At 39.9% G+C, this 142,874-nt stretch overlaps 1 protein-coding gene across 4 annotated transcripts; it reads right to left on the bottom strand.

Moving 5' to 3' along the window:
- Positions 1–41,729: 41,729 nt before the first annotated feature.
- On the bottom strand, positions 41,730–122,302 carry Rfx7 (regulatory factor X7). Of its 4 annotated transcripts, none has more exons than XM_032910805.1 (10): positions 122,214–122,302; positions 121,880–122,042; positions 86,096–86,129; positions 72,468–72,550; positions 70,887–71,009; positions 54,164–54,280; positions 51,435–51,519; positions 50,368–50,575; positions 46,721–47,016; positions 41,730–45,280 (listed from the first exon to the last, which is right to left on the bottom strand). In XM_032910805.1, exons 2-10 carry the CDS (start codon positions 122,038–122,040, stop codon positions 42,008–42,010), a joined length of 4,380 nt encoding a protein of 1,459 aa, XP_032766696.1. In that variant the 5' UTR covers positions 122,041–122,042; positions 122,214–122,302; the 3' UTR covers positions 41,730–42,007. The 4 variants fall into 4 exon arrangements, with proteins under 4 accessions (XP_032766696.1, XP_032766697.1, XP_032766698.1 ...); XM_032910806.1 differs by having other exon boundaries at positions 121,880–122,045; positions 122,214–122,290; XM_032910807.1 differs by lacking the exons at positions 121,880–122,042; positions 122,214–122,302 and adding an exon at positions 99,075–102,721.
- Positions 122,303–142,874: the final 20,572 nt, after the last annotated feature.

The raw sequence follows: 142,874 nt of genomic DNA, 5'->3' as shown, positions 1-142,874 counted from the left end.
CCATCATGTGGTTGCTGGGAATTGAACTCAGGACCTTTGGAAGAGCAGACAGTGCTCTTAACCACTGAGCCATCTCTCCAGCCCCCTATTCAGTTTTAAAAGCTCATTGTCAGCTGGGCATAGTAGCCCAGGCCTTTAATCCCAGCACTAAGGAGGCAGAGGCAGACAGATCTCAGTGAGTTCAAGGCCACCTTGGTCTTAAAAGAAAAACAACAACAACAACAACAACAACAAAAAACCCCCAGCTCATTGTCTATTCTGCTCACTCGCTCATGTGTGTCATCTGGACCTTTGCAGACTGGGTCACCCAATTTATAAACCAACCTTTGCTCAAATGCACCCTGAAATGTTAATGTGCCTGTTGTTTTTCAATGGCTCAAATCTCAGCACAGAAAACCTATGTATTGTTGAAGATGTTTTTGTGCACCGTGTATTCATATGTTGATTTCTGTACCCAAAGATCGGGTTGCAGTCCAAACATTGTCAATGTCAAACATCTCCTGGCTCCATGTTGTGCAAAATTTGTTTTCCATCACCTCTGATTGGTCAATAAAAAGCTCATCAGCCAATAGCTGGGCAGGAGAGGAGGAAGTCAGACTCCCAATCCAGGGAAGGGGGGGGGAGAGGGAGAGACAGAGACAGACAGAGACAGACAGAGACAGAGAGACAGATGTTCACCATGAAATTGGCTGTGAGCAGGTCGCCAGGGGAGTCGCCATGAGAACACTGATGGACCAGGAGCAGCCAGGCCAAGACTAAATTGACAATAATGGGGCATGTGACTGGGTAGCAGGCAGTCATAGACAAGTTAGAATATGATTAAAATAGATAAGTATCTGCCCAACTGTAGTGCAAAAAGCTTCTTAATTAATATAAAGTCTCCGTGTCTTCATGAAGGACCTGGAGTGGTCACAGAAAAGCCCACATTACTTTTGTACTGTATGGCCACGACCATGGGGATGAGTGAGAGCCCGACATCCTACTCGGCTCACTCTGGGATCCGAATTCCTGTTGTATGCTTTTCCCTCACCCTCGAGTTGGCCACCCATCTCTAAGGGCTCCTGCTTCACTGGCTGTCAGCCTTTCCCCTCCACCTCTGGGGATGGCAGAAATGCCTCCCGACTTCCCTAGAGACAGAATTATGAACACCACACAGTCACTTTGTGGACAGCTACTATGTTGGAGAGAGCTGTAAAGCTCACACAGGAAGTGGCAGACCTTTTCTTGTAGGCCTCCAACAGTTACTTACCAGGGAATACAGTCATTGTCCCACACTGACACTCAGCAGTGAGGACATAGGCTGGGATGGGACCCTCCTCGGCAACACCCATCTATCTGGCTTCTTATGGGGACTGGGAAGCTAGCTCTTTTGTCAGTCCCCCACCCAAATCTGTCTCCTGCTGGTGTCGTCTTTAACTCTTAGTTCTCAAAATCCAGGCTATGAAAGCCTTCTCCTGAACTTGCTTTTCTCGCACTAGGATGGTCAAAGGTCTGTATTGAAACTGACCGCACAGAGGGACTGCCCTGTGGGCAGTAATACGGGAAGCCCTGCCACCGCCTGGCTTGGCTGAGGGGGGAGATGGCAGGATGTTCCCAGAACACTAAATCATTATTGAGAAACTTCAGCAAGACTGAAGAGATAGCTTGTTGCTCAAGCTTGGGGGCCTGAGTTCAGACACACGCCCTCAACACAAACAGGTTAGGGATTGTGGCCCTGCGGTGGGGAGGTGGAGACCGGTGGATTCCTGGGGTTCGCTGGCCAGCCACCTCAGCTACTCAGTGGGCAACTGAGAGACCCCGCCTCAGAGAACAAAGTGAATGGCTCATGAGGTCACCTGAGACTATCTCCTGGCCTCTGTATGTAGACATACACAAACCCATGAACACAAATACGTTTTCACAGGAATAAGGAAAAGCACAGCCTCTCTGTTTTCTGTGTATTTGCTAAGCTTCAGGCCTGCGTTTCACTCCAGCTAGCTCTATTGGGATATCATGAAGAACACTCAAACCCAGTGCATCAGAATGTGCCATCATCCTTACTCCCTGGCTCTAGAGGTGACGTCATCACCTATTCATTACCAAGGATACCATGAGCGTCCTTCAAATCGTACTTCCTGCCTCCCTCTCTTCCGTCCTCCACCTGTTTACTATGTAATAGAAATTGTACCCAATCTCTCTCTCTCTCTCTCTCTCTCTCTCTCTCTCTCTCTCTCTCTCTCTCTCTCTCTCCCCTCCTCCTCCTCCTCCTCCTCCTATCCACATCTTACTGATTTCCATAGCCAAGGTCAGTTTGTTCCTAATTCTATTTTATTTTTATATATTTTTAAAATATGTATGTGTGCAGTTGGGTGAGAGGGTTGGGGGAAAACTCCAAGAGATCTGCCGGCTGCCACACAAGCTGGCCAAAGACACACAAAGGCCCTCCTGTAGCCGTGCCACATGGCAAGAGTCAAGAGCGGACAGAAAAACACAGAGGCCCACCTGTTGTCACACAACACGAGGGAGGAGGAAGACAAAGCCTGTCTTGCCACCATTGCCATGCAGTGATGCCATAGATCCGACCACCGCTGTGCCACATGGGCAGGCATCAGGTACCTACTAGCCCACTTGCTGCCACACCACGTGGCGCCCAGAGGCCTGCCAGCTGTGTGGCCTGCTTTCAGTTGGGAGCCACTAGAATGTGCAAGTGTGTGGTAACAGATGGGAGAGGAAAAACACCCAAACCAGAACAGTTAGAGCATTATGAAAAGAGATGGAACTGGAGACACAGGGTACAGAGGACTAACCTGTTCTGAGTGGCCAGCCCAGCCGCTTGGGCCTGTGGTGAAGTCCCAGAATGTGCTATGGCCAAAGGCCATATCTGGGTGCATGATTATGCAACAGCAGGGGTGAGTGTCGATGTCCCTGGTTCATATTACTGCTAAAGACCATGCAGACTTCCTTGGTCTAGGACCATGTTGATGTTTAAGAGCTATGCAAAGTTGGCCCCACCCTTACCATCTGAAGCAGTCCAAGAGCTGGCTCAGGATCATGAGAGTTGGGAGAGCTGTCCCTGACCCTCACCAGCTGTAACACTCTCCTGGGCAACACAGTGGAAATGACCCTGATGGGAAAGCCATGGATGAGCCAGCCCCAAAGTCACGAGAGCTGGAGAGCTAGCACAGCTCATCTGCTGCAGCCCTTGGGAGAGTGGGCCCCACGAGTTGACTGGGAAGCACAGTGGAGCTGCCTCTCTTGCCATGAGTGCCGGGGAGCCATGTGAGCTGACCCTGCCCCCTGCTGGCAGCAGTGCCATTGGGTGACCTAGTTGGGGCAGTGTTGGAGAGCTGGCAGGCTGTCCAACAAACCCAGCTACCACCCAAGCCCACATCCAGGGCTTCGAGTTGACCCACCCCAAAATCTACCTCATGTATGAACTGTGGAGTATGTGAAAGGGTGGTCGTGCTGATCCAAAGGTACAGAATCTCCATGACACGGGCCACAGCAGGATAACTGAGAGGAGTCCCACTGAGGACCCAATATTGATGATGTAGCAGAAGCCAGAGGCCTTGAACCAAACCAGCGATTCATTGCAATGAACATTTGCAAGTAAAGATGTGTGGGCAGAGATACTGTGGGACACACTGTGACACACCACAGCTTCTATGATGAGATGTTTTCTTTCTTTCTTTCTTTCTTTCTTTCTTTCTTTCTTTCTTTCTTTCTTTTTTTTTTTTTTTTTTTTCCAGAGCTGGGGACTGAACCCAGGGCCTTGCACTTGCTAGGCAAGCGCTCTACCACTGAGCCAAATCCCCAACCCCGATGAGATGTTTTCTATGCTTTGTTTTGTTTACTTTTTATTTTATTTTTTTTCTTTTGGCAGGGAAGGTTGCAAGGGCAGAGGGTGGATATGAAGGGACAGGGTGATGAGCGAGACTGGGGTACCTGCTGTGAAACTCATGAAAAGTCAATAAAAAGATTTAAAAAGTTGTACTGGGCTGGAGAATGGTTCAGTGGTTAAAAGCACTGACTGCTCTTCTAGAGGTCCTGAGTTCAATTCCCAGCAACCACATGGTGGCTCACACCCATCCGTAATGGGATCCGATGCCCTCTTCTGGTGTGTCTGAAGACAGCTACAGTGTACTCACATACATACAATAAATAAACAAATCTTAAAAAAAAAAGTTGTAGTGGTAGAGAAAAAGATATCAGATCCTCCTAAGGCTTGAGTTACAGGCTGTTGTGAGCCAATCAACATGGCTGGTAGAAAACAAACAGGAAAGTTGGGGCTTTTGCAAGAGTGGCAAGGACTCTTTAGCCACTGAACTATCACCCCTGCTTCATAATGATTCTCCCTCTCCTTCTCCCTCCCCTTCCCTCCTCTCTCCCTCTCCTTCCTCCTTCCCTCCTCTCTCTCTCTCTCTCTCTGTCTCTGTCTCTGTCTCTCTCTCTCTCTCTCTCTCTCTCTCTCCTCCAGCTTCCTGATACTATCTCTGTCTGTCTGTCTGTCAGTCTATTTATGACCCTGACTGGCAAGTCCTTTGTCTTTTTGGTCTCATCTTCTAACACAAATGTTCTAACGTGTCAGTTTTCCCTGAGGCACCTTCCCCACTGGTGAAGACACTGGATCCGCTCTTGATTTCCGAGGGCCAGCTGTGCACATTTGCTCTCCAGTTGCAAACGTGGGGAAAGCCTGTAATCGGATCTCCATGCAGCATGTGTGTTTACAGCAACTGGCAAACCCTACAAACCATGAGAATGTCTCTACAGAGTACCAGTAACTAAACAATTATCACTGTGTGTTTGGTACAAGAAAGTGCGAGCAGGGGACTGGGAAGAGTAAAGCAGGGCAGAGAGCGGTGTTAGTGCAAAGGTTCTGGGATCCGGAGCTTGACTTGTATTCTTGAACAGAGTCTGCACTCTTTGAAGAGCCATCTAAAGCAAATATCAGAATTGTCCTTTACAGGAGAAATGTTTGCCAACTAATTTCTATTCTCCCTGGACTATGGTGTAAACTCTCTACGATGATTTCCAATTCTGCTTGTGTGTCAAATGGCGGAGTAGGCAGCTGCAGGCATCTTGAATAGCAGAGGCACCGAGGCGCAAGGGCAAAGAGAAATCGAAGCACTGGGCAGTGGAAGCAAATGGCTTCCAGACTAATCCTCCACATAGCTGATGGCTACAAGGGCCTCAGGGAGTTTACAGAAAGAACAAGGCAGAAGAGAAATCTGACACCCCAGTTCTGCCCCCCTACTTAGTCCAGTCAATCACAAAGCCTGTGAGGTAACGGCCAGTTTTTAACTGTTTCATAGCTCAATATCGAGGAGCAGAGGAAGAGTTGTTGTAGCCCCCATAGAAACCAGTCTCAGGGCAGCTTCATCTCCATTCTATCCCACCCATTCCAAGTGTCCCCACCCCTGGCCAGCATTCAGCAGATCTGGGTTGTTTCCTATTGGTGACTCAGGTTTTCATCCCCAGGGGTATGAATCATTAACTGTGCTTGCTTGCTGTGAACGTTCATTTAAGGTTAACACTGGACAGGCAGGTACTGAGATCTGCCTCAGGCTAACCACACCCCCCCATCCCCACACCCCCCCCTCGCCAAGTTCAGCACTAACTCTGCTGGTCTTTTTCGATGGTCCGACCATCGCCCCTCATGGTAGCCAGTTTCAGCTCTTCATCCATACAGCAAATGCCTGCAATAACAGTGAAGAGAAAGGCTATGCTTTGATTCACTGGGCTGTTGTTTCTGCCTACGACTGGATGGCTCCATTGTTTGGATTTAGGTCAAAAAGGGCACATGTGTTGGAAAAGCATGGTAGAGCTAATCTACTCAACTCATGGTTAGAAAGGAAAAGAGAGAGGGGTCCCACATCAGGAGCTCATCAAAGAGATCTGAAGACCACCGCCAGATCCTAGCAGCTTCTCCATTACCCAGTAGTACCAAGCTTCAGAACAAGCCTTTAAATGGCACAGCTCCAAGCACTGAGTCTTTACAGTAGAGTTCACAGAGATCCAGTTTTCCCACATGGACCTGTGGGAGACACTTAAGACCCAAGTCACACTATAGTACTGGTAACATGGTCACTATTTTGTGTTTTCCCTTCAGAGACAGTGTCATGTTTCTCAGGAGGGCCCACGACTCACTGTGTGGTGGAAGATAACTAAACTTCTCTCTTTTTTTTCATCTTTATTAACTTGAGTATTTCTTATTTACATTTCAATTGTTATTCCCCTCCCGATTTCCCAGCCAACATCCCTCTAAACCCTCACCCTCCCCTTCTCTATGGGTGTTCCCTTCCCCATCCTCCCCCCATTACCGCCCTCCTGCCAACAATCACATTCACTTGGGGTTCAGTCTTGGCAGGAACAAGGGCTTCCCCTTCCACAGGTGCTCTTACTAGGATATTCATTGCTACCTATGCAGTTGGAGCCCAGGGTCAGTCCATGTATAGTCTTTGGGTAGTGGCTTAGTCCCTGGAAGCTCTGGTTGGTTGGCATTGTTGTTCATATGGGGTCTCAAGCCCCTTCAAACTCTTTCAGTCTTTTCTCTGATTCCTTCAACGGGGGTCCCGTTGTCAGTTCAGTGGTTTAATGATGGCATTCGCCTCTATATTTGCTGTATTCTGGCTGTGTCTCTCAGGAGAGATCTACATCCGGTTCCTGTCAGCCTGCACTTCTTTGCTTCATCCATCTTGTCTAATTGGGTGGCTGTATATGTATGGGCCACATGTGGGGCAGGCTCTCAATGGGTGATCCTTCTGCCTCTGTTCTAAACTTTGCCTCCCTATTCCCTGCCAAGGGTATTCTTGTTCCCCTTTTAAAGAAGGAGTGAAGCATTCACATTTTGGTCATCCTTCTTGAGTTTCATGTGTTCTGTGCATTTAGGGTAATTCGAGCATTTGGACTAATATCCACTTATCAATGAGTGCATACCATGTGTGTTTTTCTGTGATTGGGTTACCTCACTCAGGATAATATTTTCCAGTTCCATCTATTTGTCTATGAATTTCATAAAGCATTGTTTTTGATAGCTGAGTAATATTCCATTGTGTAGATGTACCACATTTTCTGTATCCACTCCTCTGTTGAAGGGCATCTGGGTTCTTTCCAGCTTCTGGCTATTATAAATAAGGCTGCTATGAACATAGTGGAGCATGTGTCTTTGTGTTATGTTGGGGCATCTTTTGGGTATATGCCCAAGAGAGGTATAGCTGGATCCTCAGGTAGTGGAATGTCCAATTTTCTGAGGAACCTCCAGACTGATTTCCAGAATGGTTGTACCAGTCTGCAATCCACCAACAATGGAGGAGTGTTCCTCTTTCTCCACATCCTCGCCAGCATTTACTGTCACCTGAGTTTTTGATCTTAGCCATTCTCACTGGTGTGAGGTGAAATCTCAGGGTTGTTTTGATTTGCATTTCCCTTATGACTAAAGATGTTGAACATTTCTTTAGGTGTTTCTCAGCCGTTTGGCATTCCTCAGCTGTGAATTCTTTGTTTAGCTCTGAACCCCATTTTTTTAATAGGGTTATTTGTCTCCCTGCGGTCTAACTTCTTGAGTTCTTTGTATATTTTAGATATAAGCCCTCTATCAGTTGTAGGATTGGTAAAAATCTTTTCCCAATCTGTTGGTTGTCGTTTTGTCCTAACAACAGTGTCCTTTGCCTTACAGAAGCGTTGCAGTTTTATAAGATCCCATTTGTCGATTCTTGATCTTAGAGCATAAGCCATTGGTGTTTTGTTCAGGAAATTTTCTCCAGTGCCCATGTGTTCCAGATGCTTCCCCACTTTTTCTTCTATTAGTTTGAGTGTATCTGGTTTGATGTGGAGGTCCTTGATTCACTTGGACTTAAGCTTTGTACAGGGTGATAAGCATGGATTGATCTGCATTCTTCTACATGCTGACCTCCAGTTGAACTAGCACCATTTGCTGAAAATGCTATCTTTTGTCCATTGGATGGTTTTGGCTCTTTTGTTAAAAATCAAGTGACCATAGGTATGTGGGTTCATTTCTGGGTCTTCAATTCTATTCCACTGGTCTATCTGTCTCTCTCTGTACCAATACCATGCAGTTTTTATCTCTCTTGCTCTGTAATACTGCTTGAGTTCAGGGATAGTGATTCCCCTGAAATCCTTTTTTATTGTTGAGGATAGTTTTAGCTATCCTGGGTTTTTGTTATTCCAGATGAATTTGCAAAATTGTTCTGTCTAACTCTTTGAAGAATTGATTGGTATTTTGATGGGGATTGCATTGAATCTGTAGATCGCTTTTGGTAAAATAGCCATTTTTACTATATTAATCCTGCCAATCGATGAGCATGGGAGGTCTTACTATCTTCTGAGATCTTCTTCAATTTCTTTCTTCAGCAACTTGAAGTTCTTATCATACAGATTTTTCACTTGCTTGGTTAAAGTCACACTGAGGTATTTTATACTGTTTGGGACTATTATGAAGGGTGTCGTTTCCCTAATTTCTTTCTCGGCTTGTTTCTCTTTTGTGTAGAGGAAGGCTACTGATTTATTTGAGTTAATTTTATACCCAGCCACTTTGCTGAAGGTGTTTATCAGGTTTAGTAGTTCTCTGGTAGAACTTTTGGGATCACTTAAATATACTATCATATCATCTGCAAATAGTGATATTTTGACTTCTTCTTTTCCCATCTGTATCCCCTTGATCTCCTTTTGTTGTCTGATTGCTCTGGCTAGAACTTCAAGAACTATATTGAATAAGTAGGGAGAGAGTGGATAGCCTTGTCTAGTCCCTGATTTTAGTGAGATTGCTTCAAGTTTCTCTCCATTTAGTTTAATGTTAGCAACTGTTTTGCTGTATATGACTTTTACTATGTTTAGGTGTGGGCCTTGAATTCCTATTCTTTCCAGCACGTTTATCATAATGGGGTGTTGAATTTTGTCAAACACTTTCTCAGCATCTAATGAAATGATCATGTGGTTTTTATCTTTGAGTTTGTTTATATAATGGATTAGGTTGATGGTTTTCCGTATATTAAACCATCCCTGCATGCCTGGGATAAAGCGTACTTGATCATGGTGGATGATTGTTTTGATGTGCTCTTGGATTTGGTTTGCAAGAATTTTATTGAGTATTTTTACATCGATATTCATAAGGGAAATTGGTCTGAAGTTCTCTTTCTTTGTTGGGTCTTTGTGTGGTTTAGGTATAAGAGTAATTGTGGCTTCATAGAAGGAATTTGGTAACGCTCCATCTGTTTCAATTTTGTTGAAATAGTTTGGATAGTATTGGTACAAGGTCTTCTATGAAGGTCTGATAGAATTCTGCACTGAACCCATCTGGATCTGGGCTCTTTTTGGTTGGGAGACCTTTAATGTCTGCTTCTATTTCTTTAGGAGTTATGGGGCTGTTTAAATGGTTCATCTATTCCTGATTTAACTTCGGTACCTGGTATCTGTCTAGGAAATTGTCCATTTCCTGCAGATTTTCAAGTTTTGTTGAATATAGACTTTAGTAGTAGGATCTGTTGATTTTTTTGAATTTCTTCTGATTCTGTAGTTTTGTCTCCCTTTTCATTTCTGATTTTGTTAATTTGGACAGACTCTCTGTGTCCTCTCATTAGTCTGGCAAAGGGGTTATCTATCTTGTTGACTTTCTCAAAGAACCAACTTTTGGTTCTGTTGATTCTTTGTATGATCCTTTTTGTTTCTACTTGGTTGATTTCAGCTCTGAGTTTGATTATTTCCTACCTTCTACTCCTCCTGGATGTATTTGCTTCTTTTTGTTCTAGAGCTTTTAGGTGTGCTATCAAGCTGCCGACACATGCTCTATCCTGTTTCTTTCTGCAGGCACTCAGAGCTATGAGTTTTCCTCTTAGCATGGCTTTCATTGTGTCCCATGGTTGGGTATGTTGTACCTTCATTTTCATTAACTTCTAAGAAGTCTTTAATTTCTTTCTTTATTTCTTCCTTGACCAGGTTATCATTGAGTAGAGCATTGTTCAATTTTCATGTATATGTGGGCGTTCTTCCATTATTGTTGTAGAAGACCAGCTTTAGCCGTGGTGGTCTGATAGGACACATGGGATTATTTCTATCTTTCTGTATCTATTGAGGCCTGTTTTATGACCAATTATATGGTCAATTTTGGAGAAATTACCATGAGGTGGTGAGAAGAAGGTATATCCTTTTGTTTTAGGGTAGAATGTTCTATAAATATATGTTAAGTCCATTTGGCTCATGACTTCTCTTAGTCTGTCTATGTCTCTGTTTAATTTCTGTTTCCATGATCTGTCCATTGATGAGAGTGGTGTGTTGAAATCTCCTACTATTATTGTGTGAGGTGCAATGTGTGCTTTGAGCTTTAGTAAGGTTTCTTTTATGTATGTAGGTGCCCTTGTATTTGGAGCATAGATATTTAGGATTGAGAGTACATCTTGGTGGATTTTTCCTTTGATGAATATGAAGTGTCCTTCCTTAGCTTTTTCATGACTTTTAGTTGAAAATTGATTTTATTTGATATTAGAATGGCTACTCCAGCTTGCTTCTTCAGACCATTTGCTTGGAAAGTTGTTTTCCAGCCTTTCACTCTGAGGTAGTGTCTGTCTTTGTCTCTGAGGTGTGTTTCCTGTAGGCAGCAGAATACAGGGTCCTTATTGCATATCCAATTTGTTAATCTCTGTCTTTTTATTGGGGAGTTGAGTCCATTGATGTTGTGAAATATTAAGGAATAGTGATTGTTGCTTCCTGTTATATTCGTATTTGGATGTGGGATTATGTTTGTGTGCTTTTCTTCTCTTTGTTTTGTTGCCAAGACAATTAGTTTCTTGCTTTTTCTAGGGTGTAGCTTGCCTCCTTATGTTGGGCTTTGCCATTTATTATCCTTTGTAGGCTGGATTTGTAGAAAGATATTGTGTAAATTTGGTTTTGTCATGGAATATCTTGGTTTCTCCATCTATGTTAATTGAGAGTTTTGCAGGATACAGTAACCTGGGCTGGCATTTGTGTTCTCTTAGGGTCTGTATGACATCTGTCCAGGATCTTCTGGCTTTCATAGTCTCTGGCAAGAAGTTCGGTGTGATTCTGATAGGTCTGCCTTTATATGTTACTTGACCTTTTTCCCTTACTGCTTTTTATATTCTTTCTTTGTTTTGTGCATTTGGTGTTTCGACTATTATGTGACAGGAGGAGTTTCTTTTCTGGTCCAATCTATTTGGAGTTCTGTAGGCTTCTTGTATGCCTATGGGTATCTCTTTCTTTAGGTTAGGGTAGTTTTCTTCCATGATTTTGTTGAAGATATTTACTGGTCCTTTGAGCTAGGAGTCTTCACTCTCTTCTATACCTATTATCCTTAGGTTTGATCTTCTCATTGTGTCCTGGATTTCCTATATGTTTTGGACCAGTAGCTTTTTCCATTTTCCATTATCTTTGACAGTTGTGTCAATGATTTTTTTTTTCTTTTTTCTTTTTTTCGGAGCTGGGGACCAAACCCAGGGCCTTGCGCTTGCTAGGCAAGCGCTCTACCACTGAGCTAAATCCCCAACCCCGTGTCAATGATTTCTATGGAATCTTCTGCTCCTGAGTTTCTCTCTTCTATCTCTTGTATTCTGTTGGTGATGCTTGTATCTACAGCTCCTTGTCTCTTCCTTTGGTTTTCTATATCTAGGGTTGTCTCCCTTTGTGCTTTCTTTATTGCTTCTATTTCCATTTTTAATTCCTTCACCTGTTTGATTGTATTTTCCTGGAATTCTTTCAGGGATTTTTGTGTTTCATCTCTATAGGCTTCTACTTGTTTATTTATGTTTTCCTCCATTTCTCTAAGGGAGTTCTTTATCTTTCTTGAAGTCCTCCATCATCATGATCAAATGTGATTTTAAATCTAGATCTTGCTCTTCTGGTGTGTTTGAATAGTCAGTGTTTGCTTTGGTGGGAGAATTGGGCTTCGATGATGCCATGTAGTCTTGGTTTCTGTTGCTTGGGTTCCTGCGCTTGCCTCTTGCCATCAGGTTGTCTCTGGTGTTACCTTGTTCTGTTATTTCTGACAGTGGCTAGACTGTCCTATAGGACTGTGTGTCAGGAGTGCTGTAGACCTGTTTTCCTGTTTTCTTTCAGTCAGTTTTGGGAACAGAGTGTTCTGCTTTCGGGCATGTAGTTTTTCCTGTCTACTGGTCTTCAGCTGTTCCTGTGGGCCTGTGTCCTGAGTTCACCAGGCAGGTCGCTTGGAGCAGAAAAGTTGGTCTTACCTGTGGTCCTGTGGCTCAAGTTGCTCGTGGGGGTCTGCTTTTGAGCTCTCCGAGAGGGCGACAACCAGGAGGGCCTGCACCGCCTTTTCCCGGGACCCCCTTGCACCAGGGTCCCAGATGCCATTAGGTGTTTTCCTCTGGAGTCAGAAATGTGGGCAGAGTGTAGTCTCTTCTGGCTTCCCAGGTGTGTCTGCCCCTCTGAAGTTTTAGCTCTCCCTCCCACGGGATTTGGGTACAGGGAGATTTTGATTGGGTCCCTTCGGGATCCGGGTGGTATCTGGACCGCAGGGGATCTGCCTCTCGAGTGCCCCTATCTTCTGGTTCCCAGAGGACATATACAGTTTCCTCTTGGGCCAGGGATGTGGGCAGGGGTGGGCAGTATTAGTGGTCTCTTCTGCTCTGCAGTCTCAGGAGTGCCCACCTGTCCGGGCGGTGAGCTCTCTTTCCCAAGGACTTTGGGAGCAGGGAGCTGTGGGCCGGGATCAGCGAGGTTCCAGCTCCAGCTAAAAACCAGAAGTGTCCGGTCCCAGAGGAATTTTGCCTCTGTGTGTCCTGAGTCCACCAGGCAGGTCCCTTAGAGCAGAAAAGTTGGTCTTACCTGGGGTCCTGCGCCTGAAGTGGCTCCTGGGCGACTGCTTTTGAGCTCTCCCTGAGTGCGGCCGATAACTAAACTTCTAATCCGCCCGTCTCTACCACTGAGTGCTAAGATTCCGAGCTTGTGCCACTATACCCCGTTATGTGTGCCCTTTGAGGGATGGAACCTGAGGCTTTGTGAATGCGAGGTTAGCATCTTACCAACTGAGCTGCATCCTTCAGTCCAGTAGCCCTTCGTGTGCTAGTGCACAGCATGGGGAGCTTTCATGATTATTGGGGGGAAGTCATAGACTGTAGGGTAATAGAACCCCCTCACTGCATCTCTTGGAAGACACACCCTCGGCGCTCCACACCAGGAGCTAGAATCCCTAACTCAGCAGTATCTGACAGTGTGAGGATAGGAAACACAGGCCTTGAGTGAGTCACCAACCAGCTTATCATGATGAACCCAGCCCACTGTCATCCTCCGAGTGATGGATCTCCCTACTAAGGATACCACACCACTGTTCAGTCACCTTATCACCTGCTATATTTTCCCTCAGACCTCTGCTCCTCCACAATCCATCATTTTCTTAATGTTTTAGGGGGTGGGAATGCTCAAGACTGAGTTTCTCTGAATATCCCTGGCTGTCTTGGTACTTGCTCTGTAGACCAAGCTGGCTTTGAACTGAGAGATTCTCCTGCCTTGGCCTCCTGAGTCCTGGGATTAAAGTCATGTGACACCACTGCCTGGTATTTTTCTTAATCTTTAAAAATGTATTTATTGGGCTGGAGAAATGACTCAGCAGTTAAGAGCACTGACTGCTCTTCCAGAGGTCCTGAGTTCAATTCCCAGGAACCAAATGGTGGCTCACAACCATCTATATGGGGATCTGATGACCTCTCTTGGCTCTACAGTGGGTAAGTCTCAGGTATAGCAACACCCTGAAATTCAGAACTTTCTTTTGTTGGTGTGTGTGTGTGTGTGTGTGTGTGTGTGTGTGTGTGTTTGTGTGTTCTTATCCATTCATCTGTTGATGGACATCTAGGTTATTCAGTTTTCTAGCTATTGCGAATAGAATGGCAGTGAACATCTGATGTAGGATATAGAGTCCTTTGGGTAGATGCCCAGGACCAGTAAGGGGAGTCATAATGCAGTTCTAGCTCTAGCTGCTGCTAATTTTAACTAAAATCTCATGAACTGGGCCTGGAGAGGTGCCTCCATGATTAGGAGCACTGACTGCTCTTACAAAGGATTCAGGTTTGAGTCCTGGCACCCACAAAGTGGCTCATACTCTCTGTATCTACAATTTCAGGGGACCCAATGGCCTCTTCTCGTCTCTCTGGTCCCATGGTACAGGTGTATTTCTATACAACCTGGAACACACTTATACACATAAAATAAGAATGTTTAAAGTATCCTGTACATGGTAGCACACATCTTTAATCACAGCACTTGAGAGGCAGAGGCAGGCAGATCTCTGAGTTCAAGGCTAGCCTGGTCTACATAGTGAGTGCCAGGATAGCCAGGGCTATATAGTGAGACCCTGTTTCCAGACAAACAAACAAACAAGTAGTAAACGCTCACAAGCTGTAGCAGAAAGATGATGTTTTTGTAGTAATTTATAAGTTTTTAAGCTCTTTAATTTTATGACCAGAAATCTGTTAATGGCTGAAATCTATGGTTCTTTACTTTATACTTGGCAATATAAACAAACAACGGCATTTGTGCAGAAGGTTGGTTTTTTCCCTAAGTGTATGAGTGGATGTTTTTCAACATACCACATGCTTGTATTCTCACAGAAACCAGAAGAGGGTTCTAGATCCCCTGAATTGTAGTTCAGAGTTTAAACCACAGTGTGGTTGCTGGGAATCGAGCCCAGGTTCTCTGCGAGAGCAGCCAGTGCTCTTAATCTCTGAACCATCTCTCCATCCCCTGCACAAGTTAGTCAGATCAGGGCCAGGAAGATGGATGGTTCAGCAGATTAAATTGCTTGCTACCAAGTCCAAGGACCTACGTTTGAGTTCCCAGGCCTACATGGTGAAAAAAGCGGTTGTCGTATAACCTCCACGTGCATGGAGAAATCAATCTCAAACTAACCTGGAAACTTCCTCTCTGCCGGCTAGCTCTGACACTGCCAGAGAATGCTCTGGAGGCTGCGGAAGAAGAGTAGACATCGCTCTTGCCTTTTTGCTCTAGCTCTGTCCTCTCCTCCCACTCCCCCTCTCTCCCCATTCCCCTCCTCCCTCTCTCCATGTGCTCATAGCCGGCCTGTACTCCTTTACTTTCCACCCCCCTCCCTTTTTCTGTCTCTACTACCCTCTTAACTTCCCTCTCCATGCCCTGAATAAACTATTCTATAACTAAAAAAAAAAAAAAAAAAAAAGGAAGAAGAATAGACATCAGTGGTTTTGCCCAGCAGTGGCCACTGCATGCCACAAGGCTGACCTGCACAGGGAAGATGTGAACGCTGGCCTGACTGACAGAGGTGGTAACTGACTGTTTTCTGACTGGGTTTGAAGCCTGCTCCACAGAAGGGAGGTTCATGCCTGATACCATAATTCTGGCCAAAAGCCCATGGCTAGGGACATTGTACGCACACTCTAGGGTAGAACCTTCTGTTGTTATTTTTACTGAATGGTCACATTGCTAAATTGCCCTCTAAAAATTTTATATTTATATTTATATTTATATTTATATTTATATTTATATTTATACTCACAGACCTGGGCTGTGCTCAACCTTGGTCAGAGAACTCTGGATAAAGTGCTGAGAAGAGATGAACTGCTCAGCCCTTAATGGGACCTCTTTATGAACTCCCTGCCAAGGCTCAGGGACCGCCTCAGAAGAGGAGGTAATGAGGGGAAGGTGAGGAGGGTGTTGTGGAACGCTGTCTCCTGGACATGGAGCTGGAAGATGGGGAGGGCGCACATCTGTGGTCACCTGACACAGACCCGCGGATGATCAAGTCAGCCCAAATCCTCTCCAGGCCTCATGCCTTACTGAGGAACCATTCCGTTGACAGTGGCCGAGGGAGGGAGGATCGCTGTTCTTTGAGAGTGTGGTTTTCCATGCTCCAGCGGATGGCCTCACCCATGAGCTTATGGAAACCTAACTAGACATGGTGGCCTATTAAAAATAGGACATAAAGGCAGGCCGTGGTGGCGCAAGCCTTTAACCTCAGCACTCAGGAGGCAGAGGCGGGCAGGTCTCTGTGAGTTCAAGGCCAGCCTGGTCTACAGAAATTTCCAGTTCCAGGAACAGAGAAATCTTGTCTCACAAAACAAAACAAAATAAAACAAACATAAGGTTAGGAGGAGGTAGGTGTTGATGAGGATGCCAGCAGGTATTTTTTTTAATTCCTTTTTAAAGATTTATTTATTTAATGAATACGAATACATTGTACATTGTAGCTGTCTCCAGACACACCATTACAGATGGTTGTGAGCCACCATTGTGGTTGCTGGGATTTGAGCTCAGGACATCTTATGGGGTGAGTGTGTGTGTAGTTCTTTTTCCCTCTTTGTCTCTTTTTGGTGGAGAGAGGTTGAGACAGGGTCTCAACCTGTAGTTCTGGCTGGCCTAGAACTTCTTTGGTAGATCAGGCTGGCCTTGAACTTGTAGTGATCCTCCTGCCTCAACCTCCTGAGTGCTGGGATGGCAAATGTTGGGATGACACACACATTTTCTGCATCTGCAGCTATTAGCTAAGGTGAAGAAGACAAGTTCCGTAAGCCTCGAAGATCTAAAAACATTAGAAACTGTCTTCTTCAAGTTTTACCAAAGATAGATGAACATTCCAGTCTGGTTCTTTAGAGGTGGTTTGTGATAGAATGGCTTCAGGGTTTTATAGGAAACCACAAATTCAGCTGAGTACCCTATCTACTTGCTCAAACTTGTTTAACATTTGGTGGGAGATTCTTATTGCTCTGGATCCATTTCGGAGACCCAAAATAAGGTTACTTCCAAGTAGAAGCAGCTACCACACTGTACCTGCCTTGCATCTAAGGAGACATCATGGAGTTTTAGAAGGAGAAAACTGTCCCTTGTATGTGTCTGTGGAGGGATTGCTCAGAAGAGGAACGTAATTGCCTTCAGTCTGCTTAATGAGAGTTTTTCTAAAAATTATACACTATTTTGTACACATGCATGTGTGTGTGCCGGTGTGTGCATGGTGCGTTTGTGAAGGTCACTGCTTGTGAGAATATGCACTCTCCTTCCACCACACAGCCCAGGAAATCAAACCCATGTCATCAGGGTTGCCAGGAAGCACCTTTACCCGCTGAGCCATCTTACTGGCCCATCTTACTGAAATAAGCAGAGATCAAAACGTACCATTGAGAAGGACAAGTCAGGCCAGGCACGCACCATCAATCCCAGCACTCAGGAAGCAGAGGCAGGCCGATCTCCAAGTTTGAGGCCGCAGTGAGTTCCAAGCCAGCAGGGATACATAACAAGACCCTCCCTTAAAATAAAATACAAAATAATGAACCAATAGTTGAATACAAGAGAGGAGGGGAGGGAGACAAGGAGGGACAAGTCTGGGTTTGAGAGATGGCTCACTTCCTCTTCTTTCCAAGGACCCGGTTGAGTTCCCAACACCCACATGGTTCACAAGTGCCTGTAACCCCAGCTTCAAGTGCTCTCTTCTGGTTTCCAGGGACAGCACAGACACCGCGCACACATAGTACACATATATATATTAAATAAATAGAGGAGGGAGTGAAGGGGGAGGGGTGGAGAAAGAGAGGCGAGTCTGTCAGTCCCCAGCACAAGCTTTTCACTTTTCCACTTTGGTTTCATTCCGTATTCCAAAGCAGATTATTTATAAACCACCGTCTGTCCCATGAGCTAAACAGACTTTTTCGATGGATGTTCTCCAAGGTGCCTGCATTCCTCTGAAAAAAACCTCATTCCCTCGCCCCTAAAAATTGCTTATGCTGGGGAAGAAAAGGAGTAAGGAAGATAGAAAACGCAGCCACCCATTCTAAACAAGCGCGTGTATTTTTTTCATTCTTTCTATCAGAAACATCTATGCCTGTTTATAGAAAAATGTGAAACGTATAATTATTTCATACTTTGAAATGGTACTACTTTCTCAGGGAATGTGGTTTTGCAGGACTCTGGCAGTTGGGACGAGGTTCACCAAACGTCTCCAAAGGCCTGACTTCACTCTTGAAAGAGAATAAAGAGTAAAACAAAATTAGAGGATCAGCAATTACTTCAGAGCAAAGCAGTAGCCCACACAGTCGCTAAAGATATTCTGGGATAGTGTTTGGAGATGTCAGCACTTTACATTTAAATATTTTTTGGTGTTACTAATGTATGTGTATGTCCACGCACCACAGCATGCGTGTGAAGGCCGGGGGACTGACGCATGGGTAGTTCCCTCCTTCCACTGTTGGGGTTGCATTCAAGCTGTCAGGCTTGCTTGGCAAGTACTCTATCAGCTAAGCCATCTCAAGGCCCCTTAAAGAGGGCTTTTGTTTTTTTTCTGTCTCCTAAAGTCATTGTGCACTTTCCCCTTTATCCAATAATGGCATTCATTGTTTGGTGAGAGCAGACACTGTCTACAAAGACATTAATGGAAGGAAGGTCTGAGTCAGTTTTATCTTCACACCTGCCAAACGGATCTGAAACCACAGGGCTCTGGATCTGGATGGGCTAAGCCTTTGAAAGAAGAAATGGTTTTGTTTATAATCCAAAGCAGGCTTGCTTGCAAAGCTTAAATCATATTGGAGGATTGAAGTTTTAGGCTTGAGAAAACCGTGCCACAGAGGAAGGACAATGATGTGACTCACAGACAGCACCCCCCCCAACCCCCATCCCCTGCAGGAAAACCAAAGCAATGTTTCCTGGGCTGAGAGGGAGAAATGAGAACAGGGAAGAGTGAACAGAGCTGAAGTGCCTAAGAGGGGCCCACTCCTAAGGCGTTGCTGGTCAAACCCTCAGAGACCGGGTGGGCAGAAGGTTCGGCCATTAGAGCAACTGTTTTGCCCTTTCCCTGTACCAGCTGAACACAGCACATCACTGGGATCAGCCTCAGAGGGTTAGAAATGGCATCTGGTGGATGGATCTTACACTTGGAGAGCCTGAGTGAGTGTCCTTGGTCTGTGGGACCCAGATGGATGAGACCTTTGAGCTCCTGGGGCAGCCTGGGGTGGGACAGAGCAGAGGACATACACACCACATGTGCTGAGAGGAGGGGAGAGACACCACAAATCTTGCAGGAGAAGAACTTGGATTCCAAAGAGTTGAAGGGGTTGCATCTTTCCAGAGAAAGTCATGAACTATCAAGGGAAGTCATAAAGTAACATGGACCACAGATGCAGAGGCTCAAGGGAGCCTGAAAGACTGAGAAGGTACATCGAGGTTTGAAGGACCATCTTCATTGTTGACTTTGAAGTGGAGCAGCCTGGGAGACTTGGCCTTGGAGGAAAGAAGGCCAGCCACACAGGTCTGGGAGAAACGGGCTTAGTTGCCCATAGCCTTTTTCTTTTCTTTTCTTTTCCCACGTGGAAAGGTTTAATGAGAGAAGAAGAGTAGAAGAGGAGAGGAGTAGAGGCCGCCATAAGCACTCGGAGGGAAGGGGGGAGGGGAATGGGGAGAGAAGGACAAAGGAGGGGAAAAGGGAAAGAACAAGGAGCAAAAGCCCATAGCCTTTTTCTAGCCAGCCAAGGATCCTGTCTTTAGGAGAAGGAGATTCAAGTTGAAGAATCAGCTGTGCTTTCTGTTGCTGTTAAGGAAAGACAGGGGCCGGGGGATGACTTTGTGGGTGAAGTGCTTTCCCTGTGTTTGGATCCCCAGCACTCACATAAAATTTTAAGCAGGGGTAGTGTGAGCCTGTAATTCTACCATAGAAAGGTAGCAATGGGGAAGAGGGGGCAGTTAGGAGAGAGACTTCTAGAGTTTGCCAGCCAGCTAGCTGAGTCCGATGGCTGAGTTCCAGTTCCAGTGACACTGCTTTAGAATAATAAAGTGGAAAGCAATTGAGGAAGACCTCTGGCCTTCATATACATGCACAGGTATGTGTGCCTATACACATATGCACACAGCCACACAAGGGGAAAGATGGTGGCTTATCCCTGTTAATATAAAGTGAGGACTGGGTTTACCAGGGCCAGGCTTTGAAGGAATGCTACATTAATGGAGTAAGAAACAAAGCAAGGGCTGGAGAGATGGCTCAGAGGTTAAGAGCACTGACTGACTGCTCTTCTTGAGGTCCTGAGTTCAATTCCCAGCAACCACATGGTGGCTCACAACCATCTGTAATAGAACCTGATGCCCTCTTTTGGTGTGTCTGAAGACAGCTACAGTGTACTCATATATATAAAAAAAATCTTAAAACAACAACAACAACAACAAGAAATAACAAAACAAGACCCTAGCACAATATGGTAGCATACAACACACATCTACCTGGGGTCCTCCAAACGTTGTATGGAGCCTTTTCCCTCCGCGCATCAATGGAGTTCTTTCTGATTTGTAGTTGAACTTCCCAAGGGCTGGTGGTAGCCAGGGAAGGAGAGTGAGCCACCAAGGAGGTGATGTGAGAATTTTACTTGAAGCCAAGGGTTCCTCAGTGAACCTGCAGGGCTTGTGAAAAGAGAAAGGAGTCTTCAAACATTCCACAGAGGCCTCCAGGGAAGTGGGTTAGAGCAAATGTTTTTGTGGGGCTCACACAATGTATTAGGAGAAGTGAATCTGCAATTTGGGACTGATGCTTGGAATGTTTAAGCCAAGGTTTGTTTTCTTTCCCAAGAAAATTGCTGGCTGATTGCAGTTGATCCATTAGAATGTTATACATTGCTCTTGGGAACAACTGGTCTAACCTAGTACAAAAAAGGAGATTGAAGGTCTAAACTCTCTCTCTCTCTCTCTCTCTCTCTCTCTCTCTCTCTCTCTCTGTGTGTGTGTGTGTGTGTGTGTGTGTGTGTAGCTCTCTGTGTAGATTTATTATGTGTGCCTGTGTATGTTCCCTAGGGCTTTTGTTTCAGATAGTGTCTCACCATGTTGAACAGGTTGACTTTAGAAGAACCTCATGAATATCTGGGGCTAGATGTGTGCACCTTGACACAGCTGTGCGTTTTTAATTAAATTCAGGGCTGGCACACTTGCCTGAAAGTGTTTGAAGTTTATGATTAAAATGACTCAAGTGCAAAGATATTTTAACTCTGCTATTATGTCGGTGAAAAACAGAAAGCCCCCGATCCTACAAGTTGTGGAAATTTTCACCCTGCCCCTTTAAGAAAATGTAGCCACCTCTAGTTTAGACTTTCTTTTGGAAAAGCAACCAGGATTCATATTTAGTTAATTCAGAGCCTACTTTAGACACTCCTCAGTAATTCTTCCCCACCATACCTCAGGCTGAGTTCAGGCGTCAGGCAGCAGGTGGTACAGGACACCACCTAGTTCTGCACTGAGGAGGGAAGTCCTTTTACCTTCTACCCTCTGCCCCTTGCTGGCTTCCACTAAGGTACTTTCTCTGCTGTGGGCGCCATTTGCTGCTGGGATTGCTATCTCCTGCCCTGAATGCCTCCCGTACTTGCCTTGTGCCTCTTGCTTAGGGGTGTAGGCCCTCCCAGATTAAGTCCAAGCCTTTGGTATCCTCAGGTCTTCACAGTAGTTGTGGACCCCACCCAAAGGCACCAAACCTATGGTAACCAGCCAAGCAGAGATGGCTGGTACTCTAAAGTTTAAACACTGTGTCCTTCCCCGTGGTCATCAGACGATTGAAACAATGGGCCCCAATAAACTGGAATACCGCCTGAACCTCATGCTGGGAGAAGAGAAAGTCTAAAGCCAGGGCCAGCCAGAGGGGAAAAAAAATCAGGAAAGAGATTCGCAGTTTGTCAGACTGTGATCTGGGAGAGATGAGGGGGAACAGCCGGTGTGGGGGGTGGGGGCACCACAGTCTGCCCCAGACTGATTGCTTAGCTTGGCCCCTACTTAAAACTGAACCTTATTTCAGGATCCCAAGGTAAATGCGAAGGGCTCACTAGATTTCTTTGTCCGTCTCAGTGTGACCACATTGAATAAAAATCTCGTCTTTCTGTTTTCCACTATTAATTGGGCTGCTTTTATTGGCTTACTGAGGACGGTTGGCAAAGCAAGGCTTGTTGAGGCGCGGTCTGGGGCCTCAAATGCAGTAACACTTATCTAGGATACTCAGGACCCTTGGAAGCTCACAAGCCCCAGCTACATTCCTTTCTGTTCGCCCACCCTCCTCCCGCTCTGCTGTTCTGTTTGCAACCCCCCTCCGGTGTGGTGTGTTTTTCCAAGTCCGCAGACAGAAAGAATGTTTGAGCTGCCTCTCCTCTAAGGTTCCCTTTCACCCAGCTGGAGAATTCCACCCTCCTGGCCTTCTCCCTAGGCTCCTCCTCCCTAACCAGGAAGGGCTTTTATTGCCTTTTTGTGTGACAGGAAATTGCAATGACCTCATGTCGTATGGTTTATATTAAAAACCATACTATACCATGCCTCAGATCGAGATATTTGAGGCTATTTCGTAAGTTTGAGGCAGAACAAGGGGCCCCTTCTTATCAACCCGCAGGCCCTGGGCCTGTTTGTGCAGCGAGTTATTCTTGCCCTCACCCCATCCCCCTCTCAGCTCCGGAGCTTGCCGCTTGCAGGTCACATGATCTGTAAACCCTAGCTAGGTCCATCCCCCTGAGACACCAGCGTGAGCTGGGCCTGGAGAAGTCTGGCTATTTTCTGAGCTAGAGAGGAAAGTGGTGGGGGCTGCGGCGCTCCACTGCGGATCCAGCTTCCACCCAGGATCATCTCTCAGCCTCTCCGGTCTTGCTGTGATCGGTTTCTGAGAGAACTTCAGCGTCTAGTTTGCTTTCTCGCTGACTCCATTTTGTACATCTGATTATCTGCTCAGTATTTCACCCCCCATCCCCCCAGGTTTTTGTTGTTGCTGTTTTGAGACAATCTACTGGATCCCAGGTTGGCCTCAAATTCACTTGGTAGCAGAGGGTGTCTTTGAGGTCCTGATCTCCTCTACCTCCTGAATGCTGAGGTTACAGATGTGCATTACCGTGCCTGGTTTATATGGTGCTGGAAATTGAATCCAGGGCTTTGTGCAAACCAGGCAAGCACTCACAGCTAAGCTCTTCCTCCTCCCCCTCCTCCTCCCCCTCCTCCTCCCCCTCCTTCTCCTCCGCCGCCTCCTCCTCTTTTTCTTTCTTTTTTTTTTTTTTTGAGACTGAGTTTCTCTCTGTATCCCTGGCTATTCTGGAACTTGGTTCCATAGGCTGCCTCTGTCACCTGAGTGCTGGGATTAAAGGTGTGTGCCACCATTGCCTGGCTCACTGAGGGTTCTAGAAGTGTTTTCTTGGTTAGAGTTTAATGGAGAGCTGACTTTGAAGACCTTTACTTCTGAAATGAAGTTCTAGAGGAAAAGAGTAATTCTTTGCATTCCTGTTATAAAAACCCTGGAACAGTTGAAGCCGTTGAAAAACAGTGATGTTTAAACTAGAGGAAAAGTCATGAGCAAGAAATACAAAAATCAAAAGCACATAAACATATTTCAAAACTTCTTACTACCAAAGCCCCAAAGGTACTGTGTCCGTCATACTGCTTTAGAGGCAGCCATTTTGTTGGTCTATCTGCTCATGTGCAGAGCTCTCAGCTGTTACAGGCTTGTGACTATTTTGGTCCTGTACAGCCACATCAGATCCCCAGTTACCAGTTTTTAAGCTCTGTCCTATCTGGACAGTTTATATTGGAACAATATACATTAGGTGCTCAAGTAACAGCCTCGTAGTGAGACGTACAGGCTGATGTTTTAGACCTACCTTCCTAACAGTATCTGAATATCCTTACTTTATGTAACCCATATCCCTTCACTTATAGCAATTGAATTTATGTTATTGCTATTATAATTATAATAATTACTATAATTATCTTGGTCTTTTGAGACAGGGTCTCACTACATAGCCAAACCTAGCCCAGCATTTACTTGTGATCCCTAAAACTCAGTCTTCTGAGTATCCAGAGTACAGGCAGATGGTGCCATGTCTGGTTCTCATTCATATTCATTCTCTCTCTCTCTCTCTCTCTCTCTCTCTCTCTCTCTCTCTCTCTCTCAATACAGGGCTCTTTCACGTAGCCTTAACTGTCTTGGAACTCACTATATAGATCAGGCTGAAGAGTGCTGGGATTAAAGGTATGTGCCACCACGATCTAGCTTTCTTTTGCTTTTTGGTTTTTTTTTTAAGCAACTAAAATTAATAGCATGAGTAACTTTTGTAGTGGAATAAAGGTAGGAAAAATAAGTTTGGGTTTCCATTTTTTTCTTTTTTTAAAAAAGATTTATTTACTTATTTTATGTATGTGAGTACACTGTCACACATACATACACAGAAGAGGGCATAACAGAAGAGGGCATCAGATCTTACTACAGATGGCTGTGAGTCACCGTGTGGTAGCTGGGACTTGAACTCAGGACCTCTGGAAGAGCAGTCCGTGCTCTTAACCCCTGAGCCATCTCTCCAGCCTTCTTACTTTATCATTTTATACATATTTATTGCAACATCCAGGCTGCCTCTAAAATGACTCTGCATCATCCTCACTGCCTTCCTACTTGGTCATCCCACACTAAGTAAACTGGTCCAATGCTTTCTCTCCTCCAGGCTCCCAGGCTCTGCATCTCCCCTTGGAGCAGCTACTATAACAGGCCTCAAGAACTTAGCACTTCTGACTCCATGATGGAAGTACCATTCATGCCATAAAGCTCAGCATGCAGACAATGCCACCTGCAGAAATGAAAACAAAGACCGAATCCATCAAAGCCCTAAGTGTGCCAACCTGGCATTTTAGCGTCTATAGTTTCACTTCTGGCTAACTGTTTTTGTTAACTAAAGTATGTCAAAACCAAGATATGGGTTTTTTTGTGTGCTTGAAAGCTCACTCTGAGAAAGGCTCAGGCTACACTGGAATCTTGAACAGCCAGTGTAGTTGGGGCAGGTTAATAAAACCTTTCTATTGGCTTAAACCCATGGCCAAATAGTCATCTCTGGTGGATACCCCAAAATGCTACCAGTGCGTCAAGCACAATGCTAAGGATTCTCTGCTCTCAGGAAATCCATATCCTAGTCACTCCAGTGGGGAGTGTCTGATGCTGTGTGGAAAAGGGGGCCCCTAGTCATCCCAAGGAGGAGCAGGGCTTGACTAATCAACTGGTACCTCAAAGAAACCTAAGTGAATTATATACTCCACATCTCCAAATGTAAAACAATATGGGTTCTACTACTTCTCAAATCTTACCCATGAGAAAATGTATATTCACGGCTGTCCGAAGGCTAATCTTGGTTGTCAATTTACATCGAGAATTAACTAAAACCCAAGTAGATGGCCACTGCTGTGAAGGATTTTCTTGATGGGATCATTTGAGGTAGGCAGACACACCCCAAATCTGTCATACCTTGTGGCAGCTGACATAAAAGGACATGGAAGGAAGCTTTGTTTTTTGCCTACTTTCCTTACTCTGGATGGTAAGCTCATCTACTCTCTGCTGGGGTGTTGCTGCAGCAGTATTAAAGCCTACTTCTTTGGGATTTCAACACAGACTGAAGAGCAGCTGAGACACCCAGCCTTGAGGACTGAACAACCAGGTTCTTAGCCTTTCTGTCAAGAGACAGCCATTGTTGCTCTACTCAGAACACTGTAAGCCACTTTAATAAAATTCTAAGAATTCCCTTTTGATATATGTGTGTACACATGCATTTTTTTATTAAATTACTTTATTTATCCCAAATGTTGCCCTTCTTCCCCCCTCCCAGAGTTCTTCATACCATCCCCTCTCCCCTTTGTCTTTGAGAGGGTGCTCTCCCACCCCTCACCCCTTCACATATATATTATACACATATAAATCTGAAATCTGATTTTCTCCTCTTATGTAATAACTCTTCATTTCAACCTACTGGGATACTACTTGACAGTCAAAATCAGATATGACACCATCCAAAAGTCTCTTAATATTCTGGAATTGCTCTTAGCTCTAGAGGATATCTTGTTTACATTTTGACTTCATAGCACACACTGAAGGTGAGTGTGCTGGTATGCACCTGTCTTCCCAGTTATCCAGGAAGCTGAAGCAGGAGGATTAAGAGTTCAGTTCCAAATCTGCCTGGACAACATAGAAAGAAAAGCATAAATGTTTAAAACTTAGAAATAAATATCTATAAGCCAGGACTAGTGATATATACCTTTAATTACAATCTGGAGTCAGAGGCAGGTGGATCTCTATGAGTTTGAGACCAGCCTGATCTACATAGTAAGTTCTAGGACAACCAGAGATATATAGTGAGACCTAGACTTGAAAAAAAAAGATTTATGTAAATAAAAAAATAGAAATATTGCTAAGTGGTGGTGGTGCACATGTTTAATCCAAACACTGGGGAGGCAGAGGCAGATAGACCTCTGTGAGTTCAAGGGCAGCCTGGTCTACAGAGCAAGTTCCAGTACAGCCTCCCCACCCCCTCCCAATTAAACCACAAAATGAGAATTATAAAGCCCTATGTTGCTTTGAAATATAGATTCTTAAATTCATATCTCTATTAGACGATAAGGTCATTCTTGCATTGTCTACATTTTGATTTGGTCACAAGCGCCCTAGTGCTGCACTAGACAAACACTATTCAAGAGTTGAGCTGGTGAGAAGACAGAATCTCCATCTAGTGGTCAAACTGGAAAACAGCATGCCGCTTTGTGCTTACCTAACACAATTCTGAAACAAACCTGGAAATGGCAGCAAAACTTAACAAAAACTGATACGGTAGGTTCCTTCACTCTGGGCCTATTTCTTGAACTTCTTTTTTTAAAAAGATTTATTTATTTACTTTATGTACATGAGTACATTGTAGCCGTCTTAAGACATACAAGAAGAGGGCATCAGATGGGATCAGATTTATTTTATATATGTGAGTACACTGTCACTGTATTCAGACACAGAAGAGGCATTGGATCCTATTCCATACGGTTGTGAGCCACCATGAATTGGGCTCAGGACTTCTGGAAGAACAGTCAGTGCTCTTATCCATTGAGCCATCTCTCCAGCCCCCTTCCTTGATCCTGCTGCCTCTGCTTCCCAGTTAATGCAGTGGCTGAATCTAGGGCTTTGTGATTACTACACAAGCAGTCTACCAATTGAGTAGTGTCCCCAACCCCTAGGTTTACTTAAAGAAAAAAAAATCAAATGTAGACAAGTGTCTGTAACTAGTTTCTGATTCAAAACTGGAGAAAGATGATCTCAGGCTTCTGTGAGGAAACAGGAGCCTAACCAGTTTATCATACAGTTTTATCATAACATGGCCTTTGTCTCTGTGGAGCTGAGTAGGCCAAGCTGATTTGCATACAGGGTAGCCCACTCCCACTGTGCTCTCTGAGAGATGTCTGGAGTATGGACAATGCTCTGTGGTCTTGCATCTGGTTTGGGAACCCACAGGATAACACTGTGAATGGCAAGAGCCTTTTGAAACCTCAGCCCTCTGAGCTGTGACAAACTTCTCCCAACATCGTCCAGTACAGCCACACCTCCTAAGCCTGCCCAAACAGTTCCACCAACTGGCACCAAGCATTCACATATAGGAGCCTATGGGGGCCATTCTCATTCAAATCAGCAAGGCTGTTTCACTCTGGTTTGACAGAGTGAAGATCCTCTGGTTTGGTGTAGGCAGAACTTTGGGATGTAATTCCATCGTGGTTTTGTTCAGGTTTCCTTGGCTACTTGAAGACTTGTGCTCCCACTTGGGTTTTTTTTTTTTTTTTCCTTTTCTTTTTTTCGGAGCTGGGGACCGAACCCAGGGCCTTGCTTGCGCTTGCTAGGCAAGCGCTCTACCTCTGAGCTAAATTCCCAACCCCGTGCTCCCACTTGTATTTCAGGATGTTTTCTTCAGTTATGCCAAGGTATTAAAGTCAACACTGTTACACTTAGGCCTAAACTTTTTTTTAATGTCTGGCAGCATTTTGATTTTATAAAATTAGGTGCTGTCCCAACACTTGGCATACAAATTTACATCATTATGGTTTTCTTCAAGTAACATTAAATATATTTTGCTTATTCCTTCCTATTTATCTGGTAAATCTGATAGTTTTATGGTATTAGTGATAGTTCTTATTCCTCATTGGTACATCTCTTTTCTAGTGGAATTTATTCACATTCTCAATGATAGTGTTTTCTAAAGTCTTTCTCTTTTAGGAATAGGATTCTTTTAAACATTTGTTGCATTTCTGGGCCAGTGGTCATGCATGAGTTCCCTTAATTTATTCTTAAAATGGGAGCTCTTCGCCTCTCCTTCAACTGCAGAAGCCCTGCTGGCTACAATAATCTTGGTTGGTAGTTATTTTCTTTCAGGAGCCAAAATGCTTAACCCATGCCCTCCTGGCATTTAAGAGTTCTGAGAAATCTTCTGTTAATCTGATGTATTTGCCTTTGTTACTTGGCATTTCTACCTTATAGATGGTTTAACATTCCTTGTCCTGTATTTTTAACAACTTAACAATAATATCTCACAGTGATGTACTTTTATAGTCATGTGTATTTGCAGTTCAGAATACTTCTTGTCCAAGATTTGGGGAGTTTCCTGCTATTACTCTACAGAGGAGGTTTTCTATGCCCCCAAACTGTATTTCTTCTCCCTCAAGTATTTCAATGATCCGAATAGTTGAATTTCTAAAGGGTATCTCAAAGCTCTTGCATTTTCTCTTCATGCTGTTAAAAAAAATTCTCTTTTGTTCTTTCTGTTGGACACTGACAAATTGAAAGATCTGTCTTCAAGCTCTGTTAGTTTTTGAAGGAGGAATGCAGGTCCTTGTGCTCACAGATAAGCACCAGGGAAACCAGGAATGTTAAACACACACAGCTGTCTCTTGAGAGAGCGATGAAGAACCGTCTTCTGTCCAGAGAGCTGGAAATAGACGTTAAGCCCTGTGACCTCTGCCCTATCTTCACAGCCAGGCGACAGTGGCTCTCCCAGGCTCTTATCTTGAGCTTGTCTCCATCTAGAGCTCCCTCCCCAGATCCCTTATCAAGAGCCTGTTTATGCTGAGCCTGCTTCTTCAGTTAATCTACAGAACCTATCTTCATGGAAGATGTCATTTGTGCTTCACAAGGGTTTTGATGTAGTCATGTCTTAAGCGTTGATGTACACATGGGATTGAGTTAATTAAAACCAGGAAACTTTCCCCCAATTGTTCTGTGCTTAAATATGTCTAGAATTGAGACGGAGAGAGGGGAGAAGCATTTAAAAAAAAAATATGTCTAGAATTAAGGACCCAGCACCAGACTCTTCTTTTCATGAGACATGGTTCCTCTTTGAAGCTGAGCAGTGACCTCTCTGCTTTGGACAGTCCTAAAGCAAATCCTACAGTGGAGTTCTCAACTCGATCTTGGCGTTTAAAGCTGCATCTTGTGGGAAGGTTTCTCTCCCTTCCTTCCTTCCCTCCTTCCCTCCTTCTTCCTTCCTTTCTCTCTTTTTAAAAATTGTTTGTGTAGCTTATGAATGCACGCAACTGTGCTATACTGCACCCTGTATGCGTGGAAGTCACAGAACCACTTGGGGGAGTCAGTCCTCTCCTTTACTGTGGGTCAGAAGACTCAAACCCAGGTCATTAGGCTTGGAGGCAGGCGCCTCTCCTTGCTGAGCCATCTTGCCAGCCACTGCGGCCATACACTAGGAATAGGATAGAATGAGAAACAGTTTTGTTTTTGTTTTTTTTTTTTCAGTACAACAAGCTCTATGTTGGAAGTATTTACACTAAATTCTTCTTGAAAACTGCGTTTCTCCTTCCTTGACTCATGTGTCCTTCCAATATTTTCTCATAGGCAGCTAAGAAGATGCAAATTAGTCATCATTAAACTTGAAAATTTCCTTTGACTAGATCCACAAGTTCATCATGTTACTGTCGGGATCAGCTTTATTCATTACTACTTTTTGTTGTTGTTGTTTGTTTTTTGAGGCAGGGTTTCTTTGTGTAGTCCCGGCTCTCCTAGGACTCACTCTGTAGACCAGGCTGGCCTTAAACTCAGAGATCTGTCTGCTTCTGCCTCCTGAGTGCTGGGGTTGAAAGTTGGTGTCACCAAGCTTGGTTTTCATTCTACTATCTTAAAGCACAGATGGACATCTTCCCTGTCTGCAAGAACAAGGTATGAAATCATCTGTAAGCACCACAACGCACTTCGGATACTAATTTAGTTTAGTAATCTACTGACATGTGAAAAACCCCTCAGATGAGCTGTCATTTCCTGGGTCTTGTGGGGTTATTGAAGTAGTAGCTGCAAACATCTAGAGGTCTAGGTGTATGAAGATACACATTTGTAAAGGCATCGGATGATGAAATGTTACCTCCCTTCCCAGCTACTGCCACATTGCTCTGTTGTTGTTGTTTTAAAACTGGGGCTTCTGTATCACCGACAGCCAAGGATGACGTGGAATTTCTCATTCCTTTACTTCTAGCCCTCAAGGTGTGCATCATCAGGACCATGCAAGATTGACGCAGTGCTGTGGATGGAACCCGCGGCTCTGAGCGCATGAAGCAAGCGCTGCAAAGTAAGCTACGTTGACCACCTTTTTTTTTTTTTTTTCTTTTTAGACATGATAATCTGCTAGTCAATTTTCTAATTAATTTTTCCTTCCCTTACAAAACTGAGTTCAGGTTTGTCTATGTTACTTATTCATAGGCATTCCTAGAACTTCAAATAAGCCGAGAATCCATGTAAAGGAATGTAACCATATGCATAGAGACTGGGGAGATGCTTGCTATGTAAGCATGAGCATCTGAATTCAGCTCTAGCAGCCATGTGATCGGGGGTGAACACATCATACACACATGTACACACACATTTGTGCACACAAGTGCATATACTACACATACACACAATTTTAAAAGTAAACATTTCTATTTTTATGCACTATCTCCTTGTTTAAACAACTGCGGACGACTACAGCCTGAGAGTAAATGATTAAAATGTTAAAAGGACGGCTTTAATATCGAATAGAGCTCGTGGATGGATCTGAAATTTGCTTCAATAGTCTGGAGAACATGGTAAGGTATGTTAACATGTAAGTGTAATGAGGTTATCCGTTCATAACTATTAAGCTGAGTTAAGGCTACATGAAGGTTCTCCTTTTAATTTTCATATTCATCCGAATTTTCCATATAAAGTTTAAAAATTACTTGTAGATTATTGAGGCTGAAGAATATTATAAAAAACTGTAATGTTGCTATAACTATGAGTTAATTTGTATATCATTTCTACATCTCCTAGTTATTTTAGAGCAGTGGTTCTCAAACTGTGGTCATGACCCCTTTGGGGGTCAAATGACCCTTTTATAGGGGTTGCCTAAGACCATCAGAAAACACAGATATTTACAATTTATAGCGGTAGCAAAATTACAGTAAACAAGACTTGTATAATGGTGAATAATGATTAATTAACTAATTAATTTTGATTTGTTTTTTGTTTTTTGTTTTGTTTTTTTCTTCAAGACAGTTTCTTGGTGCAGCCCTGGCTGTCCTGGAACTCTGTATAGAACAGGGTGACTTCAAACTCGGAAATCTGACTTCCTCTGCCTCCAGAGTTATAATTAAAGATGTGCCATATACTCAGCTAACTAATTTTTAACTATTTCTGCCAATATACGAACAGCTCTTCCTCTTTTTCTTCTTTTCTTGCTTTTCTCCTTTCCATTAGGGAATACAGAAATGTCTCGCATGGCCAAAGTGACCTTGCTCAAAGCTGAGAACACGAGACAGTTCATTGCATCACGTCTCTTCCCGGAGGCCCCGATTTAGGCAAAATGCCAGTGCTTGCACTGCCCTGAGCTATAGTTAGCAGTCGGAGAAATCAACAGGAGGCTGGGAGAATATGTTTTCAAAACTAAATGGAAATCAATTAGAAAATGGCTTGCTTTAAACCCAAAGTCCCAGGAACATTTCAAGTGATGCCTGTTACAGTAAATGTGAGGTGTAAGTAGATATTTATGGATGGCAATATAGAAAGAACTTCTTAGCTACCTTCAACTGTCTCCTTTTCATTGCTGTGCTGGCCTTTTACTCAATTTACTCACCTGTCCATACACCATTCCTCTGCTAAAGACAGGAATGAGTCCATTTTTTGAGACATTATTAGGTTTCAAAGCACCAGGAATCACCAAATACTAAGCTAAGCACTTGTAGACCATTTCCGAGAGAGTCAAACTTAGAAGGAGTTTTGTAGTTAGAGGCTCAGGAGAACCTGGCTCCCTGAGGTGGGGAAGGGGTTACAAAGAATCGGAAGGAAATAGTTTCTTATTTTGTGAGTCCATCCAAAGCCTCAAACTTGGAGTGAGTTAACTGGATTCTTCATAGTGCTCAATGACTTTCTATTCCCAAGACCACCTATCCAGAGAAGATAGAAGGCAGGAGCTGATCTGATTGTTAAAGTCAAACACAGGCCTACATTGAGTCTTCCTGGAAAAATGACAGCACTTATACAAAAATTAACAATATACTTAAGGGGTTGAGGATTTAGCTCAGTGGTAGAGCGCTTGCCTAGCAAGCGCAAGGCCCTGGGTTCGGTCCCCAGCTCCGAAAAAAAAAAAAAGAAAAAAGGAAAAAAAAAAAAAAAAAAAAAAAAAAAAAAATCTTAAAAAAAAAAATGGGGCTGGGGACTTAGCTCAGTGGTAGAGCGCTTACCTAGGAAGCACAAGGCCCTGGGTTTGGTCCCCAGCTCCGAAAAAAAGAACCAAAAAACAAAAACAAACAAAAACAAAACAAAAAAACAAAACAAAACAATATACTTAGATAGGACAAATTCACAGTTTGGACTGCATTATGTGGACTCAGTCATCAAATTAAAAACACAAATAAAACACTGACATTTCTTTCAGTCTGAAGATGTTCTCAGACTTATTCAGTAAAATGGTAGCTTAATCAAAGATTAGCTTAATGCAAATATTTAGCCTCCGCCCAGAAAGACCATATGGTTATTGTCGTATCAGTTAAAAATTCTGTTAAAAGCAGTAAGGGTGACCATCTGCTGAGGCTGGCAAAGAAAGGAACATATTTCAAAATGCAAACACATCCAAATTTCCCCCTGCTGATCTGCAAGCAGGCATCTTGGCTGTGGATGATTGGGATTAAGTAAGCTTGAGGTCTTAGACAATGCTCATTCTACTTACTTGCTATTACAGAGATCAGTTTTTAGCTTAATACTCTTTCCACCGACTCCACAGTCTTACTTTTCTACTGTTGTGACAAGACATCATGACCAAGGGACTTATAAAAGAAAGCATTTAATTTGGGATTCACTGTCATGACCATCATGTCATGGAGCATTGCAGCAAGCAGGCATGGTGCTGAAGAAATCCCTGAGAGGTCACATCTGATCTACAAGCACAAGGGGGAGGAGGGAGGGAAGGGAGGATGGAGGGAAGGAAGGAGGGAGGGAAAGAAAAAAGGGAGGAGGGGAGAGGAAGAAAGGGAGAGAGGAAGAGAGGGACAGAGGGGGAGGGGAGAGAGAGAGAGAGAGAGAGAGAGAGAGAGAGAGAGAGACAGACAGACAGACAGACAGACAGACAGGGGGGGGGTGGTGCTAACAAATGGCATAGACTTTTGAAACCCCAAAGCAATACACACCTCCACCAGCAAGGCCACACCTCCTAATCCTTCCCAAACAGTTCTAACAACTGTGGATCAAAATATATGAGCTTATGGGGGACATATTCAAACCACCACTTCTCTCTCTCTCTCTCTCTCTCTCTCTCTCTCTCTCTCTCTCTCCACACACACACACACACACACACACACACACACACACACACACACACACATACACACGCTCTGTGTGCAAGTTTAGGTGCATCACTTGCATTCAGGCATTCAGATATTAGAAAGCTACGTTGGATCTTCTGAAACTGGGGTTACAGATATTTGTAAGCCACCATGTAGGTGCTGGGACCTATACCCAGGTCATCGGTAAAAGCATTAATCAGTCTTAACACTGAGTCACCTCTCTAGCCTTCTTTGTGCCCTTGTTACTGGAGTTATTAGTTATTAGGCCTGTGTTTTGATGTGACACACACCTTTAGCCCCAGTACTTGGGAGGCAGAAGCAGGCAGGTTTCCTTGAGTTTGAGGCCAGTCTCTCTCTCTCTCTCTCTCTCTCTCTCTCTCTCTCTCTCTCTCTCTCTCTCTCTCCCTCTCTCTCTCCCTCTCCCTCTCCCTCTCCCTCTCTCTCTCTCTCTCTCTCTCTCACACACACACACTCTTTGTGTCAAAAAACAAAAAACTTAGTTCAGTGAGAACAGGGATATATGAAGATATATTGTCCATACAGGGCAAAATATTGTTATAAGCACCTAAATCTGATACTACTGGAGACTTCTTAATGCCAGAGGTAGAGATTGGTCAAGGCTTTCCCCTCAGATGGTAGTTGAGTGATTTAAAGAAAAAATATTTTTTCTCTTTGGAGAAATTAAGAAAAAGAAAAAAAAAGTCAGGGTCTTACACATCCCAGGCTACCTGGCCAAGTATCTTAAACTTCTGATATTCCTACCTCTACTTTTTAAGTCTGGGAGTGTAGGTGTGCATCATCATTCAGTTTGGCTCCAACACAAGCTGCTAGATGCCCAGTTTTTGTTTTTAAGCTGCATAGTCTGAGTATGATTAGAGGCCAGAGAGTGTGCTTAATTCATGAAACAGCAAGTGTTTCTGTTTGTCAGGACGCGTTTTAAAAGATAAAGGTGGGCATGACTGTAAGAGGGAATTATGCGTGGATTTCTGCAGCACTCTGTCCGATCCCGTCTCAACTCGAAAAGATTTGAAGGAGCAGACTGCCCAGCCCTCAGCACCCCCAAAGGAGCTTGTATTTTGAGTTATGTCTTTTTTTTTTTCTCGGAGCTGGGGACCGAACCCAGGGCCTTGCCCTTCCTAGGCAAGCGCTCTACCACTGAGCTAAATCCCCGAGTTATGTCTTTTAAATCTATGGAAAATGGGAGATTATTGAAAACTATTTTTAATGGAAACATACTCAAATATAGAGGAAAAACCAAATTTGAACCATGATGAACCTGCAAAATTTATTTGCAGATTAAAAAATTGCCATGATTTGAAGCAACAGTCTTCCTATTTTCTACCTATCTCCATCATGTCAACCTCCCTAGAGCATTTCAGAATACACCCAGGACACCTTGTATTCACCACATATATTTCAGTATACATCTACAAAAAAGATAGTTTTTTAAAGATTTATTTTTATTTATTTTATATATGTGAGTACACTGTCGCTGTCTTCAGACACACCAGAAGAGGGCATCAGATCCTGTTACAGATGATTGTGATCCACCATGTGGTTGCTGGGATTTGAACTCAGGACCTCTGGAAGAGCAGTCAGTGCTCTTAACCGCTGAGCCATCTCTCCAGCCCCAAAAGATATTTTTTGAGGCAGGGGTTCTCTGTGTAGCCTTGGCTGTCCTGGAACTCACTGTGTAGATCAGCCTGACCACAAACTCAGAATGTTGTTATTAAAGGCAAGCAACACTACAGCTAACAGATGGTTATTATCTTACAACGTGCCCTTAGTACACACAATAATTACTCAGTATCTTTGAGTAACCAGTTTTTATTAAATTTCCTCAATTATTCAGTTGTCTTCAGTTGTGAAACAGGGCCTCACTGTATAGCTTTGGCTGGACTGGAACTCACAGGTATGTATCTATCCTCCTCCTCCTCCTCCCCCCTCCCCTCCTCCTCTTCCTCATTTCAGGCATGTGGGTACACTGTTGCTGTCTTCAGACACATCAGGAGAGGGCATCGGATCCTCATTACAGATGGTTGAGACCCACCATGTGGTTGCTACAAATTGAACTCAGGACCTCTGGAAGAGCAGCCAGTGCTCTTAACTGCTGAGCCATCTCTCCAGCCCAGAAATCTTTTTTTTTTTTTTTCTTTTCTTTTTTCGGAGCTGGGGACCGAACCCAGGGCCTTGCGTTTGCTAGGCAAGCGCTCTACCACTGAGCTAAATCCCCAACCCCCAGAAATTTTTTCTTAAGAGATATTATTATTGACTTATTTTTGGGGGTATGGCTTGGCAGTTAAGAGTCCTTGCTGTTCTTGTAAAGGACCTAGGTTTGGTTCCTATCACCCACATTGTACCTCACAACCACCTGAACTCTATCTAGTTCTAGGGGGACCCAATGATGCTCTCTTTTCATCTCTGTGCTCTCCTCATCTCTGTGGGCATTGCAATAATGTGGTCCACATTCACACATACAGGCAAGGCTCATACACATAAAGTTAAAACAAAAACAAAAACTGAACAACCAGAAAAACGAATCACAGGTAAAATCTAAAAGTTAACAATGAAAAAGAAAAGTTGAAAGGCAGAAGACTGTAGAGAAATATCCCTTCACACAAGTCAATTCTATCCTAATTTTAAAACTAGAATGAAAAACTTCAAAGGAGCTCCCAGCTCAAATTACTGTAGTGGGTAGTGTGAGCAAGCACCTTATATACAGCACGGATACAGCACTGGGCTCCACCTAGTACTGTCCCTTTTGGTGCTCCCATCAGTTCGTCTCTGGGAAACAATTTCCTCATCTGAAAATAATATTCTTTTAGGATAGCTATCATCAGGAAACGAGAACATATGCAAACTATTTAGTATAGGATCTAATGCAAAGAAATACTCTACATGGGCTGGAGAGATGGCTCAGCGGTTAAGAGCACTGACTGCTCTTCCAGAGGTCCTGAGTTCAATTCCCAACAACCACATGGTGGCTCACAACCATCTGTAATGAGGATCCGATGCCCTCTCCTGATGTGTCTGAAGACAGCTACAGTGTACTTATATATAGTAGATAAAACTTAAAAAAAAAAAAAAAAAGAGGAAATACTCTACACATGGCAGTAAGACCATCTCATAATGGATTTTATCTACAAAACTGTTCTCCCTTCTCTCCAAGAAAAAGTACTTCTAAGGAACAGTCTTTCTTGAAAAGTGAGTCTTTTTGTTTTCACTTCCTTCTCCAGTAAGATTAGTTACCCCAGCGTAGGTATACATTTAAAAACTTTATATATTATTCAATGAACAAACTTGTGATGTTATTTTAAAATTTCACTAACAGCAGTATAGTAACACATACTAGACACATTTAATAAGAAAAAATGTGGCCTACTGCAGTAATAGGAACTGGGACAATTTGTAGGCTTATAGAGAAGAGTGGATACCAGTTAACAATTTGTATCAGTGAACTTTTTTCCCCCCTAAGACAGGGTTTCTCTGTGTAGCCCTGGCTCTCCTGGAACTTGCTCTGTTGACAGGTTGGCATGGAACTCAGAGGTCTATTTGTCTTTGCCTCCTGGCAAAGAGTGCTGGGATTAAAGGCGTGTGCCACCACCTCCTGGCTGAATCCGTGAACTTCTAAATGAAGTCTTAAGAACCTCTAGCCTTTTTGCCTTCTCTTTCCTTTTCTTCTACATACTGCAATTATATACAACTTTGTAATTAATTCTTTACTAGACTCTGTGCTTCTCAAAGGTGGGCTCAATATCTTAAAAGGCTGGAGAGATAAAGGTTCAGCAGTTAAGAACATGTATTGCTCTTAACAAGAAGTCTGGAGTTCAGTTCCTAGTACCATGCTGGGCAGCCTGTAATTCCAGCTCCAGATCAAACACTCTTTTGGCTCCGTGGGTACCAGCAGACAGTGTATACACACACACACACACACACACACACACACACACACACACACACACACACACACAATCATAGGAAAATGTTTTTTTAAAAAAACTCATTGATTTTACTCAGCTGTTGTTTTCATTTTGATCACTAATGGTCTCCCTTCCAAAGATGAAGTCCTTAAAACTTTTAGGTTATGAAACTTAAAATTATCATTCTTTTTGGTGTGTGTACATGTCCATCAGTGTGCCTGTGGAGTCAGAGATAATTGGAAGTCATTCTTTCCACCACATGGGTCCTGGTGACTGAACGTACTTAGGGGTAGGTACCATTACCTGTTGAGCCATCTCAATTGCTCCAAACAGATGACTACGTGCCCCAGAAAGCAGGCCCCTCTTCCAACCATAAATGATGGACCAAGAATCTGACAAATTGGCATTTTAGGCTTTTGCTTGTCCAGTGAGGCAAGGAGGGTGTGAGATGCTGGAAGAAGATTTTTCTCTGATAATGTTAGCCTCTTTGGGGCCACAGAAGCCAGAGACCTTGAAATCAAAGCTGGTGAGGAAAACAACTCACACACAGAAAGCCAGAACCTGTCCTTGCAGACAAACTGCTGCATGAACTCCTCGAACCTGCCTAGAGTTCATTTTCTAGGGATGAAGTCTCAATGTACTGCCCAAACTGGTTTCAACACCCTAGGCTGAAGAAATCTTCCTACCTCAGCCTCCCAGAAGTTGGGACTACAGGCACATGATACTACTTTTGACACCAATATTGTTACTAAGTGAGCAGTTAAGTTCCTGACAGCTTGAGGCATTTTTAAACTGTCAAATAAATAACACCCAGGTGGTTTTGCCTTGAGATTTACCTTTTTTAGAGTTACTTTCAAAGTGCTGTGGAATTCGGGTTTTTAGGTTCAGTCTGTGTAGGAGTCTTCCTGTACAGTTCATTCACATCTTTCTCAATCTCTTTGTGACTGCTTCTATCTGTCTAAACTTGGGGTTCAAACAAGGGGTGATAGCTGGGCTGTCAAAGATATACCAAGACCTAAATATACAGGAATGTAGACTGTTTGACTGAAGACATGTCTATTATATGTTATAGTCTCAGATATTGGTTCTTGTTGATTCTGTATTAAAAGTGATCAAATTCCACCCTAGACTCTGGTTCCATGACTTTTAGCAGCTGAGGTTTCTAGTATCTCCTGCAAGGCCCATGCATGGCCTATGCTCTGGCTTACAATTTCCATAAATGTGAACATATCTGGGGCTTGAAAATTTTCATTTTTGCATTCAATGCTCCTGAAATACAGCAACCTAGATAGTCCTCAATCTCACATCTGAACTCATTACCACGTGAAACAACAACGAAAAAGATGGTCTTTTGAATAAGCAGCTCTGTGCCACACACCACTTACTGCAGATTTCAAGGAGGGACAGAGTTCCAGAGAATAGAGACAGAGATAGCATTTCTTCTGGATCAGTAGCACATTTTGCCTTGCATCATTTTTATGCCCTCCCCCATTTCACCAGTTCAAGGAAAATACAGCATCATGTACATATTTATAAAATGGCAAATTGTCTATAAAAATACATCCAATAAATCATCTTAACATCCAGTCAGTATAATATAAAATGTTTTTAATTGTTCTTGAAAACATTTAAAAAACAATTTGAGCACTTTTAATAAAAAAAGAGAACTGAAATGCTACTGTGCGATGCTCAACTACTGTAATCTCAGCAGGTACAACAGACAACAAAGCACCAGGGTCTGACTCTGCACTAAAGGAAACACACGACAGGGCTTGCTTTCGTCACCTCTGGTGTAGTAAGCACGCTGTAGTACAAGACTGTTATCTGAACCTCAGATGCACTGCACAAAACACGCTCCTTCTTTCTCAGTTCAAAAGTCAGTGCTTATTGCAATTATATGCAAAATTATTTACTTCATGAAGTCTTATCATGATAAAACAGTATGCAAAATGTTTTAAACGTCAAAACAATGAAAAAAATCCCAAGAAAAGAACATAGTTAACAACTAAGCAGAATTAGTAAACATTAAAAGAAGCAAAATAACCTGTGAATAACTATGCTCACCTGGTTAACACAGAGCCAGTTTCAATACAGCCAAGAGGGGAAAAAAAGTGGTTACAGGATTACCTAGTACTGTACAAGATAAGTCAAGAACACTCATGCACATCTTGTGATCATGTATTAACATGGTGAAGCAAACTAAACTTAATTCTTCCTGCTGTAATATTCTCGTGTAAGAGAATAAGAAATAGAAATATCTCATTGAGATCAGTGCACATTGCTACATAAGACAATTTCATCTGTCACTTTGATGATATTTTGTTTTTTCATAATGAAACACATTTAAAAATTTTAATCTGTGGACTGTACTGGTTGCATTTATCCTAAGAGATGTGCCTACCACAGGTTCAACAAATTTAGTGCAATAATATGAACCCCAAAAAGTTTGCTGGACGAATTCAGCCAAATTTAAAGAGTTTGCTGCAATACTGTACAGGGGGCGAGGGGTAAAAATCCTCCAGTCTCTATACTTTTTTTTTTTTTTATCAAAAAAAGATTTCCATTATTTTTATATTAGTAGGAAGCTAACAGTGTAAACAAGGGATTAGAATGGCCTCAGAGTCTCCTCTTCAGAGTATCTCACTGAGAAAGACTCCCATCATTTGTTACAAGAAATCACACAGTCTCCTTTGGGTATTACATACTTTGGTGTGCAGTAGTGCTGTATCTCAATGTACAGTGAAGAAATAACTAGTATCAAGAAAAAATCTAACAAATCATTAAATCAAATTAACAGCAAACACACACATATGCCAGTAACTAGGACATATCCATAGATAAACCTCTGAGCCAACTCTAGCACCATTGATTTATTAGAATATGTTAATACCCTACTTTCAAATCTGCTCAACACGGACCCTTATTAAATTAACCCTTCTATCCTATTTGTTAAATATTCAGTTTGTCATCTTCTGATTTATTTTTGAATTAAGGTAAAAGAAAAGCTTGGCTAGTCAGGAGAGTATAGTGAATGTTCTCATGTTATCTTTTAAGAACTTAGGGTTAACTTTAATATCTCTTTGAAAATTATCTTAAAACTCACTTAAATGGAGCTGCCTACTAGTTTTGTGTTAACATGAAATTCATAAATACTATTCATAAAACAAAATGGGAGCCACAGAGAAACACTTTAAAACAAATCCTGAGTGCTCTGCTTCTTCTGCAACTGTGTCCATCAGAATAAATAAGTGAAGCACGTAATGAATGCTCCTCTCTTCAAGTACTATCACATCCTCTTGGTTTATCAGATATGAAGATCCGAGGTGTCAGACCTCAGGGGAAGAAATGCTTTTTTGCTGGGCCTTTAATGTTATCTCTTTCCTGCTTGGTGTTTTGATTCATGATAAAACTGTATTACTACGTTCAGAGAAGCAAAGAGTTAGTCAGCAAACTGAGGAGGAGGAGGAAAGCTGATTACTAAAGGATACCATGGTGAAAAAGCATTAAAAATAATTAATTCTTCAGTAGAATTTCAGTATGTACATGGAACTGTGGTGAAGACACTAAAAAAAAAAAAAAAGTCCTCTATTTTCCTTCCAACACTCCAATCTCAGCAAGCAAATAATAAAACACGAGACAATTTTCTAACATGCTTCTATTTCTTCTATTAAATCTTAATGTTGTGTGTGTGTGTGTGTGTGTGTGTGTGTGTGTGTGTGTGTGTGTAGGGAAGGGAAGAAGAGAGGAAGAGGGAAGATAGGAGGGAGGGAAAGGGGGAAAGTAGGGTGAGGGGGAGAGAGGGAGAGGCAGAGTGCATGAGCTTGAGAGCTCCATTTTAAAAGCCACCTTCTAAAACTGGACTAATGCAATGTCACAAATAAATGGCTACTGGTTTTCCTCTTAAACATTTTAGTGCAGCTTTTACTTTCCTTAAATTAACGTTTGTTTTCCGTTATTTTCCCCTACATAAGCCCTTCATTGTGGGAGTAAATGGTACCGAAGCCCCAGAAAGTCCTACAGAGATTTCTCATCCTACAGTAGCTTTATGTTTCAAGCTTAAATATCTATAATAACCTGAATATTATCCCTGTTTTAAGGAAGACTCTCTTGCCTACAGTTTACCTTAGCTATGATTTTATACCTAAAAGATAATGCCAACAACAAAACAGCCTACAACTAAAAATGGATGGTCTTTTAATTTCTGTGTAGATCAACTGATGAGTTAAAATGAACTTATACAAAATAAAAGACCCAGACTGCTCTCGTAAAAAGCTGGATTCTTTACTAGCAAATGTGATTAAATGGGGAACATTATAAAATTTAAAACCTAATACTTGCTCTACAGCCTACTGTCTTCAGAAACGTGTCCAGCACTGAGGCAAGTCTAACCATTTCCTACTGAAGAAACCACTTCTGCAGCAAACGCCTTTAAAATGTTACAATTAATAGTGTTTCTGCTGCGGGAGGCACTTCCATTAAGACAAATACAATACATATGTCTTTAGATACAGTGTGCTACATATTATATAAAACACAATTCATCCCAACATTTCAACAGTAGGATGGTCCTTGCTTTCTATCCATTCAAAACCTGATGAAGTCATAGAGTTCATTGACTCACTGCAAATCTGTTGAAACAGTGGGTCATTCTTTAATTCTTCCAGTGTGGCTTCATCATCCTGTCCCTGCTGACGACCTGGATCAAACAGTAGATTTGGGTCTAAGGTGTTCAAATCATTGATGCTGCCTGAGAGGTCAGAAGACAACCTGATGTCGCTAGGGAAATCAGATGCAGTGTTGGTGAGATCAGATGCTACCTGACCTCCCAGCTGCTGGCTGGTTTGCAGGTTGTCTCCACTCAACAGGTCTTTAACAGTGCTATTGAAATCTAACTGCTGTTCTCCAATTTCAGATTGTGCTTGATTATCTCCAGGAGAAAAACTGATCTGATCGGTGCTATTACTTTTGGTGAGGTAAGATGGTGTTTGGAATTCATAAACAGAAGTGCTGGAATCGATCATATTTTGTGAATTGGCACTAGGAAAAACAGGGGAAGTTTCCAAAATCTGAGTGAGATTCATCCGGGCTGTGTAATTGGAGGGCACGTTGTTCATTCCCAAACCTCTCACTGCATCATCATTGTCAGAATCGAGTTTACTCAACAAAACATTAGTGATTTTTTTACTGTTTGTTTGCTTCTGCAGAGCATTAGGGAAGGCTGTCTGCATCATGACTGTTAATGGAACTGACTGACTTCTTTGAGCTATGTTGTTGGCACATGCATCTGTGTGAACATTTGTGAAAACATGAACTTCTGGGGTCACTGGACTTCCAAAGGGGGTTACATTAGACCGTGGGATATTAGACACAGGATAGAGGGTGCTTCCACTAAGATTCCGTTGGCGATGGACAGCAGGGCTTACACTCCGGCACCTGAAATTGCTGCTGGCAGATGAATTAGTTCCTTTATTATCAAGAGGAGCGGGGACTGCAAACCCTTCTTGCTTGTTGGTGTTTACAGTGGCACCTTGATGCTGCACAGGAGAGACGGGAGTCAGACGACCAAAATGAGTGTCATGGTGTCTGGACTGAGACTGATACGACTGTCCGGGCACAGCAAAAGCATGAGGTTTCCTGAAACGATCTTCTACTAGTTCCTGATAGCTTGGGAGAATGCCGTGACCAGAAACTGATGAGTTACCAACCCCACCATACCCATTATTCATCCATTCAAGCTTGGTTTTATCAGGGTGAGTGGCCATGGGTCTTTGCATTGGTTTTACAGGACTGCTTGAGACAATGCTGGCATCGTGATATGCCATACTGGAGCTTATTGGGGTGAATGCAAATGGATTCCTGCATTCAACAGGGCTTGGAGGGACGCTACTGCTGCAATTAGAATGAGGAGTACCAATGGGTGTGTGTCGGCTACTTCCTAAAGCACTATCCACAGGTGTTGTCTGGGCAAGCCTGGAACAAGGGCTCTCCCGTGACAGACTCTGAGACCCAGCAATCATTTCAGATGTTGGGGTTGGAGTTGGGGTCGGAGTTGGTGTAGGAGTGGGTGTGGGTGTAGGTGTGTGAATTGGAGTGCCATTGCTATGGATTGGATGATAGAAGTGAGAGCTGGAACCATGAGATGACATTGGAGCTCCTGGAGTTACTGACTGACTCTGAAGGGTCATTCCCAAGCAGTTACCATAAGAATGTGAGTTATTCATTGACATCTGCTGCTCCATAAGCACCAGCTCTTCCACAATGCTATCTTGTGTAAGTTCATCATCAAAAGGAAAGTAGCTTTCATTTGTCTGGGAAACAGAAGACTCAAACTCTTTCAGTTCCGACTGCAACGGTAACTGATCTGAAGACTGTGCTTGTATTTCATTCAGAGAAGATTCTGGTATCTGGCTATGGAGCTGCTGGCTGTATGTGTCCTGTGGCATCCCTTCTAATTCCCAAACAGACTTCTCTAAATCATGGATGTCAGGATGCTCAGGAATTGTCATCACACTAATGTCTTGCTGTTGCTCACAGCTGGCAGATATGAAGTCAGAATCCTTAGTAACTTGTTGCCATTCGTTACGATTAAAGCTGCCATCTGAGTTTGACTCACGGTCCAAAAGAAAGACACTCCCTTCAAGTTTTACTTTTACATCCGGAGACGATGATGGCGTTGTCTGCTGCTCCAGAGCTGATTCACTGGCGACAAGAGTAGGGTTCAAGGGCTGATCCTCTACAATGTGTGAACTGACACTGAGTGACACCTTGTTAGGAGGCTGAGCACCTGCTGTTGAGCTTTCTGTTTTCCCTGAATGTGGAACCTTTTGGTCCTTTTTAACAGTGCCTGGTTTCTGACCTTCGGTAGTAACTGCAGAAAGCTGTTCCACAATTGGTTTCTTTACAGGAGGCACCTGAGACTCTTGCAGTGTAGCAGACAGTCGTTTTCTTGGACTTTTAGTGCATAATTTAGGGTCTTTATTTACTGAGTCACCATTAGATGGTGAGCTGGTGCTGGTGAAAGGTAAGTTCTGAGTAGCAACCGAGAGAGTAACAGTGCTTTGATTATTGCCTGCTGAGATGCCTGGCAGAATTTCATTACAGCGACTTTTACATTTGGTCCTCTGGTCACAGACCTTAGTTGTTTTCACTTCTGTGACTCCTTCATTAGAAGGTTTTGATACTGTTCCATCTGTATTACTTTTCTGTCCCCAAAGGGCACTAGATGTGGCCAGAGGAGCTTTAGTCCCCTCAGAGTTCTCTTGGCACTGCAGAGGATGCTCATCTGATGAACCTTCTGGTTCCATTTTGACTTCCACAGCAGAGGTTCCCCCAGTGCTGCTGGCCCTGGACCCAGGGGACTGGAGAGAAACAACAGAACCATTCTTGATCTGAGGGATGCTCCTGGAGTCCTCTGTTGTTCCAGTAGCACTGCTGACGGAGGCAGAATGTTTAAGAGGTGCATTACTGTTACTGGGTGTGAGGGATATTGTTGTCATTTTCACCACATTTAGAGAACTCATGTGTGACGCAGGTACCACAGCAGTTTTGATGGGACTGCTGGTAAACAGCACAGTTGTAGGAGAGCGGATGGTGAGCGCACTGGTGTTTGCTGGCTTGGGTAAGATCTGAGGGTAGCGGTGCCTGGCAGAACGGTCCCCACCAGGACTGGCTGGGACGTTCTGAGGAGTCTTTGGTGTCTGTTTCACAGACTGCATGTGCTGAGTGACTACCTGCACGTTGAGGGGAAGAACCTTGCCATCAGAAGAATTCATCGGACTGGGTGAAGTTACTAACTGCCTCGTCCGCTGGACCTGCAAAAAGGTAAAAAAATTACAAGTCCATTTTAGAAGTCTAGGAAACAACAGTACATCTGTATAGTATTAAAGGATTTATTAAGTGTTAATTAGAAAGAAAAAAGGTCGTTTTAATGTTAGAAGAGAGTTCTTTTCCTTTTTCTTTTAATTGTATATTTTCTTTATCTACATTTCAAATATCCCCCTTCCCAGTTTCCCCTCTGGAAACCTCCAGCCCATTCCTCCATCCCCTGTCTCCACAAGGGTGCTCCCTTACCTACCTACCCACTCCCTCCCGCCTCCCTGCCCTGGCATTCCCCTACACTGGGGCATTGAGCTAGAAGTGAGTTCTTTTGGATCATTTTGTATACAAGCAGACCCTCAAATACTTTAACAAATATAGCCACAAAGCAATACACTTATGAAATACAGTAACACCCAGGAAAAAAATTAGGTTTACTTCCCAGTTAACAAGACAAAATGCTTCATACCTATGACAAATACTTGTCTAATGAGTGGGTTAAAGAGATTATAGACAGGAGAGATATAATCACAAAGAAAGGTACACTCTAAAGTACTAGTGGAACCTTTTCTAAGAACACAGCCCACTCCTGGGCAGTCTTATTAAACAGTTCAGGTTTGCCCTGGACTTTAGTAACTAGCCACTGAGGATAAGGAAGTCCTAGACAAAATTAAGGCCCCCTGAAGTCTGCTCTTAGGTGAATAGTATGGCCACCAGACATTGAAAATTTTAATGAAATAGCAATGATGAAGATACTGATAACAAGAAAATAAGAGAAAATATCTCCTTAATAATAATACCAATAATAATGTAAGGTTATCACTTTAGCAGGATACACTTGCATTTGAAAAGCCCCTTCACTATATTGTTAGTTATGTGGTCGTGACCTGAACAATATTCTACTCCTACATCTACCCAGCTAACCAAAGAAGCAGGCCCACATTAGAATATAAAATCACTAATACTTTATTATAATTTGATCTAGTTCAATATTAAGAAAAACATTTAGGTTCCTAAAAGTTTCTTGACTCAGCTAGGAATGAAAAACCTTTTTAATGACTTTATTCTTACTGAAATGCTGACTGGTTATACGCACACTTTATGAACCTTCATCCTTTGTATCTTCACTTCTGTTAAGTTTAGAGTTTTGTCAATGTTTATTGCTTTTCGATAACGATAGACATGCAGAAAGAAAGATGAATGACCAAGGGTAGTCTGGTCATAAAACAGTTTATGACCCTTGCCATCTTCTCCTTGCTATTTCTTTTTTTTTTTTTTTTTTTTTTTTTTGAGCTGGGGACCAAACCCAGGGTCTTGCGCTTGCTAGGCAAGCGCTCTACCACTGAGCCAAATCCCCCAACCCGTCCTTGCTATTTCTAATAAAATAAATGACTTCCTACCATCTCAGTAAGGCCAAACTCTAGTGATAGTATTACCGGAATGGGACTAGGAACAGCTGCCACCACAATCCCAATGGGCTGGGGAGAAAGGATCGCAGGGTTCCCGTTGGGTAGATTAGCCACTCCGTTGGCTGTAGTGCCTTCTGTTTTTTTTGCTGAGGATTCTCCTGGCAATGGGGACTGTAGTTTCTGTTCTTGCTGCTTTTTTTGAATTTTCCGTTGCAACTGCTGTTTAGCATCAATTGGAGATGACAAAGTCTTTACTTGAGGTTGAAAGGAATTACTTTCAGCTGTAGGTATAAAAGCAGAAGGCTGGGGAATTCCTTTAAGTCCTGAAAATAAACACAAAGAGAAGCTAAACTAAATACTGTCTTTTGTGGACGGCCACATTATTCAGTGTCTTTGAGGATGTAGCCATCTACTGGACAGAGTGACTAAGCCGGCACATTCTAACTCACAACTTGTTTACAGAGCAAAGTAACAGACGACCATTTATAAACATCTGTCAACAAGTAACAGACGACCATTTATAAACATCTGTCAACAAGAGTTTGACGTCTTAAAATATGGTTAGCCAGGCCAATTTCAGTTAAGTAAACAATGGCAGACAATTTTAAAAGATTATCTGTATCATAAATGTAGGACACTAAGAAAAACACATGACAACAGAGCATTTTTACATTGTATTAGATGCCAGCAATTTTTCCTACCCCTTTTTGTAATTAGAATGAAATTAACAAATTTTCATAATTTTAATATTTAGCCCATAAGGATAACCTAATAAATATTTGCTAAAACCACTCCATAGCCTAATTTATGTGGGGAAAACAAGTTTTTAATCTTACCAGAAATTCACAAAAATATGAACCATTATTTTAATTGTTACTTTATGATTATTCCAGTGTGACCTAGAGAAATTAAGAAGCAGAATTTCTTAGTAAGACTAAGGTTAAGGCATTTTAAAAAGTGTTACTGAGAAAACTTTTTAAGAGTAGAAAGAGGAGAAAAAGAAAGAAAAAGCAAGATATAAATTTTAAGAAAACTAAGTATGTAATAAAATACTTTTCACAAAGCTCATTTCACTAAGGAAGTGGCACTGACGGAATTGGGAAGTCCCAGTGTGCTGTGGAGGAGGACAGCCTGCTCTTGCACCTGGCCTTCCGCCCCTCCAGGCTCTGCTCTCCATCTCTAGTCAAGTCAGTTTGGTGCAGGTGGGGAGCAGGGCAGGAAGAAGAGAAAGAAAGACACAGAATTCTCTTCTGCAAACTCTGGTTGGTAATTCTTCATTTTTTTTGATCTTCTCCTTTTCTTTTCTTTTTTTTTTTTCTTCTATTCTTTTTTTCGGAGCTGGGGATCGAACCCAGGGCCTTGCGCTTGCTAGGCAAGCGCTCTACCACTGAGCCAAATCCCCAACCCCCTCCTTTTCTATTTAATCCTATAACTACTGTTTTTTCTTTTTGAACTCAGCCTCGCAGCTTCCTTTGGCTCTGGTTTCCGCTTTCCTCTCAGCATCTGGACCAGGAAAGCCTCTGCCAATGGCTCACAGCTTTCTCTCTGGTCCTCTTGCCAGGGTTTCTCGACAGGAATGATTCCAAGCAGCTGACTTGCAAAAAGGACATTTGTAACACAACCTGTCCTCAAGACAGACACTGTATTTATAAATAAAAAATTGCCTTCAAAGGATGAAAATTAATTTGCCATAAATATTCTTTTAAAAATTTACTAACAGTTGAGAACAAAATATCAAGATTGAAAGTGTTTTCGGTAATGATAGAATTCGTAAAAAGTTTGTGTTCTCATATATTGCTTCTAAAAATAGAAATCACCTGTTCACACATGTAATTTTTAGTACATTTTAAAGATTTATTATTTCTATGTGTATGAATATTTCACCTTCATATATGTATGTATGTATATTATGTGCATGCCTGCTGCTCGCAAAAGTCGGAAGAGATCTTTGGATCCCCTGGGACAGGAGTTACAGATTGTCCAGGTTGTGAGCGGTCATACAGGTCCTGAAAATAGAACCCAGGTTATCTGAAAGAGCAACATGTGCTCTTACTGCTGAGCTGTTTCTCTACTTTACTAAACTGCTGAGCTGTCTCTCTACTTTACTAAATCTCACAAACAATGGGAAACAGATGGAGCTGCCTGTCACAAACAAACCAAACCAACCAACCAACCAAACAAACAAACAAAAAAACCCACTAAGCCCCATTCACAGAGGTACCCTTCCAACTGTCAGTGGGGACAGTAAAGAGATCAGAGTGTTCTGAAGGCTCCACATCCTTCAAAGTCTTATTGTGCCAGAAGATAAGAAGGTAGTATGAATAACTGAGGTAACCTGGTCTTTGGAGACAGGCAAACAGGATTCAAATTACTTATCTGGCAAGGATAAATTATTTCACCTCCCAGAATCTGTTTCCTAGAATGAAGAGCCCTATTACACAGGCCTGCTGAGGGAATTAAGGGAGCTGACATATATGTGAGCTATTTAACTACACACATTGGTATTACTGGGCAACCAAGCTTGTGTCTAAGTAAGTGGAAAGTCAGGTTTGGTCATACAGTTTATATTCAGAAAGGAAAAGTTCTGACTAGCAACTGTGAGAGGCTGTTTTGCTGATACTGGCTCTCAATTGGCCATAAAATGAAAAGGAGCAATTACATACACTTATACACACATGAACAGAAATTCTCTTCAGGATACATGCACTGCAGATTTAAAAATATTTAGATTTAACTTGAAGAACAAGTTTCATGTTAATACTAGGAATGCATCAGATATTCCAATAATAATGATAATGATAATAATAATAATAATAATGTTAATTGCTAAAGTTGTCAATTCCCAAAATTCTCTTTGAATTACAACTATCACTTAAACTGCCATTAAAGAAATTCTCTTACAGCCCGGTGTGGTGGTAAACACATCAGAGAAAGACAGGAGGATTTCTATGTTTAGTCTCAGGACAGCCTGGGTTCCAGTAATAGAGGGACTCCATCTCAAAACTAACGAACCAACTAACCAACCAAAAACAAAACTCTTTATTTTATAGTACCAGTTCATAAAGTTTATTTTTTTATGAAGTCAAGTAATCAGTTAATGGTACTCAAAGATCATTTTATTTACAAAATTAATTTCTGGGAAAGGAGCCCAGCACATAATTTTAAAATTTAATCTTATTTTACTTTTAATATTTAACTAACCTAGACAAAGACTTAAAAATATATATATTCTTTACATTTAAAAACAGCCATAAAAAGGTATGGTAGGGGAATTCAAATAGTTTATACTAGCAGAGCAATATTCAAAAGTATAAGCTTAAGCCCTACAGCTTAACAATAGTTTTTATTTTATTAGCTTAATAAAACATCTGCATTAGTGTGAACTGAAGTAAGAATAAACTCATACATACTAAAATGATGAAGCTCTTTGGTCACAGACTTCATTAATGAATTCTTTAAACTTGATTCATTTATTTATGGTGAACATGTGCCAGGTCAGAGGACAGCTTGCAGGAGGGAGTCAGCTCTCTCCCTCCATCATTCTGTTTCTGAGGCTTGAACTCGGGTCATGAGGCTTGGCATCAAGTGCTCTTACCGACTGTGCCATCTTACTGGCCCCCAAGCTCTCCTTTTGCTGCCAGCTCTAACTATAGCAATGTGGTCAGTTTCCATACCTGCTGGTGCTGCTGCCATCACAGTCAGAGCTGCCATTGACTTGGTGCCTATATAATGACTCTTTACAAGGAAGTGGGCTAATTCCAAGACTGTGTCAAATGGCTGGCTTAACACTTTCTGGGCCCACTCACACACAAGACGGCAAGCAGAAGAGATAACTTCCTCATCAATATTTTGAAGCTGCCCAGATGGTTCAACTCCTTCCAACTATACAAAGGAAAGAGGAAAAGTTAACTTTAGGAAATACTACTACTACAACAACTACGACTACGACTACTACGACTACTGCTGTTGCTGCGGCTGCTTATAATGTTCAGAGAAATGAAGATGAAGTACACTGAAGATATGTATTCTTATTGGGAGATGCAAAATACATCTCTTGGATCAAGACAACACGAAGGAGCTGTTGGCAGACATGTAACGGCTTTGCACATGAGAGTGAACCTGTAAAGAACAGTCTGTCAAGAGGAGGGTGAATATAGCACTTTTAATGGCAGCTAAATCAAGGTGCAATGTCCCACACCTTTAATCCCAGCACTTGGGAGGCAGAGGCAGGTGGATCTCTGTGAGTTCAAGGCCACTGTGGTCCAAATAGTGACTTCTAGGACATACAGGCCCATATAGAGAGCCATTGTCTCAAAATTAAACAAAAAGATAGCAACTAGACACAAATAAGATGTTTTTAGTATTTTTAATGCTTTCTCTAGTATCAATAAAAACTACATTGCTTAGTAATCCTGTTTCCTTTCCTAGAGAGGTCAAAACTATAGCTATTTACAAATTTTCCTTCCTTCTGTACACAGGCATCATCAATACATATATATGACATACCTACAAATTAGTAATCCTAGTTCTTTATTCTCCTGAATTTCATGGTGATACAGGGATACAGATAATTTTCGCTAACATCTTTTGGCCATTGTGGATGTTTTTTCCCTTCCCTCTTTTTTTTTTTATTTGTGGAAGGAACAGTTCTCAGTTCCCAATTTTAACCAATATATTGTTCAGAATACATTCAACTAAAGGCACATTTTTCTTTATTAAAAAGAAATAGTAGGATTCTTACCCCATCTCCAGTTTTATGAAAGTCAAGGTTGGGCAGTGTTGGCATATGAACAAAAGCTTTTTTCCTTAGTCCACTGTAGCAATATGTGATAAACAGTTAAGGTTGAAACCACTTTAAACTAAGTGGGCTGCCTATATAGACAGCACTTGAGAAGGAACTGTTCATAAAATGAGAAAAAAATCACCAGGAGATAACATACACTTTGAGAATTTGTCAATAAAAACACAATGTACTAGCAGAAACTCAGAATACTTCAATGCTTTCAAAACTAAACATTTCTTGTAGAAAGTTCAGTATACCTGTCTTAAATGAAGGGATTTTCATCTGTTATAACATATGAACAAATTTCCCACTATGCAGTTCCAGCCACCGGTAACAAGCAGGTCAGAGGGAAGGAATCACCAGATGGAAACCTGGCAAAGGCATAGGAAACTTGAGTTGGGGCACAGGGACAAAAACAACTCTTAAGAGTTTCACAAGGGCTTTAACCTTTATATTCGTTTTCCACTGAAACGTACAGGATTATCACTTGTAACATGCCAAAGACACATCAAAACCTTTTCTGTCTCTTTCAGGAAACAAGGATAGAGTGGAGCACCTGTGACTCCCTTTAGAAAAGCAGCCTTCCTGCTCACTGCCTCTTCTCTCATTGCCACAGTAGCTAACTTAAGGCTTTAAAAAGGCCAAGAGCTGAGCAAGGAGGAAATGGATGCATTTCTAATAAAAGACAGTCTCTACTTTACAATCTTCTAGGAGCAGTAAAACCTTTAGTAAGTTCTCTTTTTTAACTTTTTATTGATCCGTTGTGAATTTAACAACATGCACCCCAATCCACTCATCTCCTTGTCCTGTTCTATCTACCCTCCACCCCTGCAACCTTTCCTGAAAAAACTAGAAGAGAAAAATCTTGCTGTGGAAGCTGTAGTGTGTCACAGAATGTCCCATACTATAACCTTTTGTCTACACATCTTTACTTGTAAATGTTCATTGCAATGAATCATTGGTCTGGTTTGAGGCCTCTGGTTTCTGCTACATCATCAATACGGGATCCTCACTGGGACTCCTTTCGGATACTCTGTGTCAGGGAGATCCTGCAGCTTTTAGTCTGCAAGGACGCACCCTTTCATGGGCTCCAGTAGATCATAGATGAAGTAGATGTTAGGATAGGTCAACTTAAAGCTGTAGAACTGGGCCTGGAAAGTAGCTGAGTTAGTCAGTCCACCAGTTTCTCTAGTGCTCTCCAGCATTGCCCTAGCTAAAACATTCAATGCCACAGCCTGCAAGGGGCAGGGTCAACTCTCCTGCTCTCATGTCCTCAGGGTCAGCTCTACTGTGCTGCCGAGTCTAGGGGCTGGTGAGGGGTGGGGCCAACTCAGCACAGTGCCTTTGGTAGCAGTCTAAACCAGGGACACCTGCATGGGCTTTGGTGGTAACACTGGCCTGGGACATCAACACAGGCCAGGAATGCCAAAGTATCATAGACCCAGACATGCTTCCTCCTTGATGGAAGATAGGCCACTGAGATCAGCATGTCTCACTGACCCAGGGGTAATGCAGACCATGGACATCCTGCTTTAGTGGTAACCTGGACCATAGATTTCAATGCAGACCCCAGCTACAGCAGGACTATGGCCCTAGGTGGCAGCCTAGGTAAGGATCTCACTATGGCCTCCACACATTTGCCTATTCCTCACCACCTTCGAGTCTCTAGTTCTACTTTCCCCACAATGTACGAACCCCTTGGCCTTGCTCTTTCTTCCATCTCCCCATCACACATTCTACTGTAGTGGTACCAGCAGCAGGCGCTGGGTCTTTCTTTTGTCTGCCCCACGCCATTGTGGCCAGGGCAGGTGCTTGGGTGTCATAGGCTAGCCTGTGGTGGGCACTTAGGTCAATCTGTAATAAATTCTTAATTTTCATCCCCTTACTTCTGTTTGCCATATGTATTATTTCTCGGACACAAAAAGGGGCCTTTTCTATGTCCTAATGGTTGCAAAAAAAAGTTACTACTAGTCTTTCATTACAAGACAAGAACATTTTTTTTTCTTTTTTTTTCAGAGCTGGGGACCGAACCCAGGGCCTTGCGCTTGCTAGGCAAGCACTCTACCACTGAGCTAAATCCCCAACCCCCAGGGAGTCAAGACAAGAACATTTTTTAATGTAATATTAACATTATAATTATTTTTTAACCAGGGAGATTCCCATGTTAGGGAAGGAAGATAAACTAACATCTTTTTCCACTTTTACTGATAATTCACAGTTGCTAAATACCTCATTTCTTACTTTATTGCTAAAGCAAAGGTGGCTCACTGCTGTAAGCTCTTGCAGCTCTCACAGACAGCCTGGACTGGGCTGCCAGCACCACGCTCTGAGGCTCACAGTCACCTGTAACTCTAGTTCCAGAGAATCCAACACCTCCTTCTGGTCTCTGAGGCACATGTACACATATGTGGTACATATACAGGTGCACAGGATCATACACATAAATATGAATAAAAATTAAATAAAATGATAAAAAGGTAAAATCGATCAGAATCTTAACTTATAAACCATTTGCTATTTCTTCTGTAGTTTGGTAACAGTGGGGGAAATAAAATTTGTAGTTATTCTACTAAGGACTCTGCGCTGTTTATTTGTTGATTTGCGCTTATTTCTAAATGTAGTGGCTAGATGAACTACATTAGCAGATGGGCCAAAAGAGATTCCCGAAGCATTCTGATTAAGGATATTTAGATTTGCCTCTAGTGCCCAAACGGCGTGCCTTCATGTTTGGAAAGACGTTCTTCATGATTTTTCCAAAGTCAGCAGCACTTAATGGATGGTAGCCAAGATTGTCACAATAGCTCCTGCAAAAGAAGGAGAGACCAATTCAAACAGTGACAGAATTCAACATTACAGAGCATGGTGTCAGCTCAATATACTTTTGGTAACGTGAAGCAATGGATATCCCAGTAATTCAGGACAACTTATAAACACTCACTTTGGGGAGCTGCACGTTAAATTCAGATTAAATTTGCTTGACTTACTCTATGGGTCTACAACACTGTTTTCAAGGGGATCTGGGAAATTGTATGAAATTTGTACATAGACACTATGTTGCTAAAAAGTTTCTAGCTCTGGTCCTAAATGAGTACATGCAAGCCCATCCTGCAGGACTATAAATTGTACATACATACAGGTGTGTACATACATACAGGTGTGTACATACATACAGGTGTGTACATACATACAGGTATACACAGAGAAGAGCTTACTTCCAGTTTCACATCATTAATGTGAGACATCACAGTTAATGCCACAAGATGGTTTAGAACTTCAAAACAGTCTCCTCTTCCTCCTCTTTCTCCCCCATTAAGAGGCCCAGGATTAGGAGGCCTTGGAGCTTCTGTGGAAATTTCTAGAGGCAGGGGTCATGGTCTAGGCTGGTGGAGGTAAAGCTGAAGAGTAGACCCCTGTCACCAAGCTGGGTTGCCTGGATAAGAACCTGAAATTAAGTCCCTGGAGATCGACCTATTTTCCCTGACCATTAAGAAATCTGAGATTATTGGCTTTTACCTGGGCACATCCCTACAAGACGAGGTTCTAAAGATCCTGCCAGTGTAGAAGCAGGGTTGGACTAGCTAGAGCACCAAGGTTCAAGGCTTTTGCTGCTATTGGGGACTACAATGGTCACATTGGTCTTGGTATTAAGTGCTCCAAGGAGGTAGCCACTGCCATCTGAGTGGCCATCATCTTGGCCAAGTTCTCATCATCCCTGTGCAGAGAGGCTACTGGGGAAACAAGATTGACAAGTTCCACACTGCTCCATGCAAGGAGACAGGCCACTGTAGCTCTGTGTTGGCACACCTCATCCATGCTCCTAGAAACACTGCTGTTGTCTCTGCTGCTGTGCCCAAGAAGCTACTGATGATGGCCGGTATTGATGACTACTACATTTCAGCTAGAAGCTACACTGCCACCCTGGGCAACTTTGCCAAGGCCACATCTAATGCCATCTACCTGACCTCTGTAAAAGACTGTGTCCACGGGGGTTGGGGATTTAGCTCAGCAGTAGAGCGCTTGCCTAGCGAAAGTGCAAGGCCTTGTTGGTCCCCAGCTCCGGAAAAAAAAAAAAAAAAAAGACTGTGTCCACCAAGTCTCCTTATCAGGAATTCACTGATCATCCTGTTAAAACCCACACTGGAGTCTCTGTTCAAGAACTCAGGCTCCAGCTATGGCTACCACATAAGGGTTTTTATACAAGAATAATAAAGTAAAATAAGCCTGTTAAAACAAAACTTCAAAACATGATATGTGAACTAAAAGAGACTCTAGAGATCATCTGTATTCCCCCAATAAGGCTGACAACAAGAGCAATGAGAAGTCTCAAAGGTCCAGAGTTGCTCTTTACCTTCGTATCCCTTTAGTTTCATGAAGGCTCAGAATTAGAAATGAATTCAGTTTGTATAGCTCAACTTCCTGTCATGCATAGAAACCGTCATAATTATAAATAGTGCGTTACCTCATGTGAGTACCTCCCTTATAAGGACAGCTCTGCTGTGAGGTGGCCTATCTAGATTTCAGTGGTTTTAGTTTTTAAAGAAAAAGCATTTTATTATTACCCATACGGAAAATGTAAATAGTCAATGATCCTAACTTGTGGAGAATTAATAGAGTACATGCAGTCATGATTTAGAAACAAGGGCTACATTACAGGCCACAGGTCCTACTGGGACAAATGAAGATAAGGGTTAGCTTACATCTCATTTTCCTCATTTTGATGCAGGGCTCATCAAGCAAAATCTGGTGTTAATTAACATCTAATTCAGCATTGGGTTATAGTTATAGAAAGGTAAAGAACAAAGAAGGTTCTGTTTACAGAATAACTAACTCTTTTTTTTTTTTTTTTTTGTTCTTTTTTTTCCGGAGCTGGGGACCGAACCCAGGGCCTTGCGCTTCCTAGGTAAGCGCTCTACCGCTGAGCTAAATCCCCAGCCCCAGAATAACTAACTCTTAACATTCTTAAAATGAGATCATTTGGTCTTTTTCTTATTTATTTATTTATTTAAAATTATGCTTTAAAGACTGGAAATACAATTAACATTTAACATGACTATAAAGGTCACTCAAAACACATGGAATTCAAGCTTTTTTTACTTTGTCATGTCATTTATAATTAATTATACAATGTAAAAGTAAATAATTAAAAAAAAATAAGTTAAAACACAGAGAAGATTGGTGCAAGTAGTCAGAGGATAACTGACCAGATCTTATACCACTCAGAGCTTTATAAAAAGTATTATTTCATTTTTCTCAAGTCCTTAAGATAAAAGTTTTTATTAGAAAATTTATAAATAAGAATTTATACAAAGAAGTTTAGTCTAACCTAACCTAATTCAAATATCTTATAGATTAGATATTTACACTAATTAAAAGCTTTAAGCACACTTGGATACTTGGGATGCAACCAAAATTTTATGAAATTTTTCTCCATTTATGCAGGATACCTTATTAAGATGATCATTTTTCTAATTAAATCGTTGCAATGATTTTAACCCTGTTCACACTGCTAGTTTAGTGGGTCTTACTACTCATGCATTACTGATGGCAACAAATTAAAAAATAGAGAAGCTACACAGCATGGTAGCACATGCTGTAAGTCCAGCACTTAGGGGGCTGGAGAGATGGCTCAGTGGTTAAGAGCACTGACTACTCTTCCAGAAGTCTCGAGTTCAAATCCCAGCAACCACATGGTGGCTCACAACTATCTGAGATCCAATGCCCTCTTCTGGTGTGTCTGAAGGCAGCTACAGTGTACTCATATAGAACAAATAAATAAATTTGTTCTTATCTTTTAAAAAATAAGTCAGTCCAGCACTTAGGAGGCAGAGGAGGCAGGTGGTTCTATGTCAGCTTGGTATACACAGTGAACTCCAGACCACCAAACTACATAGTCAGCTTGAAAAAGCATGTAGGGAAGCCACAGAGATATGGTTTGATAACGTTCTCTTGAAGTGTTAATCAAGTACTACATTTGCAAGGTAATCTGGAAGATAAATTTGGTAAAAGAAAATTGACTGTTGAAACCCTTCAACATTTTTAAGGAACAGTACATTGAGACTGCAGAGGAGACTCTGAAGTGTCTGATACATACCTGTGAGTAACTATCTTTTTTCACACTGCTCCCTCTCTACAGCACAACAATGACCCACACCTATGGCATGGTATGTACATGGTGTTTGTCCCAGATACCCAGGAATGCTGGAGTGCACAGTATAGTTTAGGGGATGGCAACTGTCCCCAAGGATATTGGTTCCCAGGCTTGTGTTAGGAGTGTCTTCTAGTCAAAATATCACTATTTGCAGATGATATGATAGTATATTTAAGTGATCCCAAAAGTTCCACCAGAGAACTACTAAAGCTGATAAACAACTTCAGCAAAGTGGCTGGGTATAAAATTAACTCAAATAAATCAGTAGCCTTCGTCTACACCAAAGAGAAACAGGCCGAGAAAGACATTAGGAAACGACACCCTTCATAATAGACCCAAATAATATAAAGTACCTCGGTGTGACTTTAACCAAGCAAGTAAAAGATCTGTACAATAAGAACTTCAAGACACTGAAGAAAGAAATTGAAGAAGACCTCAGAAGATGGAAAGATCTCCCATGCTCATGGATTGGCAGGATTAATATAGTAAAAATGGCCATTTTACCAAAAGCGATCTACAGATTCAATGCAATCCCCATCAAAATACCAATCCAATTCTTCAAAGAGTTAGACAGAACAATTTGCAAATTCATCTGGAATAACAAAAACCCAGGATAGCTAAAACTATCCTCAACAATAAAAAAAGGACTTCAGGAGGAATCACTATCCCTGAACTCAAGCAGTATTACAGAGCAATAGTGATAAAAACTGCATGGTATTGGTACAGAGACAGACAGATAGACCAATGGAATAGAATTGAAGACCCAGAAATGAACCCACACACCTATGGTCACTTGATTTTTTGACAAAGGAGCCAAATCCATCCAATGGAAAAAAAGATAGCATTTTCAGCAAATGGTGCTGGTTCAACTGGAGGTCAACATGTAGAAGAATGCAGATCGATCCATGCTTATCACCCTGTACAAAGCTTAAGTCCAAGTGGATCAAGGACCTCCACATCAAACCAGACACCTCAAACTAATAGAAGAAAACTAGGGAAGCATCTGGAAACACATGGCACTGGAAAAAATTTCCTGAACAAAACACCAATGGCTTGGTGCTCTAAGATCAAGAATCACAAATGGGATCTCATAAAACTGCAAAGCTTCTGTAAGGCAAAGGACACTGTGGTTAGGGACAAACGGGCAAACCAACAGATTGGGAAAAGATCTTTACCAATCCTACAACAGATAGAGGCCTTATATCCAAAATATACAAAGAACTCAAAGAGTTAGACCCAGGAGACAAATAACCCTATTAAAAAATGGGGTTCAGAGCTAAACAAAGAATTCACAGCTGAGGAATGCTGAATGGCTGAGAAACACCTAAAGAAATGTTCAACATCTTTAGTCATAAGGGAAATGCAAATCAAAACAACCCTGAGATTTCACCTCACACCAGTGAGAATGGCTAAGATCAAAAACTCAGGTGACAGCAGATGCTGGCGAGGATGCGGAGAAAGAGGAACACTCCTCCATTGTTGGTGGGACTGCAGACTGGTACAACCATTCTGGAAATCAGTCTGGAGGTTCCTCAGAAAATTGACATTGAACTGCCTGAGGATCCAGCTATACCTCTCTTGGGCATATACCCAAAAGATGCCCAACATATAAAAAAGACACGTGCTCCACTATGTTCATCGCAGCCTTATTTATAATAGCCAGAAGCTGGAAAGAACCCAGATGCCCTTCAACAGAGGAATGGATACAGAAAATGTGGTACATCTACACAATGGAATATTACTCAGCTATCAAAAACAACGAATTTATGAAATTCATAGGCAAATGGTTGGAACTGGAAAATATCATCCTGAGTGAGCTAACCCAATCACAGAAAGACATACATGGTATGCACTCATTGATAAGTGGCTATTAGCCCAAATGCTTGAATTACCCTAGATGCCTAGAACAAATGAAACTCAAGACGGAGGATCAAAATGTGAATGCTTCACTCCTTCTTTAAAAGGGGAACAAGAATACCCTTGGCAGGGAAGAGAGAGGCAAAGATTAAAACAGAGACTGAAGGAACACCCATTCAGAGCCTGCCCACATGTGGCCCATATATATACAGCCACCCAATTAGACAAGATGGATGAAGCAAAGAAGTGCAGAAGTGTAGATCGCACCTGAGAGACACAGCCAGAATACAGCAAATACAGAGGCGAATGCCAGCAGCAAACCACTGAACTGAGAATAGGACCCCCGTTGAAGGAATCAGAGAAAGAACTGGAAGAGCTTGAAGGGGCTCGAGACCCCACATGTACAACAATGCCAACAACCAGAGCTTCCAGGGACTAAGCCACTACCTAAAGACTATACATGGACTGACCCTGGACTCTGACCTCATAGGTAGCAATGAATATCCTAGTAAGAGCACCAGTGGAAGGGGAAGCCCTGGGTCCTCACTAAGACTGAACCCCCAGTGAACCAGACTATTGGGGGAGGGTGGGGGGAGGGGAACACCCATAAAGAAGTGGAGGGGGAGGGATTAGGAAACCAGGAAAGGGAATAACACTCAAATGTATATAAGAAATATTCAAGTTAATAAAAATAAAATAAAAAAAAAAAGGAGTGTCCTCTAGGTTGGGTCTTGAGAAGGTGAGAGCAGTTAGTTATTAGTAAGCAGAGATCAAATTAAAATCAGTTACTCTTAAAATTCACTGGATTTATTTGAGGTAACTATACAATGGTCCGTATGCCTAAAAGACTGCTCTGTTGGAAGTTAATGAAAATTATTTGAAGCAGAGTTAAGTTACTGTACATATAAATAATTACCATGTCTGACCACCTAGATGGCGATCTATATCTAAGTTGATCCAGAGCTTGCCTAGTGTAAAGGCCCTTCTCCTTGGGGATATGATATTGGATGGGGAAAAGAAGTGGTCAAAAATTATTATAAGCAAGTATCTTGCTTTGTGAGTTGTCTAAGACTACATGCAAATTACAATAGCAGTAAGCCATACACTTATCAGAAAGAATAAAAAGAAGCTGGGAAATAAAATGAATGGGTTGCTGTAAAAAAATCTGAACAGCTCTGTATCCCATTTTTAAATTTGGTGATTTGGTTTTGTGGAGTCTTAACTTCTTAAGTTCTCTGCATATTTTGCATACAAGCTCTCTATCAGATGTAGGGTTAGTAAAGATCTTTTCCCAACTTGTAGGTTGCTATTCTATTCTATTAATAATGTCCTTTGCCTTACAGAAGCTTTTTAGTTTCATGAGATCTCATCTGTCAGTTGTTGATCTTAGAGCCTGAGCCATTGGTGTTCTGTTCAGGAAATTTTCCCTGTGCCAATGTGTTTGAGGCTACTTCCTACTTTCTCTTCTATTAGATTCAGTGTATCTGGTTTGATGTGGAGGTCCTTGATCCGCTTGGACTTGAGCTTTCCATAAGGGGATAAAAATAGATTGATTTGCGTTCTTCTACATGCAGACCATCAGTTAGACTAGGACCATTTTTTGAAGTTGCTTTCTTTTTTCCACTATGGTTTTGGCTTCTTTGTCAAAGATCAAGTGACCATAGGTGTGTGACTTTATTTCTGGGTCTTCAATTCTATTCCTCTGATTGACCTGTCTCTGTACCAATATCATGCTGTTTTTATCCCTATTGCTCTGTAATATAGCTTGAAGTGAGAGATGGTGATTTCCCCCAGAAGTTCTTTCATTGTTAAGAACCGTTTTCACTATCCTAGGTTTTTTTGTTATTCCATATAAAGGTGAGAATTGCTCTTTCTATCTCTGTGAAGAACTGAGTTGGAATTTTGTTGGGGATTGATTGCACTGAATCTGTAGATTACTTTTGGTAAGATGGCCATTTTTATTATGTTAATCCTACTGATCCATGAGCATGTAAGATCTTTCCATCTTCTGGGTCTTCTATTTCTTTCTTCAGGGACTTGAAGTTCTTGTTATACAGATCTTTCACTTGCTTGGTTAGAGTTAAACCAAGGTATTTTATATTATTTCTGACTATTTTGAAGGGTGATATTTCCCTAATTTCTTTCTCAGCCCATTTATCCTTTGTTTAGAGGGAGACTACTGGTTTGAGTTAATTTTATATCCCGCCACTTTGCTAAAGTTGTTTATCAGGTGTATGAATTCTCTGGTAGAATTTTTGGGGTCGCTTATGTATAGTATACTATCATATCATCTGCAAACAGTGATACCTTGACTTCTTCCTTTCCAATTTGTATCCTTTTGACCTCCTTTTGTTCTCTAATTTCTCTGGCTAGGATTTCAAGTACTATCTTGAATAAACAGGGAAAGAGTGGGCAGTCTTGCATGTCTCTGATTTTAGTGGGATTGCTTCAAGTTTCTCTCCATTTAATTTGATGTTGGCTGTTGATTTGCTGTATATTGCTTTTATTATGTTTAGGAATGTGCCTTGAATTCCTGATCTCTTCAAGACTTTTAACATGAAGGGGTGTTGTATTTTGTCAATGCCTTTTCAGAATTTAATGAGATGATCATGTGATTTTTTAAAAACTAAATAACCAATTAAAAATGGGATACAGAACTAAACAGAGAATTCTCAACTAAAGAATCTCAAATGTCTGAAGGACCTCCCAGGACCCAATGGGGATGACATTAGCTGAAATACCCAGCAGCAGGAAGACAGAACTGGAAGAGGCCATCTCTAGTAGATAGACATGGCCCTAGTGAATGGCTGAGGCCACCCGTCCCCCTCAAAAAATTTAACCTAGAGTTGTTTCTGTCTAAAGGAAATGCCAGGACAAAAAACTGAGCAAAGACTGAAGGAAAAGTCATCCAGAGGCTAGCCCAACTTGGGATCCATCCCATCTGCAGACACCAAACCCTGACACTATTGCTGATGTGCTTGCAGTCAGAAGTCTGGCATAGTGATGATCCTCTGAGAGGTTCTGCCAGTACCTGACTAACACAGATGTAGATATTCACAGTCACCATTGTACTGAGCTTGGGGATCCCAGTGGAAGAGTTAGGAGAAGGACTGAAGAAGTTTAAGGGGATTGCAACCCCATAGGAAAAACAACAGTTTCAACTAACCAGACCCCTCAGAGCTCCTAGGGACTAAGCCACCAACGAAAGAGCATACATGGGCCAGTCCATGTTCCCATTACATATGCAGCAGAGGACTGCCTTATCTGGTATCAGTGTGAGGAGATGTGCTTGGTCTTATGGAGGCTTGATGGCCCAGAGAAGGATGATTCTAGAGGTCATGGTGAGGTGGGACTGGGAGGGTGTGTGACTATCCTCTTAAAGGCAAAGGAGAAGAGGATACGTAACTTTTATTTTTCAAACTTTATTTTTACTGATGGCTCTTAAAAGCTCTAATCTCCCTTGTAGCCCACCACCCACCAGAGGTAATGGAAAAGAAAGGATATGGGGGTGGGGGTGGGGCTGGAGGTGGGAGTGGGGGGGAATAGACTTGCTTAGAAGGGTTCTTTGGAGCAACTCTTTGTGTTGTCTGGAAATCAAGCAGCAGCAGCTTGATCCACTCACAAATATTTCACAGATACACCGGTAGTCCAGTTCGATAGTCAGGTTAGAAACAGCGGTGACAGGGTGAGATGACCTAGCAGAGACAACCAGGCTTCAGCCTCAGCTAAAGTCAGCAGGAGGAACCAGCAGGAACACCAAGAGAAGTTCTCAGCTGTGTCTCTCTCATGGAAATGAAGATCAGCGAAGACTTAAGACCTACAAGCGTTGCACAGCTAGCTGTACCAGCAAGCCAAGCTGTATCTGTCAGGAGTCCTATTTATACCCTCCAAAAATCACGTGTCCCCTACGTGCCTTGCCTCAGCACATGCACCCAATCAGCCCAAGTCTGAGGAAGTGGCAAGAAACTGCAGCACACCAGATGGTTTTTGGTGCGTTTCTCTCTATGGAGTCCCGAAGATGAAGCTCAACTGTGCAATGTAAGGTGGACCAATACATGTTATTAGCAGGCAGGCTTGCTTTCTTTCTTTCTTTCTTTCTTTCTTTCTTTCTTTCTTTCTTTCTTTCTTTCTTTTTTTCTTTTTTTTTGGAGCTGGGGACTGAACCCAGGGCCTTGCGCTTGCTAGGCAAGCACTCTACCACTGAGCTAAATCCCCAACCCCGGCAGTCTTTCAGACTTAGCAGAACATCCTCTCTCCTGTGTCTGCTTCAGCGAAATGTTCCTTCACCAGTCCACTTTAAAAAAATGTTCTTTTATGTGTTTGCCTCAGCAAAACACCATCCCATTGACTTTCCAAAGAACCCTTAAGTTTCCAGTTCAGGGAGGGAGTGGTAGAGTAGTGGACGGGGGACAACTTTTGAAATGTAAATAAATAAAAGAATTAATAAAAAAGAAATCTGAACAGTTCTGAGATGCTAGAAAATCACAAATATTTGGAAGGCTGTGTGCATGCTCAAGAGAGACTTGAGAAAGCTGAAGTTTTTACCTCAGGCTAAAAAGAAAGCCTCCCCAAAGCAGAAAGCGAAGGCTAAGTTAATTCCACGTCTGAGTGCTGATACTGAATCCTAGTGCATGCTTATGAAGACCCTAGTGAATAAAGACTGGGAGATTTATTGGTTCCAGGTCCTTAGTGAAATCTATGTCTTATTAGATGACTATTAAGCTAGGGAGATTTCAGTAGGTAGTCATAGTAACACAGCATAGTTCAAAAAAGCCACATAAAAATTATCCCCCAAGCAGCCAACAAATATTAATAACCATAAGAAATGTCACGCACAAACCTTGGGCAGGGACTGAATCTAATTCCCAGAGTACCATATTTTATGGCTAACTTGCAATAAAGAATTATGAGCTATACAAGAATCAAAATCTTTGCCCCCTTCCCAAATTGTAATCATTAGAAGTTATACCTGAGGAAGTCTAGACAGGTGTACTTGCTATAAACCAGCTACTTAAAATATACTCAGGCGCTCGCTTTGGCAGCATATTTACTAAAATTAAAATATGCAGAGTTAAGAGAAACCAAATCTCACAAAAGAGGAAATATCAACAGAAAAGACAGGAACTACATACATGAACAGTTATAGTTCTAGAAAATAATGAAATTTTGCTATGATAAAAATAAGTATTTAAAACTAGCAGATGTGTCATATAAGAAATTCAGGCTTAAATGGACACTAGATAGCAGCTTTAAAAAATTTCATATGAAGAAATAAAGGATATCATCAAAGACAACTAAATATAAAGTACAGAGTGAATATATCTTCTGTGTGTAATTTTTGATATTCTATCTGAACTGAAAGGCAATTACATAAAACATCATTTATAAATCTGTGTTGATGGGTACATGTGACAGAAAATATATGGAATAAGGGGAATGAAGATATACATATACACATATATTTATGTGCTTCTGACTTTCTGTTGATATAATCCAAACTAGATCCTGGGGCAGCTATTAGACAAAACCCTGAAATGAAAGTAAAAAAAAAAAAAAAGAAAATTATTAGAAAATAGCTGTTTAATGGACAGACAGCAATAGGAGAACAGAGAAACAAAATGAGGTATAACACACAGAAAATGATCAGTAAAATCAGGTAATATAATTCATACCTGAGTAGCAATTACTCTAAATGTTAAAAGATTGCAACATTCTAATTAAGTCAGGAATTAGTTACAAGAGACTAATATAAAACATGATTGAATCAGGTTATCCTCAGGGTATGGGAAGGAGAACTCAAAATCAGCTGTGGGTGGGAATATATAACTTATGCAGCCACTGTGGAAATCAGTATGGAGGCTCCTCCAAAAAACTGAAACCAGGGCTAGCAACATGGCTCAGCAGGTAAACCACCTGATGCCTTTTCTGTTTTTCTTTCAGCTGCTGTAATAAAAACACTGACACTGGCAAACTGTGCACATAAATCATGATACATTTCTTAAAAGTTAAAAAATGAAAATATTAAACTATATGGCCCAGCTGTACCACTCTTTGGTACAGACCTGAAGGACTCTAGTATTTCAGAGATCCTTATACATTTGTATTGATAGTGTGAATATTCATAATAGATAAAGAACTTTGCATTGGTTTCACAGGACTTTATTATTGACAGACATTAACTTGAAATGATTGTTACATAGAATAAGGCAGACTCAGAAAGACAGACACCACATTTTTACTTATATGCCGAACCTAAATTTCCATTGTATGATGCATGTATGCCTGTAGGTCACGAGACCAGAAAAGGAGAAACACGATTTTTATAGGAGGTGAAAAGGAAGCAAGCTAATAGAATACAAAGGGTGGGGACTAACTGGTGGAGAAAAGGTGAGGTATAGTTAGTAAGGCAATAGAGGAGAGGAACAAGTGAGAGCACAGTAGAATGACATGTTTGCATGAAGATTCCATGATGAAGCATTACTTTGCATAAACTAAAAAACTAATAAGAAATGAAACAAAATAAACAAAAGAGCTACTTACTAAAAAACAACAACCAAGATTAACAGACTAGCTAATTTTTCACAATTCAAAACTGTTTCTTATAGTTAGTGTGTGTAATTCCAGAACAAAGTGTGTGTTTGACCACTGGAGTACAAGTTCTGGACAGGCACAGACCATCCACAGTTTGCTCGTTTTTGCTTGCTACATTTAAATATTAAACAGAAAGCTGCTGGAGGCAGAAAGAGATGGAGGTGGGGTAGAGATAGGAAGGTCAAGGTCAAGAGTTCATGAACATCGGTCCCCAGCTCCAAAAAAAAGAAAAAAAAAAAAAAAAAAAAAACACCAAAAAAACAAAAAAACAAAAAAGAGTTCATGAACAGCCTCAGCTGCATAGTGAGTTCAATCAGGTCAGCCTGGGCTATATGAAACACTTTTTCCACAAAATAAGTATAGACAATAGAAAGATCATCAGACAATCATCAGACATAAGAAGAAAATATTCAATATGAACTAACAAAAAAAAACCAGATAAAACCAAAACTGACTAAGAATAAAAGTACAAGCAGATAGAGCGCTTGCCTAGCAGTGCTTTAAGGCCCTGGGTTCGGTCCCCAGCTCCAAAAAAAAAAAAAAAAAAAAAAAAAAAAAAGAAAAAAATAATATAGGAAGTAAAAAGACACAAACAAGGAATTCTATTTCTTCTCGTTAGGCAACATGTACCCAAGTTACAAGTACACAAGTCTTTAGCTGCTTCGGAGATAGTGACATGTGTTAAGGGTTCACTCAACACCATTGTATATTCTAGGGGTTAAAACCACCTAGAGAATGTAAACTGATATCCAAACATAATTTACATGATAAAAAGCAGCCATTAATGACAGCTATTAAAGATAGTAATTTATATTCTGTTACAGAATGATCTCACGTTTTGTTTCTGGTCAAACAAAGTACAAAATCATGTTAAGCTTCTATGACAATTGATGTCCAGTTTCATTCCAAAGATGCGAATTTGGTTCAACAAATACAAATGAATAAATATAATACAGCATGTGAATTGATATAAGGACAGAAATGGCACGAGAGTTCAGTAGATCCATAAAAGGCTTTTGATCATGCTAAACAACTTTTGTAACTTCCAGATAAAATCCCAAAGAAGCTAGGAATAGAAGCAAACTACTTCAACATAATAAAGACTAACACACCAAGAGAAAACATTTTATGAGTGAAAAACTCGAAATATTTTTCCCCTAAAATCAGGAACAAATCAAGAGTGTCAGTTCTGTCAACTCTATTCAAAACAGTTCTTTTGAAGGTAAGATCCTCTAGCCAAAGATATACTTTGGTCATAGGTTTTGAAATCAAGATGGCAATGATCTAGAAGCCTCCTTCCTGACAACTAGCTTTTATGATGTTGAAAAAAGGTGTTAGGGAGGATGATGAAGTAAAGTTCTCAACAGTTCTATCTGGATGTAAATCCTACAAACTACAACGTCACACTGGTATCTTGAATAATCTCATCAGATTTACGGCCAGCTCAATAGGCAGAAACTCATACTTGCTATTTAAACTCAGCCAAGAATCTGTGACTGGAGGCCACAGAGCCTAGAGGAGAATCTATACAACCAATTTGCTAAACTGACATCTGCTTTCTAAATACTTATAGCCATAGATTAGTACAGCTCTCACCCCTCATCAAGGAATTTTCTTTTGTAGCAGACAGAGGTTATTACAGAAAATCTTAACTGGTCAAAGTGCAGAGAGAAAGTGACTATGGAGTACCCATTCCCAAATAGGATACTGCCACCCTACATTCAAAGCTCAGAAATCATCACAGAATGGGTGGAGAAACTCTAAGAACCTGAAGACTGGGAAGGCTGCTTTGACAGTCTTTCTGGTCATGACAGGGATGGTGCCATGAGCTTTCTACGCTATGATTGCTTGTACAAGATCATACTAGCCAACCTTCTAGCACAGATGTGGGGCGAGTTCACAAGGCCCCTCCTCTAGATGAGGAGCTGTAGGTAGCAGATAGCTGCTGAAGAGAAAGTAAGTCCTCTTTAGGGATGAACCTCTCAATTGGTTGTATGTCCCACCAGTCAACCTTATACCAACTAACTGGATTCAGAAGAGAAATGAATTTGAGAGGGAAATGTGGGAAGGGAACGTGAGTAGGAGAGTATGGAAGGGAGGGATGGATATGGACACAATGCATGAAATTCTACGCAAAGAAAAAAACTCAACCCCTAACTAAGTCTTAATATTTTGGCTAGAGCAATAAGACAAGTAACAAACAGGAGACAAACAGGAGAGAATTATTCCTATGTGAAGATGTCACGATTTTGTATTTAAAATGTAGACTCCAAACATTCTGCCAGAAAAATCCTGAATCCAATAAATACTTTCATCCAAGAATTAAGATATAAAAGCAACTCACAAAATTAGTTGCTTTTCTATATACTGGTAGTGAACATGATAAATAAAAACTAGGAAAGATATCCTATTTACAATAATCTAACACACCCCCATATTCAACAGGATTCTTAGGAATAAATCTAACCAAGGACATGAAAGACCTCCACACGAAAACTAAGATACTGGGGGTTGGGGATATAGCTCAGTAGTAGGGCGCTTGCCTAGCAAGCACAAGGCCCTGGGTTCAGTCCCCAGCTCCGGGAAAAAAAAAAAGGAAAACTAAGATACTGAATAAAGAATGTGAAGATGTAACAAGATGGAAACAACTCTCATGCTCGTGGTTTGGCAGAATATTGTGAAAAGCTATATTACTAAAAATGATACACAGATTTAATGTAATCCCCATCAAAATCCCAATGACATGCTTCACAGTACTCAACTAAGCTGAAAATTAACTGTACAAGATTGGAAATGTTACTAGACTTCTTTAACAATATGAAGTTTCAATTTCTTTATTTTAAAAATGATTTATTTTTATTTTATGTGTATGAGTGTTTTCCCTGAGTGTGTGTACAGAGCCCACAGAGGTCAGAATAAGTTGTAAGATCGTTCAGATGGCATCAGATTTCATTACAGATGGTTGTGAGCCACCATGTGGTTGCTGGGATTTGAACTCAGGACCTCTGGAAGAGCAGTCAGTGCTCTTAACTGCTGAGCCATCTCTCCAGCACCTAAGTAGGTCTTTTGTATTTTAATTTGTATTTTACTGTTTGTACTAAATCTATGTTTACCATAAATATACATATTTTCTCCCCCTTCTTTTCTTGCTTTACATGTAGCCCAAATATAAAGCTAATTACTTTATACTTGGAATCTATCTGGAACACTGTGGGATCACAGACACATACTCTCATTGTACCCAACCACCATGTATATATAGATCTTGGGTGAGGACGAAACCAGTGTCAGTCTCATCAGATATTCAGGGTCCAGTATACAGTGTATACTCATCAAAGAATTTTAGACTGTAAGAATGAACAACTTTCAGTTTCAACTTTTCTTAAAACATTAAAGTTCCTAGTTCAGCTCATTTCAAGTAGGTATTCTGCTTTTTTATTATAGCCCCACTATGTTTTCTTTCATGAGTCGTTAAGACTTATGAGTAAGCTAGAAAGTTTTCTTTCCAGATATCATCAATTTTCTCAGTAAGTACAGCTTCTCTATATTGCTTTAAACTAATTAACACTTATTTGATAATTTTCTTCCAAATTCTATAATTACAACACACACTAATTTTTCTTAGTTTGATATTTTAATAACCATAACATTTTGGCTTTATTTATTCTACCAGAATGAATTTTTCCTTTCAAATAAATTATAAACATAATAAGCAATGACTGTCTATACTCTGTTTTTGAAGACCTATAACATATACACTTTTTATTTCCCATATTAAATGAATAATTTGCATAATCAAAGTTATTTGTGTGGAGTTTTTGTAATGTCACTAATCTCTTTACTCCCAGAATAAGTACTTTACAATATTCTCTGTTTGGAATTGAATTAAATGGTTTTAGATTCATGAAAAGTGGCTTAAAAATTCAAGTACAAAAAAAACATGTTTTAGTCTTTTTTTTTTTTTTTCCCCCACCCCGGAGCTGGGGATCGAACCCAGTGCCTTGCGCTTCCTAGGCAAGCGCTCTACCACTGAGCTAAATCCCCAACCCGTTTTAGTCTTTTCTTATGCACTGATTATTTTCATTGCCATCCACTGTTCCTCTACTCCCTTCCATTATTCTTGGCATTTTAAAATTCTGTAAGAATCTTTTAATTCAGTATCCCTATACCATCATTCTTTATTGTCAGAACCCTGGACAAACCCCTCATTTAATAATCCTTTTCTACCAGGGACTAAGCCACTACGCAAAGATTATACATGGACTGACCCTGGGCTCCAACCTCAAAGGTAGCAATGAATAGCCTAGTAAGAGCACCAGTGGAAGGGGAAGCCCTTGGTCCTGCCAAGACTGACCCCCCAGTGAATAGGATTGTTGGGGGGAGGGTGGTAAGGGGGGGAGGATGGGGAGGGGAACACCCATATAGAAGGGGAGGGGGAGGGGCAAGGGATGTTGGCCTGAAACCAGGAAGGAATAACAATCGAAATGTAAATAAGAAATACTCAAATTGGGGTTGGGGATTTAGCTCAGTGGTAGAGCACTTGCCTAGCAAGCTCAAGGTCCTGGGTTCGGTCCTCAGCTGAGGGGGTGGGGGGAAGGAAATACCCAAGTTAATAAAGATAAAAAAAAAAAAAATCCTGTTCTATATTACAGTCTATCACAGAAGCTTAGAACTGTCAGTAATCTTGGAAATTTCTAAATGCAATACCCAAGTAACAGCCAGATAGATCATAAGAATAGACAAAATAAATCACTGTTATCATTTATGTACTTATCTGCTTTAATATATCACAGTGTAAGACATTTCACACTTACTTGTATTCATCATAGACTTCTTGTTTGGGGAGTGAAGTCTCAGGATGCTCCTCTAAGGTATTTCGAATCCAGGAAAAGGCATGCATTTGCTGTGCCCGGCTAGATGACATGGCATTCTGATCACTAATCATAAAACAGACAAATTTTAGCTAAACCGGAGAACAGTTCCATTCATAATTTTTAAGTAAGGCCTAAATGTTATGTTAAAAACATATTAACAGATCAAACTGAACTCAGGACATACAGTGGATACTCAGTAATCTATATAAAAAGTGTCCATTTGAGACTGTGAGCCAGTTTTCCCTATCAGTTTCAGACTGAAATTAGTGGCCTGTTAGGCCAAACTGCTGGTCTGGACTCTAAAGCATGGTGAAAACATTACAGACTAGGTTTTTAGTTCTGGCCATTACTTTTGTATGAATATTTCCTAAACTCACTTGCCTGTTCATTTACCTATTTCCTTAACTGTTAAATGTTTAGAACAGTGTGGTAAATTCTTTATATTCAATTTACTCTGCACACTCAAAGAGCGTGCCTGTAGAAGCACCTGTCCTGAAGTCACACTAAAGCACTCCATCCCTAGGACGGACAAGAGATCTGAAGAGGGTCACCCTCCCAACACAACCCTTTTCACAACTAGGATCTCTGCATGAACTACTATGTCCACTAGAGTACTAATCTTATTACCTGGCAGTACTCTTATAAGCTGATATCATGAAATGGGCACTGCAGACCCTATACGACAAAATAGTCTCTGATTATGACACTAATCTCAGCCTCCTAGAATAACCCAATTCCAAAATACTGAGCACATTTTTAGAACAAGATATAGTTAAAATAGTTATTATAGTTGATATGCGGTAAGAACAGGTAAAAGCATAGAATTTTTATTTTATTATTTCTCATGTACAATTTTAAATGATTATGTTGAAAATAATGTGAGTGAAATGAATCCTCAGAAATATGCAAAAGGTAATGAAAATCTTAAGAACAGAAACTGAAGAACTGTTTTTCTCCACATTCTCTCCACTTAAGCATTTTTAGTGACGAAGCTAAAGGCAATACTCCAAGTCCTTAAAGTGAGGTACTATGGCCAACACTGTGCTCTCTCTTCCATCCGACATCCTATTACGTGCTTACTTATCACTTCACTAAAAACAACCCTATACTCGATTCTTCAGAATACTTACCTGGTTATTCTGTTTTTTTTTTTTTTTTTTTTTTTTTTTTTTTTTTGGAGCTGGGACTGAACCCAGGGCCTTGAGCTTGCTAGGCAAGCGCTCTACCACTGAGCTAAATCCCCAACCCCCTTTTGTCACATTTTAATATGGCATTATTCTCCCACTGTCCTGTGTGACCAAACCCAACTTAACATTTCATGGTATTTAGCAGATGAATTAGTCAAAATTGCAGGTGAATATTTAATTAACTAAGTATTATGAAAGACACAAATGATCTGTTGTTTTGGAAATCTGTGTTATGACAACCTTAGGAATACTAAAATAACAATCAATCATAATGCATACAGCTTGGTAGGGTCCTACAAACAAGGTAGCATTACAAAGACAAGGATAGGTCTACCTTTTCTCTGCACTGCTGAGACCAGAAGGCAGTTGAAGGTAGAGGTAGAGTTTCTCTAGGTCTGTAAACTTCTCAACTTCTTGCTGGTTACAAAGGGTTAAAAAGAAAGATTAAAAATAAAGTTAAAAATATTTCCTCCCAACTAAGTTTATTAATATTTCCCCTAAATGTTATTGATCTTTTTCTAATTTTCAAATACCTAAAATGTGACTAATGCTAATGGAGGCTAAAACATCTGAAATAAAACCAACAAACCCTTCTGAAATATGCAGGTGAAATTATAGTTTGACTTTCAACAAGGGCTTCTATTTAGATAAACTGGGTTATAAGATTCTCTACTATTACTGTTGCATAAATATTCCTGCCTTCCTTTATATGGGTTTCACCCATTTCATAACCCCTTTTTACAATAAAGACATTCAAGGTAACTTAATTCAAGCAAAACTTCTTTGTAATGTAAAGTGAACTGGTTACTGGTCTTTATGACGATATTTCTTTGATGGCGGCGATGGCGTAGGACATCTTTTTAAGACAGAGTCACCCTGTTATGCAGCTTTGGCTGTCCTGAAACTCTCTATGTAGATCAGGCTGCTCTCCAACTCACAGAGATTCACCAGCCTCAGCTTCCTGGGAGCTGGGATTACAGGTTTGTAATACCATGCCTGGTCGAGAATTTATTCTTAATAAAGCATGGTTTAAACACAGATTCAATTTTAGAAGCAGAAATAATCCCACAATTTTGAATTGCCTATTCATTTTGTTTATGTGTTATATACAATTGTACACATGTGTATGTGTATGTAGAGGCCAGAAGAGGATGCTGATTTTCCTTTATTGCCTTCTGCTTTATTTCCTTGAGAAATGGTCTCTCACTTAACCTGGATTTGGCAGTTAACTGATGGTCAGCCAGCCTCAGAGATAATCCCATCTCTCCATACTATCCTCAATCACACTGGGGTTAGAGGTGCTAGTCCATGCCCTAGCTTTTTATGTGTGTGCTGGAGTCCCTGATGCAGATCTTTATTTTTGTGCAGCAAACACTCTTACCAATTGAGCCATCTCTTTGTTCTTATTATCAACATTTACCCAAAAATTTAATCTTAGATTTAATTTACAAGGTGATTTAATCTATCAACTGTTTGCATATAGCTCCTATGCACATTTCAAAAATCCCTTGGCTATGAGTATTTTCCAAAGTATTGTTTTAATACTTAGTGAGTTATATCTCTTAAAGAAAAACAACAAACAAAACAAAACGAAGTAGGCATTCTATTCTTAATCCTTTATTGATGACTGCTGCCTTTTCTTAGTTCCCACAACATGTGCTTCTGGAGTCTGCTTAACTCTACTCTTCACAGTGCACTCCACATTAATCCTCTAGACAGAGCACAAACATTCTGTCCCACAGTCTTTCAGTGTCTTCATTTTCACTGTTACAGTAGTCTATGATTTTTAGCTCTTCCTTTCACATCCACCAACAGAAAAGGTTTATTTACTCAGCACATCAGCACATATGTTTCGGGTTTTGCTGTGTTTCACAAAATTTTGAAGAGAATCATTTGGCTATACTGTGTATTGTACATTACACCAATACCTGAATACATCACAATACTGATGAACACCACAATTTTTTTTGCCCCCACGGACTTATGACAATACTTATGTAACTGGCTTTCCTGCTTCCAACCTCTCCCTTCTTTAGTTTATTAAATTTGGCTCCTTATATTTTCATTAAATACTATAGTTCTCTCAACCCCCAAAGTAACTATCATACTGAACCTAGTGAGGCTGCATTGTAATAATAAAACATACACAATATTATGGACAAAGCCTGAGAACTACTGCTAAAAATCACAATCTCTGATCATTAAGAAAAGATTTATCTCAGAGGCTGGAGAGATGGTTCAGCAGTTAAGACTGCTCTTTCAGTCTTGAGTCTTGAGTTCAATTCCCAGCAATCACATGGTGGCTCGGACCTATGTGTAATGAGATCTGATGCCCTCTTCTGGTGTGTCTGAAGACAGTTACAGTATATTCATATACAATAAATAATTCTTAAAAAGAGATATATCTCATATTGATTGTGAAACTTGGGGTTCTACATAAATTTTTAAAATTTTCCAGTATGAGAAAAATAGAGAAACTTCAGAATAGAGAAGCATTGCAAAATATATTTTAAATTAAGATAAAGTACCAAAAAAGGGACTTTCTTTCCTATTTTAACCAATAAAAACTTGTAAATGCTGTTATCTGTTTACTTGTAATTGGCGTTTAGCACAAAAAAGGAAAAACTACAGAATAACACTAAAAACTGGCCAGATCAAAGTCTTATGAGGAAAATGGAAACAAAATGACCCACTCCAGTCTGAATTCACCAGTTTTCTGGTTTTAGATATTTGTGTCATTCACTGACAAAAGTTGGCTTCCAAAACATTGATAGTTGATTTAAGTAAAGACTCTTATACTAGATTATCAAGGCCAGAGTATCATGTGGCAAACATGTTAAACATATTAATATACTTGTGAAAATTTAAATGTGAAGAATAAAATGTTTTAATTCCATTTTGAGATGCACTAGTTGTTAAAAACCACATCTGGCTGGATTTATGAAGTAAAGGATAATAGTGGTCCATTTTGAAGGCAGTAGAGAAAAAATTGACTGTAAACACTTAAGAACTGTGGGTGTTTCTGAGATAGGATCTTACTAAGTATCCCTGGCTAGCCTTGAATCAGAGATCAGCTTGCCTCTGCCTTAATAACTTTATTCTAAGTCAGTGTTCTCAACCTTACTAATACTCTAAATCTTTAGTACAGTTCCTCATGTTGCAGTGTCCCCCCAACCATAAAATTATTTTCATTGCTACTTGATAACTGTAATGTTGCTACTGATGTGAACTGTAATGTGAACTGTAACCTGATATGTGACCCCCGTGGGGGCTGAGAACCAAAGGTTGAGAACCACTGTTCTAAGTGAAAGAAAACATTCATAAGAGACTTAGGCAAATTATTGACGCCTCCCCCACCAGAGGCTGTGAGAAGGGGAATGCAGTAACTGCTTAATGGGGAGCATCAGATACAGAAAATAAAACTCTTACAAAAAGTAACCAATGATAGTTTGTAACAGAGTTGGACAAAGTTGGGCAGATGTATCTTCATATTTGAAGACCTCAATCAAACTTTAAAAGATCTCATTTTAAAAACCCACACCAACATCCCTTTATCCCTAGACTTAAGTTTTCACTTTTTTTTTTTAAAGATTTATTTATTTATTACATATAAGTACACTGAGCTGTCTTCAGACACACCAGAAGAGGGCATTGGATCTCTTTACAGATGGTTGTGAGCCACCATGTGGTTGCTGGGAATTGAACTCAGGACCTCTGGAAGAGTAGTCGGGTGCTCTTAACCGCTGAGCCATCTCTCCAGCCCAAGTTTTCACTTTTAAAAAGATGTTCTTAGGGGTTGGGGATTTAGCTCAGTGGTAGAGCGCTTGCCTAGCAAGCGCAAGGCCCTGGGTTCGGTCCCCAGCTCCGAAAAAAAAGAAAAAAGAAAAAAAAAAAAAGATGTTCTTAAAGCAAAGCTATGAAAATGTTTTCAAGTTTAGGGTGAGCCTCCAGTATTATCTAGTTGAATAGACTGGGCAATAACTAAAGAAAAAACTATGAAAAGAGGAAAAGGGTTCCTGCCTATAACCACAAAAGCTTTCATCCATTCATACTTAGAGATGAGTTAACTTACTTTGAAACTTCAAGAGGGATGGGGTTGCCATCCCAAAGTCAAAAACTCCGATCCAAAATTGTTCCTCTGCTTTGGGTCCTAGTAGTCACTCAAAAACATGCTCAGCCTATGAGTAATTAGTTTGTATTTATGGACTCATTTAATAATGCTTTCTAGTATCAGGTTATACTCTCCCATCAACCAAGATGAAGTTTTTATCTGTTTTGTTCTAAGAAATTCTTTTGTGAGGTAGAATCCTAGAAAATAATATGAAGCCAGATGGGAACCTTTCTAGTATAGTTTAGCATCCAATTTTGTTTTTAAAAATCTAAAATTATAAAATATCACAAATAAAGTAGAGAAAGAGAGAGAGAGAGAGAGAGAGAGAGAGAGAGAAGGTAGGCATGCATTACTATGTCACATTTGTTTTTATTCTCTTTGACATTCCTTTAAAAGCATGTACAATAAAATTATTTGTATATGTTTGAAATACTAATGTTGTGAGACCAGCCTAAATGTGATACTGATATATAGCATTTTATTCAGTTATAATGAAAATTACTTTTTAAGAAAATAGATGGAAACAAAATACCTGTCTTAGAAAATACTGCATATTTTCTTTCAGATAGGCATTTCGGGGGACATAAAAATAAAAGCAGGACAATTAGGTACATTGAAAGGAAAAAGGCATAAAGGGAGGAGGATGAGAGAAAGCAACAGAGGGGGCAAGCAGCAACAAAATGTCATATCTACTTAAGAACAGGTCATAAGAAAAGCTACTGGATTATAGCAATCAGCATATGCTAGTGAGATAAAGGAAAAAGTACATAATGCTAGATAATAATTGTGTCCATTGTGAGTTTTTGTAACATGTCTAAAAGCAGAAATAGTTATCAAGGTTGTATATTTTCAACCTTATCAGTTTTAAATTTCTTCACCTAAACTGTTATACCAACTTATACTCCCAGCAGCAATGTCAGAATTTTTCCGTATTTTGATTAAACTTACATTTTAAATAATCTTATAGTGTTATTAGTGTTTCTATTTCATGTAGAATTTTAAAGTGATAAATATGGCTACACAGCTTTAATACAACAGCTTGAAGCTTTTCTGAGGTAGAAGATCTGAAATGGGGGCCAGAGAATCTGGATTTTTTTTTCTTTTTTTTTTCCGAGCTGGGGACCGAACCCAGGGCCTAGCAAGCGCTCTACCACTGAGTTAAATCCCCAACCCTGAGAATCTGGATTTTTAACAAGCTCCCAAGTGATGCTGTTCTTGTTTCTCAGAGATCATATCCAGGGAAGCAGTGTTCAAAGAACTTTTCATGTTCAGTACACATTTAAAATAAGAGCTCTTTATCATAGACATAGTATACTAATAATCCTCCAGTGGCTACATGTGTTCATAAGATTTTTCTCTTAGTTGTAACTAGCTATTCATTTGTTTGTGGAGACTTGGGATACCAGTCTTCTGATGTTTCCAGGTAGTCAAATACTGCAGTCTCTTTATTCATTATCTCAAATCCTAGCACTTTGTTCTTCAAGATTAAGTAAGACAGGGTTGGGGATTTAGCTCAGTGGTAGGCGCTTGCCTAACAAGCGCATAAAGGCCCTGGGTTGGTCCCCAGCTCAAAAAAAAAAAAAAAAAAAAAAAAAAAAAAGATTAAGTAAGACAGAGGGAAAGGTATGAGGACCCTTACTTTCCAGGCTTGTTGCTTAGAATTCTAAAATTTCAGTTTCCTAACTTTCTATGAAAATCATGGGGAATTACAGAGGATTATGATTCCTTTTGTAGAGTACCTACATAAATAATGTAAGGAAATTGCTTTCTACCCTCTGTCCTAGAAAACATCAAGCAACTAGGAGAGCAAACACTTTACATTATATTTGATCATTGTAAAAATTTGGCCTTCTATAATAAACCTACTAACTGACCTAGGTATAAAATGAAAATGGTTTAATTTCTCCACTCTGCTATAAGTAATGTGATCTAAGTACATGTGGAAGATTTGAGTTATCAGGGGTCAGGGAAGGAAAAGTGAATCAAGTGCAATGAGGAATCTTCACAAAAACCCTAGTGTAGTTGTTTGCATGAGAACGGCCCCCAGGGAATCATATACTTCAATAGTTGGTCTCTAGTTGGTTGAATTGTTTAGAAAGGACTAGAAGGTGTGGGCTTGTTAGACAAATGATGTCACCATGAACAGGCTTTGAGATTTCAAAGACTCATGCTATTCCCAGTGTGCCTTCTCTCTTTCTCTGCCTCACAGTTGTGGAGGAAGATGTGAGCTTTCACCTGATTTTTTGCTGTTATCATGGACTCTAGCCCTATGTAAAAATGAAAACAAAACAAAAGCAAGAGACTCCTTTCAAACTGAGAAACTGTAGTGCCTGGAATCCTTAGGTGCTGCAATGTAAATGCTACCAAAGTCATATCCAAGACAGGACTCTAATGTGATTCTAAGTGGATCTGAGTATAACACTGTGAAAGTTCTGTATCTAACAGTGAATAGATTTTAGTAAGAAAGAAAAAATTAAACGGAATGCCAAGGACATTCCCCATATTTAAGGAAAGCTCACATTTATGAATATAGTCTCAAATATATTTTGGGTTTTTCATTAATTTTATTTATTTATCTGCTTAATTCTTTAAAAATTAGGTAAGTTAATAAATTAAAAGAAAATTTTAGGGGCTGGAGAGATGGCTCAGCGGTTACGAGCACTGACTGCTCTTCCAGAGGTCCTGAGTTCAATTTCCAGCAACCACATGGTGGCTCACAACCATCTGTAATGGGATCTGATGCCCTCTTCTGGTGTGTCTGAAGACAGCTACAGTGTACTTATATGAATAAAAAAAAATTAACATTTAAAAAAAAAAAAGAAAATTTTAGGGAAGAAAAAAGCAACATGAAATTTTAAATAAAACATCACAGATAATTAGAAAGTTTTTACTAAGTTACCCCAAGGTTCTATCACAAAATAAACCTTATCTTCCAACCACAAGCATTTTAAAGCCATATTATTTTTATTTAGATACTCTAAAATGTAGTTTTAGGTTTAGTCAAGTCTGAGTATGCTGGCCTTGGTTAGCATTTAAAATTCACTACAGAATGATTCCACCAACAGAGGAGAAAAGGCACTTTTTCAAATGAGCCATATGTTACATGTATCTCTTTAATGACATACACTGGCAAGAACAGAAAACACTATGGTGAGCTACTTAAACTTATTGCTAGGAGTATGTACTCTTTTGTAGAAGGCCTCATTCTAATATCAGTCTGGTTCTCAGAAAGCATGTTCTTATATTCTAGCGTTCCAGATCACTTTTCGTCCATCTAACAATTTATAAGTTAAAGACAATAAGTTAATTCTCTTTCCATTTAAAATAGTAATCATGAAACACACATGAAAGTTTCAAAATTAGGGGTTGGGGATTTAGCTCAGTGGTAGAGCACTTGCCTAGCAAGCGCAAGGCCCTGGGTTCAGTCCCCAGCTCCAAAAAAAAAAAAAAAAAAAGTTTCAAAATTAAGTGAAATCATCCATGCATCCAGAATTGAGTATTTAGCATATCCTAGGCACTATTTATATTTTAGTCACACAAAACTAGACAATAAACAAAATTATACACATGATGAAGATACATTGGTATAAACAAAAAATTGGGAAAAAGAATTTTTTTAAAAAAAATTTTTATTTTATATATATGAGTACACTGCAGCTGTCTTCACACACATGAGAAGAGGGCATCATATCCCATTATAGATGGCTGTAACCACCATGTGGTTGCTAGGACTTGAACTCAGGACCTCTGGAATGGTAGTCACTGCTCTTAACTGCTAAGCTACCTCTTCAGCCCAGGAAGAATAATTTAAAACAGCGATCTTGCCACAAAGCAAAAGGGCAAATGCTTTGTACAATGGCTGACTCACAGCAGAGATTCCCACAAGATATCATTACTCTTTGTTACATTCAATTTTGTTATGTTTTGCTTCCTTTGACTGGTTACTGTGATGGCTAGGCAGGAGCAATGATAGAAGGTAGTACAGTACTAAGACAAAGACAGGCTTTCTTCTCACTTACTGTTCTCATAGATAACTATGGTTTCCCAACCCTATAAAGAATGACTCTCTGAAGAACTCTGACCAGAAAGAATCTGATACAAACTCCAGTATCAGACATTACAGTACAAATAAAGTACGGTTAAGAAAAATATCTTTGCTGAGGATGTAAAGCTTGGTGTGAGAAGACTTGAGAGCACTTATCATTTTTGGAAGAGAACTCAGGCACAACTGCTGACATGTAGGAAGGAGATGGGCTCAGAGTACAACAGAGACCAATTTTTTTCCTGGTGAACTCTTCCTTTTTGAGATAGAAAAATCAATGCAAGAATCTTTGATGAAATAAAGACATATATTAGGTATAAATTGAAATGGATTAAAGTATTATTCATTAATGATATAATTAAAGCAGAGAGTGTTAGGCCTCTATATAAAATTACTGTATTTACGGGGTTGGATAGTTAAGAGCACTGGCTGCATTTGCAGAGGACCCAGATTTGGTTCCCGTCATTCACATGTTGGCTTACAAACCCTGTAACTCCAGTTCCAGGGTATCCAACATCTTCTCCTGGGCTTTGCAGGCACCATATATACACCGTGCCTTTACATATATGTAGACAAACATTTATATACATAAAATAAAAATATAATCACTATGTTTAGTTGGTAAACAGTGAATCTTCAGGCCAAAAGGTCACTATAAATATGGGCAATAAAGCACTGGATAACAAAAAAATTTAATTACCACACACAACAGCATCTAAACATTTTAATATTAATATTAAAATTTAATATTTAGGAATAGTTTTAAGAAAATTTATGAAATTTACAGAGAAAACTACAAAGGTATATTGACAGAAATTTTGGAAGAATCAACCATAATAGTGAAAACCCAATCTCATCGAGGAAGACTGTCATAGTCACTGCAGTCCCAATAAAAAAATAGCAATAATTTTTTTCCAAAAATAGAAATTGGCCAAGTAGGGCTGGAGAGGTGGCTCAGCGGTTGGGAGCACCCGACTGCTCTTCCAGAGGTCCTGAGTTCAGTTCCCGGAGGCCACATGGTGGCTCACAACCATCTGTGAAGTGATCCGATGCCCTCTTCTCGTGTGTCTGAAGACAGCTACAGTGTACTTATATATAATGAATGAATAAATCTTAAAAAAAAAAAAAAGCAAGTTCTGAGAATAGAAGGCATCAGGGTGGTCTGGAAAGATGGCTCAGCCGTTGCTCTTCCAGAGGCCCTGAGTTCAAATCCCAGCAACCACATGGTGGCTCACAGCCATCTGTAATGAGATCCAATGCCCTCTTCTGGTGTGTCAGAAGACAGCTACAGTGTACTCAAATATAATAAATAAATCTTTAAAAAAAAAAAAAAGAAATTGGCAAGTAATTCTAAACCTTGAAAGGAAATGACATAAACAATGAGTTGTTTATAGAACTATTTTCCAGATTTCATATAAAGTGATAGACAAGACACTAATGGGGAGAGGAAGACAGTCCAGAAAAAGACCTGTACATTATGATTTTTAATAAGCTAGAGGATTCTCAATGAATGGTGCTGGGAAAGATACCCATTCAAGTGTTAAAAATCACCTGAAGCCAAAACAAATTCAAAATCAAAATGATTCCAAGACAAAAATGAAAAGACTAAAGTGTACACATTTTACAAGGAAATATATTAAATTACTATGGGGAGGTTGAGATAGGAAAGGCTATGTGGTGGTGGCACTGGCCTTTAATTCCAACACTTGGGAGGCAGAGACAGAGATCTGCATCTCTGAGTTCAAGGCCAGCATGCTTTACAGAGAGAGCTCCAAGACAGCTAGAGCTGCAGAGAAATTCTGTCTCAAATAACCAAACCAAACCGAACAAAACCAGAATCAAATACAAACCAAACAAAAAAGATGTTTGTAATTTGTCTTTAAAACATTTACAAAACGACACAAAATAGTCAAAAAGAGCAGTAGTGTGCACGTGACAAATGATTAAAGGAAAACAATACACAAAGAAGTACGTTATTAAAAACACCCAGACTTTCATCAAAAACAATCAGAGACCCTATTATTTTTGCTTGAAGCTGCTACCATGATCCCATTTCATCTGGACTGATAGTAAAGCTACCAAAATTTGGCTGCCTTCGTCTAAATGAAGCAGGAGGGAGGGTCAGATGCACACGACTATGATTTATAAGAAGGCTAACTCTAGGATCAAGTAACTGCCCCCTGGATAGCCCTAGACAGTTCCTTATATTGTACAAACCCTCTCTCTAACAAATAGGAAAAAGAATCTGACAACAGCTAGGAAATAATACCCAGGGGGAGATTACTCTAAAGATATGATTTTCCCAATGGGACCTCTGGGACACCACAAACCACTTAAAAAAGCTCATGCATATGGACTACATCTCAAGCAGACGACTATTAAAAGAAAAGATTGTAGATCATGCGTGGAAAACATGATATTACATAATCAAGAGATGCTAATCATCTATGTTAGTCAAAGAAGGATCTAACCCCTTCAGGGAATCCCTCCTTTCCCCTTTGTAACTAAAAGCCCTGCAAAAACAGGAGCTCCTGAGCATGTGCTTTCTGAGCCCATTCTACTCTTTGGCATGTGCTTGGCCTTCATTCTCACTAACTTTGTGGCATACATTACTGCTTCTCTGTGTTTTGCTCAATTCTTTGAGACATGAAGGACTGAACATTGCATTATGAAAGATCCCCCAAGACCCTTTCTAGTAACATAAACAAGAAAAAATTGAATACAAATCAGATAACAGAAATTAATTAATCAATAAATAGCATTTTTAATAGTCTAGGTTGGCCTTGAACTTACAATCTTCCTGCTTCAGCTCCTGAGTCCTAGGTTTGGAAATTTTAATAGAGAAACCAGAGTAGAGAGAAAGACAATCAGAGAAAAAAAGAACAGTTATTGAGACTGGAATAACATCAGTGATTTCAATATTATGTATCTTCAAAATTTTAAAAGAGGGGTGAAAAAAATCTAAGAAAAGTATTTGAAGAGACAATGCCTGAAAACTTCCCAAAATTAACTAATCTACTAAAGATGAATTCTACAAAGCCCCAGTTGGATGATACAAAGTAATAGTCACATACATAACAGTCAAACAGCTGAAAGCCAGCACTTGTGGGCAAGTTAACAAGAGACAGAATGAATACAGAGAAATTTTGATAGCAATTAAGAGGAAAAGAGTTCATCACATTCAGGAAAACAATTATGGACTAACTGCTAACTTCACATCATAAATAGTAAAGACTGGAAGGCTACAAAATAACACTCATAGCAATAAAAGTGTTAAGCAATAATTCTATTTCCAGCAAAATTATCCTTTAAAACTCAAAGCAAAAAGGAGATATTATACCAAATGATGTATTTTCTAATTTTAAAAATAAAGTATATTTTTAAAAATAATTAACATTAACTATCACTTCAACAAAATTCTTTAATGCTCTCTTAAATTTATGAATAGCCTAACTAGTTTTCTACTTCCATTCTGTTCACCTTATCTATATAGCACATTCTTTCAAAAATATATATATTTATATTTGAGGGGGTTGGTTTTTTGAGAGGGTCTTTCTATATAGCCTAGTTATCTTAGAATTCTCTATGTAGACTAAGTTGGCTTTGAACTTGCAGAGATCCTTCTGTTTCTGACTCCTGAGTACTTAGATTAAAGGTATGTGCCACCATGCCTGGCTCAGTAATATATATATTTTTAAGATTCTGAGCACTCTGTCTAGTTACAAGCCTTCTACTTGGCTTTCAGTGAACTTAGATGGATCCTTCATGTCATAGCTAAGCACACCACTACTCTGTATGCTACTTCTTACTATAATTCTATCATTCTCCTTCCTTTCATGAATTTTAGCTTACTGAAATCATTATATCTTCCAAATATTCAAAACTCATTCCTAATTTTGAATTTGTATATTCTCCCTTTTCTACAATGTATTGCTGGCAGGCCATGCATGGCACAACATTTATTTATTTATTTTTGCTTATTATTTATGTGTGTGCATGTGCATGCCACAGCATGCTTATGGAGGTCAGAGGATAAATTTGTGGAGCTGGTTTTCTTTTTACTTGGGTTCTGAGGATAGAACTCAGGTTGCTAGGGTAGAGTACCAAGTGCTTTTTTATCCAACAAGTCACTTGCCAGACCATGGTTGGTTTCTCAGGTTTGCTTAGCTATCATGAAAAAGAGGCCTTTCCTGATCACATCCACTTAAGTTTATTCTGGTCACCATTGTTTATTTGCTTCAATGTGCCCTTTCCAAATTTTATGATGCATTTATCAATATCTGATATTTCAAGCTCATTTGTTTAATGTGAAACATTTTTTGTTCTTATTTAGTATTTTGTAATAGATATCACTTATCTTTTCCCTATTTTTTGCATGATGAAAAAACATGACTAATCCTCCAAAGTATGTATGCCTTAAGGATACCTAACTCTAAGAGTATCTGTTATTTTAGTTGTAAAAAGGAAGCAAAAAGATTGCCTATTTCAGAGCATTACTGTAAGACAACAACAAGAAGTAGAGGGATAAAGGAAGAAAGGAAAAGGAAGTCAGTGAAGGAAAACAGGAAGTGAAAGGTACAGGTAAAAACTTCCCTACAAAGCCATCCTTCAACCATTAAGTTAGAAATATAAAGAACCGATAGAATTTTCTCCCTATGAACAACTTTTACTCATTCACCTTTTGAGAGACTACTACATAAGCAATAACAGGAAAAAACCTAGTAAGATATATACTTATTACATCACCAGATACCTCAAGCCATCCAAACCCCACAGAATTTGGATAGGAGAAGGTTCTGAAATGACAAGGAAAGGGAATTTGCTATCTTGACAACGCATAATTTAATAGTGCAAAGTCCTGGATGCTCAGGTATATAGGGTGTAGCCTAGGCTCCTGGGAAAGCAAATAGTATTAACTCTTAGCCCACGTATGCGGGTGTATGTTGGGGGTGCCTGTGTGAGAATGTCTTACTGAGTAGCCTATGCCAGTTTTCAAACCTGTAGCCACCTTGCCATCACCTTTGTGAGTGCTGGGATTGCAAGTCAGGCAAGATGGCTTGGTTTTTCCCTATACATTTAAAAGACCTGAAGGCTGGAGAGATGGCTCAGTAGTTATGAGTTCTTGAAGAGGACCTGAATCTTGTTCCTAATACCCATGTAAGAGTATTACTCAATCCCCTGTAACTCTAGCCTCAGAGGATCCAACAACCTCTCCTGGTCTGCAGGTAATTGCACTATGTGGCAACCGCTCATACATACACATAAATAAAAATAAAATAAAAATTTTACAAGACCTAAAAGGAACTACCAATATAAACCTATTATTGTGGCTTAAATTCTTAAAAGCTGCAACCCAAAGACAAAGATATAATAACAAAAATAAATTCACCAAAAATATAAAAACATTTATTAAAGTAAATACTGATGGTTTTAATAGTAAATGTACACTATCTTTGTAGGTGAATTCTAAAAGGCTAACTAACAAAACAATGATAAAAAGGTTATCTCATAAATCAATCTACCAAATATCTGAAATGTTTTCTTTAAATAATTTCATACATAGTAATTAGAACTTTAAAAATTACCCATTTAATGAAATGTTTAAGTAATCTTTCAGTAAAGGTCAGTAAGATTCAAAAACATAATTGCTTACAACTCTAACTTTAGCACTGATGAGCTATATACAAGAAAATGGAGAGTTAATAATGAATGTACCTAGAGTGTTGTAAATGTAAAATTTATTTACACAAACTCAAGTCGTATTTAGAATCATTATTTAGAATGGCAGATTGTGAGGTACTGTACTTACCAAAATGCAGTCCACTTTAGATTGTACAGTTTTGCTAAAAGAAAAAAAAGTGAGTTAATAAAAATAGAGCATTTTTAAATATATGAACTTCCCTCGAACAGTAATTATATAAACTAAGGAAAACAGTGAAGCATCTCGTTAAGTACTGCATTTTGTTACAATGCCCACTAAAGTACAAATGAAAGCAAGTCATGCAAAACATTGAGATACTTTACAGTCTTAAAAGATAATGTAAACTAAATTACCTTTCACAGAAAGTCTAAGAGCCAAGAAGATGCAACAAAGCCTAGTTATGGGCATGGAAGATGGCTCAATGGTTCTGAGCACTTGCTACTCTTGCATAGTGGTTCACAACCACCTTTAACTCCAGTTCCAGGAGCATGCAGTGTATACACGTGCATGTGTGCACGCACGCACGCGCGCACGCACATACACACACACAAACACACACACACACACACAAATTGTGTAGCCCTGACTATTATGCTTGTATGTGTACATGTATACATGTGTTTACTCATGTAGAGACCAGAGAACCTCAGCTGTCACAGAAAAATGCAGTCTACTTCCTTTAAGATGGTGTTCTACTGTCCTGGGGCTCACAATTAGACTAGACTGGTTGGCCCAAGCATCCTCCTGTCTCTTCCCCAGTGCTGAGATTATAAGCACACACCACAATATCCAGCAATTTTAGGTGATTTCTGGGGCCTGAACTCAGGTCTTCATGTTTGAGAGACAAGTAGTTTATAAGCTGAGCTAAATCTTTGGCTCAGATTTGACTAATGCTTACTATAGGAATCCTTTATATATCCTAGATGCCAACTCCTCACACATATTTGACTTTGCTAATTAATAGCATCTCTGTCTAGTCAAAGTTAAAATTTTTAGTCCAAATATATTTTAACTTTCTTTTTATGATGTATTTTGTCTTGAGAACGCCTATCTAGAGTTAGAGAGATGGCTCAGTAGTTAAGAATGCTTACAGCTCTTCTAAAGGCTGGAGTTTGGCTCCCTGCACCCACAGTGAGCAGTTCACTGCTGTCAATAACTTCAGCTCCAAGAAATCTGACACCCCTTTTCTGGCCCACATGGAAATGCACACAAATATAGCATATTTATATTTTCCCCCTCTTCTCCCCACAAATATACACACAAAAATTTAAAAAGTAATCTGTGTATACATTCTATTTTTAGGACATCATTTAAAATCTCACTCTCTACTTGGAATTTCTGTGTGTGGTATGTGTAATATACATTTTTTTTTGGGAAAGCTTATACCAAGTTTCACGAATTCTTCAATCTATTCTTGGACCTTTTCTACTTTATTATTAATCTTATTGTTTTTCCCTAAGCAGTGCTACGCCTAGCTAGTTGATTATTTGACTTTCTTTCTTTCTTTCTTTCTTTCTTTCTTTCTTTCTTTTTTTATAGGATAACCACTTATTTTTATTTTAACTTTTCATCTTTTCTTTTCTCCATTTTTATTAAATTGGGTATTTCTTATTTACATTACAATTGTTATTCCCTTTCCCAGTTTCCAGGCCAACATCTCCCTAACTCCTCCCCTTCTCTATGGGTGTTCCCCTCCCCATCCTCCCCCCATTACCGCCCTCCCCCAACAATCCCGTTCACTGGGGGTTAAGACTTGGCAGGACCAATGGCTTTCCCTTCCACTGGTGCCCTTACTAGGCTATTCATTGTTACCTATGCAGTTGGAGTCCAGGGTCAGTCCATGCATAGTCTATGGGTAGTGGCTTAGTCCCTGGAAGCTCTGATTATTTGACTTTCTTTGTCCTTTTTAAAATGGCCAATGATTCATGGACATTCACTCTTACAGATGAACTTTTTAATATTTTTGTTTGTTTTATTTTATGTATTTAATTAATTTATTAGTTGACACAGTGTCTCCCTATGTAAACCTTGGTTAGCCCAGAACTTATTATGTATACTAGGCTGGCCTTGAACTCAGAGATCTGGCTGGCTCTGCTTTCCAGTGCTGGGATGTGTTCACTACATGCCAGGTCCATTCATTTTTTTTCTAAAATTCCACAGTAGTTCTCCTAAGAGTTACATCTAATAATACAGATAGAGACTGAACTGGGGTTGGGGAGCAGATTAATTCCATGACATCTCATAGATGGTATATTTATAGTTACTATTCATATTACATATCTAGTTGATTTCTGATATATGACAAATTATTGGCTTCATAGGCTGACCTTTATCTTCACCAGTCTTCTTGTACACTTATTAGTTTTAATGGGATACTGATCCTCTTGTGGAGAATCATTTCATGTGTAGATAATGATATTTTGACCATTTTCAGCCTTTATATTTCTTTGCTATTTCTAGCTGTAATCTCTAGTACAATGCTGAGGAACAGTAGTGACAGAAGTTATCTGTTTCATTTCCACATTAAAGATCTTTCTTCTAAACTCTTTGAAATCAAGAGAAATGTTAGTTTATGGAAGTAACTAAAAATTCCATGACAGAGATCCCGTACAAGACACTGCTAAAGAGACTGAGGACAGATAGGGATGAGACCAGATAGGTTATGAGCCTAGGGAAACCTAATACTACGATTCTGATAAAGCAACATGAGCAGTAAAATGCCTCCTAATGACATACTGCTATACCCGTGGACTAATGCCTTGCTAAATTCATATCAGAGAAGCATCTTGTAGCGGATGGGAATTAACACAGACCAATAATTATGTACAGAGAGTGAGAACGACTTTGGGGTACTTGGTCCTAAATGGGATGTTCATCAAACCCTTCCCCTAGGATCAGGAGATTCATGCAAAAGAGGAAGAAAAATGATAAGAGCCAGAGGTAATGGATGACTCCAAGAATGCTGTTCAGATACAATAGGATTGGTGCACTTGAACTCACAGAAACTATGGTGGCATGTACAATACCTACGCAGGTTCAAGTCAAATGTAGTTCCAGCACTAAGAGGAGGGATTGGACATGGGTCCTATCTCTAAACAAGATACTGGTGAAGATAAAGGTCAGCCTATGAAGCCAATAATTTGTCATATATCAGAAATCAACTAGATATGTAATATGAATAGTAACTATAAATATACCATCTATGAGATGTCATGGAATTAATCTGCTCCCCAACCCCAGTTCAGTCTCTATCTGTATTATTAGATTAACTGATACAAACTGAAAAGTGAAGAAAAATCAGTTTGTACTACCAGTGTCACTGAGTGTATCAACCACACCCCAGTGCAGACCCCATGCTCAGGAGTGGTTGGCTAATACGCAACAGTCTTAATGGTACTTCTGTGGACTTGTCATTTTACTATGTTCTGACTTTTTTTCCATCTTAATGGTCTTTTGCTTGCCCTGCTTCCCTAATAGGGTAGAGCATAGTGGCCCAGGCTTTAAATTCTGGAACTGGGGAGGTGGAGGCTGGAAAATCAGGAGTTGAAAGTTAGCTTTGGTTGCATATTGTTTGAAACTACAATACTCTACTTTAAAAAAAAAAAAAAGGTGATTTGGGAGGCTAGAGAGATTGCTCAATGGTTCAGATGCTTAGCTAGGCACAGTCCTACACAAATAGTGTTCAATCCATTCCTTGTACCTAGGTGAAAAGATAGGTGTGGCTATGTGCCTGTAATTCCAATGCTGGGAATGGGTAGACAGGTGACTGTCTGAGACTCAATTGTGTCCAACCAGCCTAGCCTCATCAAGATAGCCTTAGGTCAATGAGATACCATCTCAAAAACAACTAACCAACTTATCACCCAACATGGACTATTAGCCTCTGAATGTGCAGTATGCACACACTACCCTAGAGTCCAGAGGGGGAAAAAAAAAGCAGTACATAAAAACCAAATCCTGAATGATCCAGGTGTCATTCAGTAGACAACAGTTTTAACGTTAAGAATTATAAGCATGCTCGAGTATATAGGAATGATCGTAATAAATGTGTACATAGAGGTGGCTCAACTGAAAAATTTAAGCTGTGAAAATAAAACACAAATGTAAATTCTAGAATATAAAAAGTTGTAACATATATAATAAAAGAACTCATTGGATGGCTTCACAGGCCAGCAGAGAGCAGTAAAAGGGTCATAAATGAAAAACTGATAGATCTTACTGAACCTAATGGAGAAAGAGAAGTCATGAGATAATACAGCACCAGATCAGCTGGTCTGTGTCAGGAGAGGAAAGATGAAACAAAATATTTAATAAAGGTCAGATTTTTCACAAACTTTATAACAAAGAAAACTTTGCAGATTGCAAGAAGCGAGAAAACTCCCAGCCAGACATCTGCCAGCCCAGAGGAGGAAACATATAGATAAAAAGCATTCCGTGAAAAGTAGCCAGAGAAAAGCAATGCCACAGATGACAAAGAAGGAGGGAAGAACGACTGACTTCAACATAGGCAACAGATCTGCAAGAAGTACATCAGGGAAATCCAAGAGACCTAGAAGATCCTTTAATGTATGCTGATGTGGCAAACTATCTATCTGTACAGAAAGCAGCATACCTTATACTACAGGACACTTTGAAGTAGATCAAAAACTAAACATAAAAGCTGAAACTATAATGTATCTTGAAAAAAAAATACAAAAGTTCTATAATTTGAAAGCCAGAAAACCATTCACAGGATGTAGGAGTAATAACCTCTGAAAGAGAAATAAATTACAAACCAAGTGTGGTGCTATACACCTTTAATGTCAGTGCTCGAGAGGTGAAGTCAGGAGGATTAGTAGCTCAAGATCATTTTCCAGCTAGGAGGTGAGTTAAGGACCAGTCTGGGTTACATGGGGCTTTGGATGCTATAAAAATGAAAAGCAAGTTCTATGTGTTAAAAGCACCAAGTAAGAAAATATTTGCAGTATATATCTGATAAAAGATGATCAGAAGAACTCCTGTGACTCAAAAGTAAAGACAAGTAACCAATAATAAACATGTAAACAACTGGAATAGAAATTTTATAAAGAAAGACTATACAGAGGTCCAATAAATACATGAAAAGATAGTCCACATAAATAGGTTCTCAGGAAAGGAGAGAGGTAAAATAATACATTAATAGCATACTAATATAATTTAAAACAAATGGGTTGGAGAGATAGCTTAATGGTTAAGAGCACTGACTGCTCTTCCAGAGGTCCTGAGTTCAATTCCCAGCAACCACACAGTGGCTCACAACCATCTGTAATGGGATCTGATGACCTCTTCTGCTGAGTCTGAAGACAGCTATAACTTACATAAATAAAATCTTTAAGAAAAAAAAAAAACCAAAACAACTCAAAACAAAACAAATAGAAAGGAAGGAAGGAAGGAAGGAAGGAAGGAAGGAAGGGAGAGGGAGGGAGGAGGGAGGAGGGAGGGGAGGGAGGGAGGAGGGAGGAAGAAAGAAAGCAGGCAGGCTGAGCAAGCCTTGGTAGTAAACCAGTAAGCAGCAGTCCTCCATGGCCTCTGCATCGGCTCCTGCCTCCAGGTTTCTGCCCTGTTTGAGTTCCTGTCCTGATATCCTTTCCTGATGAACAGTGATGTGGAAGCTTAAGTCAAATAAACTCTTTCCTCCCCACATTTTGGTCATGGTGTTTCATCAGAGCAATAGTTACCCTACCCAGGACAAGAACAACAACAAACAGAAAAGAAAGATAAAGAAAAGAAAAAGAAGCCAATGCTTTTGAATAAAGGAACTCAGATCCCACAGCTATTTAAGAATGTAATGTTAGAATCAGCTATTGCTCAGGCTCTAACACCTGCAGCAGCCCATCCCCTCTGACAGACACTGACAGGCTTTTGAGATACTGTCTGTGAATCTCTAATTGACAGACTTACAATTGCCACACTCTCTCACTTGGACAAGTATATTTCCATTAAATTGGGTACTGCTGGCAACATATCCTGCTCCCAACCCCTTTCCTGACTTCTGCATGTAAGATTAAGAGAGTTTGGCTATAGGCTTGGGCTGTAAAATAATCCCCATCCTCAGAAAGGACTTGGGCTTTGGGGGTCCCTAATTTCCTCTCTTAAGAGCACCTGCTATATGACTATACATCCATGGCACCAATAACTCTTAATAAACTCCATATCCCCACAATCTGTTTCAGTGTTCTGCTAGAACACAAATCTGAGATCTTTCTTTAGGTAAATGTATTTTACTTACATGAACCATTTATTTCCTTCTGAGATACACTATCCTGCAGGGTTTTTCATAAACATGATTTATATAAGTCATTATAAGTCTGTTGATATGATTCTTATGATATATTACTTAATGTAAGAAAAATTATATTAAGATTGAGTACAACTTTAAAAATATTCCATTAAATGTTTGATAAAATAAATTTTAACTGAATAAAAGAAAATATCATGTGAACTTCCTTACACTTACACATACATACAATAAATTAAAAATCAAAAATGACTTATAAAAATCACACATTTATTTTTATTTGCTACTGTTATATCTGATAATAATGTCTCAATTGTAAAATGGGATTTTAATCAAGAACATTTTGTGCCCTAGTCTCAGGATTTTGGAACTTCCTTTTCCATAAACCCATTTTTTATTCCATTGAGTGAGCTGGAGGAAGGGTCTGGCTATAGCCAAAGACACTGACTCGTTGCTGAGCTTCAATGCCCTCTAGTGCTGATCCTGCAGAGCTAACTAGAGGTTCCAAACACAGGTCAAAAGTTATATCCCCACCTGGGGAGGGTGAGAAGAGAGGAGAGGAGGGAAGAGAGAAAGAGAGAGAGAGAGAGAGAGAGAGAGAGAGAGAGAGAGAGAGAGAGAGAGAGACAGAGAGAGAGAGAGAGAGACAGAGAGAGACAGAGACAGAGACACAGAGACAGAGAGAGACAGAGACAGAGACAGAGACACAGAGACAGAGAGAGACAGACAGAGGAAGGGAGAGACAGAGAGAAATTCCTTAAGGTAAAAGGCCCTCCAAACCAAAGAGAATCATCTATCTACAGAGCTACAATATCCATATCATACCTACATTTAAAAAAAATGACAGGGAATATAAGACAAATTTAATTAAAAATTTATATCAAATAACCACTTTACTTTCTTATGCTCCAGCAAATCATAAAAAAGAACCTATGGAATCAAGTGTAAATGAGGATAAGAACTCACCTGACTCTAAAGCTTCTGCTCTTGAGACTAGGCAAGCTAAAGAACACTGCGAGCCTCATAGCAAAAGCACAAAACTGACCACAGCAATAAGTGATATAGACCAACATTTTCTAGGAAATAAATGCCTACTAGAGAGTCGCATTAAGTCAACAAACAAACAAAGAAACAAGTATTTCCTCTAAGGAAGATTTTTTTCCTAAGGCTTGCAGAGGGCATGTAAGTCAAAAACATACAACTCATGATGTCCTATAATCTTCCAAAATCCAGACTCCAGATGAAATGATATTTTTTTTCTATTCTTTTTTTCGGAGCTGGGGACCGAACCCAGGGCCTTGCGCTTGCTAGGCAAGCGCTCTACCACTGAGCCAAATCCCCAACCCCCAGATGAAATGATTTTTAAAGATGATCAAAGGACAGAGAACATAGAATATAGTTATAAACAGAATGATACTGAGAAGTTTCAAAACAAGACAGTTATAGTTGCATACAGTAGGGCATACCTTCACACTGTGTTCATTTTAATAGGTATGAAAACCATTTCTTAATCTGCTTTTTCCTGACAACTATCAAGCTTGAGTAACTTTGAATAGTTTCACTGACCTTACTTATTATGTCTGATTAATTTTGTGCAAATTTCTACTTGCCTATTTCTCTCTTAGAAAATTACAGGATGCCTACCTGTTTCAAATGCTAATCTCAAAGTTGATTTTCAATTCTCTTCTCTGGGTTTGTGGTCTATCCTATTTCTCATTATCAACACAAGTTTGATCACCAAAACATCAAAATTAAATAAAAATGCCCTGATATTTCACTAAAGAATGCTAACAAATGTTTATCTACACATTTCCTTTAGAAAATAGATGATAGGAAACTTCCAAGTTTCTTTATGAATCTAGTATTAATAAAGTACTTCTGACATTGACGGAAATATATATCAACAGAACAGAACAGAAAACAAGGAAATAAACCAACTCAACTATGCTAAAGGGTTTTACTGATAAAGGTGCAAATGCAGTTGGATGGAGGAAAGGAAGCTCTGTCAACAAATGGTATTGTGACGACTCACACCTGCATGCTATAGAGAGAACCCTGTACTCTTTTGGAAGGCTACTGTTAAAATACAATGCGAAACTAGAATATATGAGGGTGAAGAGGTGCAGAAAACGGAACCCAGCATAAAGCTGGTAGGGAAAGGAAAATAGTGAAACAATACAGGAAGCAGTATAGAAATCCTCAAAATACAAATCAAGCACAAACTCTAATAGTCCAACTATTAGAATACATGCCCACAGCAACTGACAGAAGAACTCAGATACCTGTAGACCCACGCTCAGAGCATATTATTCATAAGAGAAACTGTAAAAGCAACCTCAATGTCTGTCAATGAATAAATGGATGTAAATAAAATATGACATATCCACAGAGTATTACTCATCCTTAAAAAGCAAGAAATACATGCTACAAATACACAGGTCTAATAGTTTGAAACACTATCAACCAAAGGCCAAAAAGTTTAATTCCACTTTGTACTCATAAATCAAATCACAGTGCAATCAAATTCAGAGGAAGAAAGAACTGTGGATACCAGGGATTAGAAGGCAGTGGAACCATGGTGTTTTTGTTTTGTTTGAGACAGCATCTCACTTTGTAAGCTTGGCTGGTGTGGAACTCACTGTGTAGAACAAGCTGGCCTTGAACTTATGAAGGCCTGTGCCACCATGCTTTGCTTTATTCATATTCTTAAAAATGGTTAAGCAGTAAATTTTGTTATATGTATTCCAATATAGTTAGAACAAATTTTAAAATGAACTTCAAGCTTTACCTTATTTATCCTTTATTTTACAAATTAACTCAAAATAGACCACAGACCTCCCTCTCCAAAAAAAAATATATATATAAAACCTTTGAGGGAGAAATAAGAGAAAATGGGATCAAGAACAAGGCAGTTCTTAGATTTGACATCAAATCACTATCTGTAAAAGGAAAAGCAGATATTGTTAAGAGGATTAAAAACAAAACAAGACTTCAGTTTTTTGGTTCAGCATAGAAAAATCTAAAGTCACCAGTTAGTCCTCAACAAGGAAAATACTGAAAAACAGATAGATCTCCTCTTAGATCAGGGAGAAGTCACAGGATAGACCAAGTCCCTTTGCGCTTGAGTGACTGACAATCACCAACACAAGTCTCTGTGAGGTCCAGAAAGTTCAGAGTGCAGGAGAAATATCTAAAGTATGGAAAGGAAAACTCTCGATAGTTAGAGGGCCAACCTGTAACACTAAAAACAGAAAGAAAAAAAAAACAACCCAAAACAAACAAACAAACACCACCCTTCAAAACTGAATATCCTCTCTTCTTAAACAAAACCGGAGGAAGTCTGTTGACATTGAAATGTTAAAGGAAGTGATACAGAGATGGCTCAGCAGTTAAGAGGACCTGAGTTCCATTTCTAGCACCTACACTGGGCAACTCACAAATGCCTCTAGTTTCAGATTCAGGGGATCTGTCATCTTCTTTAAGCCTGGATATATATATATATATATATATATATATATATATATATATATATATATATATCAAAATGAATGTTAAAGGAAATGAATAGAGAAGACTGACAAAGGTTAGAATACAAGTACACAGAAAGGAAGAACTTTAAGTACAGAGAATGTGATACTTAAGACTCCTTACATTCCTCTTAAAAAAGAGTCAGTGCTTGTTTATTCAAAATAATAACAACATATTCAGTTATACATGCTTATGCACACATTCCCTCTTCCTGCTTCTATATGAATAAGTTGGGTAACAAAAGAAGGGACTATTAAGAAAGCATTCATATAGGGGTTGGGGATTTAGCTCAGTGGTAGAGCGCTTGCCTAGCAAGCGCAAGGCCCTGGGTTCGGTCCCCAGCTCCGAAAAAAAGAAAAGAAAAAAAAAATAATTTGTAAGTTTTGTATTTTAGTATTAGTCCTAATTGTTAATTGTCTGCAGTTTATGAATTAGACTTAACCACAGTTATGTATGTCTAGAATGAAATAGTAAGTAATGGGGTTTAGGACTCAAGATTTTCAGGCATCTAGTGGATGCCTCACAATACATTTTCCAGGAATAAGAAGAGACTATAGCAATGTGGGATGGAGAAGATTTGAAAGCAGGCAAGGCTATCAGAAATAGAGTAGCACTACATATGATAAAGTAAGATACATTTTGCAAAAAGACACTTTACCCCATAAGGTACATGTAGTGATTTGATTATGCTTGGCTCAGGGCATTATTAGGAGGAATGACCTTGTTTGGAGTAGCTGTGACCTTGCTGGAAGAAGTGTGTGGGCTTTAAGACTTTCCTCCTACTGGTTTGGAAGCTAGTCTTCTAGCAGCCTTCAGATGAAGATGTAGAACTCTCAGCTCTGCCTGCACCATGTCTGCCTGGACACTGCCACGCTCCCGCCTTGATGAGAATGTAATGAGCCTGTAAGCCAGCCCCAATTAAATGTTGTCCTTATAAGAGTTGCCTTGGGTATGGTGTTTGTTCATAGCAGTAAAACCCTAAGACGCTACATGAGTCAAATGATAAAACTGGCAGAACCAGCTGGTACAAAGTCAGTTTAGGACACATTTGACCCTCATGCTGTCAATCACCGCTGCAGAGTACTGAGCAACAACTGTCATGGCACACACAGAACATTCACTAACACACACCACATTCTGAGCTACCAGAGAATGCCTTAACAAATTTTCTTTCACAGTATAACGGCATAAACTAGGAATGAAAATATAAAGATAGAAAACTGCAAATATGTAGAGATGACCCAAAAATTTGTAAACAACATATAAGTTTTAAAAAAAGTTTTGAGACAAAACTTTATTTTTAAAAAATGTTTTATGTATATGAGTGTTGTGACTGCATCTATGTATATACATCATGCACATGCCAGAGGCATCAGATCCCCTGAAGTTACAGACAGTTGTGAGGAAGAGGAAGAGGAAGAAGAAGAGGAAGAGGAGGAAGAGGGGGAGGAGGAGGAGGAGGAGGGGGAGGAGGAGGAGGAAAATCCAAGAATTATGTACAAATCTCAGTACAGGAAGTATACAGATGGTAACCAGCAGGTGCATAGATGCCCCCTGTATACACATCATTAGGGAAATGCACATGAAAACACCATGCATCTACGAAAATGTCCAAAAGATCCAGAAGTTTGGTAACATCAACTGTCATAATGACACAAAGCAAGCTTTTACTGACAGTGAGAACAGAAGCTGAGAGTGCCTCTTCAAAGAAAAATTCCTTACAAAATGAACCATATTTTTAACATATGTTCCAGCAATTGTACTCCCTGGCATTTATCCAAAAGAGGTGAAAACATGTGTTTACACAAAACCCTACACACGTGTTTATAACAGCTTGATTCATAATAGCCTAAAATTAAAAGCAATAAAAATGTCATTCTGCTGGTGAATGGATGAATAAACCACGGGAAAATAATCCATCAATGAAATATTACTCAGTATTAAAAAGAAATGATCTATATAAGCCACCAAAAAAAAAAAAAAAAGCATGGAGGAACATCACTAGATACAAATTAATAACTGAAGTAAGCCAATGTGAAAAGAGCGTATGTTGTATATCATGCCCACCAACAATCTGGAAAGGTAGCCTTATGAAAACAGTAAAAAGATCAGTGGTTGCCAAGGTTTGGAGAGGAACTAGAGATATACAGTCAGGGCACAGAGAAGTTTTAGGGCAGGGAGAATACTCTTCATGACGTAAACATGGGTGCATGTCCTTATGCATGATATATAGTATTAGGAGTGAATGAAGCCCATGTGGTTATGTATTGTGGGTCATAATGTGTTAAAGTAGGTTCAAAAATTTTAATAAATCTATCACTGGTATAGGATGTTGATGACAGAGGCAGCTATGGACACTGGACAACAGTGAGAATGCAGGCAATCTTTGTGCTCTGTGTAGCACTGCTACAAACAAAACTACTCTAAAATATGATCTAAAAGCCAGTTTATAAAAGACAAGTTTCAGGTTGAGAAAAATATTTCATATTAATATTTAGATTATATTTAGACTAAGACTGTGTGTGTGTGTGTGTGTGTGTGTGTGTGTATGATTAAAAAGTGAATAGGCCAGTAAGAATACATGCAAAAAGATAAAGAAATGTATATACATATGGTAAACACATGAAAAAGACAGCATACGATTATTAAGCCATTAGATAAATGTACAATGAAGCCACAAGACACACACTACACACACACACACACACACACACACACACACACACACACACACCTATTAGAACAACAAAATTAAAGAATGTCAGCACCAAATACTGGCAAAGAACAAACAAACAAAAAGGGATCACTGAGACACTGTTGTGCAAATTCCTTCAAAAACAAAACTGAGCAGGAATCTTCATTCTTAGGCAGTTATCTGAGAGACATGCAGATTGTGTTTATATAAACCTACACAGGAATGCTGATAGAGGCTAGCTTCTAAGAGCACAAATTAAAATCAACCATGTATTCTTCAATATGGGAATTGCTACACAAATGACAGTTATAGTTATAGTATTCAGCAATAAAGAGGAATGGTTCAATGAGCAATATAGGTAAGTAATCAAAGAATTATGCCTAACGAAAAAGGCTAATCCCAAATTTTATTTACTATAAAATTTGATCTATGTTCTTGAAATGGCAGAACTTTTAAAAGGAAAACAGAAGAATGATCACTGAGAATTAAAGAGGTTAAAGGTGAGGACGCAGTGGGTGTGGCTGTAAGAGGTACAGATATACCATCAGAACTTGAGGGTAATGGAGACCGTCCTGACCCTACCAAAAAATCCATTTTGGTTGTGATACCTGACTAAAGTGCTGTAAATGTGACTGCTGGACCAGGTTAGGCAAAGTCCAGATGGACGATTTCTCCACCTCTTAAAACTGCATATGAGTCACTCAATGGTTCCTCAAAATAAAAAATACAATTAAAAGTTGAGTATTAGAAATGCAAGTTATTTCTGTTCTGAAATGTGCATTTGGCTCTTTCTTCTAGGAGTTTATATCGTAAGAACATTTTCCTGCATTGTTTTGGAGGTTTTCTTTTAATTTATTAACTAAGAATTGACTATGGATCAAGGGTAAAAGGAGTTACTTTACTTTGCCTTTAATAGCCCATTCTTCCCTATCCTACACAGGCACACATCATCTAGGTTATTTAACTGTATATAAACGTCAAACTCCACAGATGCTGTGGCCCTTCAATCTTGTATGTGGCACAGCTATTTTCTGAGCTCCTCCTCTTTAATACACACTAGCTACACTCATCCACAAAAAAACTTAAATCATACCGGCTTTCTGAAAAATGCAGTTAGATTTAATTTGTAAGGAATTGATCTGGGTGTGGTTGTATGTACTACAATCCACTTGGGTGGCTAAGCAAGGAAGGTCATGATTTCCCATCAGTCTAGGCTACAAAAAATACTCTGTCCCAAACCCAAAAATATAAAGGAAAAAAATTACATTGGGGCCAACATGAAAGCTCAGCAGATAAAGGCACTTAACCACCAAATCCTGATAACCTGAATTTAATTGCCAGGACTCGGATGGTAGAAGAGAAAACAAGTCATGATTTTTTTGTGTGAAGCTTTCTAAATAGATTAACCCATGGCAAGTTTTATTTTCCAATTACTGCTACTCATTTCTTTTTCTCACTTCAATATGGTAAAAACTTCTGAATATTTCTAATTTAAAAAGTCTGTTAAATGTTTTCCTTTAATAGTATACTTTGTGATTTCTTGGTACTTTTCATTGAGGAAAACCTATTATATTGTTAATTATTGAAGAGCTTTAACAGGAATAGATACTAAACACCATTGGTTTTCATTTGCAGACCTCATAGAGCTGGACACTGAGGGTTTTATGCTGCTCAAAGTCTGGACTTCCTTCAAAATGTATTATGTTTGGGATGAAGTTAATTTATTAGTAGTTCAACTTGATATCTTTTAGTATTAGCTTTACATTTTGTTAGGATCAGTCTAGAATAACTATGTTTGTAGAGAAAAACTAGTCGTATGCTATTTAATTTATATAGTCTCAACTAATATCAACAATGCTCAGAAAGATGTACTACATCGAGCTCATTGAAAATTTGTTTCTCAGCAAAATGTGGCCTCTTTAACTATAGGTCCCAACAGCTGCTTTCTAGAATTAGCCCTGTATATCTGACATTCAGTACTCAGGCAGAGTGAGGGACTGGCACCTTTAAAAGAGTTTCTAAAACTTCTCAAACTACCCCCTTCTCTCCAGTATTTAGACATGTAGAGTACAGCTTCTTTAGCAGCTGTGCACTTTAATAATGGTTTACTCCATCTCAGACCTCTATGTAAGAATGGTCTGTTCTCTGCTTGGCTGAACAACACTATGGATCATCAATAAAAGTACACCTGTTAGACTTCCATTCTTTATGTTTATTATTTAATAGTAAATATAACTAGTAAGTGATGTCTGACACGGTATGTGCAATACTCATTACTCTACTAAGGTAGGGCCTAAAGGTGAGAATTAAAATTAACTTTATGTATTTTAAAAAGTTTTTATGTCATTAAGAAAATTGAGAAATAAAATAATGTAAAAGGAGTTTAAACCAAGAACATTTTCTTTAATGAGTATCTGCTAACTTTGGTGTATTTTCTTCTATTTATACACAAATATTTGAATATATGTACATTAAGATCATTTTAATATTAGGACAGAATCAACTGTTTATTTTTCTTTTCCCATGATGAATATATTCAAGTTATTATACATTATTTAACAATAGGATCTTTTATTACTATATAGAAAACCTTATTAGTAATTTAAAAATAAGCATTCTCTCTTTGTTGAACATTGATGCTCTACCACTATAAATTAATGCTTTGTTCTCAGAAACCACACAGCTCACTCCATAATTTAGGTATTAATATTTAAGTATTACTTTGATGAAGTCTCCCTGACCCAGTAATCTGCTTAAAACAGTAGTCCCATTCCTGTCACATACAATCCCTTTTTCTACTGTTTTACTTTCCCTCAGAATTTACCACCATACTTGAATATGCACTGTTATTTATTGTTTAAATTGATTAAATTGACTCTGCCCTAATACTGAAATGATCTTAATGTACATGCATATATAAACAGAAGAAAATACACTAAAGTTTGCAGATACTCAGTACAGGAATGTTTTGGTTGATTGGGTCATTTGTTTATTTTCCATGTCTCCTTCCACCAAGATAGAAGGTTTGGTCTGGAGAAGTATCTCAGTGGTTAAGAGTAAACACATCTTGCTCCTTTTGAGGACCTGAGTTTTATTCCTAGCACTCAAGTGGCTTACAAGTACTGTAACCCCAGCTCCAGGGATCTCACACCCCTAACCTCTGTGGACACTTGTACATACCACACTCTATACAATACACATAATTAAAATAATCAAAAGAAATATTTTCTTTTACAAAGAGATGCATTAAGATTATCTATAAAACAAATAATATTCCTTATATACAGATGGCATGTTAATGTATGTTCTTTGAATTTTACTGGAGTTAAAAAATAGCAGCTGACAACTTGCCAAGTACTTATCATATGCAAGATTCTATTTTAAGTGTTTTATATGAAACAGCTAACTTAATCTCTACTATAACCCATAAGGTGCACAAAATGAAAATAGTTTCAAAAGGTTAGGTTACTTGGGTTAGAAAATTTAGAAATTAATTCTAGAAAACACTATAAGGCTTGCTGTCTGTAATTTTGAGTTTTCACTTTAAAATGTTTTAAAATAAAAGTCTATTTGTAAGTTGTAGATCTTAGCAAAAATTTTCTGCCCATCTTAATAAGAAAAATCAATTTAGAAAAATGTATTCATCTTACTGGTTCAAAACATGCTGAAAAAAAAATCTGACAGTTGTCATACATGAACACATAAAGGCACAATTGTTTGGAAATATTTCCCACAGAAAAACCATATGTGTGTGTGATTTGTGACTGAAATTCAAGATAGTATTTTGACATTTTGCTTTTTTCCTTTTATAGAAAGAATCAAAAGCTTTGTAGCCTATCTGAAGTACTAGAAGACTGATCCATGAGGATAAGACTGTAAGGAAAATGAACAGAGCCAAGTGAACTTCCTGAGTCTAGAAATCTATGTACTATAATTAAAGCCTTATCAAGGTGTTAGGTAAAAATACTACTTTATACAAATATATTATCTTTGATATTCTATAATTACTCCTAATTGTTATGCTACTCAGGCAACACAATACACTTTTTTCTTTTTTGACTTTTCAGGGTTTTTAATATTCATATGCAGAGGTCTGGATCATTTCAGCTCCTTCACTGCCAACTGCTTCAGTTTCTCTGCCTTCTCCTTGTCTCTGATAACCAGGATGTGAAGATACCTGCTGCAGTGAACTTTGAACTTCTCATTATCTTTGTTCTCCCTGATCTTGACAGACTTAGGAACCTTCCACAGGGCTGTGAGCGGAAAATCCTCGATTTCCTGTTTTTCGATGCATGGTAACTGACACTTGGTTCTGGTGTCTGTACCCGTCCCCAAAAACCCTCCCTCCCACAATACACTTTTCAACTACTTAAAACATCAAAGTGTTGGGGCTGGGGATGGTTAAGTGGTTAAGGCTGCTCTTCCAGAGGTCCTGAGTTCACTTCAGAGCAACTGGTTACATGCTGATTCACAACCATCTGTTATGGGGTCTGAAACTTTCTTTTGGTGTGTCTGAAGACAACTACAGCATACTCAAATAAATAAAATAAATAAAATAAATAAACCTTTAAAAAATAAGCAAAGTGTGGACCTCTGAGATGGTTCAGTAGGTAAAGTTCTTGTTGTCAAGGTGAATTCTGTCCCTTCAACCCTATGATAGAAGAAAAAAAAAACAATTTCTGAAAGTTGTCTTCTGGACCCAACATTTATGCCACTGCATGGGCACATATGTACTCATATATGAATGAATGCACATGCAAACGCAATATGACATACATTTTTTAAAAATCAGTGTGTCCTAAAATCAGAAAAGGGTAATGTCTCCACAACTTTGTAACCTTACTAAAAACCATTTCATTGTTTGCTCAAAATTTAATGGTATGTAAATCATATCAATATAGTTAATGAATAAAAAAACCCAAAGTCATCAAATGTTTGAAAATCACTTTAAAAAATAAGATGAAATTAAGTGGTTCAAATATAAAACTAGGTAAAAAAAATACAGCAAGCTTTTCTTGAACTGTCTTCATAATTTTATCACCTTAGCACTTGCCTAAAACTTGTATAACAAAGGTTTTCAGATTCAGTGACAACACATACATGAAGTATGTTACAATTAGCTTGTTACTAAGTAATAAAATAGCATGGTCTGGAAAATGATATTCTTGTAGATAATATATGGGAGGGTCTTATTTTTAAATCTATTCTAACAATCTGTCTTTTAAAAATTCTATTTTATGTGTATGGGTGTATTGCCTGCATGCATATTCTGTGTTCCATAAGTATGTCCAGTATCCAGAGGTCAGAAAAGGACCTCATATCCCCTGGTACTGGAGTTACAGATAGTTGTGAGCTACCATGTGAGTGCTGGGAGCCATACCTGGGTCCTCTTTAAGCGCAGCCAATGCTCTTAACCACTGAACCTTCTATTCAAGCTCAACGACCTGTCTTTTAATTGCTGTATTTAAAATATTAACAATTAAAGCTATCAGCAAAGTTGGACTAGTCAATGCAATTTTTCTAATTCTTTACTTTGTTCTATTTGATTTCCATTTTTTTTGTCTTTTACTCTATTTCTATCTTAACTATTTTTGTGATGTTGGGGTAAATCAGATCTTTATAAACTACTCAACCACTGAACTACATCTCTCTAGCAAGGTTTTTTACTTTCTTCTATGAGCATGTTCCTACATGTAAAAGAGCATATGGAAGCCAGGGGACCTTAAGTGGTGGGTGGAGGTGGCCTTCAGGAAGCTGCAGCACTGCCTCCTAATATGTCTGTGTGTTTGCCTACATGTATGCCTGTGCAGCACATTTGTGCCTAGTTCCTACAAAGACCAGAAGAAGGTGTTGGATACCCCGGAACTGGAGTTACAGTGTGTGCTGCCTAATGAGTCCTGAGAATCAAACCCAAGTCCCTGATTCATCGCTCCAGCCCTTCTTTGTCTTTTTAAGACAGGAGTTTCTCAATGGCCTGGGGTTTGCCAAATAGGTGAGATCTGAGTATTTCTACCTCCTCAGTGATGGAAATATATGTTTCTACTACTGTCCCTGGCTCCCCACAACCCCCATGAGTTCTGGGGATCGAACACAGTCCTCAGGTGTATAAGGTAAGCATTTTTATCAGCTGAGCTATTTACCTAGCCTGACTTGGTTTTCTTTTTCTTTTTTCTTTTTGACTGATTTATTTATTTATTTAATATATATGAGTACACTGTAGCTGTCTTCAGACACTTCAGAGGGTATCGGATCCCATTACACCATGTGGTTGCTGGGAATTGAACTTGGAACCTCTGGAAGAGCAGTCAGTGCTCTTAACCATTGAGACATCTCTCCAGCCCCTGACTTGGTTTTCTGTACCCTTCTGGAGTACTATATTAGGGACCTTCCATCACTGTAACAAAATACCTGGGGTAATCAGCTTAATAAGAGAAAAGGTTTATTATGAGAAAAAGAGAATCTCACCATATTGAGGTTCCAATATTCACGTCAGTGGTAAGCCTTCAACGACCTAATATCTTCCAAGTAGGCTACAACTCTGAAATGTTCTGCTGGCTCCAGATAAAGCCCATAACATGAGTCTTTAAAGAACATTTTTGATTCAAACCATAGTGGGTATCAACTACATTTCCTTTTATTTAATCCCTTCAGTCAAATGGCCCTATAGTTTGCAATATAATTAAACTAATCCAAGCCTATGTTCAGTAACATTATACTCCCTCACAGGGCATCATTCCTAAGTTCTCTGTACAATCTACTGAAACACTGTTATTTACTTTATTTATTCATGAACTAAATAATGGTTTATCCAAGAACTATCCATAAATATATTATATTGTTGCTGTTATTATTTTGGACAAACTCTTATGAGCTCATCAATTTAAGAAAAATGATTCTTATTCCTTATTTCTTCCTGCTCTTCCATTATGTAGACTTGGGTTTTTTTTTTATATAATTCACAATTCCCTTTGCTGTCCTATTTTGCATTCCTTACAAACCAAGTATTTCAGTGACAAATTCTCTTAATATTGATTTCATTTTTATTTTACTTATTTCATGTGTATGCAGGAACACATGCCATGACACAACACATGCACATCAGAGATTATCTTCCAGGAGTCAGTTCTCTCCTATAGTGTGTGTCCCAGAGATTGAACTCAGAGGTCCCTTAAGGTCTTCTTGGTGGCATATGTCTATATCTTTTGAACCATCTCTTTGGCTTTCTTCATCATTTTGAAGGACAATTTTGGTAAGCACAGAATTCTACTTTGGTGTTTTTGACACTAAATATTTCACTTCATTCTTTCTTGCCTGAATGATTTTTAAAGGGAAGCTTGATACAGTTTTCATTTTGGGGTTTTTCTCCCTTGAATTTTTTCAAGATTTTCTGCCTATGAGTATCTGTAGTTAGAATAAAATATGTCAAGGTGTAGTGTTTTTAGAATTTATTCTGCTGGGTTTTCTCTGGGCTTCCAGGGTCTGTGTTTCTTTATCTAGTCATTAACTTTGGAAAAATTTCAAGACATCACGTCAACTTTCCTTTTACTTGATATTCTAATACATGTTATACCTTTTATAACTATAACTTCTTTTGTATTCTTTATCTGTCAGTTTTGGAGATGTCTTGGGATATTTTCATATTCCATGATTCTTGCCTCAGTCATGTCCACTCTACCAGTAAGCCACTGTTAATGATAGTATTAGTAATTTTATAATGTACCAGGGGTTGACCCCAGGGCTTGAGGCATGCTAGGCACTTAAGTGCACTACTACTGAACTAGGTATATCACTAACTCTAAAGAGTTATTTATTTCTATCTTTTCCTTTGGGTTTTCTATGCCTATGCTTATCTACCTGTTCTTGCATGTTATCTCCTTTAGAGCATGTACAATATCACTCACAGTTAAATAACCATTCTAATCCCTCAAATTGACTTGAAATACTTGATCTCTATGCTTAGTTGCCTCTTCAGACTTTGCTTATTTTGTTTTGGCCTTCTAGCATGTCTTGTACCCTGCAGAAGACCAAGCAATGATATAGAACAGAGGCAGAGAGCTTTTGTAACCTTTGCATTATCCAGCAGGAATTTGTTACTCCATGGTGTGATAGGCTAATGTTCTGTTGTTATCATCTTTGTTTTTGTTTCCCCTGTTAATTTTAGGCTTCCTTTGAGATCCCTTAAACAGGGTGTAAGCTGGCAGTTTCTTCAGACAGGATCCTCTGTGATTATACAAAAGCTCTCCTGTAAGGGTGGTGAAGTGTAGAGGGAGGGAACATTCTACACTCCAATGATTTGTTCTTAGTTTTTCCGAGTCTGAGCTGATTGTTTCTCTTCTCTTGTGTCAAAGACTAGACAGGTCTGAAGGTGGGTATTTTCCTTCCTCCAGGTCATTTAGGCTTTGGTAAATATCCAGTTGATTATGCTGTGGCAATACAGTTTCCTTGGAGGGGCAGTCCTTGTTAAAGAGAACAGACAGGTGTGAACATATTTCAGAATGGGTATTTTTCTCTTCCCCCTGCAGGAAGCACAGAGGAACTTGTCTCTCAACTTCACTTTTTTCCAGCTAAAGACCCTGGAAGTATAACTAAAGACTGTGTAGCTCCTACCTCCCAAAGCAGACCCTTTTTAGAGTATGTGTCTGCCTTTTAATTGCTGATTTGATGGGAACATATGCAGTACAAATGAAGATAAGATAGAATTAGATTCAAATACTATGAAAATTAAAGAAATTATAAGTTCACCTTTGTTACTTAGGAATGACTGAGAATACAGCTTTGCTGGACTTGGATTAATATTTTTTCGTAGATGAAACTTCTAATTATTCACACATTTACTTTTGAAACATCACCTGGAGGACTAATTAAAACAAAGGCTGCTACTTATCCACCAAGTTTTTCATTCAAATGAATCTAAGGTGGAGCTTCAAAATTTGTCAGCAAGTTTTCAAACAATGTAATATATTCATAATTTGAGAAATTCTGCTATAACAAACCAAGCAGAATAGGAGAAAAACTACAGCTGAAAAGGTTTTTTGTTTTTTAAAATAAAATTTAAATTTGTTTTATTTTATGTGTACAAATGGTTTGCCTCCATGTATGCATGTGCACAATATGAATGCCTGGTGCCTGTGGAAGAATAAGGCACCAGGTCTGCTAGAACTGGAAACAGGGATGGCTGTGAGCAACCGTGTGAGTGCTGGGAATGAAATATGACTCCTTTGCAAGAACACAAATTCTTTTTTTTTTTTTTTTTTTTTTTTTTTTTTTTTTTTTTTTTTGGAGCTGGGGACTGAACCTTAGGGCCTTGTGCTTACAGGCAAAAGCGCCTCACCGCTGAGCTAAACCCCAACCCCAAGAACACAAATTCTTAACTGCTGACCCATTTCTCCAATTCCTGAAAAGTCTTTTAAAACAAGAGTTACCAGACAAAAAAAAGAAAACAAACAACAACAACAACAACAACAAAAAAACCCCAGAAAAGTTCTATGTCAGACAAATAATGAGAACATAAGTGGCCAGTTTTGTGAATTAAACACTTTAGTAACTCAGCATTCTTTTCTTATTTTAATCATTTACTTCTCAGTTCGCAGATAAATCTACCTCCTTCCTCATCTGCAACCACTCAGATTTTCTATGCCATCTTCAGACTTCAGCCAAATAGGAAACATCCCTCACAGGTTCATGTGTTTGAATACTTGACCCTCAGGTGGTGCTGCCTAGGGAGGTAGTAGAACTTGTAGGAGGTAGAGGATAGGTGGGGGAAAAGCTTGCTGGGATAGCAAGTGACAGGTATACTCTGGTCCAAGTTCTGCCTAACTTCTCTGCTTCCTGATCTGTACCACTTAACAAAGCAGCTGCTGCAAGCCCCTCCCACTAGAACCCAGCTGTTTCAGCCATCCAAGCCTTACCTCACCTTGATGAACTATACTCTCCCAAACTAAGAATCAAAAGAAATTGCTCCTTCCATAAGTTGTTCTGTCAGGTATTTGTCACAAGAGATGGGAAAAACAATCAGTACAGCATGATTTAGCAAGTTGCCTCAGTTTTGTGTCTTGTAGTCTAAGTAGACCAAACTTTATGCTAAGACCAAATCCTCCAATTCAGTGTTACTATAACTTTAAAATACCAATTTTATCTTTTGGAAGTAGACAGGGACACAGAATAATCATCTCATAACTACATTCTGTTGTATTCTTGTATGGAATGTTACCGACACTTGGTTTAGTCATTTGCTCAGTAATTTAAAAAGATTTCTTTCTGATGAGATTTTTCTTTTCTTTTGAGACAGGGTCTCACTACAAGCTCTGGCTGTCCTGGAATTCACCAAGCTGGTCACAAACTAAACTCTGTAATTTTAAAGAAGGGTTCAACTGCTCTCACTTAGGGCATACATTATTTTGTAATCCAGATACAGTAAAAGAAATAGTAGTCATAGAACTAAAATCCTTAATTGTTACTACAGTTTTACTAATGAAATGTAAAAGAACAAGGTGCTATAAATTCCTTGCCATGTAAAATGCACTGTCAGATTAATAACCTGTTTGGTGAGGAAACGACAACATTAAATAATCAAATACACAAACATTAACACATTGGGAAATCTAAGTGTTTATGAGAATACAGCATACAAAAGCTAGTCACTAGTATCTACCACTAGATAAGAAATAAAAAGCTGGTTGGGCATGGTGGCGCACACCTTTAGTCCTAGCACTCAGGAGGCAGATCTCTCAACCTGAGGCCAGTCTGAGTTTCCAGAACAGCAAAGACTACACAGAGAATCCAGCTTGAAAGAACAAGGTAAGATAAAATTAAAAGGTTCAGAAGATGCTGTCATCAGATTCAAATAGCTATAGCATAGGAAGCAGGAAAAAAAATTAAGATTAAGTATTTAATCATTCAGAATTCACTATACAATATGAGGCTAGAAAAACAAAAAAAAAGTTTCTAGTACAAATGATTTAGGCTGCTATATCACGTGTTATGTAGGATTTGGAGACAGAGGTGGAAATTCTAGAACATCCATAATGAAAAACCATGGACAAAATCAGGATCACAACATACAAGGCTAACAATGTACTTGTTAGACTAAAACATGCTGAATATTGGCGATCATCAAAATAGGGCGGAACGGACTATATGGGTGCTATATTGTTTGTAGATCTTGTAGAACAAATGGAAATCTTTACACAGTATGGTGAAGAAGAAATTACTATAGAGTTTTAGGAAGACACCTATGAAAAGTAACATTTGTCAGGTCTTGTTTAGATAGCAGTACACAGTGCAGTTTAGTGAGGGACAGCTACCAGGGTGATGGATTACTTTTCACCACTGACAAAACAACAGAATAACTTGAGTGAGGAAAGGTTTGTTTTGGTTCATGGTTTCGGAAGCTTTAGTCTAGAATGGTGGAGAAGAGATGGCAGAATGAATAGGGGCTAAAGCAAAAAAGCAGCAAAGACAGGCCCACTACACAGCAACCTACTTCTTAAGATTCCCAAAAATAATGCTCGTATTTAAACTTGTAAGCCTATTTTACGTCCTAATTCTAATATTCTGCTTGTTTCCTCTATTTATTCAATTTCACAGCTATTCCATAGCAGAAAATACATCAAGTCTGACTTCAAGAATTTATATAGTCTTAAGTCTGTTCAAAAGTCCATAATCTTTTTTTGTGACACAGGGCAGAAACTTAGGTATGAGATAAAATTATAACCTACATACTTCGACTATTCAATGTCCCAGAAAATAAATATATAACAAAGGGAAGAATGAGGAATAACAAAGAAAGACTGAACCAAAGCAAAATGGAAAACTAACAGGGCAAACATCAAAATTTACAGCTAACTTTCTGATATCAGGGCACATGATAGTTCCTATAGCCCTGCTGTTTGTAGCACATGTGGCCTGCCTCTTGGGTTGACCACTCAGTGTCTGCAGTTTCTTCAGCAGATATCTCATGTTCCTGGTATTTATAACATTTTGGTCTCTGCTGCAAATCAGGCTTCATCTTCAAAGCTTCAAACAGCTTTCTAAGGAACAACTACTCAATGCCTGGTCTCACAGGATGACCTCTGGTATCTTTGTGCAAACCCACTTTATTCCATAGCTGTAAAACAGTACCACATGGAAAAGTCTAAGTTCTGTTGTCAGCTTCAGATCTTGCCAGACCTCCATTTACCACAGCTCAGTAACTTCTGATGCCTGAGTGGTTTTATCAGGAAAAACACTTCCCTTTGTCATTTTTAAAATCCCCAACATACCCTAGAAGCTGTATCTTCTTAGGCATCATTTATTTATTTAAATTATATATTTAGGTGTGGGCATATGCACAGGTGCAGGTGTCTACAAAGTCCAGAAGAGGAAGTTAGATCTCCTGGAGCTTGAGGTACAGGCCACTGTGAACCTCCTGTTGATGCTAGGAACTGAACTCCAGTCAGGTCAGTGCTCTGCAAGAGGAGTATGTTAACTGCTAAGCCATCTCGTAACCCCTTCAGCCCCCACCCTACTCTTTAAAGTTTTCCATATATATCTTCAACTTTGTTTACATCTCTGAGACTTTGTCTGATGGGACCTCACCATCAAGCTACCTTTTCTGTTTAGACAATACAAAGCGCTCAGTTTCTCTAATGGTATCAATCTCTTTAACAGTAGCAGTCACTGAATCTGTACGTACCTCATCTCTATTTCCTTTCCTTGAAAAACAGTACATTTTTCATATTTTTCTGCTTCATGTTTTGCTTTTATTCACTATAAATCTGCATAAATGCTATGAGCAAACCCATGTCACAGCCTGACATTAATACTGTCTTGGAATTTCTTCCATAAAAGAGATTAATTCATTACTTCTGAATTCAGCCCGATACAATTTTTCAGGACATGGACAGAATAGTTAGATTCATTTTTGGAAAAAAAAATCATGTGACACAAATGGCCTCTAGCCCAATTCCCATAAATGTCCTTGTTCCCTTTGAAACTTTATGAGCACTGTCTTTATTGTCTTTATTTGTTTGACATTCTGGTCTTCCCAATTCCAAACAGAATGGCACATTAAAGACTGCTTATAGTTCTCTACGGTTTCTCTAGACCCCAACTCTAAAACTGTTCCACATTTTTCCTGCAAACTAATTCTGAAGACTGATAAACCAAATGGTCAGGTTCATGACAGTAATGACCCCACTCTAAGTATCAATTTTCTGTATTACATTTCTCACAACTATCACAAAACAATGCAGGGAGGAAAGGTTGTTCTGGTTTAGGGTTTAGAAATTTTAATTATATCATGGTTCAGTTCATGGTAGTAGGAATATTTGGCTAGGACTACTCATATCTCAGTATGAGATAGGAAGCAGAGAACAAGGGCAGCCTAAAACCTGCAGTGATTCACCTCTGAGAACCAAGTCCTAATTCCTAAAAGTTCCACAACATCCAAACAAGACCACTAGCTATGTGTGAACTTGACATCCACATGTCAGTCCGAGAGAGATTTTAGACTCATATAATAACAAACAGTAATAAGTATTACTACTCTTAATAATATAGTTATAGGAGAGTAAAGCACTAAACTATGGTTTTGGCAGTGAAAAAAACAGGAATAAGTCTAAGTTATATTACAAACTCATCAGTTAGTTAAATAATAAATACTGGACACAGGCATAGTCAGGAAAAATAATCGAAAACCAATTTGCTAGACTGGTTTAAAAAAAAGATATAGTGGTATCTATCCACTATCAAAAGAAGTAGATAAATAGAAAACAAGGGCAAGTTGAGGCCGTAAGATACCACTTATTGTTCTTGTAGAAAACTTAGATTCCACTCAAAGCACCTATTTGATGGCTCACAACTATCTGTAATTCTAGTCCCAGGGGCTCTCATACCTTCTTTTCATCTTCATGGGCACCAGACACATGGTTTCATTCATACATGCAGGTAACATTCATACAGATAAAATAAATAAATCTAGAAAAAAAATAATAAAATGCTAAATTTAAAGTAACGACCTGTACTTTAGTTCTGTTGTGGTCATCTATATCCACCCCTCTTCTGTTATTATTTTATACTTTTTTCTACCTATGTAAATACAAACTTAGGTAAGAGGGTTATAAAAGGTTGGCACTACCATTTATATGCGGGAACTGTATTCATTAATAAGTTTTCCAAATAAATTTTCTCCCATACTATTTTCCTCTACTAACCTACATTATTGGTAAGGCTCACTGTCATCACCAGTTCTAAATCTAATTCATGACAGAAAGAATAAAGAAGTCAAGTAAGAATCTGCTAAATTTCTTATTTGATAGATTTGTTTAAATCTACAGTCTATCTTTTGATTTTTTTTTTTTTTTTTGGTTTAACTAAGGCCATAATCCTGAGCTTGGCAAATTAAAAAAAAAACAAAAACAAAAACAAAAAACCTTAATATCCTATTGAATTCCTCTTCATATACTTATATCATTACTGAATTAAACAAAATCTTACTTTTATATATAAAATTCAAGTGGGTGATGTTTTAAAGGTTGGAATAGTCCCCTATTAAATTTTTAATTTTCCTATGCTTTGCATGTGGAAACATTACAATAACTGTATACTGAATTTCCCTTTCCAAGACTACTTGGCTTTTATGGATTTAAGATTAATGACTTTCTTGGTTCTCAGGAACTTTTATACATAGAATGTGACCAAATGCTGTTTGCAAATGGCTTTTGCTTTAGAAAAACTGGATCATATATTAATAATCTGAGTGTGATATTTTCTATCACAGATTCCTATATGTATGCCTTACATAGCACTAATGAGCACAATCAAATTAGGGGAAAAACTCATTTACATTAACTGAATCATTTTGTTGATATACATTTTCAGGTTCCTAGAAACATAACTTTCTACATCTCATATATCTATTGCAAAATATAAGTTCTTGGCCTCTCTATACACCAGTAACAATTTTCTGCTATACTATATATTACTTAAGATTTCTGCAGTGATAGCTTTGCTTCCTTTGGACTTCACATATTAGAAAATAAAAGTTTCATTTAGTTAAAATTTTTTATTCACTAAAATAGACTTATCTCAGACAGTAAGTCCAGTGTAAACTATGGAGAAATATTAAATAGCACAACTCATAGCAGGCTCAACAAGTCAACAGGTCAGGAGTTGTAGTGTGAGTAAGCAGAAAAAAATAACACAAGGTCACTCTTTGACCATATGAAATAGGACGGCCATGGAAAGACAGAAAGAAGCCCACAACCCCACGTGCTCTTCTAGTACACCTGCTGGGGGATGGTATCGATATGTTTATGTACAGTGTGCATATATGCATGCAGGTATGCAAACACATGGATGTGCTCAGGTGGGGACAGAATTTGACATTGGTTGTCTCCCTGAATCACTCACCACCTTTACTTGAGACATGGTTTCTCAGTAAACCTGAAATTGGAAATCACCAATCTGGATAGGGTGGCCACCCAGGGATGTCCAAGTCTCAGCCTATCTCTGCGACCCCACTGCATGGGTTACACACACATGCAGCTGCACCCAGTTTTTACATGAGCACTGGGAATCCAAACTCAGGTCCTCATGCTTGCATGGCAGGGACTTTATTGACTCCCTAGCTCCATGCTCAGTTTTACACATTAAAAATCATAAAAGTCAACAACCATGAGCCCTAGCAATGACCTCACCCTCCAAGAAAACCAATCATTATGATGCATTATCAACAACAGAGCTCAAATTCCAAGAAAGCTGTTTTCAGAAAGGAAAACGGAGGCAAATGTAAGGCATCTATAATATCATTTTCTGTACCCAAGTTTTGGACAGACATCAGAATGCAAATTCAAATCAATTTATTAGTCCTGTGTTGGACTGAGTATGAACATATTATACATTACCTGATCCCTTGCTACCCAAACTTAAGACAACAAAATTCAAGTAAAAAAATTTTTTTTCTTCATAAGGGTATTTTGGAAAAGATGGGAAATTATACCCTATTGAACCCCCTCCTTTTTAAAAAATGTATTTATTTATTCACTTTACATTCTGATTGCTTATGCTTACAGACAGGAGACTATTGACTCTTTAACTTCCTAGATTTCATGGCATAACAGACTGTGGTCTCCAACTATACAACCTCTCATCCTCTTAATTCAGTATCACAAGTGGAGATTCAAATAGCAAAGAGTAGGAATATGTTTTTGGTTTAGTCTTAGATAGAAGGAAATATAAAACCTCACCTTTATACAATTTTGTGTGTGTGTGTGTGTGTGTGTGTGTGTGTGTATAAAATCTGCCATGGTAGATGCTTAATAAAATACTGTAAAAATTAATCAAACCTGTTTCCATTCCCTCCTGTAAATAGGACAAGTGTAGTTAATAAAACAACAAAAAAAGAGAAATGTTTATAGCCTCAAAAAGATTACTGAGTCATGCTTGATGGTTTTGAAGTCGAGGGCTAACTATCTTAGTCTCATAGTAGCAATCAAGAGCATTGAAGCCTCAGTGTGTTGACCTTCATTTCATGATCCTGTCTAGAATAGGAAGACTCTTCCCTGATTGGACAATTCTGCTCATCTTTAATTTGACTTCTTAGAATCCTCCGGGAAACACAATAAAAAAGAAATGCCTACACAAAGAGAATAATAGAAATGGGGGCAATAAGAGTGTGTGATTTTCAGAAGGAACACCCATTCAGAGCCTGCCCCACATGTGGCCCATGCATATACAGCCATCCAATTAGACAAGATGGATGAAGCAAAGAAGTGCAGGAGCTGGATGTAGATCTCTCCTGAGAGATACAGCCAGAATACAGCAAACACAGAGGCGTATGCCAGCAGCAAACCACTGAAGTGAGAACGGGACCCCCGTTGAAGGAATCAGAGAAAGAACTGGAAGAGCTTGAAGGGGCTCGAGACTCCATATGTACAACAATGCCAAGCAACCAGAGCTTCCAGGGACTAAGCCACTACCTAAAGACTATACATGGACTGACCCTGGACTCTGACCTCATAGGTAGCAATGAATATCCTAGTAAGAGCACCAGTGGAAGGGGAAGCCCTGGGTCCTGCTAAGACCGAACCCCTTGTTGGGGTGAGGGCGGCAAGGGGGGGAGGATGGGGAGGGGAACACCCATAATGAAGGAGAGGGGGGAGGGGGATGTTTGCCCGGAAACCGGGAAAGGGAATAACACTCGAAATGTATATAAGAAATACTCAAGTTAATAAAAAAAAAAAAAAAAAGAGTGTGTGATTTTGTTACGGCCCTGGAACCATCTTACTGCCTTGTTCTTAAAAAAGACTGTCGCAATAATTCATTACATGTCTACCCTAAATGAAGGAAATAATTGTGAAGTGCAACCCTAAAGTATTCTGAAACCAATAGACAACTGTTTTGTTTACATTAGCATTCACTACTGGCTCAAAATACTTCATAGGTACCATTGGAAGAGGTTGCTACACGAAATGCTTGTAAGTTTAAGCAACTCTATAAACAAGCTAAAGGAGCAAAGTCTCTCAGCCAGCAGCTCACAGGCTCCACAACAGCTAGGGTCATTCTACAGCCTAGCACATATGTACGTAATAAATTAGCTCTTAGAACATTTTATATGTTATACATTTTCAGTAAATATTTGCAGACTTAATCTCATGTAATGAAATACTTGTACATGGTAACAGAATGACACCTTCAGATAGTTCCTCTGGGCTAACACTCAAGTAGACACTAACAAATCCTAATAACCTGTTGACTAAAAATCTTCTGTTGATGGCTCATAATAATTCTATTAGTGTTTCACTGTGCTTATGGCATGTTTAATTATTGCTGTCAATATTAATCTATTAGCAAACTCATAGATTTTAAAAGCTAAAAGAACTTTCAAGGTCATTCATATAACCCTCTACTTTATAAATGAGGAAATGATGGTGTACTTTTGCAGAATCCACACTTTTACATGTGTCTTTTCTTTCCCTGGTAAGTCCCCAATTGAATATGAGAAGTGTCACTGCACATTTTCCACCCAAGGTTACCATTACAGGCAAACAATGAGCATTCCTTAGATGCCAATGTTTATTTAGCACTTTGTATACAACAGATATTCAGTTGAGCACAATTCTTAAGTGTTCAAATTTTAGTAATTACATTGTTTATATTTGTTTTCAAAAATTTAGGTAACAGAGACTCGGTATAATTTTATTCAAAACACACCTTTCATGATAATATACTTCTGTCTTCCCACCAGCTCATTTCCCAAGTAAATCTCTAAAATCAGCGATGAGACAGAAGCCAAGTCAGTTTGCAAATACCAGCTTAAGACAACTCCCAGGTGGGAGAACTAACTGATCAATTATTTAAATATATACATACCATTAGTTAAGCTAAACAGAACTAGAAATTTGACAGGCTTGAAATTGTATAACTTGCATATTTGGATGACAGAGAAGACAATTTCTTTCTGAGATCAGCGCCACTTAGTACTGTGACATAAACATCACAACTGGCCTCAGTACACCAAGTGATAGCAAACCAAGTCTTTTCTGTGCTGATATAGAAGACTACCTGATTTCAGGGTAGGAGCCATTTAACCAACTAAACTAAAATATATGCAAGAAAATAAAAGGTCAGAGGTACGAGCTATTTAACAACACATGTTTCCCACTACATTTGGATGAATTACAATTATTTCTTACAGCACTAATAAACTGCATGGCTCAAGAAGAAAACTAAACTAACTACTGAGCTCTATGCCAGAAGACAGAAAACAGGACTAATATGATATTACTATGTAAATGTTATAAAGTATTGTACTCTATTGTACTCATTGTACTAAAATAGAAATGAGATTAATCATTTACTATTGAGATGCTTATTCCATAACCATAAGACAACAAAACAAAATTGAGTATAGATGATAACCTAAAAATATCCAAAATAATTCTTAGATTACAATCCTAAATCTAAAATATACCAGATCAGAAATCAATGAAGATGATGAACTCTTGACCCTCTGACATTACCCCATGACTGGCTAATGAATTTAGAAATTCCACAGCTTACCTGTTATTCAGTTTCTTAACATAAAGGGGTAGAATACTGATATATCTTACTGTTGAAAGACATAAGGTTTTACCTGAAAGTAATGCCATTAGAATCAGAATTTTCTGTGTATTATTTTCTATAATAAAGTATTAGGGCTTCTTTTTGACTTTAATTTTTTAGGTGAAAATTTATTATCCACATTACAACCAAAAAGCAAACATGAGCCACTCTCACTCATGTACATTCATTTCTTCCTTCCTTCCTTCCTTCCTTCCTTCCTTCCTTCCTTCCTTCCTTCCTTCCTTCCTTCCATGTGGTGCCCAGTATCTGGGGATAACCTAGAGCCTTATACAAGCTAGGGAAGTGCTCTTCCCCTGAGCTACATATTATGTTTTTTTAAAGACAGGGTCTTTTTGTAGTTCTGGCTAGCCTTGAATTCACAGGGACTCACCTGCTTCAGTGTCCCAAATGCTGGGATTAAAGGTGCATCCAAGAAGACAGAAGAGATCTCATGTGCAGTGTTTTGTATTTTATTTATTTATTTTTTAAGTTTCTATTCTATGATGGTTTTAAGTAAAACATCTTTTAAAAGAAAAAGGAGCCAAGTATGGTGGTGTATGCTTTTAATCCCAGCACTAGACAGGCAGAGGCAGGAGGATCTCTGTGAGTTCAAGTCCAGCCTGATCTACATAGCAAGCTCTAATACAGCCAGAACAACATAGAGGGATCCTGTCTCAAAAAACAAATAGAGGTGGATAGTAAAATTTTTGTTGTTTAAACTAAATAGAAATTTGCATATATATTCAATTATGAAGTCACTGAGAAGGGAAAATATAAGTAACCAAAGAGAAATGCAACATAAATACGGTTTTTGTTTAAGCTATCAGTATGAGTCTTCTTTAAAACAGAAAGACAGAGGCAGACAGACACACACAGACAGACACACACACAGACAGACAGATTTAGGTAACCAGGTATCATGGAACACAATTCGAGGGCTTGAGAGGCTGAGACAGAAAGATTATATAAATTTCAAGCCAACCAGGGTCACAGATCAAAACCTGCTCAAAAAATACCCAAAACGAAAAACTATGTTCCTACTATATTAATATTCTCTTCCTTTCTCCTGTTTAGAAAAAAATCTTCAAATTATATAATTATAAATTATAAAATGTAAATAACATTCTCATAGCCTACTCAGAATTAAATCACCTCTACAAATAAAAAATTCTTTCAAGTGAGGCATGCAAGTGATTTAGACTGTCTATGGAACAGGAAGGAGTAAGATCAAGAAACACAGACAACAGGCAGATACATTTGTTAACCTAGGCTTAATTAGAAGAGATCCACTAACACATTAATACAAACATAACACTATCAAATTGGCAGTATATTTTCTAGAATCATTTAGTATATTTTCTAAAAGTCCATACTATTTCCAAGTCTTGAGAAATAGTTTTAATCTCATTAAATACTGTGGTCTTAATGTTGAATACTTATTCCTTTTTTTAGAGATGTATTTAATGCTTAAAATTACAGTCAAATACTTTTATCAGATAGCATTTAATAAATGGAATAAATTAATTGTGAGCCAAGATAATAAATAACTCATTGTCCAGTGAAAGGCCTACATCACATACTATATTTATAATCGTAGAGTAGGAGGACAAGTACAGACTTGTTTGTGATCTGCAAGCCCAGTAATTTAGAAACTATGATCAACCTAAATGCAAAACCCAGTTGAGGATTTTTAAATGCCACATTTCTTTTGAATCTCATTTTAACTCTTAATAATCAATATAACTGAAGGATGACAGAAAAGCAATACAAAACTGACAATCTTTCAAAACATTACTAGGTGATTTTTTTTTTAAATGGTGGGAAAAGTATTACCTAAAAAATACGAAATATAATACATATAGAGTTGGGGTTATATCTATTAAGACAAGTTTTATGGTGTTTTTAAAATATTACCTTTTAGATGATAGTAGCAATGAGGTGGTGGGCGTGGAGGCAAATGCCCTTAAATCTAGAACTTAGAAAGCAAGAAGGCAGACAGGACTTCTGAGTTTGAGACCTGCCAGGGTTACATAGTATGCCCTGGACTCAAAAAAAAAAGTAGCAATGGAACTTTCACTTTTTAACATCTGCACTTTACTTGATGAATAACACAAAGCTGTTCTTGTGGAGGAGTTACAAGTCTATATCAAATATGGCCACTAATGTTTATCATCCACTATGGTTGTTTATCCTAAAGTTTTAAGTATAAAAAAAAAGAAATAATTTCTGCAAACAGAATTACTAAAGGTGGAAATGAACTGCTAGTATGTCAAAATGAAGATACAGAACAGCACATTTTGATATTAAGGTGTGTATCTGAACTGAACTCTACTTCCTCTACTTCAGATGTTTTATCATGTGCAAGTCTAGAGTTAAGTTGTCGCGGATGTGTAAATACCATTACCAATGAAGGAATTAAATCACGAGTTAATAAAAATAAATAAGTAAAAAGACACTCCACAACCATCATGATGCAAATATTATCCTCAGTATACTATATAACTCACTCTGTGAAATTATACAATAAAATCTCTTTTATTCTCATAATGAAACAGACTTACTAATTCAACCTTAAAAATTTACCTTTCTTAAAAGATTTGAGTACTATAACTGGGATGTCCCTCATTTGAGTGTAAAAAAAACTTGAGTGAGTGGTTTACTTCAATTCAATGACGATTTCAGGGACCCTAAGTTGCATTATGCAGCAATAAACAAAATGTCAGGCTTTGTGGAGCCCAACAAAGTAAGTGTAAAATTAACCATATTCATAAATTACAGATTTTAAAACAGAAAAAAGGTATCCATTGAATGAAGGTATTACTTGGCCTCCCCATCTCCATAACCACACACACACACACACACACACACACACACACACACACACACACACACACGCGCGCGCGCATAAAATTATCTCACATATCTGACTTACTCAAGTTGCCACATAACTATTGTCAAAGCCTTATAAATACTTTTAAAATAATTGCTTCATATTAAAATTAAAAATAAAACCAAGACATTCAACTGTCAACTATTGTATAGTATTAAACTAGTAAAAGCCTGCACTGACCTACTTCCTATTAGCATCATGACATGGAAGCATGCTAAGAAAATAATGAAAATTACTATATAACAACTTTTAATTTTGTATTTAAAATTGGTTACTGTTTTGAAATGTTCAAATGCTATACATTCAATGCTAGTTGCTTTATGATACCTTTGTTTTCAAATTGCAAGTTTTGTTATTTTAGTAGTCATAGTCAATGATGAACCTGACTGCTAAAAACAAAACAAAAAAAATCTCCGAAAAAAAAAAGACTATTTTTCACATCATACTTAGTTGTATTTTAAAATTTCTATTAAAAGCAATCTTTGACCAAACTCCATATATTCCTTTCCATTTTAAAAATAGTGCTATGGTTAAAAAAAAGTCAGTTAATAAAGAATCCTACAAAGCAAGACAAGTTCACATTTAAAGAACACTTGGAGTGGTTCTCATAGAAGACGGACTTAACTCTGTGTATATATTAATACTGTTATACTTTAAGAGTTCAGTTAACGTTGAAATATTCCAAATTCCCATACAAGAAAATACAGGACTAGTAATGAGTGTTCCATCTAGTTTCTTTTTAATAATTACACAAAAATAGCAAAAGCTTTTTTACATTTAACAAAACATTCACTTTACCTTGCAAATTGTTAAAATAGTTTATGCTAAAGAAGCATTTCTTTTACAGTCAATACAAAGAATAAATTCCCTAGAAGGGAAATTCAGTGCGAGAATAAAGGAGGCAAAGCCATCCAGAAACAGCAGCTAATCCAACTGAATGAAAAAGACATGTTAGGTTTTGTGCTGCATATTAATTCTGTTACGTACAATGTCTTGTTTGGTCAAAATTCACAATACACTTCTTCCTCCTCCTATGACTACAAAAGGAGTGAACACATTTTTACACTACAAGTTTCCAATTCATGCCACTATCATGCAACGACTTAATCTTGACCCATATTTCCCTTACTGTATGTGGAAAATGCACAAATAACTTGTTTATCTGCTTACAATTGTGGAGAGGGAAGCATGGTGTGTGTGTGTGTGAATGTGTGTGTGTGTGTGTGTGTGTGTGTGTGTGTGTGAGCGCTCGTGTGTCTAAGGAGACCAGGGGTGGGTGCAACCTTCCCCCTTCCAGAGGTGCCATAGCCATGCACTGGGCTCTGGAAACCCACCTTCAATGAATGCATTAGCTTCCTCTTCGGATGCCGCCGCCCCCACCCCCTTTGCAGCAGAAATGTGCCTAGGCTGTTCTACCCCAGCGATGGAGGATCCTCTTACCAGATGGAGTTCTTGATCTTGTGTTGCAGAGCGCTGGCCTCTGTCCCTGGCAGCCCGGGCACAAGGGCTGGCAGAGCCACCCCGGGGTTGGGGGCGCTGAGGGGAAGCTGCTGATGGGCATCGAGCTGCTGTGGTGGCGGCTGTTGTTGTTCCTCTGCCATCGCTGCTGGAGGGGAGGGAGGGAAGATGGGGGCGCGGGGAAGGGTGAGGGAAGAGACGCGGAGGGGAGGACGACGAGGGGAGGAGGAGGGGGAGGGGAGGAAGAGGAGGAGGAGGAGGGGAGGAAGAGGAGGAGGAGGAGGAAGGAAGGAAGCTGGATAAGCTAGGCCTATACCCCAGGGCTCGAGTGAGTCGCTTTCTCCGGCCGCCTGAGGGACATCCCCGGGGAGACCGCGCGGCTCCTCGCGGCTCTCGTCACGGTTCCTCTCCCGGTTCTCCTTGCGGTTCTCGTCACGGTTCCTCTCCCGGTTCTCCTTACCGCCCCGCGCGTCACCGCGGCAGAGGCATGGCGGCGCCCCTCAGCCCCCCGTCAGTGGCCGGGGCTGGGGGGCGTCTGAAGAACGAGGTCGGTGGTCAGGCGCCCCCTCGGCCCCAAAATCCAACCCGACAGGTCTCTCGGGGGCCTGCCTCCCCGGCCGCCCTCCCCCGGGGGCCTGGCGCCTCCGAGCTCCCCCGCGCCGCTCGCTCGCTCCCTCGCTCGCTCCCGGCCCCGCCGCCGCGGCCGCTGCTGCCCTGCCAGCCCAGAGCAGCCCAGCGCGCGCAGCCGCACTGCGGCCCGGCGCAGACGGCACAACACCTACCGCGCGGCCGGGGGGCGTGGACGCGCGTGTGCGGGCGCGGCGCGGGGGCAGCAGGGGGCGCGGAGAGCGCGGGCGGAGCGGCCGCGGGCCACGGGCCCAGGAAGCCGCGGCGGGGCCCCTGAGCGGTCGGGTGGCTGCGGCGGGCGCGGGGACGGCGTGCTGGGGGCGGGGAGCGGGCTCACGGGACGGCGGCGGGGAGTGGACCGGTGCCACCGTGCGGCGTGGAAGGGAGAATTTATTGCTTCCTAGTGTGTAAGGTGAAACGAATCTACACGCCCGCCCCCCTCACCACACACTCGCGAACGTTTCCCTCAGCTAGTCAGTATTGCTTCCTAGCTCAGCCACCGGACCGTGCTGAAGCAGGTGAGAGCTTTTCGAAGAGCTAGCGCCCTGAGCTAATTCGGTCCGGTAGGAAAATGGCAAGTGAGGAGCTGGTTGAAGTGCTCCTCGGTCGGGCATTCAAAGCCCTCCAAATCTGGCCCCACTTTAGCTATCCAATCACAGCCGCCTCCATCCCCCCTGCAAGAACTCCCAGCTCCAATCAGTGAAGTCTCCATGCCATCCTCAGCACGCAGCAGATTCATTCTTCCTTGGTGCCTTTGCCCATGCTGTTCCCCACCCCCGTGCCAGGAGTGCCCTCCCTGCTTTACACACCCAATTCAGCCCAGGCTCTGAGACACAGCTCAAGTCGCGGCTTGTCAGGGTCCCTGGCAGCCAAGGCCCCTCCTGTTTCTCAAAGAAACACAGGTAATACAACATGGAGGCCCAAGCTTCAGCCAAGAGCTCTTCCTTTGCAGCCAGAGACTGCCCACCATTCGCCCTCTTCCCATTCATACTAAAAGAGCTTTGCTGACTGAGAGTGAGACTCCCTGCCTCCAACAAATTATTCTTCTTATAGGAGCAGAAGAATTGGCTTTTCTAGGTGGGGCTGGTCAGGAAGGCTAAGCGCCTGGGTGTAGAAGACAGCAGCCAAAGCCTCTGGCACCAAATGGAACAGCTGCGCAGCTCTCACTGACCTTTCTCTTTGCCTGTGGCTGTAATGAGCCTTCCAGCTCCTAACTTTTCTGACAGTTTCTATCAGACTCGTTCCTGTCAGATTTTCTGGCCACTTTCCTGGATGGACTTTGAGCTAGGAGGCTCTGCCACCTTTTAGACTCCTAGCGGGTGGTGAATCTGATTGGCTTGAATTGCGTGGTCTTTTGAGTGCACTGTTCCCTGTCTTGGCCTGAAACTCTCTTGCTTTGTCCATGTGGCCTCAGGCCTGGTTCACTCAGACTCGAAGCACAGACGTAGTCTGAATGTTTGCACCTGGATGGGTGGAGGGTGTATTTGCAAAATACAGTTTCTTCATGAGGATCCAGACTGTGTAATTTATAATTCTGTGTCCACGGAGATGATGATATTAAAAGAAAAGTGGGAAAAGTGGTCCAGACCCATTTCTCTAAAAAAATTTTTAATCCGAAGAGAGAGTAATGGCTTCACATTGCCACATCCTGAGGGGGAGAATCATCAAAGAAAAGTAACTGGGACTGCTGAAGACCTTAAGAAAAGGAAGTTGAGAACCGAGATGTCTTTAAAATAACTTCACTACCGGGTGTCACACAGGCTGGCTTCCCGGAGTGCAACTTTACAGTTTTTAATAGGTTCCATAAAGAGCCTCGTATCCCACAGTCACCACTAGAGGGCTCAGCAGAGCTACAGCCCCGATTTGCCCTCTAGCGGCGATTCTGAACAGAGCGCGCTTATGCAGACTTGAGGCCTTTGGGGATTGGGAGCAAGGCAGTTGGAGCAGACATCTGGAACCATTAGGTTCAACCAGCCATGAGAGGGTTTTCATATAGCAATGGACTGAAGAGATCCTATTGCCAGAATGAGACATCCTTTCAGGAAAAGAAGGATGGATCATTGCTCATACAAAACATCTGAGAAGTAAATTTGGGCTTTGTTACAGTTTTCATAGGAGACTTAATTTAAATAAACTATGCTTTTAAGAAATTTGAAAAAAATGATAAAGTTACCTAAAAACTTGGCAGGAGATTCAGGCCAAACCCAGAGACCCTGAGTAAAGGCCAACTTAGAATCAGTGTGACTCATTTTCTCAGTTTCAGTTCACTCCCACGGGAGGTAATATAAAACTTTTTAGTGAATATGAATTTTTAAGATAGCATTGATTATGAGCACACCCCAATCCCAGAAAGTAAGCTAATTTTCCCATGAGGGTGTGTATGACAGTGGAAAAAAACAATCTGAGGAATGTCAATAGAATGGGGAAGGAAAACTCTGGTTTTAGAGTCAGGAACAGCATGGAGAGTGGGCTGTAATCTACTGAGGTGTTCTAAAAGCAAATTGACAAGGTAGCTGTGAATACCTCAGAAGCAGACTAATTTGTGCTAGTGGCCCTGGGACATAATTCCTGGCTCTCTAGTGTTTAGTCAGTAACATTCAGTTATTAACTTTTTTCTAGTACTTTTTAAAAAGAGATTTATTTTATTTTATTTTATGAGGATTGGGGTGTTTTGCCTGCATGTATGTCTTTGTGAGGATGTCAGATGCCCTGGAACTGGAGTTACAGACAGCTGTGAGCTGCCACATGAGTGCTGGAAATTGAACCCAGGTCCTCTGGAAGAAGACACTGCTCTCAACCACTGAGCCATTCCTCTAGACCCCTTTCTAATAATCTTATGTGTGAAAACTTCATTTCCCTTATAAACCATTTCAGTGTGACATATTTACACTATAATATAATAATATACACTATGTGTAGGTATGATATATGATACATGATACACTTATTTCTAAAGATTAATGAGATAAAGCTCCCATAACTTACAAGGTATGAGGAAAATTAATACCACATAATATTATTGGGTGTAGAAAATATAAATAACACTATGGACACTATGACCAAGGATAAAGCATTTACTTGGGCTTGTGGTTTCAGAGTCCATGATGGCAGAGAGAAGCGTGGCAGGAGGAATGGGTGAGAACTCATACCTCAAACCATAGTAGGGGGCAGAGAGGCACACTGCGTGACACTCCTCTTCCAACAAGGTCACAGGTTCTAATACTTCACCAACAGTTCCACCAACTAAGGACTAAGTCCTCAGCATATGAGGCTATAGGGGTTAGTCTTGTTCAAATCACCACAATAATGTCTATTAATGGTAGAGATAGATTAGAGAGATTGGTCTTTTGAAGTTAGAAGAACTATCTAGAGAAGGCCTCTTGGCTGGCCTTTGAATTGCATATCCCTGAAAAGAATAAGAGACAGAACCTGAGTGTCTCTCTAGTTTTATGTTGACTTGACTCGAACTAGAGTCACTGAGAGGAGGGAGCCTCAACTGAGAAAATGCCTGCATAGGACGGGCTGTTGGCAAACCTGTACTGCGTTCTCCTAATCAGTGGTTGATTAGGGAGGGCCCAGCCTGTTGTGGGTGGTGCCACCCCTGGGCTGATGGTCCTGGGTTCTATAAGAAAGCAGCTGCGCCAGGTGGTGGTGGTGGTGCACACCTTGAACCTCAGCACCGGGGAGGCAGAGGCAAGGGGATCTCTGTGAGTTTCAGGCCAGCCTGGTTTACAGTGCTAGTTCCAGGACATCCCAGGCCACACAGAGAAACCCTGTCTCAAAAAACAAACAGCAACAAATCAGTGAGTAAGCCATGAAGAAGAAGCCAGTAAGCAGCATCCTGTGTGGCCTCCGCCTCAGCTCCTGCTTCCAGCCCCTGCCCTGACCTCCTTAGGTGGTAGACTGCAACGTAGACGTGTAAGCCAAATCAACTCTTCCCTCCCCACCCTCTTGGTGACGATGTTTCATTATGATGACCATCAACACCATCATAATAACACCGCTAAGGCAGGAGCGTGAAATACTGCTGTGACAGACCTGACCATGTTGTTTTGGGCAGGATTTTGTGGAAAGAGTTTGTAACTTTGGGCTAAAAAGTCATTGAGTGTTGAGAGTTCGGTGAACTGTTCTGTAGGATTTTTGAGTACATGAATGTTGAGGGCAGTGAAGATGATGGAGCCCTGGCTTGTGACGCTTCAGAGGGAAGGAAATGCTCTACCAGGTCATTTGTATGAGGAATCTGTGGTGTCTGCTCAGCTGGAAATGAAAAGTCAGCTCTAACAAGAGAGTAGAACCACTGAAGTAGAACCTTTGTTTTTGGGACAATGATACTGGCCAGCTGGGGCTGAAGTATGTGCTGTGATTAAGAAGAGAGCAGCTCTTAACCACTGAACCATCTCTTTAGCAGCCGTACATGCAGATAGAGCACTCATACATACAATAAATCTTGAAGGAGGAGGAGGGAGGGGAGGGGGAGGAGAAAAAGGAGGAAGAGAGACCAGCATTGTTGAGGTGAGGTCTTCCGGGGAAGGACTTCCTCATGGTCAACACACAGAAGCTGTGTTCTAGACATGGCCAAGGTTGTACCTTGTCCTGATATCTGAAATTGGTCATCCAGGTTATGCTGGTTTTGAACACATGAAGGTCATAGAGAACAGCTGAAGCTTGGTGCTGTGTAGCAAGGCTGGAATCCCAGAAGAGAGCCCAGGAGAGGCTATAGGTGAAAGTGCTTCCAGTTACTGCAAGAGACCCCAGACTTGAGGTGTCAGTACTGTGGGATGACCACCAAGAACAGCAGCAGCAGCGGAGTGGAGCTGGTCAGAGCCGAGAGGACAAGCTGTGTGTGCTGTAGAGGGTGGAGCTGTAGAGAGGTGATGCAGACCGGTGGAGATGCTCAGAAGATCATAAGTAAATCCCAGATATTGGACATTGGGTTATTTACACAGGTGGAGTCTGGTTTTGCTTTGCTTTGATTGTGACTGTACCTTGGTTCTTTCCTCTTGAAATAAAGTATCTAACTTACCTTTTGTTTTACAGGAGCCCATAGTTGAGAGATTTTGGATTTTAAAAGAGATTGAATTTTAAAAGTGTTTAAATTTGTAAGACTTGTAGAACTTTTTAGGTTTGAAAATGTTTTACAATTGGCCTGTAGTGGTGGTGCACACCCTTAACCCCAGCACTCAGGCAGAGGCAGGCGGGTCTCTGTGAGTTCGAGGACAACCTGGTCTACAGAGTGAGTTCCAGGACAGCCAGAGGTACACAGAGAAACCCTGTCTTGAAAAAACAAAAGCAAACAAAAAAGAAAATGTTTTATATTGTACACTTGTTGGGATAAACAAGAAAGGAAGGGTGGCTTAACAGGGAAGTGTGCGTGTGTCAAGTTCACAGGGGTCAACCGTGCTGGTTAGTTTATGGCAACGGAACGTAACAAGCTACAGTCATCTGAGAGGAAGGAGCCTCAATTGAGCAAAGGCCTCCGTATGAACTAGCTGTAGGCAAGCCTGTAGGGCATTTTATTATGATCGATGTGGGAAGGGCCCATCCATTGTGGTGCTATAAGCAGTCAGGCTGAACAAGCCATGAAGAGCGAACCAGTATGCAACATCCCTTCCTGGCCTTACCTCAGCTTCTGCTTCCAGGTTCTGCCCTGCCTTTTTCCAATGGTGGACTATGATGTGGAAGTGCAAGCCAAATAAACGCTTTCCTCCCCAACTTGCTTTTGGTCGTGGTGTTTCATGACAGCAGTAGCAACCCTGACTAGCACTGGGGGAAGATGATTTCAGGTAAAGGAGGCAATGATCACTGGAGGGCTCAAAGTGATGAGAGAATAGCAAAGTCCTGATCTGTGGCCATATCCTTCATGGAATATGAGAGAGGGAAAGGTGGTGGGAGCCTCTGTTTTTTCTGTTTAGGTGACCTGACTGTGTGTTTTTCTGTTTCAGATTTCTTAAAGGCATAACTTTTAAATTCCATCGCCTGTGAAGGCTGTTACCCTTCTACCTTACCAAACAGCGTTATATTACTAATTACGATTGTTCCATCAAAAGATGGTACCGCCCAAAATTGGTTTCATCACTGATAAATATTAAGTGACAGGGGTTGGGGATTTAGCTCAGTGGTAAAGCGCTTGCCTAGCAAGCGCAAGGCCCTGGGTTCGGTCCCCAGCTCCGAAAAATAGAAAAGAAAAAAAAATATTAAGTGACATAAACAATGGTAGCTTAGCACAGACATGATGAAAGTTCTATCCCATTCTTTTTCTTTTCACCTTAAACATATAAACATCCTATCCCCCCTTTACTGTAATATCCTCTGCCTTCTTCCATCCCAAATGTTTCCCTCTAGGAGCTTAAAGGAGAAAGTGCTAAGCACCCCCATGTCAATTAGAGGAGCCAGGAAAGAAGGCCTCCTAACCCTTTATCCCTTCCTTGCCCAATTTTTGATATTTTAATTTTAGAAACTGATGAGTATTTCTTTGGGCTTCTCTTTCAAGTTTCATGTAGTCCTAGGGAGTACTATGTTAAACTCCATGCTGTAATATAATACAGAACTTGCCTTTCATTGTATTAAGAGAGGGAAAATGTGGGGAGTGGAAAGAAGAAAATAAACATGAAACAAGATTACAGAAGATCGGGGCTGGAGAGATGGCTCAGCGGTTAAGAGCACTGACTGCTCTTCCAGAGGTCCTGAGTTCAAATCCCAGCAACCACATGGTGGCTCACAACCATCTGTAATGAGATCTGATGCCCTCTTCTGGCACGTCTGAAGACAGCTACAGTGTACTCATCTATAATAAATAAATAAATCTTAAAAAAAAAAAGATTACAGAAGAGGCAAGTTGCAGAGTTTAAAGCTAAGTGAATAGTGGCAAATTCGGAGAGATGTTCTAAATGTCTTATATACTAAGAAGCCCAATGAGAAAATGTGAGTTATGTTAGAACACACACATTTTATTCTACAATTAAAACAGTGATCTGTTAAAGGCAAGGTAGCTGACCTGTTCAAATACAGAGTAAGGCTATTAATGCTATCTGTCTATGAGACCCTATCTATGCAATCACTTCTTTCAAGTTTAGTTAGCTTTAAGGATTAGTGGGCTAAAGTTCACATAATGTACTTAGCTGTTCAAATTAAAGGTATAAGAATGAATGCCAAATACTGCTTGGATTTCACTTAGAAAAAAATTTGCCAGTTTGGTAGTATATACATGTTTATTTTGACCTGAAATTATATTAAGGAGGATTCAACTTAATATCAACTGTCAGAATTTTAAAGGAACTGTTTACTTTTACTTGTGGCCAAAAAGGTCCCAAGTAGAAATCCAATACCTCAGAAATTCAGGTCAGTAGCACCTATGAACAGAAGCAAGTGAAGTAGAAGTGTATTCTAATTCTAAAAGTTACAATGAAAAGATTTTAAGAGCCAATCCTATATAGAATGAAGAAGTCAGTGCAGATGTAGGCTCACCTGGAGGGAGCCTACCCAATAACCCACAGATTATTTCAGCTTAAGGAACTCTGAAGTACATATGGTATACAAACTATTATTCTGGAACCTTCAAATGTTTAAACACAAGTGTCAAAAAAGATACCGTTCTTTCCTTTAAGAGAACACTAACATATATATTCTTTCTTTCCTGCTTTTTTTTGGTGGGGGGCAGTGTTTCTTTGTGAGCTCTGGCTATCCTGGAGTTTGCTCTGTAGATCAGGCTGGCCTCAAACTCATAATCTGCCTGCTTCTGCCTCCCAAGTGCAGAGGTTAATGCGTGTGTCACCACCACCCAGCCCATGTACATTTTTCTTAAAAGTGAGACAAACATTTAAGCCTCTTGAACTTTCTCTGAAGAGTCTGTTCTTTCTTTTATGGATCTGTCTTTACAAATTCACTGTACGAGACAAGAATCTACCAGAAAACAGTTCATATGAGACTGTACACACACATACATTGTATTATCTTATATTTCAACATACTAATTTGTATAAGAGATTGGTCCAAAGAATAGGTTAGAAATGAACTAGCAAATTGATTTCTTTCATGTAGAAGATGACCATGATAATGAGAAAGGGCTACTCAAAAAGGCACTTGGCAGTAAAACCAATAGCTGAAAGATACACAAGAGAGGGCCTCCCTGAAAAACCATTAGCCAACAGTAACCAGTGGAGACAGAGAATAAGCAGGACTGTGAGAGGACAAGCTGAAAGGGCTTCTGGAAGATCAGGTAGTTGCTTGGTGATGGTAGAGGCTCGATGGGAATACAGTAATTTTTATATGGAGCACTGAAGTAAGAAGGGCACAAATGAGAAAAAAGAGATCAATAGTCTGGCACTGGGGAAACCAAAACTACACAAGTGACCTTATACACTGAAAGAAGGGTGGAATGGGAAGCTCTCTTGGGTGTTATGTTGGCTAATTTCATTTTAGTTTGATTAGATGAAGAAACACATGGACATTAATAAGGTACATTTTTTAGTTATATCTGTGATGCAGGAAAGGCCACTCGGAATGTGGGTGGCCCATCCCAGCAGCTGAATGCCAGGATTGAACAAAGTAGTGAAAAGGAGAAAGCCGGGTGAGTACCAGCATTTGTCTCGCTCCCCTTGTCACTCCATTTAGATGTGACTAACCAGTCTCACACTTCTACTGCTGCAGTCTCAAGCAGTTCTCGCCACTGTGCCTGTACCATGTATTTTGCCAGTTGACCTTTCCAACCAAGTTGTATGGACTGCTCCATGCACCAAAATAAATCTCTCCACCCTGGAAAGGGTCTCATCTATTTTCTAAACTGGCTACCAGAACAATGAACTTCTGATTCTTCTGTTTCTGTGCAGTGCTGGGGATTGAACCCAGGGCTTCATGCATCCTAGGAAAGCATTCTACTAAGTGAGCTACATCTCCAGCCCCAGTATTTTTATCTGTAAGTTTCTTCTAGTCAAGTATTTGGTCATAGCCAAGAGAAAAGGAACTAATCCAGTTTCCAATCTCTAGCAACAAGTTTGCCTTCTCAACCTCGGGAGCAGGTTTGATGTGACCCTTGTCTTCTGCCAATAGAGTCTTCTACATACAAAGACATTCTTGATCATACAAAGGTTCTCATTGGTTCAGAATGGCATCTTCTCTGAAGTGTTTCCTATAGTGGGACTTTCTTGGACCTGCCAACAATATAAATAATACACAGAGGCTTTTTAATATTTTATAGCTCAGGCCTTTTAGCTAGGGTAGTCTAGCTACTCTAAACGTAACCTGACTAACTATGCTACATCTGGCCATGTGGTTAGTTCTACCTCTCTGCCCAGCTCTCGTCCATCTGTTCACCTCCGTGTCAGCTGGGTGAATCTCCCACATCTCATTTCTTCTTCAAGTGTGTGTGTGTGTGTGTGTGTGTGTGTGTGTGTGTGTGTGTGTGTCTGCCTGCCTGCCTGCCTGCCTGCCTGTCTGTCTGTGTCTGTGTCTGTGTCTGTGTCTGTGTCTGTGTCTGTGTCTGTGTGTGTCTCTGTCTTGCTCTTGCTCTCAGAATTTCTACCTTCCACTTCCTGCCCAGTTATTGGCCTTCAGCTTTTTATTACAGCCAATAGGTAGTGAGGCAATCTCTGATACATTCTCGATTACCTTATGCAGGTGAGGAATAATGGATATTAAAAAAAACAACAACCTAGTAATGGGAGATAAAAATGGCAACGGGGAATCCTGCCAGCATTTAGCTCTCTGCCAGTACAGAATTATCAGTTGAATATCCAAGACCACCATCACACAGGGTACCTCAACTGTTTCCTTATCCACTCCCCACTCCACCCACACCGCCACCTCTTTTCTGTCTCCTCTAGGACCTTATGTCAGACACTGTCTCAGAATAGGGGGTATTTCTTGGTTCCAGATTCTAGCCTTCCTATATTGTGGCTTTGTATACTGTGAATCATATATGGTCAGGAAGTGTGTTTTTATTCTCTGTATATGCAACATAAAAGATAGTCACTACTAGAGTAGTCAAACAGTCCATGTTGTTGAATTGAGTGACTGAATTTAAAACATTTTAAGAAACAAAAGCTTAAATAAAAGAAAAGGGAATGGGCAAGAAAGCTTGATAACATATCTGTATAATGGTGGGGAGTTGCGGAGTTAGTTAATTTGTACTTACAATCCATCTCTCCGTGAGACTGTACAGCTTTTCTCTGCAGCTGATTTTATCTGTTCAGGCTGACATCTGGTGCTGAGACTGGAGCCTCAGTGCTAAAGGAATTCAGGCCAGCACATTGTTCTCAAAGAAAACCATCAGTTATGCCCAATTTCTTATATGGATACAGACCCACACTCTGGATAGGTGAGGATTGACGCTCACTCTCAAAGAGGCTGTGTGGGTGTCAGAGGTTAACATTCTGCCTGGCTTCAGCCCTATGCTTTAGGAGTTCTTTACCTCTTTGGCTTTTTTCCCAGTTGGTAGAAGTGGTGATTATAAAAATCTCCCTTGCACAACTACATTATGGATTCAATGAAAACCATTCATGAAAATACCATTGCAATATGTGATTTTTTTCCTCCTTTTCTACTTCTGGCAAGGAGAAAAGAGAGGTGAAGAGTAGGGTAATGGTAGAAGACAAGACAGACAGGAGTACTGAAAAGCAAAGTGGACCCAGATGTGATATTATATACTTTTATCCTAGAACTCAGGAGAAGTTAAAGCAGGATGATGAGTTTGTGGCCAACCTGGGCTACATAGCGAGGTCACATCTAGCCTGAGCTACAGAACAAGAGCTTATACAAAGAAATGGAGAAGAAAAACAAAAATTAGCCAAGAAACAAAAAATGACAACAGCCTATTTATTGTGTCACTGTTTAAAATCCAATGAAATACAGATACCACACTGCTCCCAAGTAGCTGCTTCTAGAGAGTCCTTGGACGGACATGGACGGACATTCAAATGCGGTCAACAGATATCAAGATAGCCCAACACTAGATGGCAAGGGGCACACTTACGTACACCAAGGAGAAAACATAGAGATTCAGAGTTACCATCTGTTATTGGTTGACTCTAACATATCCCCTACAGCTCATGGTTTTATTGTTTATTTATTTTTATTAAAAAGGGGATTGTGTGTACTGTATAACCTGTGCAGGGATCAGGGGCCAACTCGGTGGAGCGCATTCTCCTCTACCTCTACACTGCTTCTAGGGACTCAACAGGATTGTGTGGCAAGTATTTCACGTACTAAACCATTTTGCCAGCCCCAAGGTTTTGTTTGAACGCTTGTTCCTCAGCTGGTGGCACCATTTAGGAGATGGGCTTACCTGGTAGAATTCGATCACTAGGAGCGGGTCTGGGATAGAGCTCTGCTTCTGGCTTCAGACTGCTTTCTGGTCCACTGCCATGCAATAAGTTACCACATGCTCCATGGACGAAGCCATTCTGCTACATCTCCCCTGCTATGGTAGGTTGAAACCCTCTGAATCTGTGAGCCAAGATAATGCTTTCTTCCCATAAGTGTATCTCCCCCAACACCCATGCTGACCAAATGCTCTACCATTGAACTACATCCTCCTACAGTTCTTAAGTCATTTCTATCACGCGTTTAGGTCACAGAAATGCAGAGGTGATTAATACCCCATATCGAAAAATTGTAAGAGTGTATAGAGGTGTACAGCAGCAATTCCTCCAAATACCAAGTGCCAACGGGAGCGAAGGCATCTATAACAAGTTGGTAAACTTCACGGAGTACTCATAGGAACTCCGAGGCAGTATTTCTCCTGAGGTACCAAAGGAAGACTGAAATCAACCATTCATATTAAGGTCTTTAAAAGCTCCCAAATGTAGGAGATAAGGGCCTGTTCTTCTAACTATTTTAGGAAGGTTTTGCCTAATTAGTGGTAAAACTGTTAAAGAGCTCCCACTGGACTCTAAGTAGACAGGCTTATCAGTAGGTAGGTATTGATATGGCAGGGATGCAAGTGGAATTCTAAAACTCGTTAGCTCCATTTTTCAGTCTAAAAATGTTATTAACGTTGTCAGTGATTCCTAGTCAGTGCTGGAGATGGGAGAGTGAGTAGAAATCACAGATCTGTAGCCAGTGTCTCGTGCCCCTGTGAAAGGATACTTTTTAAAAATGAAAACTGAGTGGGCTGGAGAGATGGCTCAGAGGTTAAGAGCACTGACTGCTCTTCCAGAGGTCCCGAGTGAAATTCCCAGCAAGCATATGGTAGCTCACAACCATCTGTAATGGGATCTGATGCCCTCTTCTGGCATGTGGGTATACAAGCAGTGAAACACTTATACAATAGATAAATAAATTTTTTAATAAAAAGGACAACTGAAGAGACTACCCAATTTGTTTTGAAAGGCAAATGACTCAAGACCAAATACCCTCGCTACTAATGTTGATGAAAGTTATCTTGTTTTCAATCTTGTCAGAAATATCACAGGAGGTGGGCCTGAATTTTCTTTCTGTGTTGGAGATACACAGTTTCTTTTAAAATGTTTGGAAATAAAAATGGCAAGATCATAAGTTGTCATTCATAAGTGATGTTTCATGATGTTCGGAAATAATTTAATTGAAGATCCTGGGTAGGAAAAGTTAAATCGGGACTTAAGACTGGAATACATCTCCCTCTACATACACTTAGGGCATCACAGAAAAGTCAGAGATGGGAGTGACAATAGGTAACAGATCTGCAGTCAAAAGGTGCCAGCAAAGACGCAGATGCTCTTAGGAGATGGCATCAAACCTTAGAAAAACAAACTAGGACATCTGTGCCACAATACAGGCTTCAGGCTACCGAGAGAGTAGAAGAAACCTGGGGCTCAGTGAATAGCAGATCCTACAGTAATAGCAGAGGGGCTGGTGAAGATACCGCCAACTTCCTTCCCTTCATGCACTTGTAGCACCCACAGTTAAGGTGCAGCCACAGATCCTGGAAAGCAAGGAACAGAGCAGTCACAAGGGACTCTAGGACAGAAGGTTCCTCTGCAAACAAACATCATGTCTCCCAGCATGCCCGTCACATTGCCCATAGTCACCAGCCCACCTGTTTCAAGCAAAAGCAGAGAGCTAAAGAGAGTCTCGTCTACAGAGGAGAACAAAATACAAGAACCATACACGTTTATATATAATTTTAAGAAAAGCATAAGTATGTAAGTAAACCACAGTCTATATTCTGAGTGCTGGGAGAAAGTTGTGTACCTTTAGTTACATAAAGTAACTTCATACTAATGTGTTATTCGGAAAGCAGTGATTTTCTTTTACTTTTACCCTTCTCTTCTTTTGAAATAAAGTCTCCTATGTAGCCAAAGCTTTGAGCTCTCAATCCTCTTCCTTCATCTTCCTGAGTGCTCAGTTATAGGCATGGACCACCATGCCTGTCAAAAATTTGATTTTTGTTTGGTATGGTGGCACACACCTTTAGTCCCAGCACTCAAAATGCAGAGGCGGGCAGACTTCTGTGAGTTCAAGGCCAGCCTAGTTTTCTTAGCAAATTCTAGGGAAGCCAGAGCTATGTCAACTCTGTCTCAAAAACTTTTTTGATTTTGTTCCTTTTGTTTGTACATCTGTGGGAGAGTATACCATATGTATGGTGCTCACTTAGGTCAGAAGAGGACATCAGATTCCCTGGAGCTAGAGATCCAAGAAGTTATGAGTTGCCAGATATGGGTACTAGGAACCAAACTTGGGTCTTCTGGAAGAACAGAAATGATCCTTAAATGCTGAACCATTTCTTTAGGCCCTGAATTTTTTTGGAGGTAAAAACTTTAATAGAGATATATCAACAATAGAATCTCTTGAAATAATTACTATTTGATAAACTTCAACAAAGTAAGAATCCAAGAAAGATTGAAAACAAGATTCAAGAATCAATGGAGAGTGGAAAAAAGTTAATTTGTAGTTCTATAACTATAATGTGATTAAAATTAAAATATAGATTAGAATTTCACAGTAACAGGCCAAACAGCAATTATTTTAGTTTTATGATCATAACTATGAAAGCAGTCATAGATAAATTAGATACCTGAATGATATGCTTGTGCTCTAATAAAACTTTATTTACAAGAGAAAGGAACAGACAAACTCCTAGAGGATTGCAACATGTGTGTCAGGATAAAGCCATATGAACAGATATAAGTTCTGAGACTATGATAAACACAGAGAATTTAGTGGCAGGGGAAAATTGATCTATCATTCAGTGACAATGGATGTAATATCTTCAATAAAAGGAAATAATTTAAAATTTGATAAAAAGCATAGTGACATCTAGCTACGTTATTTAGAATATAAATAATATTATAAAGAGTCTACAAGGGAGCTGGAAAGATGGCTCCATTGCTTAAGAATAAGAACACTTGCTCTTTCAAAGGACCGGGGTTCAGTTCCCAGCAACTACATGATGCCTCACAGCCATGTAACTCCAGTTCCAGGGGACTTTACACCCTCTTCTGACCTCTATGGACACAACCATGCACAAACTGTAAATACACATAGGCAGGCAGAACACTCATAGACATAAACGAAAATAATTTCAAAAAGGAGTTGTTTGAGGCTATTTCAACTAACTAACTAAATAACATACAATGTAATATCTTGTAGTTTCTACCAAAAGAAAGGAAGAAACAAGGTAACAGTGTTAGACTAAACAAATTGAATGTAAAAAATATTTGTCATTTCTACTGATGAAAATAATTTTCATGAGAAATTTTGCTAGCAGTGAACCTTTATAAATCTTATACTATATCATCAAAATCTTTATCACAGATTGTATACCGTACAAATTTACAGAAACGTAAGAACAAAATCCTTGGCAACTGTTGGAAAGCTAACGTGTACCTCAGAGATGACAGATCAGGCAGGAGAACTGTTGGAGGAGACAGAATTTGAGCAAGACAACAAAGCAGGTTGCTTGAGTAAAGGACTTTGTCCACAATAAACAGCGAATGTCCAGTCTCTTCAAACACATATGAAACATTAACCAGCTTGCTAAAACACAAGGAAGATGTTAATAAAGTTCCTGATAAGAAATCAGGTAAGTTACAGTCGTCGATTACACTGCAATAAAATTTGGAAATAATAAAAAAACAGGGTCCGGTGCTCAGGCCTTTAATCTCAGCCCCTGGGAAGCCAAGGCAAAAAGATTACCTATAATCTGAGCCAAACCTAGGCAATACAGTGAGTTTCATGTCAGCCTAGGCTACAGAATGAGACTCCATCTCATAAAAACACTACAGTGATTTGAATGAGAAGTCCCCCAAGGGCTCTTGTATTTGTACTTAGTCCCTAGTTGACTTAGGTCTTAGAGGCATGATCTTGATAGAAAAAGTGTGTGTATGATGTGTGTGTGTGTGTGTGTGTGTGTGTGTGTGTGTGTGTGTGTGATCTCAAAGCTTTGTGCCATTCCAAGCTGGTGCACTCTACTTCATGTTTATGGTTCAAGATGTGAGTCTTCGGATTCCTGCTCCAGTTGCCATGCCTATTGCTTGCCGCCATGCTTCCCTGTCACGGCAGACTACTAACACTCTGGAACCACAAGCCAAAATAAACTCCTACTATAGGTTGCCTTCTTCATGTCATTTTATCATAGTGATAGTGATAAAGTAACCAACAGAGCCAATAAACAAACAAACAGCTCAAGTTTTATAGTCAGACATGGTACCTCAAATTCCAGCTCTCAGGAGTCTGAGGCATGAAGATTTGATTCTTTTGAGGCCACATGGGTTACAGAGTGAGATCTCATCTTACAACCTCCTCTAAAACCAAGGACAAAAGAGAAATGTGCATGGGGACGTAGAGATGGCTCAGCAGTTAAGAGCACTGGCTGTTCTTCCAAAGGACCAGGGTTCTATTCCCAACAACCACTGGCAGCTCACAACTGTCTGTAACTCCTATTTCAGGGGATCTGACAACCTCACACAGACATACACGCAGGCAAAATACCAATGCACATTATAAACTAAAAATAAATAAGTTATAAAAAGAGAAATGTTAGCAAACTAAAGTTAACTTAAGAAATGAAAATACATAAAAACTACAGCATATACTTGTACAACTAGCATGTTGCTAAGCGATCTATGCAAACTGATTTTATTTTCACAATAATCTTTTCACAGATGAGGAACTGAAACATAGAGCTCCGGGTTAAATAACCTGTCTGGTGGCACGCAGTCATAAGCAACAGGATTCATATATAAATCTAAATAGAGGGTCAGCAAGATGGCTCAGTTGTCAAAGGCACTTGCTGCCAAGCCTCACAGCCTGGATTAGATCCTCAGACACACAGGCTGTATCAGGAGAGAACCGACTTCTTCAAGTTACCCTCTGACTTATACTCATGCACCATGGTACACATGTATGTGTGCGTGTGTATGCTCAGAAGAGGTTTATATCCAGGTACGAATATACCGTCAAATAAATACAAATATAAGTGAATATGTAAATGGCTCAAGAAGCTAATAAAAACAAAGTTAAAATATAACTGAGAGGGGTTGGGGATTTAGCTCAGTGGTAGAGCGCTTGCATAGCAAGCACAAGGCCCTGGGTTCGGTCCCTAGCTCTGAAAAAAAAAAAAGAAAAGAAAAAAAATATAACTGAGAGAAAAGATGTTATTTTAAAAAGTCTTGATAAGAATGAAATGATAGAGTAAGTTTGTATAAAACTAAAAGATGATTCTTTGAAGAGAGACAAAAAAAAAAAAATGCCAGAGAGAGTGGAATTTGCCCAAGAGAAAGGAAGACAGTAAGAGTCAGGACAAAATCAGCCTTAATTATAGATTATAAAATGTCCAAAATGGATATTAAATGTAAGCTCATAATTTTTGTGTATGAGATAATGTCTCACTATGTGGCCCTGGCTGTCCTGGGATTCATAGAGATCTGCTTGCCTCTGCCTCCAGAGTGCTGGCGTGAAGTGTGTAAGCCACCATACCCACGTTTTAAACTCACAGTTTTTAAAGTTCAGATAAAAATGATCTCTATAAAACATATATCACTCAAATTGATAAAAATCGAACCAAGGGCCTGGACAGATGTCTCAGCAGTAAGAGCACAGGCTATTCTCCCAACAGATGCTAACTTGGTTTCCAGCACTCCACGGCAGTTCATAGCCATCTGTAATGTCAGACCAGGGAGTCCAACGCCCTCTGTTAGCCTCTTTGGGTGCCAGGCATACATGTAATTCTCAGACATATATGCAGGCAAGATACCCATATCTAAGTATACGTGTATATATTTCTATAATATGTTTACTTTTATATATTATATATAATAAAATAACTCTGTAAATATTGAACCAAGGGGAATACCCACCCTAAAAAAGAAAAGAAAATCTTAGCCACTGCATTCTGCTGTAAGGAAACCCTGGGTGATTTAGAAAGGAAGCGATGTACTGCTTATATTTCTGGAGAAGTCTGAGGTCAAGGCATATCCAGTGCCTATTGACTGTTTCTCTGCTTCACATATGGCACTTGTTATCCATGCAGTTCTTATGCAGTGATAAGAACAAGGCAGTCCCATCCTGTAAGCAGTTAGTCGGGGTATAGGCCCAAGGAAAACAGATGACCAATTCCTAGTAAAAACCATAGTCAATCCGAGAACACCGAAGTGTGAACTCTGACAACCAGTGAGCCCCAACTCATCAAAATGCCTGCTAACCACCAGCCTTTGTTCTTTTTACTTCCTGGTTCTCCCCACTCAACACCTTAGAGGTTTTGCAGAATCATTTTCCTACAGAGTCTATAGTCTTTCATTCTGACCCACCAAACAATCAGAATCTCCCATATACATTCAAATTAACTGACCATATACATCAAAGTTCAATTCCTAATTTACATATGGGCAGGGCCAATTGGCCTGTTTCCCAGGACACTGAAGCAACATCCACACTGCTACTTGCCAACACATATTTCCTGTCCTTCATCAGCTGTTGCTTTACTTCTCAGTCCATCTGCTGCTCTTTCACCTATGAGACAGTGAGTCAGGACCTGGCAGCAGTGGCAGGAGGGTGACCCTACCCCTTTGGGAGTCTTTCAGAAGGGTGCTAGTAGCAGCAGTAACACATCATTGGTAAGATGGTCCTTGGATTGGCTACCACTTCATGTTGCCCATTTACCTTACTTTCCTCTTGTGCTGCCTAGTCATGAGTAGCCATGGACTTTTGCTTGTATTAGCTTTTTCTTTGTAAAACAGCCTCTCTTTTGCTGATTGTTGTTCTGTCTGTCTTTCTACTGATTTGTAGACATTTTTAGATGTGAGCTTATTTATTGGCTACATTTGTATCATATGAGATATTTTTAATTATGTTAGGTATATGTGTCTGCACATGGCTATGTATACCCAAGGGCAGGTGCCAGAGGTGAGGTACGGGATCCACTAGAGCTGGATTTACAAATGGTTGTGAGCACTGGGTATGGGTGCTGGAAACCAAACTCCTCAATGGTAACTTTTGACAAATTACAAAATTTCAGGTTAGCAGACTTTGATGGCTAATGCTTTCGTTGGGATCTTATTGAAGGACTTGATGCATGCTTATACTATAGAATAAGTCAGAGGTGTAGGAACCATGTGGCTTGCTGCTTCTTTTGTAAGTAAATTTGTATGGGAACTTAGCAATTACCATTCATTTCTGAGCGGTGTGTGGTCGCTTAATATGCTAACAGTCCAAGACCATATGGCTGGATGTTGTTTGAATGTGGCCCATTACAGAAAAGATTTACGAACTCTTCTGAAATATTACTTCCCCCATGTTTAAGCATGACATCTAACTGGAGTAATTTTATGAAGTAGGGGCTGTAATTTGAATATCTTTCAGAGTTTGTGAGATGGAAATTTGACCCCCAAGAGCAGTGGTGCAACGTTGGTGTTGAGAGATTAGGTCATGAGGACCCTCTCCTTATCAGTGCATTGATAATGATACCAGTATTGAGATAGCACTGTTTGCTTAAAAAAATAAATATGCAATCACTTCAAATGGCCATGGCACTTTTATTTTGACACAGGTCACTGTTCCTGAGTTGGCCTATGGGAACTGTTTTCTGATGTATGGGGCTCTTTATCATGTACTGATCCTTACCCATGGGAAATACTGTGGCCTTGTGGTAAGTCTTGATGTCTGACAGAGTAAATCTTTCTGCAGTTTCTAAACTATGATAGGTCATTTGCATTTTTCATCAAATTTTATAATTTCTCAATAAATTTCCACAAAAACCCTGCTGATCTCAATTGGAATTATATTGAATCAAGAAATTAATGGTGTGGGGGCGGAGTGATGGCTCATTTTCTAAGAGCGCTTGCTTAGAGGTCATTGCTCAGTTCTCAGCACACACATCAGGCAGCTCACAACCGCTTATAACTTCAGTTCCAGGGAACACATTCTTCTAGCCTCTACATGCCTCTGCATACGTGTACACATGTAAAACACACACACACACACACACACACACACATCAGGCAGCTCACAACCGCTTATAACTTCAGTTCCAGGGAACACATTCTTCTAGCCTCTACACACCTCTGCATACGTGTACACATGTAAAACACACACACACACACACACAGTCTAAAAAAAGAAAAACTTACGTGTGGCAGAATTGACATTTTGCAGTGTTGGGTGCCTCTCCACTTACATTTTCTCTAATTTCTCTAATTTCTCAGGTTTACTTCTAGATTGATGAAGAGAGTGGTCTCTTACATTGAGATGCTATCCACATAACACAAAATTTGCCGTCGTAACCATGTAAGTTTAGTGACTTTTAGACCGTTAACAGTGTTATAACCCTTTCTTTTTAACTCCAGAACATTTCCTTTTAGTTGTCAATATTATTTTCCTTTCTCTTTAGCCCCGCCCAAAGCTCTTCATCTATTTCTTGTTTCCATGGATTTGAATATTCTGCTTATTTCACATAAGTGTTACATGCAGTATGTGGTTTATTGTGTTTACCATGCTTTTATGTGCATACTATAGCCTGTATTATATTATTCCTTTTCATGGCTGAATAATAGTCTGCTGCATGGATATACATGACATTTTATTTTGAAATTCATCAGTTGATAAATATTTGCGTTTTCACTTTCTGATTGTTATAAATAATGCTGCTAGCATATTTGTGCACAACTTTTATATAAACATTGTCTTAATTACTTTTCTATTGCTATGATATGACACTATAACCAAGGCAACTAACTTATAGAAAAAAGAATTTATTAGGGGCTGACAGTTCCAGCAGTTAGAGTCAGCATTATGGCAGAGAGCATGCAGCAGGCAGGAAGTTATAGTGCTGGAGAAGTAGTTGAGAGCTTATGTCTTAATCCACAAGCCAGAGGCAGAGAGACCTAATAGGAAATAGCATAGGCTTTTGAAACCTCAGGGCCCGCTGCCTGTAGTGATATAT

Source organism: Rattus rattus, chromosome 8, assembly GCF_011064425.1.
Source record: "Rattus rattus isolate New Zealand chromosome 8, Rrattus_CSIRO_v1, whole genome shotgun sequence".
NCBI classification, from domain to species: Eukaryota; Metazoa; Chordata; class Mammalia; order Rodentia; family Muridae; genus Rattus; species Rattus rattus.
Note: the sequence above shows the minus strand (reverse complement) of the source record. Positions and strands in the feature narration are given on the sequence as shown.

What these genes read in the sequence shown, in the direction of transcription:
- Rfx7 (XM_032910805.1), bottom strand. Translation starts at nt 122,040, where the DNA reads ATGGCAGAGGAACAACAACAGCCGCCACCACAGCAGCTCGATGCCCAT. An exon ending in GATGGCAGCAGCACCAGCAG is followed by an intron (nt 47,017 to 50,367) that starts GTATGGAAACTG and finishes GTTTATTTTCAG; the next exon opens with GACTTAAAGGAATTCCCCAG. An exon ending in CTGTTCCTAGTCCCATTCCG is followed by an intron (nt 45,281 to 46,720) that starts GTAATACTATCA and finishes ACCTTTTTGCAG; the next exon opens with GTCCAGCGGACGAGGCAGTT.